A 144,179-nucleotide genomic window follows, 5' to 3' on the forward strand; every position below is an offset into this window, starting at 1 on the left:
CTACTCTTCCTCATTTTGATAAGACCTATAGTTTATCCATCATTACAGTTGAATTTCAAGATTCAGAAATCATTGATCGCTTTCAGAGTAAATCCTTATTTTTCCGATGAGAGTAATACAAACTAATATTTTGTTACGTGATTTATTCGTTTCACCAACTATTTTGTTGTGAAGACTTGTCTTCGCGTGAGAAGGAGGTTGCCTATTTGGACTGTGTCCAGACATGTTTTTCGTAAGTGTCAGTCTGTGGTGGGTAAGTTTCAGCCCCAGTCTGTGGTGCGTAAGTTTCAGCCCCAGTCTGTGGTGGGTAAGTTTCAGCCCGTCTGTGGTGGGTAAGCCCCAGTCTGTGGTGGGTAAGTTTCATTCCCAGTCTGTGGTGGGTAAGTTTCAGCCCCAGTCTGTGGTGGGTAAGTTTCAGCCCCAGTCTGTGGTGGGTAAGCCCCAGTCTGTGGTGGGTAAGTTTCATTCCCAGTCTGTGGTGGGTAAGCCCCAGTCTGTGGTGGGTAAGTTTCAGCCCCAGTCTGTGGTGGGTAAGTTTCAGCCCCAGTCTGTGGTGGGTAAGTTTCATTCCCAGTCTGTGGTGGGTAAGCCCCAGTCTGTGGTGGGTAAGTTTCAGCCCCAGTCTGTGGTGGGTAAGTTTCAGCCCCAGTCTGTGGTGGGTAAGTTTCAGCCCCAGTCTGTGGTGGGTAAGTTTCAGCCCCAGTCTGTGGTGGGTAAGTTTCAGCCCCAGTCTGTGGTGCGTAAGTTTCAGCCCCAGTCTGTGGTGGGTAAGTTTCAGCCCCAGTCTGTGGTGGGTAAGTTTCAGCCCCAGTCTGTGGTGCGTAAGTTTCAGCCCCAGTCTGTGGTGGGTAAGTTTCAGCCCCAGTCTGTGGTGGGTAAGTTTCAGCCCCAGTCTGTGGTGGGTAAGTTTCAGCCCCAGTCTGTGGTGGGTAAATGTCAGCCCCAGTCTGTGGTGGGTAAGTTTCAGCCCCAGTCTGTGGTGGGTAAGTTTCAGCCCCAGTCTGTGGTGGGTAAGTTTCAGCCCCAGTCTGTGGTGGGTAATTTTCAGCCCCAGTCTGTGGTGGGTAAGTTTCAGCCCCAGTCTGTGGTGGGTAAGTTTCAGCCCCAGTCTGTGGTGGGTAAGTTTCAGCCCCAGTCTGTGGTGGGTAAGTTTCAGCCCCAGTCTGTGGTGGGTAAGTTTCAGCCCCAGTCTGTGGTGGGTAAATGTCAGCCCCAGTCTGTGGTGGGTAAGTTTCAGCCCCAGTCACACAGTACATCACAGGTTGTGGTAAATCCTTTTAGTCTTCCCTCCAGTTACCACATTGACTTCTGCACATTTGATGCCATGTTGCATCTTGTCATGTTTCGTCATTGTATCGTTGTGATACAGAGACAACGCATTAAACATTCATGAATTACACTAATAGAACTAGGTCATATCAAACTGTGCCATGGTAAAAACCAACACCCCGTCTTTGGATATCTCTGGTAAATGCTTCTTCCACAACCCATACCAACACAACAGATTTTGCACCATCTACAACCAGTAACAGTACCAGTACCAATACACCAGGTTCCCCACAAGCAATAACACATCCGACTTTAGCTTTGGTTTCACTCTGCAATATTTTTCAACTCTGCATGGTCTTAAGATTGTACTGGACCATATACATTAACTGACAAATGTTAAAGCAAAGCAGTGTTTCCCAAGCTCAGTCCTCTGGAACCCAAGGGGTGCACGTTTTGTTTTTTGCCCTAACACTACACAGCTGATTCAAATGATCAAAGCTTGATAATTAGTTGATTATTTGAATCAGTTGTGTAGTGCTAGGGCAAAACCAAAATATGATAAGTCTATAATTTTAATGGTAGGCTAATTTGAACAGTGAGAGACAGAATAACAACAAAAAATCCAGAAAAACGCATTTCAAAAATGTTATAAATTGATTTGCATTTTAATGAGGGAAATAAGTATTTGACCCCTCTGCAAAACATGACTTAGCACTTGGTGGCAAAATCCGCTGACGTTTGGCAACTCGAACTTTCAGCTCCCTCCACAGATTTTCAATGGGATTAAGGTCTGGAGACTGGCTAGGCCACTCCAGAACCTTAATGTGCTTCTTCTTGAGCTTCTTGTGTTTTGGGTCATTGTCATGCTGGAATACCCATCCACTGGCTGAGGGAAGGAAGTTCTCACCCAAAATGTGACGGTACATGGCCCCGTCCATCATCCCTTTGATGCAATGAAGTTGTCCTGTCCCCTTAGCAGAAAAACACCCCCAAAGAATTCCACCTCCAATTTTGACTGTGGGGATGGTGTTCTTGGGGTCATAGGCAGCATTCCTCCTCCTCCAAACACGGTGATTTGAGTTGATGCCAAAGAGCTCCATTTTGGTCTCATCTGACCACAACACTTTCACCTAGTTGTCCTCTGAATCATTCAGATGTTCATTGGCAAACTTCAGACGGGCATGTATATGTGCTTTCTTGAGCAGGGTGACCTTGCGGCGCTGCAGGATTTCAGTCCTTCACGGCGTAGTGTGTTACCAATTGTTTTCTTGGTAACTATGGTCCCAGCTGCCTTGAGATCATTGACAAGATCCTCCCGTGTAGTTCTGGGCTGATTCCTCACCGTTCTCATGATCATTGCAACTCCAGGAGGTGAGATCTTGCATGGAGCCCCAGGCCAAGGGAGATTGACAGTTCTTTTGTGTTTCTTCCATTTGCGAATAATCGCACCAACTGTTGTCACCTTCTCACCAAGCTGCTTGGGGATGGTCTTGTATCCCATTCCAGCCTTGTGTAGGTCTACAATCTTGTCCCTGACATTGTTGGAGAGCTCTTTGGTCTTGGCCATGGTGGAGAGTTTGGAATCTGATTGATTGATCACTTCTGTGGACAGGTGTCTTTTATACAAGTAACAAACTGAGATTAGGAGCACTCCCTTTAAGAGTGTGCTCCTAATCTCAGCTCGTTACCTGTATAAAAGACACCTGGGAGCCAGAAATCTTTCTGATTGAGAGGGGGTCAAATACTTATTTCTCTCATTAAAATGTAAATTAAAATGCAAATCAATTTATAACATTTTTGACATGAGATTTTCTGGATTTTTGTTGTTGTTATTCTGTCTCTCACTGTTCAAATAAACCTTCCATTAAAATTATAGACTGATCATTTCTTTGTCAGTGGGCAAACGTACAAAATCAGCAGGGGATCAAATACTTTTTTGCCTCACTGTATATGCAGGGGGTACTGAGTCAGTGTGTGAGGGTACAGGTTAGTCAAGGTAATATGTACATGTAGGTAGGGTAAAGTGACTATGCATAGATAATAAACAGCGAGGAGCAGCAGTGTAAGAACAAAGGGGGGGTCAATGTATATAGTCTGGGTGGAATTTTTATTAATTGTTCAGCAGTCTTATGGCTTGGGGGTAGAAGCTGTTAAGAAGCCTTTGGGACCTAGACTTGGCGCCCCGGTACCGCTTGTAATGCGTTAGTCTGTGACTTGGGTGACTGGAGTCTTTGACAATTGTGTGGTCCTTTCTCCGACACCACCTGGTGTAGAGGTTCTGGATGGCAGGAAGCGTACGCAGTACCCTCTGTAGCGCCTTACGGTCGGATGCCAAACAGTTGCCATACCAGGCAGCGATGCAACCGATGCTCTCGATGGTGTAGAACTTTTTGAGGATCTGGGGACCCATGCCAAATCTTTTCAGTCTCCTGAGGGGGAAAAGGTGTTGTCATGCCCTCTTCACAACTGTCTTGGTGTGTTTGGACCATGATAGTTTGTTGGTGATCTTGGACACCAAGGAACTTGAAACTCTCGGCCCGCTCCACTACAGCCCCGTCGATGTTAATGGAGGCCTGTTCGGCTCTCTTTTTCCTGTAGTCCACTATCAGCTCCTTTGTCTTGCTCACGTTGATGGAGAGGTTGTTGTCCTGGCACTACACTGCCAGGTCTCTGACCTCCTCCCTATAGGAAAATGAATTACTTAAAAATAATACAATGTGATTTTCTGGATTTTTGTTTTAGATTCCGTCTCTCACAGTTGAAGTGTACCTATGATAAAAATTACAGACCTCTACATGCTTTGTAAGTAGGAAAACCTGAAAAATCTGCAGTGTATCAAATACTTGTTCTCCCCACTGTACATGGGACATGGGACATGAATGGGATAGAGGAGTAGGATCCCATTGCTACTTGCGGCCCTTCTCTTAATAACTTCAAGCTGAGTAATAGAGATATGAAATTCAAGATTCCTCAAATGACTAGTATTTGAACCCAGCACCCTTCCCAAATGTAACCCTAGCCAAATCAACTTAGCCGTCACTCAAACTGGGGACATGCTGATAGCCTCGGCCTCAGGATGCAAGATGCGATCCATCACACGAGCGGAAATGAAAACAAATTCGCCCACTGATTATACCCTTCCACACAGCTGTCTGCAGAGATGGCATTCTAATAGGTGGACATTAGCCCTTTATTAATGTGAATATACCAAGCCATCTCGCAGCTACAGTTTGATCTAATTTACATATCATGTTGCGTATAAATAAATGAGGAGGCAAAACATTTTGGATGCAGAATTAATAGCATGAGATAATGGTGTCGGCAATGCCAACTAATAATGTACATTCATGCTCCAACAAACCCCATCACTCAAAGTTTGGATATTCTGATTACTGGTATATGGTTGTTGTTCATTAAAGCCATTTGTGCACTTTGTATTGATCATTGAATATATCACTTGCTTGTAGTTTAGTACACAGTAATAAATCCTAGTGTTCCCATTTTCCTCTAGGAACAGCATATAGCACAGTGTACCCATATCCCCACATGTAGTATTGCTATCTCTACCCTACTTGTAGTATTTTTCTCTCTCACTCTCTCTCTCTCACTCTCTCTCACACACACACACACACACACACACAAACACACAAACACACACACACACACTCTTCAACACAAAGGCTATGGCGATTTGCCAGGGTGCACTCTGGGGGTTGCCATGGCATCAGGGTTTACTAGGAGCACAGCAACTGCAATGTTTCTTTCAATCGGTGGTCCCTCTAGTCTCTTTGCCTCTAGCAGCAGGGGAGAGAAGAAATATTTGATTTCATGTCCTTTGATTGCCTCTCCATTTACAGGAACAAAATGATGGATAGCGTAAATAACTAAATAAATAGGAACGAGATTATAATGACAGAGAGATGCTATCTTCAATTAGTTTTATCACTTCATTTCTCCTTCTCACCTACATTCCTCTCGGTTTCATCTCTATGTATCCCTTCATCCCACTGTTTGTCCTTCCACTCCATACCCAGCCACCTCCACAGCATATAGATGGCACACCACCTAGTAGAGAGGGAGCGAAAGAAAGACGATAAAGAGAGAGTTTCAGAGAGCCAGGGAGTAGCAATGCCCATGCCCCGCCCACCTGAGGATCCGTCTTCCTCAGTCATCTATTTCCTGTGTTTGAGGGACGCATAATTCCACTTGTCACTTAAATCTCGCTTGATTGATTGCTTTCATTTTACACCTGCGACTCTTCATACTCTTGCTTGTGCCTGTTGATTTTCACCCCCATTAACATTATGACCGCGGAAACGTTTGTAATGACCTGTCAAACACATGGTGTAGATGCGCTCAATGGATTGCTGTACATTGTCTTTCCGTTGTGTATATGAGGGGTTGAATGTTATTCATAATAAGGGTTACATGGAGAAAATTGTACCTCTCTGAAATGAAAATAGATGGCCCTCCTTTCAGCAAAATATGTTTTACCTAAACCCTCCCTGAACGTTATTTAAAAATATTAAATTAAATGACCCTCCCCTATAATTACAACATAAAGTGGATAGCAGACAACATGTCAGTTCAGCCTCATTCATTGGCCTTAGATATGCAGTTATAGAAACTGTTCTTCAACCTGTTAGCATTAGATGGCAACGTGGGAATGTTGATAGGGCTGCGGGCCAGAAGGTTGTGGGTTCTCAGAGTAGGGGTGGAAAAACCCCTTTACAGACTCTATGGGGGTACCACAGGGTTAATGTTGATAGGGCTGCGGGCCAGAAGGTTGTGGGTTCTCAGATCCCGTGGAGAAGAGTAGGGGTGGAAAGAGCTCTATCATCATATTGCATGAATCTTGCAGGTATGAAAAAAAATGAACATTTCATGCAATTCTACATATTAGCAGAATCTATTTTTAATACCACACAAATGACCAAAATAGACAGGCCTATGTGTTCATCTTACATTTCTCCAATGCCAACGAAACTGTCCTTGTTTGCAAATAATTACATTTGAGACTAAATTAGGAATCTGAGCATGAAACTTTCAAAAGTAAGGTCTACCTTTCCATCCCAGACAAAGTCGGTACCAATGCAGAAAACATGTCCGTTTTAACTGCTGGCTACTGATCTTTTGTGACTTAACCCAACGTGAGAATATTACAAGTGTTTCCGTAAAAGCTGTCTGGTTATAAACATCTATTGTACAGAAAGTGAATAGCTTATTCAATTGATAGTGACAGAATTAGATTTCTTCCCAAGCAAAGTAAATGTTTGGTCACCTTGGCTATAGGATGTTGTAGCTCAGCCTCTAAATGTCAAAGAAACTAAACACTGATATCCCCAATGCATCAGAGTCATGTCTTTCACAGGTATTTTACAGCTTGTTTCTAGCATAAAGCATTGTAGAACAAAGCACTTTTATAGATCACTTTATATAATCAGACCCAACAATGGGTATTTTTTTGCCATTTTTTTTAAATAAAAAAAGTTGGCCTATGAAATATCCTCTCACACCCCCTCAATTCATGTCCTGGTTTTAACTTGACAACCTTTCACTGACATGGAGGTAGGCTATTTAAAGAGGAATTTGCCGACCTGAGGGTATTATGCAGAGCGGAGCAGGTGAACGCAAGCAGACTCAGATGAGGAGACTGGGATAAGGTAACTAAGTGATTTATTGAAAAACAGGGGGAAGATGGGGTGCAGGCCAGGGAATGCTCGGGCGGGTTGCAGGGAGCCAGGTGCTGAGGCTGAGGCTGGAGCGAGGGGAGTTGGGGCTGGGTAAGCAGGTCCAGAGAGGAATCCAAGGAATCAGTAGAGTGGGGGGTCCAGGACATGATAGCAGGACTGACGAGACATGGGACTGGAGACAGGGACCAGAATTAGAGCGGACAGAACTGTAGCGGAGAGGAAAACAGCGTCAGGCAAGCGAAACCAGGCACACCACGAAACCATGATCTATGCCGGAACAAACGGATAAAAACGCAGACTGACTGAGCAGAGGTTACGATCTGGCAGCGTGGAATTGGCAGGGCTGATTATTTGTAGAGGTCTTGATTATGGTACAGGTTGCAACTGGTGGGGATCTGCTCTGCCTCCAGCACACGTTCCCGCCCACACAATCACACACACACACACACACACACAAAGCGAGAAAGAAGGAATGAGCACTGGGGGAGTGGCAGCAGGTTAGGGGGAGTGTCAGCAGTAGAGGGTGTTTCAGGTGCAGATGTAACAGAGGATAGGAGAGCAAAAGCGGAAGCAGAAACACTGCTGGAATCTGTTGGCGCGAGAGAAGATAGAGGAAATTAGTGGAATACTGTAACATCTAAGAAGGGAGCTGAAATGGCTGAGGTTGTAAATCAAGATAAGCCTCGTTTTGATAACACCTCATTCCTTGTTGGAGTGCGATTCATGAGCAATGATGTTTTTTAGGGGAAACCCGTTTGCAGTCACAAAGATGGTGAAGGATGCATTGGAACAAGTGGAATCAGAGTGACCAGGAGTGGTATGTTGATTTCACGTGTGTCAAAAGAAGGAGAAGGATCATCAATGGAAACAGGATGCACCTGAGCTCAATTTCGAGTCTCATAGCAAAGGGTCTGAATACTTATGTAAATAAGGTATCTGTTTAAAAAAAAAAAAAACATTTCAAAAAAACTGTTTTACGCTTTGTGATTATGGGGTATTGTGTTAAGATTGATGAGAGACAAAAAATATTTACTCCATTTTAGAATAAGGCTGGAACAAAATGTGAACAAAATGTGGATCAAGTGAAGGGTCTAATTACTTTCCGAATGTCCTGTATTTATACAAATTAGGCACATATTTTTTATTATTTTAACATAACATATAAAAACAATCGTAGATGTGCTTACCAAGAAAAACTTCCAAAATGACTAATTTGAGGTAGAAAGGGATTGGAGCACTCAACAAAAAAATCAGAGATTGATGAAAATGAGCTAAAATAAACCAATTGTACAGGATGCAAACAGGTGATTGATGCTTCAATGTCAGCTTCAATGTCAGCTTGAGGTCAAAATGTCAGTCACCTGTTCACATCCTGTACAATGGATTAAAGTGAGCAAAAATAAATTAATCTCTGCTTTTTTGTTGTTGCTGAGTGCTCCAACTCCTCTCTACCTCGAATCCTTTTGGAAGTTTTTATTGGTAAGCCCTTCTCATAACTTTTGTCCTTTTTGTTGAGCACCCCTCCTTTCCTTTGTTAGCCAAAGCCCATCTGAATTCATTAAAAAAATATACAATAGAAACATACACAGTACCATTTAAAAGTTTGGACACCTACTCATTCAAGGGTTTTTCTTTATTTGACTATTTTCTATATTGTAGAGTACTAGTGAAGACATCAACACTATGAAATAATGTTGTAATCCAAAAAAGTGTTAAAAATAATCAAAGCGCTAACGCAAAAACTATCAAGCACAATGATGAAACTGTCTCTCACGAGGACCGCCACAGGAAAGGAAGACCCAGAGTTACCCCTGCTGCAGAGGATAAGTTCATTAGAGTTACCTGTCTCTCACAGGGACCGCCACAGGAAAGGAAGACCCAGAGTTACCTCTGCTGCAGAGGATAAGTTCATTAGAGTTACCTGTCTCTCACGAGGACCGCCACAGGAAAGGAAGACCCAGAGTTACCTCTGCTGCAGAGGATAAGTTCATTAGAGTTACCTGTCTCTCACGAGGACCGCCACAGGAAAGGAAGACCCAGAGTTACCTCTGCTGCAGAGGATAAGTTCATTAGAGTTACCTGTCTCTCACGAGGACCGCGACAGGAAAGGAAGACCCAGAGTTACCTCTGCTGCAGAGGATAAGTTCATTAGAGTTACCTGTCTCTCACGAGGACCGCCACAGGAAAGGAAGACCCAGAGTTACCTCTGCTGCAGAGGATAAGTTCATTAGAGTTACCTGTCTCTCACGAGGACCGCCACAGGAAAGGAAGACCCAGAGTTCCCTCTGCTGCAGAGGATAAGTTCATTAGAGTTACCTGTCTCTCACGAGGACCACCACAGGAAAAGAAGACCCAGAGTTACCTCTGCTGCAGAGGATAAGTTCATTAGAGTTACCTGTCTCTCATGAGGACCGCCACAGGAAAGGAAGACCCAGAGTTACCTGCTGCAGAGGATAAGTTCATTAGAGTTACCTGTCTCTCACGAGGACCGCCACAGGAAAGAAAGACCCAGAGTTACCTCTGCTGCAGAGGATAAGTTCATTAGAGTTACCGCCTCAGATTTGCACCCAAATAATAAATGCTTCACAGAGTTCAAGTAACAAGACACATCAACATCAACTGTTCACAGGAGACTGTAGGAATCAGGCCTTCGTGGTCGATTTGCTTCAAAGAAACCACTACTAAAGGACACCAATAATAATAAGAGACTTGCTTGGGCCAATGAACACGAGCAATGGACATTAGACCCGTGGAAATCTGTCCTTTGGTCTGATGAGTCCAAATGTTACATTTTTGGTTCCAACCACCGCGCCTTTGGAAGATGCAAAGGTGAACGGTTGATCTACGCATGTGTGGTTCCCACCGTGAAGCATGGCTGAGGAGGTGTAATCATGTGAGGGTGCTTTGCTTGTGACACTGTCTGATTTATTTAGAATTCAAGGCACACTTAACCAGCATGGCTACCACAGCATTCTGCAGCAATAGCATCCCACCTGGGTTACCCTTTGTGGGACTATCATTTGTTTTTCTACAGGACAATGACCCAACACACCTCCAGGCTTCGTAAGGACTATTTGACCAAGAATGAGTGTGATGGAGTGCTGCATCAGATGACATGGCCTCCACATTCACCCAAACTCATCCCAATTGAGATGGTTTGGGATGAGTTGGACTGCATAGTGAATTAAAAGCAGCCAACGCTCAGCATATGTGGTAACTCATTCAATACAGTTGGAAAAGCATTCCTCATGAAGCTGGTTGAGAAAATGCCAAGAATGTGCAAAGTCATCAAGGCAAAGGGTGGCTACTTTGAAGATTCTCAAATATAAAATAGATGTAGATTTGTTGAACACTTTTTTGGTTACTACATGATTCCATCTGTTATTTCATAGGTGTGATGTCTTCACTATTATTCTACAATGTAGAAATCTCCCAGGGGTACGTGCAATGCCGTCGGGGGTACGCCCAAAAAATGTGATTCACATTTTTTTTTTACTTTGCTTTTTCTTCACATTTTCAAACAGTCTATTTACATTTTCCAACGGGGCTATACATTTGGGTGAGTTTTTTTCTCGCCTGAGTAGCCTAATTTCACTTCCAAAAATTGAATTAAACCATCTAGTGTTCAGCAAAATAACAACACAATGCCAAGTACAGGTAGCCTAGTCAACTTATTAACATCCAATCACATTAACTGTTACTCTCTTGTGGAAATTCCACTAACAGTCCGTGAGTAGCCAAACGTAGCTGCTGCTCATGTTGGTATCTGTACTGATGGCGCAAAAGCCATGACAGGGAAACATAGTGGAGTGGTAACGCGCGTGCAAGCAGGTCCTACCGACGCCACTTGGGTACACTGCAGCATCCACGAGTTGCTCTTGCTGCCAAGGGAATGCCTGACAGCTTGAAAGACGTTTTGGACACAACAGTGAAAATGGTTAACTTTGTTAAAGCAAGGCCCCTGAACTCTGTTGTATTTTCTGCACTATGCAATGCTCCAGTCCACTTACCGATATCTGAACAAGAGAGCCTCATAGAAATTGCAACAAGTGGTTCTGTGAAAATTAAATTTAATCAGAAGCCACTGCCAGATTTCTGATTTGGGCTGTGCTCAGAGTATCCTGCCTTGGCAAATCATGCTGTTAAAACACTGATGCCCTTTGCAACCTGGTACAGTGTCTTACAAAAGTATTCATCCCCATTGCCATTTTTCCTATTTTGTTATTGTCACGTTCTGACCTTAGTTCCTTTTATGTCTTTGTTTTAGTATGGTCAGGGCGTGAGTTGGGTGGGTTGTCTATGTTCCGTTTTCTATGTTGTGTTTTTGCATTTGGCCTGGTATGGTTCTCAATCAGAGGCAGGTGTCGTGAGTTGTCTCTGATTGAGAATCATACTTAGGTAGCCTTTTCCCACTTGTGTTTCGTGTGTGTTTATTTTCCGTGTCAGTGTTTGTTTCCACACGGAACTGTTACGGTTTTGTTTTGTCACGTTGTCGTTTATTGTTTTGTTCAGTGTTCTTATTAAAAACCAAGATGAACACTTACCACGCTATGTATTGGTCCGATCCTTGCTACTCCTCCTCAGAAGAGGAAGAGGAAAGCCGTTACAGTTATATTATAACCTGTAATTTAAATTGATATTTATTTGGATTTCATCTAATGGATATACACAAATTAGTGTGTATATATAAATCCAAATTAGTGAAGTGAAATTTAAAAAATAACTTGTTTCAAAAAATTAAAATAAAAAAACTGAAAAGCGGTGTGTGCATATGTATTCACCCCTTTTACTACGAATCTCCTAAATAAGATCTGGTGTAACTAATTACCTTCAGAAGTCACATAATTACATAGATTGCACACAGGTATATAGTGCCTTGCGAAAGTATTCGGCCCCCTTGAACTTTGCGACCTTTTGCCACATTTCAGGCTTCAAACATATAGATATAAAACTGTATTTTTTTGTGAAGAATAAACAACAAGTGGGACACAATCATGAAGTGGAACGACAATTATTGGATATTTCCAACTTTTTTAACAAATCAAAAACTCAAAAATTGGGCGTGAAAAATTATTCAGCCCCCTTAAGTTAATACTTTGTAGCGCCACCCTTTGCTGCGATTACAGCTGTAAATCGCTTGGGGTATGTCTATCAGTTTTGCACATTGAGAGACTGAAATTTTTTCCCATTCCTCCTTGCAAAACAGCTCGAGCTCAGTGAGGTTGGATGGAGAGCATTTGTGAACAGCAGTTTTCAGTTCTTTCCACAGATTCTCGATTGGATTCAGGTCTGGACTTTGACTTGGCCATTCTAACACCTGGATATGTTTATTTTTGAACCATTCCATTGTAGATTTTGCTTTATGTTTTGGATCATTGTCTTGTTGGAAGACAAATCTCCGTCCCAGTCTCAGGTCTTTTGCAGACTCCATCAGGTTTTCTTCCAGAATGGTCCTGTATTTGGCTCCATCCATCTTCCCATCAATTTTAACCATCTTCCCTGTCCCTGCTGAAGAAAAGCAGGTCCAAACCATGATGCTGCCACCACCATGTTTGACAGTGGGTATGGTGTGTTCAGGGTGATGGGCTGTGTTGCTTTTACGCCAAATATAATGTTTTGCATTGTTGCCAAAAAGTTCCATTTTGGTTTCATCTGACCAGAGCACCTTCTTCCACATGTTTGGTGTGTCTCCCAGGTGGCTTGTGGCAAACTTTAAACAACACCTTTTATGGATATCTTTAAGAAATGGCTTTCTTCTTGCCACTCTTCCATAAAGGCCAGATTTGTGCAATATACGACTGATTGTTGTCCTATGGACAGAGTCTCCCACCTCAGCTGTAGATCTCTGCAGTTCATCCAGAGTGATCATGGGCCTCTTGGCTGCATCTCTGATCAGTCTTCTCCTTGTATGAGCTGAAAGTTTAGAGGGACGGCCAGGTCTTGGTAGATTTGCAGTGGTCTGATACTCCTTCCATTTCAATATTATCACTTGCACAGTGCTCCTTGGGTTGTTTAAAGCTTGGGAAATCTTTTTGTATCCAAATCCAGCTTTAAACTTCTTCACAACAGTATCTCGGACCTGCCTGGTGTGTTCCTTGTTCTTCATGATGCTCTCTGCGCTTTTAACGGACCTCTGAGACTATCACAGTGCAGGTGCATTTATACGGAGACTTGATTACACACAGGTGGATTGTATTTATCATCATTAGTCATTTAGGTCAACATTGGATCATTCAGAGATCCTCACTGAACTTCTGGAGAGAGTTTGCTGCACTGAAAGTAAAGGGGCTGAATAATTTTGCACGCCCAATTTTTGAGTTTTTGATTTGTTAAAAAAGTTTGAAATATCCAATAAATGTCGTTCCACTTCATGATTGTGTCCCACTTGTTGTTGATTCTTCGCAAAAAAATACAGTTTTATATCTTCATGTTTGAAGCCTGAAATGTGGCAAAAGGTCACAAAGTTAAAGGGGGCCGAATACTTTCGCAAGGCACTGTACTTTATTTAAGTGTCACATGATCTGTCACATGATCTCAGTATATATACACCTCTTCTGAAAAGCCCCAGTCTGTAAAACCACTAAGCAAGGGGCACGACCAAGCAAGCAGCACCATGAAGACCAAGGAGCTCTCCAAACATGTCAGGTACAAAGTTGTGGAGAAGTACAGATCAGGATTGGGTTATAAAAAAATATCTGAAACTTTGAACATCCCACTGAGCACCATTAAACCATTATTAAAAAATTGAAATAATATGGCACCACAACAAACCTGCCAAGAGAGGGCTGCCCACCAAAACTCACAGACCAGGCAAGGAGGGCATTAAACAGAGAGGCAACAAAGAGACCAAAGATAACCCTGAAGGAGCTGCAAAGCTACATAGCGGAAATTGGAGTATCTGTCCATAGGACCATTTTAAGCCGCACACTCCACAGAGCTGGGCTTTTATGGAATAGTGGTCAGTAAAAGCCATTGCTTAATGAAAAAAATAAGCAAACATGTTTGGTGTTCACCAAAAGGCATTTGGGTGACTCCCCAAAAATATGGAAGAATGTACTCTGGTCAGATGAGACTAAAATTTAGCTTCAAGTCATCAAGGAAATTGTTTTGTCTGATGCAAACTCAACACCTCCCATCACCCCTAGAACACCATCCCCACATGCTGTGGGGGTGTTTTTCATCAGCAGGGACTGGGAAACTGGTCAGAATTGAAGGAATGATGGCACTAAACACAGGAAAATTCTTGAGGGAAACGTGTTTGTCTTCCAAAGATTTAAGCTGGGACGGAGATTCACCTTCCAGCAGGACAATGACCCTAAGCATACTGCTAAAGCAACACTGAGTGGTTTAAGGGGAAACATTTAAATGTCTTGGAATGGCCTTGTCAAAGCCCAGACCTCAATCCAATTGAGGTTCTGTGGTATGACTTAAAGATTGCTGTACACCAGCAGAACCCATCCAAGTTGAAGGAGCTGGAGCAGCATTGCCTTGAAGAATGGGCAAAAATCCTGTGGCTAGATGTGCAAGCTTATAGGGACGGACCCCAAGAGACTTGCAGCTGTAATTGCTGCAAGAGGTGTCTCTCTCTCAAGAGAAAACTAAATACAGGCAGAGACTGTGTTTGGAAAATGATTTAAGACTGGGAGTCTCTCCAAGACAACCCAACATTGCAAAGTTATGTGCATCCTTTCAAGCACACCCTTCTCATTAACCTGTGGTGAGTTATTCTCAATTTTCGATGAACAAATAAGGTTTTATATGTAAGATGGTTCAATAAATAGAAAAGGTATTTATTATTATTATATTATTATTTGTGCCCTGGTCCTATAAAAGTTCTCAGTCACTTCCCAGGAGCTGGGTTGTGACAAAAACTCACAAGCATTCTAATGTTTAATAAATGTATGGTATAGTGTTTGTGTGGCAGGCTTACAATGATGGCAAAAAAACAAAATTTGAGAGTGCGCTGACACTGGTGCTAGAGGGGGTCTGCAGCTGGAGGTTGAAGGGGTACGGGACTATAAAATGTTTGGGAACCACTGCTTTGCAGGATTGCCCCCCCATGGGTGGCCAGTTTATGACTGGCCACCCATTCCAAAACAGACTGCAACTCTTTGTTAAGGGTTTCAGTGACTTCATTAGCTGTGGTTGCTGCTGCGTATATGGTTGAATCATCAGCATACATGGACACTTATGCCGTGTTAAATGCTAGTGGCAGAACATTGGTAAAAATAGAAAAGAGTAGAGGGCATAGAGAGCTGCCCTGCAGTACACCACACTTTACATGTTTGACATTAGAGAAGCTTCCATTAAAGAAAAGCCTTTGAGTTATATTAGATAGATAGCACTGAAATCTAACAGTACAGCTCCCACAATCTTCTTATCAATTTCTTTCAACCAATCATCAGTCATGTGTGTCAGTGCAGTACATGTTGAGTGTATTTGGTCAAACAACAGTTGCTAATAGCTGGCTGCCAGCTTATAGGTCTGCTGTTAGAACCAGTAAAGGCTGATTTACTGCACTTGGGTAGCAGAATTACTTTTGGATTCCCTCCAGACCTGAGGACTAAGGCTTTCCTCTAGGCTCAGATAAAAAAATATGACAGATTGGAGTGGCTATAGAGTCAGCTGCCATCCTCAGTAGCTTTCAATCTAAGTTTTCAATGCCAGGAGATTTGTCATTATTGATCGACAATAATATTTCCACCTCCCCGCATTATTTTGTACAAAATTTGCAATGCTTGCAATGCTTTTCTTTCATTGTTAGTTTATTTTATGTATAAATACAATTGCTCACTGTTTGTTGTTGGCATTTCCTGCCTAAGTTTGCTCATTTTGCCAATGAAATAATCATGAAAATAATTGGCAAAATCAAATGGTTTTGTGATTTGTCTTTCTGCCCATAATTTCATTTAAAGTACTCCAACGTATAGCCAACGTATATCATTGATCTTGGCTTCATAATACAGTTTATTCTTCTTTTTGTTGAATTTAGTCACATCATTTCTCAATTTACAGTAAGTAAGCCAGTCAGATGTGCAGCAAGACTTATTAGCCACTCATTTTGCCCCATCCCTTTCAACCATACAGTTTTCCAATTCCTCATCAATCCATGGAGCCTGAACAGTTCTAGCATTCAGTTTCTTAACTGGTGCATGTTTATCAATAATTGGAAGAAGCTATTTCTTAAATTCATCAAGTGCAGTGTCTGGAAGCTCCTTATTAATCACATCAGACCAACAAATGTGTTTTCATCCACATAAGAGTGGATATTTTGTATGATCTCTTGTACACTATTTTAGGCCCAGCTGTTGGAACTTTGGCTCTCCTGGATATAGCCACTATATTGTGATCACTGATTCCAATTGGTAAGCATACAGCTTTAGAAAAAAGTTATACAATATTAGTAAAAATGTGATCAATACATGTGGATGAACTTGTTCCTGTAGTGTTTCTAAACACCCTGGTAGGTTGATTAATAACCTGAACCAGATTACAGGCACTGGTTACAGTAAGAAGCTTCCTCTTGAGCAGACAGCTTGATGAAAACCAGTCAAAATTCAGGTCCCCAAGAAAGTAGACATCTCTGTTCACATCACATACAGTATCAAGCATTTCCATTTCACACATATTATTTAGATACTGACTGTTAGCACTTGGTGGCCTATAGCAACACCCCAAAAGAAAAGGCTTTAGATGTGCCAAATGAACCTGCAACCACACTTCAATAAGACTTGACATAAGATCTTCTCTAAGTATGATATGGAATTGGCTCTGAATATATACAGCAACACTTGGTTCGCGGACCATATTTTGAAAACTACTTGGTGTGGACAGTATGGCTAACAGCCCTAAGAATGTTTCTACAGTCCAGGAGAAGGCAGAGAGAGGGAGAGAGAGGGAGCAGCACTAATGAGAGCCTATTCTTCTGAATCCTGTGAAATCCAGCCTCTCAGACCATTACCCCATATTGACAGATAATGATAGTGAGAAAAACCTCCCTCCCCTCTCTGCTCTGCCTAATCATCAGATGTTTTTTCCTTTGTTACTTCATTCTTTCCTATGCCCCTTATATCCCTTTTATAATCCGTCTTTAATGAAACATAAATGCTTACGAGTTTGACTTGAAACTAACGGATTGAGGTAAAGGGTATTGGCTGGGGTGGCAGGGTAGCCTAGTGGTTAGAGCGTTAGAGCTGTAACCGGAAGGTTGCAAGTTCAAACCCCCGAGCTGACAAGGTACAAAGCTGTTGTTCTGTCCCTGAACAGGCAGTTAACCACTGCTCCTAGGCCGTCATTGAAAATAAGAATTTGTTCTTAACTGACTTGCCTGGTTAAATAAAGATTTCCCCCAAAAAAATGTAAGTATCAAATGGGCATTGATTCAAACATCGAGGACGCAATAATGAGGATCCAAGACATTTAAGAAGCATTCCTATTCGGCCATTGCACTTCAACCAACATGTGGCAGTTTATCTGACCACTGTGGATAGGGTAGAGTAGGTTCAGGAGCATGTCTCACATGCTCTACCTGCTGTTTCTCCCTGTAGCCAATTACATTGGAGCCGTTTCCTTGGAGACAAACAGTTCAACCCTGCATCCTAATATGCCATTGATATCCTCCGCAGGAGGACTGGAAAATGGGCATTTGACTTCGGGGAGAGAGGAGTCTGACAGTGACACACGTTGCCGCAATAGGATTTGAAGGAAATCAAAGTCTTTTAGCATGTCTATCACCTCTAAATCACCTCTGAACCTAAATCTCTTTTTAAAGTGGGAAACACAAACCCTGTTCACTGTTACCTGTTGCACATTGTAAGGTTAGATGTCCTTTCCATTAGAAGTATTGTTCATGGTCCCCCCCCCCCTATCACGCTCTCTCTTTCCCTCTCTCTGATAGACCATAGAAAGGGTTAAGCGGGTCCACTGCCATCACACCAGAGGAGGCTGCTGAGGGAAGGACGACTCATAATAATGGCTGTAACGGCGCTAATGGAATGGCATCAAACACATGTCAGCTGACATCATTTACATTCTTCAGGCGAAACCTGTCTGTGAAAATGTCTGTGAAATGTCATCAACTGACCCGCAGTGAGTCTATATTGCTCTGTCTCATTCAACAGCCACCTTAATTAAACATCTGCGAGAAAGAGAAAATATCCTCACACTCACCGCAGACAAGTTCTACTTGATATCACTGGCTCAAATCCAGCCAGGCATACCCACCTAGACACAATAAAAGAACAGGTGTTATTACAATGAGCTCTGATCTATATGCTAGCTGACAGTAGGTGTGATTGCAATGCCTAAGTAGATGTGTGCCATTATAGATCAGTGACAGGGTGTTGGTCACACTGTGAAACTAAGAACAAGCTGCTTCTTATTAGTCTGATTGAGTGAATGATGACCAGGATTGATTTATGGTTCATTATGCAACAGGTGGGTCCAATCCTGAATGTTGATTGGTTAAAACTGCATTCCAGTTGGTGTCTATTCAACAAGTTACCACTGGCTAAATCTATGTTGATAAAATGCCTATTTACTCTGTTCCCTCTGACTGCGAAATCCACTGTCTCATCAGCCCAGCCAGGCAATTTATTAACTTGATCTCCACTATAGAGGGCTTGCAGCTGGTAGCCATGTTGGAAGAGCGCCACATGAATTCTTCTGACAACAACAGCCGAGTGGCTACCCCAAACTGCATGATAACGGTGCCTAAAACTATTTGATTCATCACCTCAGTAATTTTCTGTAGAGTATTTGACTGCTCTAACAAGACAGGAAAGGCAACGTGGGAAAAATATGTTTACAGATTCCCTGCAGTCATGAAACAACATCGGTGACACCAAGATAAGACTCAAGAACATTCAGAAAAGCAAAGAAACTTTTTTGCCCATCAAGACCTGATCCCAGACAGTAACGGGTCTGCTACGATCATCAAGTCTGATTGATCTCGAGCTTAGTTTAGCTGTTATGCTATCCAGGTGTTAAAAACAACACTAAGTTAGCCAAAATTAGCTAGCTAGATAGCTTGTAGTCTAGCAATTAGCATGTGTCGCATGAATTTTGGTATTTGGTATTTTATTAGGATCCCTGTTAGTTGTTACAAAAGCAGCAGCTCCTCTTCCTGGGGTTCAACACAGAACATGAAACATAATACAGAATTACATAATACAGAACATCATTAGACAAGAACAGCTCAAGGACAGAACTACATACACATTTTTTTAAAGGCGCATGTAGCCTACATATCAATGAGTTTAAAGTTTTGGGAATGCTATTTTTCAGCATAAAAATACGCCTTTATAACAAAGGATTGCACGCCTCTATCATCACATTTGCAGACTAACTTAAACCTACTATTCCTAACGTGATGAGTAGATTAGATAGTGATAATTTAGGCTTTTAATAAGCACGTAGTGGCATAGGTTTATAGGCTATATCAGAGACATTTCCTTTGCATGGGAAAAATGTGGCCTTTGATAAACATTTCATGCAATTCTACTACACTTTATATGACTGGAGAAATGAGCTCAATCTTTTTTAATACGATGGTAGCCGAGGCCTTCTCTACTGACACTGACAACAGATCAATAAAAATAACCTTGTCTTGAATACAACCATGTAATCTAGGCCTATGAAAAAGGGGTCCTGGCTAAAATGGATCCAGCTATTGTCCAAAGTAATTTTTGTGCATTTTAGCTTGTTTGTCTGGGGCTACAACAGAAGTGTGCTGTTGGGGGTACTCAGAGACCAGATTTGGGAACCACTGCTTTAGGCCCATGGCTGCATTGGTGTTGCATGCCACTATCAGCTGCAAAATGGGTTCACATGGCTGATAATCTGGGAAAAAATAGTGACAATCAAATAAAACTAATCGGAGCACTTATGACTAAACAATTTGGTCATTTTCATTTGAGAATAGAACACAGAAACAGACAAATTAGAGACAGATTCCCCTCTTTATTGCAGGATCGTGAGCTGTGATTAATCAACATCAACACTAGTTAATCTTGAATAATAGTTAAGTTAACAATTATGTCACGATCATTGGAAGCATACTCAGACCAACGTGCAGCGTGATCTGGGTTCCACATCTTTTATTGAAGTAAGTGAACCACACAACAAAAGAATAAACGAAACATGACAACAATGGAGTGCTAACAGGCATCTACACATAAACAAGATCCCACAAACACAGGTGGAAAAAAGCTACTTAAATATGATCCCCAATTAGAGACAAGATTACCAACTTCCTCTAATTGGGAATCATACAAAATCACCAACATAGAAAAACAAAACTAGAACCCCACATAGAAATAATAAACTAGACTAACGCCCAGTCACGCCCTGACCTCCTCTACCATAGAAAATAAGAGCTCTCTATGGTCAGGACGTGACAAATTAAAACAAGTTTAAACACTTAACTTCAAATAATCAACACTGTAATATAAGTGTACAAGTATGCTAACTCAGATGTAAAGTTTAGACATTCTAGTAACAAGTAGGCTATTATTACTTAAACATAATTTTAGGTGAATATATAAAAAAGTAAAAACAGGAAGTTTCGCTCCACTGTTCCCTGATCTACTGGGTTAGCAGACTTATGTTTCATCCCAGCAATAGCTTACTTTATTAACTAATTAGGTTTGATACATTGAATCAGGTGAGTTAGTATTGGGCTGGAACAGAAGCGTGCACACCCAGAGTGGTTGGTCTGCTCCAGTAGTAATACGTTTATACATTGTGTGACTTTTAAACTGTTTTTTTTTGTTGACAAAATGTGCCAACATCCATCGTATACAAGGATGTATGTACCCTTATTCTCTTGGGACCTCTTCATCTGCAGACAGGGTTTGACAGCTCTCAGTATCTGAGGACAGAAAACATCACTTAGAAACAGGCTGCATTATACTCAAGTTAGACAGCCCTGAATATTATGTTGCTATATCACTCTGTACACAGTTTTTCTCACTAGGGACTAGTTTCATAAGAGAATAGTTTCATAATGTCCTCCCACAATGTTACCTGCCCTACCCAGAGTAGCCTACTCTTGCTTCCTGACAGCTGGAACTGCTAGCTTATTCTTTCACCCTCTTCCATGGCTGTTTGCTAGCTACCTATCAACCTAGCTAGCTAGTTACAAATGCATTTGGAGCTACTACGATAAATTCATCAACATAGTTAATAACTAGTTAATAGGAAATTAGCATGCTGGTGATATTAAATTATTGTAGCTAGCTAGCTACACAGTCCAGCGGGACACCTGCCAACAACTTCCGGTGAAATTGGAGTGTGTGCAATTCAAATAAATGATCATAAACATTATGGATATTAAACATCTAGGTACATACAAGTGTGTTATATAACTTAAAAGCTTAAATTATTGTAAATCCATCTGCAATGTCCGATTCACAATAGGCATTACAGCAAAAGCATGCCATGCGATTGTTTGAGGACGGTGCCCCACATCAAAATATTTTTCAACCAGCACAGGTTTCATAAATTCACAAATAGCGACTAAATATTCACTACATTTTTTGAAGATCTTCCTCTGATTTGCAAACCAAAGGGTCCCAGCTACAACATGCAGTGTCGTTTGGTTAGATAAAATCCTTCTTTATATCCCAAAAATTCCATTTAGTTGGAACCATCGATTTGAGTAATCCACTCTATCAACATGCAGAGAAAGGAATCCGAAAAACTACACCTAAACTTTGCTTCAAAATACATTTCTATTTATTCCTCAGGTACCCTAAAATGTAATTAAACTATAATATTTCCCACGGTAAGAAGAATGTTCAATAGGAAAGCAAAATTAGCAGATGCGCGTCCTCTTTGTCGCAACCTCAAATACGGATTTCCAAACTGGTGTTGTACTAAAATAGATATCTCTTCTTCATTATTCTAGTTACAAGCCTGAAACCTAACAACGACTGCTGACATCTCGTGGAAGCCGCTATGGAAGCCATAGCTTTCCATTGTAAGAGCATGGGTTCTCAAAAACAAAAGAATTCTGGTTGGTTTTTCTTTGGATTGTCTCCTACCATATCAATTGTGTTATAGTCCCATACATTAGTTTAACATGTCTACAAACCTCAAAGTGTTTTCTATCCAATGGTACCAATTATATGCATATCATGGCCTCTGGGCCTGAGTAACAGGTAGTCTACTGTGGGCATGTCAAGCAGGAGGAAATTGAGAAAAAAGGACCCAAGCCTAACTAACGAACATTACGTTAGCAGCTCATTTGAGTTAGCCTGCACACTAAGTTTCTGTAGCAAGCTAGCTAATAATACATAATTTTTGATCACTTTCATCATATCCAGTACCAGTCAAAAGTTTGAACATACCTACTCACTCAAGCTCTTTTCTTTATTTTTACTATGTTCGACATTATAGAATAATAATGAAGACATCAAAACAATGAAGTAACACATTTGGAATGATGTAGTATCCAAAAAAAGTGTTATACAAATCAAAATATATTTTATATCTGAGATTCTTCAAAGTAGCCACCCTTTGCCTTGATGACAGCTTTGCCCACTCTTGGCATTCTCTCAACCAACTTCACCTGGAATACTTTACCAACAGTCTTGAAGAACTTCCCACATATGCTGAGTACTTGTTAGCTGCTTTTCCTTGACTCTGCGGTCTAACTCATCCCAAATCATCTCAATTGGGTTGAGGTCGGGTGATTGTGGAGGCCAGGTCATCTGATGCAGCACTCCATCACTCTCCTTCTTGGTCAAATAGCCCTTACACAGCCTAGAGGTGTGTTGGGTCATTGTCCTGTAGGAAAACAAATGATAGTCCCACTAAGCGCAAATCACGGTGGGAATCACACATGCAGAGATCATCCCTTCTCAAATTTGGATTCATCAGACCAAAGGAATGATTTCCACCGGTCTAATGTCCATTGCTCGTGTTTCTGGCCCCAAGCAAGTCTCTTCTTCTTATTGGTGTCCTTTAGTAGTGGTTTCGTTGCAGGATTTTGACCATGAAGGCCTGATTCACACAGTCTCCTCTGAACAGTTTATGTTGTGATGTGTCTGTTACTTGAACTCTGTGAAGCATTTATTTGGGCTGCAATTTCTGAGGCTGGTAACTCTAATGAATTTATCCTCTGCAGCAGAGGTAACTCTGGGTCTTTCTTTCCTGTGGCGGTCCTCGTGAGAGACAGGTAACTCTAATGAATTTATCCTCTGCAGCAGAGGTAACTCTGGGTCTTTCTTTCCTGTGGCGGAGGGAAACCTCCTGTGGCGGTCCTCATGAGAGCCAGTTTCATCATAGTGCTTGATGGTTTTTGCGACTGCACTTGAAGAAACTGACACCTTCATGTCTTAAAGTAATGATGGATTGTAAATTTGTCTTTGCTAATTTGAGCTGTTCTTGCCATAACATGTACTTGGTCTTTTACCAAATAGGGCTATATTCTGTATACCACCCCAACAACATATAAATATATTTTGATTTAACACTGTTTTGGATACTACATCATTCCAAATGTGTTATTTCATTGTAAGTAACCAACACTTTTTTGGTTACTACATGATTTCATGTGTTATTTTATAGTTGTGATGTGTTCACTTTTATTTTACAATGTAAAAAAAGAGTAAAACTAAAGAAAAACCCTTGAATTAGTAGGTGTGTCCAAACTTTTGACCGGTACTGTATTCACTTAGTTGAATAGGTTCTCCGACTGCCTCTGTTTTCTGGTTCCTTAGAAAAACTAAATCATTGGAAATCTTCCTGGAGTTTCAGGTGGAGGCAAAACGCAGCCAGCCAATCTGGAAGATTGGAGGACTTTCAACAGACTGAGTTTGGTTTTCCCACATGGAGCTTGGTGCAGCTGCTAGGTGATTTGTGATGCAACTTCAAGCCCTCCATAAAATCATCTAGTTGTTATATCCCATTTCTTTTAGACTAGCATTGTTTTTCAACAGCGAACATTTGTATAAACCCTGCTGTCGGTCTCTCCAACATCTGCAACATTTGTTTCAATATTGAAATTCAGCTGTGCGATGGAAATGAACTTGTCAGGAGTTATTTAGAATAAACGACTGGGTCATGTCCACAGAAACAGAGTAAAAATACTTAACTACTGGCAACTGAAACCACCAGTAACAAGTGAGTGTCCACTGGGCACCGGTTGAGTCAGCGTTGTTTCCACGTCATTTCAATGAGATGACGTTGTACCGATGTGGAATAGACGTTGAATGGACATCTGTGTGCGGCCAGCGCCAGTCAAATCTGTCATTTCTTTGCAAAGACGACGGAAAGGATAAGAAACAAACAACGATTTGAGGGGATGTGATAACCTTTTCCCGTCCAATTTTGAAAGCGTAAGAGGAAACAGGCCCATTACCTGTCTGAGATGCCCAGAGTGTGTTCAGTTTGAGAGGATCATCCAGAGGCTGACCTGTATTTGGCTCTCCTGATAGCTACTAAAATAGAAACACAGAATAAAACATTTTCAAAACTCTGAAAAATCATACTGAACTTTTCATTTTATGAAGTAGACCAGTTTACAGATGAGACAAATGTGTTTGCTGTCAATGGCAGCTGCCTGTTCCTGCTCGTTTCAAATCATTCATGACTGAGTTAAAAGATAAACAACTTTAGTAAAAATGTTATACTTTTTCATCTATGCTTTATTCTGTGTGCAGATAGAGCCATTAGTTTCTGTGGAACATTAGAAGCTTTTGAACACAGTGTGACTAAGAAATAGCGATGGAGAGTGAAAATGTCACTAGCAGTCTAGACTGTTTGTCAGAGAGAACCAGCTACACTTTGTATTGTCAAAAGTGGATCTTTCTAAGCTTTATTTCTGTAAACCAACTTTTCAATTTTCTCTCTGTTTTTTCTTCTCATAAAATGTGCTAAAAAATTTATGTGAAAAACAACTCACTAAAGCTGCGTTAAGATTAAAACCGTCTATAGAGATCAGATGTATTTCTCTGAGAGAGAGAGAGAGAAGGAGAGAGAGAGAGAGGAGAAAAGATCGCATTAATGAGAGCTCCTTTATAAACAAAGATTACAGTTTTCAAACTACAGTAAAAGTGCTGTAACTGCAGTTAAAGTGCTGTAACTGCAGTAAAAGTGCTGTAACTGCAGTAAAAGTACTGTAACTGCAGTAAAAGTGCTGTAACTGCAGTAAAAGTGCTGTAACTGCAGTAAAAGTGCTGTAACTGCAGTCGACTGTGATATTTTGGACACAGTAATTGCAGATTAACTGCAGTTATACTGCACTCTGTCTGCAATCTTTTTTAGTAAGGGATCACAGATATCCCTCCTCTCAAATGAGAAGACAGTGTCTGGAGCTGTGTAGAAGACAGTGTAGAAGACAGTGTCTGGAGATGTGTAGAAGACAGTGTCTGGAGATGTGTAGAAGACAGTGTCTGGAGATGTGTAGAAGACAGTGTCTGGAGATGTGTAGAAGACAGTGTAGAAGACAGTGTCTGGAGATGTGTAGAAGACAGTGTCTGGAGATGTGTAGAAGACAGTGTCTGGAGATGTGTAGAAGACAGTGTAGAAGACAGTGTCTGGAGATGTGTAGAAGACAGTGTCTGGAGATGTGTAGAAGACAGTGTCTGGAGATGTGTAGAAGACAGTGTAGAAGACAGTGTAGAAGACAGTGTATGGAGATGTGTAGAAGACAGTGTGGAAGACAGTGTCTGGAGATGTGTAGAAGACAGTGTCTGGAGATGTGTAGAATACAGTGTATGGAGATGTGTAGAAGACAGTGTAGAAGGCAGTGTATGGAGATGTGTAGGAGACAGTATATGGAGATGTGTAGAATACAGTGTCTGGAGATGTGTGCTGTAACTGCAGTAAAAGTACTGTAACTGCAGTAAAAGTGCTGTAACTGCAGTAAAAGTGCTGTAACTGCAGTAAAAGTGCTGTAACTGCAGTCGACTGTGATATTTTGGACACAGTAATTGCAGATTAACTGCAGTTATACTGCACTCTGTCTGCAATCTTTTTTAGTAAGGGATCACAGATATCCCTCCTCTCAAATGAGAAGACAGTGTCTGGAGCTGTGTAGAAGACAGTGTAGAAGACAGTGTAGAAGACAGTGTCTGGAGATGTGTAGAAGACAGTGTAGAAGACAGTGTGGAAGACAGTGTAGAAGACAGTGTCTGGAGATGTGTAGAAGACAGTGTAGAAGACAGTGTCTGGAGATGTGTAGAAGACAGTGTGGAAGACAGTGTCTGGAGATGTGTAGAAGACAGTGTAGAAGACAGTATCTGGAGATGTGTAGAAGACAGTGTAGAAGACAGTGTCTGGAGATGTGTAGAAGACAGTGTGGAAGACAGTGTAGAAGACAGTGTCTGGAGATGTGTAGAAGACAGTGTAGAAGACAGTGTGGAAGACAGTGTAGAAGACAGTGTATGGAGATGTGTAGAAGACAGTGTGGAAGACAGTGTCTGGAGATGTGTTGAAGACAGTGTCTGGAGATGTGTAGAATACAGTGTATGGAGATGTGTAGAAGACAGTGTAGAAGGCAGTGTATGGAGATGTGTAGAAGACAGTATATGGAGATGTGTAGAATACAGTGTAGAAGGCAGTGTATGGAGATGTGTAGAAGACAGTGTAGAAGGCAGTGTATGGAGATGTGTAGAAGACAGTATATGGAGATGTGTAGAATACAGTGTCTGGAGATGTGTAGAAGTCAGTGTAGAAGACAGTGTACGGAGATGTGTAGAAGACAGTGTATGGAGATGTGTAGAAGACAGTGTATGGAGATGTGTAGAAGACAGTGTATGGCAGTGGAGTCTCCTCAGAGGAGGAAGGGGAGGACCATCCTCCTCAGTGAATTTCATAAAAATAAAAATAATTAAACATTTAAAAAGTAGATCAAACCTTTACTAAATATATTCACGTCACCAAATAAATTAATAAAACGCACTGCTTTGCAATGAAGGTATATTGTATCCTCAATAGCACTCTATGGGGTAGCACCATGGTGTGGCCAGAGGATAGCTAGTTTCTGTCCTGCTGTGGGTACATTGACTTCAATACAAAACCTAGGAGACTCACAGTTCTCACCCCCTTCCATAACAAAGTAATGACAACTTCTGGAGGACATCCTCCAACCTATCAGAGCTCTTGCAGCATTAAATAATTGTATCCACCCAATCAAAGGATCAGAGAATGAATCTAGTACTGAAAGCAAAATATACTGCTAGCTAGCACTGCAATATTTTTTTATTTAACTAGACAAGTCAGTTCAGAACACATTCATATTTACAATGATGCCAAACCGTAACCTGGTGATGCTGGGCCAATTGTGTGCCACCCTATGAGACTCCCAATCACGTCTGGTTGTGATACAGCCTGGAATTGAGGGTCTGTAGTGACGCCTCTAACACTGAGATGCAGTGCTTTAGACCACTGCGCCACTTGGGAGCCCCCCAAAAATGTGGTGAGTAGTCGACTAAAAGAGAAAGATGGTAGTTGAACAGTTTTGAACAAATTAATTTCTTCATAAATGAAAGAGAAGCAAGACAGAGGGAGCTAGCTATATTTCTTTGTATTTTTTTATTTCACTAGTTTAACTTAATCAAATACCCGGCTCAAAAAGAGAGGGAAGCAATGTTAGTTAGCTGGCTATGGCTAACCAACACTGGAACTACTGTACTGTAAGAGGTTTACTAATGCATTAGTTCTTAGTAGGTATGTTGACTATGACATTAGCTAATATGGTGACAACGATGTAGACTTTGTGTCGAGGTTAGCGGTTATGATGTGAAGGTTTGGCTTGGAAAGGTTTTTTCACCTGGTCACAGACAGCTGATGTGTTGCGCAATGAAGTCCACAAGTGAAGGGAAAGGGTGAGAGGAAGAGTGTGTAGATGCCAGAAGGAGTTGTACAACGGGGTGTAAACGGGGTGTAATCATTCCGCTGCTTCTGTTGAAAAACCTTTCTTAAACGGAAGCAAACGAAACGAAACGGGGATAAACATACCTGAATTTGTCCAATTAGAAACACTTGTTTGCAACTTTTGGACTAATGATTAGCTAGATGCAGGCAAGAGTGTGCAAGAAGGTATTGAATGTGTCAATGTCTGTCACCTTGATTACACACATTTCTTTTGACCTGTGCATCTGCGTTGTAAACTTTCATTCATAGGCTAGGTTATCGCGACCTCCTGATGGGTATAGGAAAGATTTGAGCATCATGAAGTAGCCTAAACCTATCGATGCTGCATTGAGCAGGGTGAATGAAATATGAATGACAGTCATCCAATATGCTGTAACAGAAATAAGGCCTCCCTCATCGTAAACGGTGTATGGTGGTATATAAGAAGTAAGGAATTATGTTTTGCTCCCTCAGATCTTCAGCTCCCAAGACAGTAATGATCTATGCATGTCCATTACCGTATCAGCTCAGACTAAAAGCTCAACATCTCTGTCCAGAGTCATTGGTTAGAAACAGGAGAACTCTGAAGCTGATCTCCCTACAAAACAGAGAAATGCTATGCTAATCACAATAACAAGTTGGACAAGTGTAATTTCAAAACACCAACAAAACTTGACCCCCAATGACACACCATTGAATGGATTATGCAAAATGGAATACATATTTTAAAGGTGTATACAGACATTTCCTGTGCAGTGGGTAATGTGCCAAGCTGTTTTCCCTGCAGTTGCCCTGGGGGATCTCATAACCCACACTAAGGAGGGTTGTGATGCATGTCTGCCCATACTCTGTTGTAATTAATTCCAGTCCTTTTGGCTTTCTTTCTCCTCCATTAATCTGCAAATTTAATTAAGGCCCCACTTGCTTTTGTGGTGCAGGGAGAGAGACACCTACAGTATGGTGCAGGGAGAAAGAGAGAGAGGCACTTACAGTATGGTGCAGGGAGAGAGAGACACATACAGTATGGTGCAAGGAGAGAGAGACCTACAGTATGGTGCAAGGAGAAGACACCTACAGTAAGGTGCAGGGAGAGAGAAACCTACAGTATGGTGCAGGGAGAGAAAGACACCTACAGTATGGTGCAAGGAGAGAGATCTACAGTATGGTGCACGGAGAGAGAGACAACTACAGTATGGTGCAGGGAGAGTGAGACCTACAGTATGGTGCAGGGAGAGAGAGACCTACAGTATGTTGAAGGGAGAGAGAGACATACAGTATGGTGCAGGGAGAGAGAGACATACAGTATGGTGCAGGGAGAGAGAGACAGCTACAGTATGGTGCAGGGAGAGAGAGACCTACAGTATGGTGCAGGGAGAGAGAGACATACAGTATGGTGCAGGGAGAGAGAGACCTACAGTATGGTGCAGGGAGAGAGAGACATACAGTATGGTGCAGGGAGAGAGAGTGAAAGACCTACAGTATGGTGCAGTGAGAGAGACACCTACAGTATGGTGCAGGGAGAGAGAGCAAGAGACCTACAGTATGGTGCAGGGAGAGAGAGCAAGATACCTACAGTATGGTGCAGGGAGAGAGAGAGAGAGATACCTACAGTATGGTGCAAGGAGAGAGAGAGATACCTACAGTATGGCGCAGGGAGAGAGAGCAAGAGACCTACAGTATGGTGCAGGGAGAGAGAGACACCTACAGTATGATGTAGGGAGAGAGACACCTACAGCATGGTGCAGGGAGAGAGAGACATACAGTATGGTGCAGGGAGAGAGAGACACACAGTACTGTGCAAGGAGAGAGAGACCTACAGCATGGTGCAGGGAGAGAGACACCTACATTATGGTGCAGGGAGAGAGAGACACCTACAGTATGGTACAGGGAGAGAGAGAAACACCTACAGTATGGTGCAGGGAGAGAGCAAGAGACCTACAGTATGGTGCGGGGAGATAGAGACCTACAGCATGGTGCAGGGAGAGAGAGAGAAACCTACAGTGTGTTGCAGGGAGAGAGAGACACCTGCAGTATGGTGCAGGGAGAAAGAGACACTTGCAGTATGGTGCAGGGAGAGAGAGACACCTACAGTATGGTGCAGGGAGAGAGAGACCTACAGTATGGTGCAGGGAGAAAGAGACACCTACAATAAGGTGCAGGGAGAGAGACACCTACAGTATGGTGCAGGGAGAGAGACACCTATAGTATGGTGCAGGGAGAGAGAGACACCTACAGTATGGTGCAGGGAGAGAGACACTGACAGTATGGTGCAGGGAGAGAGAGACCTGCAGTATGGTGCAGGGAGAGAGAGACATACAGTATGGTGCAGGGAGAGAGAGACCTACAGTATGGTGCAGGGAGAGAGAGACATACAGTATGGTGCAGGGAGAGAGAGACACCTACAGTATGGTGCACGGAGAGAGACACCTACAGTATGGTGCAGGGAGAGAGAGCAAGAGACCTACAGTATGGTGCAGTGAGAGAGAGCAAGATACCTACAGTATGGTGCAGGGAGAGAGAGAGAGATACCTACAGTATGGTGCAAGGAGAGAGAGGGATAACTACAGTATGGTGCAGGGAGAGAGAACAAGAGACCTACAGTATGGTGCAGGGAGAGAGAGACACCTGCAGTATGGTGCACGGAGAGAGAGACACCTACAGTATGGTGCAGGGAGAGAGAGACATACAGTATGGTGCAGGGAGAGAGAGACACACAGTACTGTGCAAGGAGAAAGAGACCTACAGCATGGTGCAGGGTGAGAGAGACACCTACTGTATGGTGCAGGGAGAGAGACACCTACAGTATGGTGCAGGGAGAGAGAGACACCTACAGTATGGTGCAGGGAGAGAGCAAGAGATCTACAGTATGGTGCGGGGAGATGGAGACCTACAGCGTGGTGCAGGGAGAGAGAGAGAAACCTACAGTATGGTGCAGGGAGAGAGAGACACCTGCAGTATGGTGCAGGGAGAAAGAGAGAGAGGCACTTGCAGTATGGTGCAAGGAGAGAGAGACCTACAGTATAGTGCAGGGAGAGAGAGACACCTACAATAAGGTGCAGGGAGAGAGACACCTACAGTATGGTGCAGGGAGAGAAAGACACCTACAGTATGGTGCAAGGAGAGAGACCTACAGTATGGTGCAGGGAGAGAGAGTCAGCTACAGTATGGTGCAGGGAGAGAGAGACCTACAGTATAGTGCAGGGAGAGAGAGACACCTACAATAAGGTGCAGGGAGAGATACACCTACAGTATGGTGCAGGGAGAGAAAGACACCTACAGTATGGTGCAAGGAGAGAGACCTACAGTATGGTGCAGGGAGAGAGTCAGCTACAGTATGGTGCAGGGAGAGAGAGACCTACAGTATGTTGCAGGGAGACAGAGACCTACAGTATGGTGCACGGAGAGAGAGACATAGAGTATGGTACAGGGAGAGAGAGACACACAGTACTGTGCAAGGAGAGAGAGACCTACAGTATGGTGCAGGGAGAGAGAGACCTACAGTACGGTGCAGGGAGAGAGAGCGAAAGACCTACAGTATGATGTAGGGAGAGAGAGCAAGAGACCTACAGGATGGTGCAGGGAGAGAGAGACATACACTATGGTGCAGGGAGAGAGAGACATACAGTATGGTGCAGGGCGAGAGACACCTACAGTATGGTGCAGGGAGAGAGAGACACCTACAGTATGGTGCAGGGAGAGAGACACCGACAGTATGGTGCAGGGAGAAAGAGACACCTACAGTATGGTGCAGGGAGAGAGAGACCTGCAGTATGGTGCAGGGAGGAGAGACATACAGTATGGTCCAGGGAGAGAGAGACCTACAGTATGGTGCAGTGAGAGAGACACCTACAGTATGGTGCAGGGAGAGAGAGCAAGAGACCTACAGTATGGTGCAGTGAGAGAGAGCAAGATACCTACAGTATGGTGCAGGGAGAGAGAGAGAGATACCTACAGTATGGTGCAAGGAGAGAGAGAGATAACTACAGTATGGTGCAGGGAGAGAGAACAAGAGACCTACAGTATGGTGCAGGGAGAGAGAGACACCTGCAGTATGTTGCAGGGAGAGAGACACCTACAGTATGGTGCAGGGAGAGTGCAACCTACAGTATGGTGCAGGGTGAAAGAGACACCTACAATAAGGTGCAGGGAGAGAGACACCTACAGTATGTTGCAGGGAGAGAAAGACACCTACAGTATGGTGCAAGGAGAGAGACCTACAGTATGGTGCAGGGAGAGAGAGTCAGCTACAGTATGGTGCAGGGAGAGAGACCTACAGTATGTTGCAGGGAGAGAGAGACATACAGATGGTACAGGGAGAGAGAGACAATCAGTATGGTGCAGTGAGAGAGAGTGAAAGACATACAGTATGGTGCAGGGAGGGAGAGCAAGAGACCTACAGTATGGTGCAGGGAGAGAGAGACCTACAGTACGGTGCAGGGAGAGAGATCAAGAGACCTACAGTAGAGAGATACCTACAGTATGGTGCAAGAGAGAGAGATACCTACAGTATGGTGCAGGGAGAGAGAGCAAGAGACCTACAGTATGGTGCATTGAGAGAGAGACCTACAGTATGGTGCAGAGAGAGACATACAGTATGGTGCAGGGAGAGTGAGAGACCTACAGTGTGGTGCAGGGAGATTGAGAGACCTACAGTGTGGTGCAGGGCGAGACCTACAGTATGGTGCAGGGAGAGTGAGAGGCCTACAGTATGGTGCAGGGAGAGAGACCTATTGTGCAGTAAGAGAGACCTTTGGAACCGTTTTGTTGGAGCTGTAAACGGTTTGATGGTTGCTTTCAACACCAGACTTTTGGAGTGATGGGAATGCTTGGCAAAGCAGAAAGTTGGACAAACAAACAGGCTGCTGGAGGTCATCCAAAAATGAAACTCCTCCTCCGTTTCATCCATCTCCATCTATTCCTCATCCTCTCTTTCATGGGTGTCTATCTCTCGCTGGTGTATTTCAACCTCTCTTTCACTTCATCTGTATCAGCCAATTAATTGTTAGTGTCTCACCCCCATCTTACCTTTTTCTCTCCTCTCAACAGAACATGCTGTATTCTCTGGGATGTCGTTGGGTGGTCAGCACAAACATAATGCTGATTAGAAAACCAAACATAACCTGTTGCATCACTAATATTATTTCCACTCTTTTAAGGGAAAATGTAATTCAAGAACACAAACAAATCTAACATAAATATAAATTAATGCTACTGCGGTAAGAAATCCGATCATTCAGCAATCAGCATAATGAATTGCGAAAAAAATATTCACATTTTATTTATATTTTCCACAAAAGTATGCAGTCACAAAACAGATGTGAAATGTGTACTAACAACACAAACAGGGGAGAAAACAGACCCAGAATCTTTAACAGAGTTGTAACCATTGTAACCGTGGATATTGAATGAGGCATACAGTGCCTTGCGAAAGTATTCGGTATATCGGTATATTCGGTATATCCCCCTTGAACTTTGCGACCTTTTGCCACATTTCAGGCTTCAAACATAAAGATATAAAACTGTATTTTTTTGTGAACAATCAACAACAAGTGGGACACGATCATGAAGTGGAACAACATTTATTGGATATTTCAAACTTTTTTAACAAATCAAAAACTGAAATATTGGGCGTGCAAAATGATTCAGCCCCTTTACTTTCAGTGCAGCAAACTCTCTCCAGAAGTTCAGTGAGGATCTCTGAATGATCCAATGTTGACCTAAATGACTAATAATGATAAATACAATCCACCTGTGTGTAATCAAGTCTCCATATAAATGCACCTGCACTGTGATAGTCTCAGAGGTCCGTTAAAAGCGCAGAGAGCATCATGAAGAACAAGGAACACACCAGGCAGGTCCGAGATACTGTTGTGAAGAAGTTTAAAGCCGGATTTGGATACAAAAAGATTTCCCAAGCTTTAAACATCCCAAGGAGCACTGTGCAAGCGATAATATTGAAATGGAAGGAGTATCAGACCACTGCAAATCTACCAAGACCTGGCCGTCCCTCTAAACTTTCAGCTCATACAAGGAGAAGACTGATCAGAGATGCAGCCAATAAGCCCATGATCACTCTGGATGAACTGCAGAGATCTACAGCTGAGGTGGGAGACTCTGTCCATAGGACAACAATCAGTTGTATATTGCACAAATCTGGCCTTTATGGAAGAGTGGCAAGAAGAAAGCCATTTCTTAAAGATATCCATAAAAAGTGTTGTTTAAAGTTTGCCACAAGCCACCTGGGAGACACACCAAACATGTGGAAGAAGGTGCTCTGGTCAATTGAAACCAAAATTGAACTTTTTGGCAACAATGCAAATGTTATGTTTGGCGTAAAATCAACACAGCTCATCACCCTGAACACACCATACCCACTGTCAAACATGGTGGTGGCAGCATCATGGTTTGGGCCTGCTTTTCTTCAGCAGGGACAGGGAAGATGGTTAAAATTGATGGGAAGATGGATGGAGCCAAATACAGGACCATTCTGGAAGAAAACCTGATGGAGTCTGCAAAAAACCTGCGACTGGGGCAGAGATTTGTCTTCCAACAAGACAATGATCCAGAACATAAAGCAAAATCTACAATGGAATGGTTCAAAAATAAACATATCCAGGTGTTAGAATGGCCAAGTCAAAGTCCAGACCTTAATCCAATCGAATCTGTGGAAAGAACTGAAAACTGCTGTTCACAAATGCTCTCCATCCAACCTCACTGAGCTCGAGCTGTTTTGCAAGGAGGAATGGGAAAAAATTTCAGTCTCTCGATGTGCAAAACTGATAGAGACATACCCCAAGCGACTTACAGCTGTAATCGCAGCAAAAGGTGGCGCTACAAAGTATTAACTTAAGGGGGCTGAATAATTTTGCACGCCCAATTTTTCAGTTTTTGATTTGTTAAAAAAGTTTGAAATATCCAATAAATGTCGTTCCACTTCATGATTGTGTCCCACTTGTTGTTGATTCTTCACAAAAAAATAGTTTTATATCTTTATGTTTGAAGCCTGAAATGTGGCAAAAGGTCGCAAAGTTCAAGGGGGCCGAATACTTTCGCAAGGCACTGTATGTCTTTATACAGTATGTAGAGTCATATTAACTGCTGACAAGCTTCGGTACAATATATTCACTAAGTCTAGTATATAAATAACTGCAGGCCATATGGTTTCATTTTAAAAGATAGTTAAGAGAGGTGAAAAAGCAGTGAGAGATGAATTTATTTGAAATGAAAGAACAAAGTTAATTGGTGAGTTATGCAAAGTTATTAACTCGGTCCTTAGAAATATGTTCACTAACAAAGTAGTTGAAATAAAACGGACCAGAGTAGGACGAAACAATAAGAGAGCACTTTCTTCTGAACAACTCCAACGCTTTATAAATAAACACATTATATTTAGCTCGTTTGACACACGTGACAAGGCTAGAGAACAAGGATACCATTTAGAAACGTTGTCTTTGCACTGGATCGAGTCCACAGTTATGAACGAAAGGTGTCAAAGTGTCTTTAAAAAATGCTGTGCCATATTTAGAGTAAAAAAAATACATACTATGCCAGACAATGAAGATTAAAATAGTCTTTGTGAATACTGAGACTGTAGCATTGTGTAGTTTGGCTGGTGGCTATACAAAGATGGGTGGTTGAGGACTAGCAGTCTAGTCCTCCTGGAGGTGAGGAGGAGTCTAGTCCTCCTGGAGGTGAGGGGGAGTCTAGTCCTCCTAGGGGTGAGGGGGAGTCTAGTCCTCCTAGGGGTGAGGGGGAGTCTAGTCCTCCTAGGGGTGAGGGGGAGTCTAGTCCTCCTAGGGGTGAGGGGGAGTCTAGTCCTCCTAGGGGTGAGGGGGAGTCTAGTCCTCCTAGGGGTGAGGGGGAGTCCAGTCCTCCTAGGGGTGAGGGGGAGTCTAGTCCTCCTAGGGGTGAGGGGGAGTCTAGTCCTCCTAGGGGTGAGGGGGAGTCTAGTCCTCCTAGGGGTGAGGGGGAGTCTAGTCCTTCTAGGGGTGAGGGGGGACAGTCTAGCAGTCTAATCCTCCTGGGAGTGCTCTAGCCGTCCAGCCCCTCACCCCCATGAGGACTAAAGGCAGATTCAGAAGAAGCAAGACTCAGAGGGACTAGACAGACAGCTGTTGTTCAGAATCTTCAATACAAACAGGGAATAAGGTTGTGGAGCATAGGAAGATATGCAAAAATGATCCACGATGGTAGGGTCAGGGGTGTGGTTAGGGGTTGGGTCAAGGGTGGGGATAGGATGGTGATGGACATAGGAAGGACAGCAGGAGGCGGAGTCTATATCAACAGTCCAAAGGTTCATCCTCTTCTATCTTTCATCTATACGGGTGGGAAATAAATTGCTTTCCAATTAGCGGAGATATAAGGGAAGGAGACAAGCTGCACCCTATGAGTGATGATGACAATGATTATGGTCAGTTTGGTCTATATGGCACAGTCGTCCTGAGAGGCGGGGCTGAAGGCGGAGCTCCGGAGCGTATCCAGGCAGTTGACGAGGATGAGCGTTCCCGTCAGGTGTTTCCAACGCTTGGTGATGGGGCTTTTCATCTTGTCCAGGCCCATGTGGAGCTCCTGGATCACGTCCCGGTAGCTGTCCCCAATCTGGGCAGCCCACGTCAGTAGGAAGTCATAGGCTGGCTTCCACATGGCCTACACAGGGAGAAAGAGAGAGGTGGCGATTGAAGGGAGCATATTGGACTGACAATAGATCACATGGGAATTGCATGCTGTTTTCTGATGTTTCTATGGTAATAATTAAATAAACTCAGTGACCCTGTGATTAGATTGCCCGTCCTGAGGTTGGAAGTTCGATTCTCGGCCGCTTCATACCAAAGACTGTAAAAATGGGACTCAACGCGTCTCTGCTTCGCACTCAGCATTACGGATATAGATTGTAAGGCCCTGTGGTAGACTAGCGTCCTATCTGTCCAGGGGGTGTACTTGTACATCAAGCTGCCTCACGCTACAGAAACAGGAGATAGGCTCCTGCTCCTATGAGCTGTTCTAGCTTGCACAAGCAAACGCTCGTGCAAGGTTATTTACTTACTATGGTCATAATGATGTTGTTGGCTTACCCACAGTGCAACACAGGGAGAGATAAGGACAGAGGACGATGTGGGGTGGTAATTGAAGGGAACATATTGAAGTGAGGGTGACAATAAAATCACATGGAACTGACATGTTATGCTCCACCAGTTTAACAATGGCTATGTTTTCTGACATTCATAGTATATCAATCCAAAAGTATGTAAAGCACAAAAAGTATTTAACCATTTACAGTTCACAGGTCATGTAATTTCCAAAAGCTGTGTGTAGTATTTCAATAATGCCAGATCAGAACCTAGCCTCACCTCGTTGTCCACCACTCCGTTCCTGTCTCTGTGCGGTCCCTCGTATGCATCCAGCTGCAGACGGGACACTTTGGATAGCCTTTCAGCCAGTTCCCGCCACCTCCCAGCCACCTCCACCGCCGTGGTCAGCAGGACAAAGTCCATCACCAACCTGGCCACCAGGCCCTGGCAGTCCATCTTCAGCAACGCCTGAGGGGGGAAGACAGAGAATGGTTAAAAAATAAAAAGACAAACTGTACATTCTTGTTCCACGAGAGAGCTGCTCAGGACAGGATAATATACAAAACCCACAGGAACAAACACACACAAGAACACAAGATTAAGAGTTTTGTTTCATGGATATGCTTCTCATTGTTCCTAAATATCCTCTTTCCCATAATCTCAAATCTGTGTAATTTCCCATAATCTCATATCTGTTATTTTTCAGATGTATCCCGGATGGCCTGACGGGAACAGAGCCTCTACAGCGGTAGACACCACCTCACCAGCAGGGCCTGACGGACGGGAACAGAGCCTCTACAGCGGTAGGCACCACCTCACCAGCAGGGCCTGACGGACGGGAACAGAGCCTCTACAGCGGTAGACACCACCTCACCAGCAGGGCCTGACGGACGGGAACAGAGCCTCTACAGCGGTAGACACCACCTCACCAGCAGGGCCTGACGGACGGGAACAGAGCCTCTACAGCGGTAGGCACCACCTCACCAGCAGGGCCTGACGGACGGGAACAGAGCCTCTACAGCGGTAGGCACCACCTCACCAGGAGGGCTACAGCATTCCAGAGCCATGCAGACTCCAACTCTCTGGCTCTCTAGGCACCACCTCACCAGGAGGGCTACAGCATTCCAAAGCCATGCAGACTCCAACTCTCTGGCTCTCTAGGCACCACCTCACCAGGAGGGCTACAGCATCATTCCAGAGCCATGCAGACTCCAACTCTCTGGCTCTCTAGGCACCACCTCACCAGGAGGGCTACAGCATTCCAAAGCCATGCAGACTCCAACTCTCTGGCTCTCTAGGCACCACCTCACCAGGAGGGCTACAGCATTCCAGAGCCATGCAGGCTCCAACTCTCTGGCTCTCGAGGCACCACCTCACCAGGGGGGCTACAGCATTCCAGAGCCATGCAGGCTCCAACTCTCTGGCTCTCTAGGCACCACCTCACCAGGAGGGCTACAGCATTCCAGAGCCATGCAGACTCCAACTCTCTGGCTCTCTAGGCACCACCTCACCAGGAGGGCTACAGCATTCCAGAGCCATGCAGACTCCAACTCTCTGGCTCTCTAGGCACCACCTCACCAGGAGGGCTACAGCATTCCAGAGCCATGCAGACTCCAACTCTCTGGCTCTCTAGGCACCACCTCACCAGGAGGGCTACAGCATTCCAGAGCCATGCAGGCTCCAACTCTCTGGCTCTCTAGGCACCACCTCACCAGGAGGGCTACAGCATTCCAGAGCCATGCAGGCTCCAACTCTCTGGCTCCAGCTAGGTACAGTAGCTGTCTATGCTGCTGGGCTGAGAGGAGGAGAGCGATTGTTGTTTGATTAACTCAGCGATAGGCAGGAGAGCAGACCAGGGGACAATGTGCCAGTATGGAGCACAGCAAACAGCAGGAAACCCATGCTTTTTTTACTTCAAATGGAGAAAGAGACTTTTGACTGGCTAGAACTGTGTAAAATGGCCTGTTTCCAAGTGTAAATCAGAGAATATCTTTAATGATAAGAAGTAGAAAGCAGTAGTGAGAAGTCAGAACAAAAACAGTCTTACCAGTCGGCTCTGGAAGGTCATGGATATTTACACACGCTAATAGCCTCTAACAGCTTGTCTATTGTCCTCATATCACAGCCCAGTTCAGCTCAGCAGGCAAACTACTCCAAACATGTATTTAGTAGGTTTATAACCTAGTACATATATTTTTTTTCATGTCTTAACAAGAAATATAGACTATAAAGTTAATGGTTTCTATATTCATACAATCATCAATAAAGGTCTAATATCAAATCAAACTTCAATTAAAACTATTTGAATTACATTTATTCATGTGTCTTAATAACAAACTTGTATGCGATCTGTAAATACGAATAAAATTGTTCAAATTGCAAGTCCAGTTGGTTTAGCCACAGAAAATGAAAGCAACCTTCCCACTAGCCATAATTGGCTGAGATAATGAGTGGGCTGGACATGCTGAGAGATGAGTTTGGCCATATAGCACGCTTCTGTCTATTTGAGCTGGTCAGTATGTATTGGTAATCCTGTCTAACGCTGCTTTTAAATGATTTTTTATCAGGTAATAAAACTGCATACGTGTTGCTTTCCACTTTCTGGAGGACTGAGTTCAGTGGAATTAGAGTATGATAGCTGAGGAGATGGAGAAAACACCTGTCTCCGGATTACATCTTCAAACTAAGGGCAACCATGGTATTTGCAACTGGAGACGCATCCATCTATAAAAAGGGTTTTATTTCAGGTTAAAGTGTACTGTTAGCCAACTAATGTTAGCTGGCTGGCTCGCTAGCTAACATTACGTGTCTGATCTTACTATACGTATCTCAGAGCCATTTGCTTGGCAAGCTAACATTGAACCTGGTTGGTTAACTACCTGCAGATTCATGCAGGGTAGTAACGTCATGAGTTGGGATTATGGTTCATTGTTTAGCTAGCTAGATATCTTAACAAAATAACCCATTATGCAAGTAACCAATTCGGGTGCGTTCGTAAATTCAGTCTGGCCAATTAAGAGCACTCTCGTCTGAGTGTGGCAGAGTGCAGAATAACTGAAGAATTTACGAACGCTCAACACCCGTTGAATATGGCCGGTGTCAGTAAACGTTGGCAAAAAAAGCAGAATTAAATTATTTCCAACAGCACAGTTACAGTCACCAATGCTCTGGAAAACATGAAAACTGCCTAACCAGCTCTGCTAGGACAAGTAAAATGGTCAGAGTTGGGTGTTCTCTCATTTGTGACTGGAAGTAGCTAGTCAATGTTAGCCAGTTAGCTTGGGTGCTTGACTGCCGTTGTGAAGTCAGAACGTTTGGATCAACCCTACTCATCGGCCAGAGCGTCCAGCGTGCTTCTCTGAATGGTTCCGAGAAGGAAACGCTCTGAATTTACGAACTGACAATCTGACAGCACAGCTGCAGTCACCAACGCTCTGGAAAACATAACAGTCTAACCAGCTCTGCTGAGTAATGTTCAGTGAGCCGTTCTGTCTGGAAGTAGCTAGCAAGTTAGCTTGGGTGCTTGACTGCTATTTTTTTTTAAATTATTATTATGAACAAAACAAATACAAGAGTACATAAACCTAACACACAGGGGTATTACATATTGAGATTTTCAATTTGTCAAAAATGGATGGTACATATTGCTTTTTTGTTTTTACACTTACTGATCATTTCAAAAATAATATTTAAATTCTGTGAAGAGGGGTTTGTCCTCCGCCCACTTCATTTTATGGATAAAGAATCTGCCATGAAAAATAAACAAATTAACAATGAAAGTTAAATCAGGGTTCATATAATTTCGATCAAAATAATAATAATAATATATATCAGTCTTTCAAACTAACATTAATAGTAGTTTATTTGAAAATAAAATCTTCTAACTCACGCCAAAATCTTCTGACATAAGAACAGTCCAAAAATAAAAAGGTCAAGAGTCCCGAGTCACAAGCACAAAATACACATTTGATATCAATAGCTATTTTGAATCTGTTTATAACAAAGGGGTGCTTGACTGCTGTTAGTACAGAACGCTCGGATCAACCCTTAAAGAGATGGGTGTGGCTAAAGCTTAAGAGAGTGTGAAAGATGCTGAATGTGAATAGACAAAGAAGGGCTCTCCAGTAATAGTACCAAAACATTGAAAGGTCGTTTTATCAAAACGGAAGTTTACAAGTTTAATCAACTTTCAAAGCAAAATGACTTTTCCATTGTTCCTCAAATGCTGTGTATGATATACCATTTTGTAGCTCTGACATTAGACCGACTTGAGCCGGTTGGTCACACATTGTACTATAGTCCAAAAAGCATTTCTTCAAGTGGCTACAGCGGTGCATATTCGATGTGCAATACTGTTTTCCATACAACCTTGCAAAGTTCTCACATAACTGTTGCAAGTGGAAAAGAGCCAACTCGCTCCACTGTGATACATTTTGTACATAAGACGGTACAGGCGTTGACAAAATAGGTCCAGCAATCATAACAGAGCGAATAAGGAGTAAACGCATGTCACATTTTTACATTCATGTGCATTGAAATGAGAAAACCCTGATGAGATTTTAGCGAGCAGGTGGCCAACTTAAACTGAATTTTTCTTATCATTCCATCATCCAGCACACCAATATTCTTCCAATATTCTTCAAAATGTGTTTTGATGCCCAGAGTCCATTACAGCCATGTCCATGGGCATGAAATACGGCTCTGAGAATCTCAGTTTCAGTCTCTATTGTTTTCCTGTGTGCCTTGGTCTTTGCCTGTGTCCACATACTCTGTTGCATTTTGTGAACTTCATTCGGATGTTGTTGTACACGGTCGTCTGTCCAGATGGACTAATCTGCTTTTTACCCCAGTTCCATGGAAAAGTCTGTAAGCATTTGTTGCAACCTGTGTGAGCTTGACATGGATCTGTGTTGTTGAGCAGATACACACATGGTGGTGAAATCTCAAGTAGACTACATGGAAGTTAAAAACATTACACTAAGAGAAAAAAAAAACGTTTCTAATAAAAAGACATTGAAAATAAACAGGGGCCTGAAAGGCTTAGCAATAAAGTAGCCAACTGTATAAATTGCTATGAAATGTCACCTGTGTACACTAGATATTAGTTGAAGAATAGGCTACTGGGAGACAAGATTATTAACGCTTTTACAGAGACGCAAACAACTCTGTAATAATAAACACACACAAAACATGTTCATCCTGCCAAAATGACTCCTGGGTCTGTTCTGGCTGCAACGGCAAATCATCTGGAAAGGTGGCTGTCTTCCATCTGGAAAGGTGGCTGTCTTCCATCTGGAAAGGTGGCTGTCTTCCATCTGGAAAGGTGGCTGTCTTCCATCTGGAAAGGTGGCTGTCTTCCATCTGGAAAGGTGGCTGTCTTCCATCTGGAAAGGTGGCTGTCTTCCATCTGGAAAGGTGGCTGTTTTCCATCTGGAAAGGTGGCTGTTTTCCATCTGGAAAGGTGGCTGTCTTCCATCTGGAAAGGTATCTTGCTGTTCAACTGTCCATTGAGTGAATTTATCATAGAACTTAGTTTTAAAAAATGATGTTCAGCATCGTGTGCGGTCTTTCTCAAAAGTTTGCGGCAGTGATCTAGGTTTGAGATCTGCTTTGAGCTTTTACATGATTGTGACATAATCTATTTTTACAGCCAATCGTAAATAAATAATATGTGAGGCAGAGATACTTTATGTAGAATTACGGACACAGGCTTTGAGCTAAGTCTTGTGGATCTGTGCAACTGGAGCCAAAGACGGTGGATAAATGAAGATGTCTTACTCAGATCTTTTACCATTGACAAAATGGTCACAGTTCCTGTCTACTTAAGGGGTGGCTCTCCCATAGACACCAATGCGATAGCAGCTGGGTCTGGTCTACTAGTATATGAACTAGAAAACATTTGCAGTCTCTGCTGGAGCAACCATATACAGTCACTGGGAGCGACGTACTTGGCTCCCGAGTGGCGCAGCGGTCTAAGGCAAGGCATCACACTGCAAGAGACGTCACTACAGTCACTGGTTTGAATCCAGGCTGTATCACATCCAGCCGTGATTTGGAGTCCCATATGGCTGCGCACAATTGGCCCAGTTTCGTCCAGGTTTGGCCGGGGTAGGCCGTCATTGTAAATAAGAATTTGCTCTTAAAAGGACTTAAACTGCCTAGTTAAATAAAAAAAACACTTGTATCACAGTTTCCACTAGATGTCAAAATCGTAAAAATTAATGAAAACAAACATGTTCTCTTTGGTCTCAATTGAAGGTTAGGCATAAGGTTAGTGGTGTGGTTAAGGTTTAAAATCTAATTTTAAGAAGATAAATTGTAGAAATAGGTGGGGTTTATGGCTTTGTGACTGTGGTAACTAGCGACGCCCAGAGTTTCTGTGCTTGTTTGAGTGGTAAAGGCTGAAGCGATCTACAGCAGACGAAAGTCGAGGAGTGAAGTCGGGGGAACTGCATCTGCTACAGCTGAAAGTCGGCCAGTGATGTGGTTTTCCAACAGAAAGGTTTTCCAACAAAAACGATTTTCTCTGTCACACTCAGTCAGAACACACGTGCCTGGCTGCAAAAGTGCATTGTGCGAGACGTCAGCAGCAGGCGCTCAGAACGTACACAGGCAGCAGCAGGCCAGCAGCAATTTCAGTAAATTGCAAATCATTGTTGGCTGACTGCAGCAGCAGTAGTGCGGGTTCGACGAGCCAAACCCAATGAATATGCTTCATGCTCTTGTACCTGTACCTTGTATTATTTGTGATTGTGCAACATGGAATTGTAACAGGTGTGATTAAATGGTCCACAAAGATTCTTCCTGAATGCAAATTGATTGCATATCAGTGTCGCTACAGCCTGCAGGGTATATTTCTTTAATTCACAAACCTTATATTGCTTGTCAGTAAGCATGTAAAGAACTTAATTTGATTCAATTACATGCAGTACACAACACTCACCGTACAGAACAGTATTAGACTATACAGCGGATAAAATTTAGATTTTGGGCCACTGATCTACACGCAATACCCCACAATGTCAGTGGAATTTTGTTTAGAGAATTTTTTACTAATTAATACAAATTTCTCAAGTCAATAAGTATTCAACGCCTTTGTTATGACAGGCCTTAAAACATCCAGGAATAAAAATTAGCTTAACAAGTCACATAATAAGTTGCATGGACTCACTGTTTGCAATAATATTAAAGTAATTTTTGAATGATTACCATCTCTATACCCCACACATACAATAATTATCTATAAGGTCCCTCAGTCGAGCAGTGAATTTCAAGCACAGATTCAACCACAAAGACCAGGATGGTTTTCTAATGCCTTGGAAAGAAGGGCACCTATTGGCAGATGGGTAAAAAATAAAATAAAACGCAGACACTGAATTTCCCTTTGAGCATGATGAAGTTATTAATTACGATTTGGATGGTGCATCAATACACCCAGTAACTACAAAGATACAGGCGTCCTTCCTAACTCAGTGGAAAGAAAAGGAAAGAAATCGCTCAAGGATTTCACCATGAGGTGATTTTAAAACAAGGTTTAATAGCTATGATAGGAGAAAACTGAGGACGGATCAACAACATTGTAGTTACTCCGGAATTCTAACCTAAATGACAGAGTGAAAAGAAAGAAGTCTGTACAATATAATATTCCTAAACATGCATCCTGTTTGCAATAAGGCACTAAAGAAATACTGAAAAAAAAGTGTGGGAAAGATATTAACTGTTTGTACTCAAAACAAAGCGTTATGTTCGGGACAAATCCAACACGTCACTGAGTACATATTTTCAAGCGAGGTGATTGCATCAAGTTATGGATATGCTCGTCATCGGCCAGGGCTTTGGAGTTTTTATTTTATAAAACCCAGAATAGAGCTAAGCACAGGCAAAATCCTCTAGAAAAATCTGGTTCAGTCTGCTTCCCAACAGACACTGGGCGACAAACTAACTTTTCAGCAAGACAATAACCTAAAACCTAAGGCCAAATATACACTGGAGTTGCTTACCAAGACAACATTGAACGTTCATGAGTGGCCTAGTTACAGTGTTGACTTAAAATCGTCTTGAAAATCTATGGCAAGACTTGAAAATGGTCGTCCAGCAATGATCAACATCCAACTTGACTGAGCTTGAAGAGTTGGGCAAATATTGCCCAAAAGAATGGGCAAATATTGTACAATCCAGATGTGCAACACTCTTAGAGACTTACCCAGAAATACTCAAAGCTGTAATTGCTACCAAAGGTGATTCTAACATGTATTGACTCAGGGGGTTGAAAATGAATCTCAGTAAATGTTAGAAAATGTCGTTTTTTCTTCCACTTTGATATTAGAGTATTTTGTATGATAATGTTACATGGATTTACGTTACATACATTCATGTTGCTGTTTTGACTAAAACAAGCTAATGTTAGCTGGCAAGCAAAGTTAGCCAACTATCCTTTGGTAGTTAGCTAGCTAACGTTAGCTATCCAATGTTGGTGGGAGAACAGATTGCTTGGTAGCTAGCTCGCTAACCAAGTCCAGTAAAATACATCAAAAAAAGAAAAGCAGCTATTCACATTTTATTTGTATTGTTTTGATACAATTAGGTAGTGGGAACGATGCATCAAAAAACAAGGTGATGGATTTCCAATAACTCATTGCAGAATCAGATGCCAGACTACAACACGGTGGCTGATATGAACGAAAGGCCGACAAGTAACTCAACTATTCCAACAACAGAAGCAGAAGCCATAGCAAAGCACTAGTCCAGCGACTGCAGCGGAACAGGAGTTTGTCGAGCAAGACGTAATGAGCCATCCACAAGTTCAATGTCTACCTTCAGAACTTGCACTTTGATGGTAGCTAATGTTGAATATTTTAATCCTGTTAATTTGCTAATGATGTTATTTTCTTTTTTAATAGCAGGCAGCAAGCGATCTACACATTAATGCTGACTTGGAGGACAAATGTAAGCCACAAGAAAAGTGACTACAAATATGAATTTGCTTGACTTTGACAAAATATATACAGTACCAGTCAAATGTTTGTACACACCTACTCATTCATGGGTTTCTTTGTTTTTACTATTTTTTTTTACATTGTAGAATAATAGTGAAGACATGCACTATGAAATAACTCAAAGAGAATCATGCACTAACCAAAAAAAGTGTTAAACAAATCAAAATATATTTTATATTTGAGATTCTTCAAAGTAGCCACCCTTTGACTTGATAACAGCTTTGCACACTCTTGGCATTCTCTCAACAAGCTTCACCTGGAATGCTTTTCCAACAGTCTTGAAGGACTTCCCACATATGCTGAGCACTTGTTGAATGCTTTTCCATGACTCTGCAGTCCAACTCATCCTAAACCATTGGGTGTTTGTGGAGGCCAGGTCATCTGATGCAGCGCTCCATCACTCTCCTTCTTGATCAAATAGTCCTTACACAGCCTGGAAGTGTGTTTGGTCATTGTCTTGTTGAAAAACAAATGATTGTCCCACTAAGCGCAAACCAGATGGGATGGCCTTTCACTGGAGAATGCTGTGGTAGCCTTGCTGGTTAAGTGTTCCTTAAATTCTAAATAAATCACAGACAGTGTTACCATCAAAGCACCGCACACCATCACACCACCTCCGCCTTGCTTCACGGTGGGAACCACACATGCAGAGATCATCCGTTCACCTACTCTGCGTCTCATAAAGACACAGCAGTTGGGACCAAAAATCTCAAATTAGGACTCCGGTCTAATCTATTTCCACCGGTCTAATGTCCATTGCTCATGTTTCTTGGCCCAAGCAAGTCTCTTCTTCTTATTGGTCCTTTAGTAGTGGTTTCGTTGCAGCAATTCGACCATGAAGGCCTGATTCACATCTCCTCTGAACAGTTGATGTTGAGATGTCTTTACTTGAACTCTGTGAAGCATTTATTTGGGCTGCAATTCCTGAGGGTGGTAACTTTAATGAACTTATTCTCTGCAGCAGAGGCAACTCTGGGTCTTCCTTTCTTGTGGCGGTCGTCATGAGAGCCAGTTTCATGTATACCCCCCCACCTCATCACAACACAACTGATTGGCTCAAACGCATTAAGGAAAGAAATTGCACAAATTAACTTTTAACAAGGCACACCATAATTGAAATGCATTCCAGGTGACTACCTCATGAAGCTGGTTGAGATACTGCCAAGAGTGTGCAAAGCTGTCATCAAGGCAAAGGGTGGCTACTTAGAAGAATCTCAGATAAAAAATATTTAGATTTGTTTAACACTTTTGTGGTTACTACATAATTCCATGTGTGTTGTTTCATCGTTTTGATTATTTTTTACTATTTTCTACATTGTAGAAAACTAAGAAAAACTCTGGAATGAGTAGGTGTGTCCAAACGTTTGACTGGTCCTGTATAAATATATAATTAAAAAATTACATCCAACCAAGCAATCTGGTTGTTGTAGGATAGTTATCTTAGCATTGTCTAATATGTTACATGAAATAGTTGTGTGAATATCATGCTTTTTCTTTGTCATGTCTCAGGAAGAACACTCTGCACAACACACATATACTGTCTGCTGTTCAGTCAGCTGAGGTTAAGGTACACAGATGTTGGCAGAGTTTAAGTTGAAGGTGAGTAAAAACATGGACTGACTAACATAGTTCTACATCTTACAAATTTCTCAATGATTTTGATGCATATAACCATTGATAATACACCACACTGACTCCTCAGGTGATTTTGATGCATATAACCATTGATAATACACCACACTGACTCCTCAGGTGATTTTGATGCACTGACTCCTCAGGTGATTTTGATGCATATAACCATTGATAATACACCACACTGACTCCTCAGGTGATTTTGATGCATATAACCATTGATAATACACCACACTGACTCCTCAGGTGATTTTGATGCATATAACCATTGATAATACACCACACTGACTCTTCAGGTGATTTTGATGCATATAACCATTGATAATACACCACACTGACTCCTCAGGTGATTTTGATGCATATAACCATTGATAATACACCACACTGACTCCTCATATGTAACATCGGTATTGGGCTGGGGGGCATAAGGGGAGGGGCATAAGTCATCGGACACCCCAGACAGAGCAAAGGAACGGGACAAAGGGTGGCGTCGCCAGATACAGGTTTCATTAGAAATGTAAACCAATCCATACATTTTCAATACAGTACTGAGTTTTGAAAAGTTCAGACTTGTTCCACAGATTTTAATGTGTGCTTTTCTGTTTTTGTTGTTGTTGCACAATAACGTATTGTCTCCTGTAATGTCACAGACACTCAGACGCTCTGCTGAAGAGAAGAGTATCCGGATGCGTTTTTAATAACCTCCCACCCTGGCACTCCCCAGAGTTTTAGGACCTGATTGCGTCAGCAGAACGGAAAAGGGCCAAGCTTATGGGGAGAAAAAGCGCAGTCAGAACGAAAACCGGAGCAACCGTCCACGTCAAACGCAGCCTTACCCAAAACAACCGAATGTGCAATAGACCACAGACTATTTTCACTGACTCTTCACACTTGCTCCTCAAGAGACTTATTGCACCGACTCCCACTCACTCACCCAGCCTTACATGTACACAGAACATCCTCTTCTTTAGTACTTATTTTTTTTTCAAACAAACCGTCTTGATATTCCGTATTTTTTTATTTTATAAATGTGTATTGCACCGCTGAGAGCTTGTCATTTTTTTGTTATTTCATTACTTATTTTTTGGAAGGGGTTTGGGAATATATTATTTTTTACTTATATGTTATGTTATAAATGTTTTATATTTTTTATTAGAAATGTAGTGTATATTATGACACCTACAAAAGACTGTTAAAACCCACATTTATTCAAATGTGTTTTTCCCTGCCAAGAAGATTCCTTTCGTTTGAAAGTTTTTTAAATTAAAAAAAAAATCCATTGTTGTTGTAATGATTTCTTTACAGTCAAGTTTTTTTCCATCGTATTTTAAAGAACTTGTAGAAAATATCGAATCATTTGTTTGGAGCAATAACATGCAAAACACCTCTTTTGACTGGCATGGGAGTGGCTAGTCTTCAGAGCTGAAAGGATAATTAGGAGTCTTAAACTATTTTGTGGCAGTGTAGTCAATGGCTTGTTTCTGTACATCTAATCTGTTTGGAGTCTCGTCCAGACCAACCACTCGCTCTTTAAACCCCTCAGTCTTGTCAAGTTGAGGTGAAAGCAAACTATGCCTGTGCTCATGGAATCTGAATATGTTTTCATGTAGCACAGCCTCAGGCAGAGAGAATCATAGGGCATGACTGAAGTGCAGCATGCAAAGTCATTCACCCAAACACATATATGAACACACAACAAACCCATATACACGCCAAAGACTCATCGTTTACTGATACTGAGCAATCACAGCACACACGGTTAAGCTCAGTGACTCGTGACTGATCCGTTCTCTGACTAGCAGACTCAGAGCTCCACCAACTAAAGCTCTTATTTGTTCCATGGGCAGGAATACATGGAATGACAGGAAACGGGCAGGGTGGGGGGGTGTGGTTGGTGGAGATGCTCTCTCTCTCTGTGTGTACAGAGACATAGACAGGTTACAGACAAGAACATAAGATAGCGGATGCCTGGAGTTCCTGCTAACGTCTACCCAGGAATGCACAGTTTCAGCCCAGATCAGAGTTCAATAGCAGAGGGAGTTTCCACTTCAGCCCAGTCTACATTATATATACCCTTCTCCAGAGAGAATAACAAGGACATTCAAAAGAAGGATTCTGTTCCCATCTGTGTGCATTTGTACAGGATAAGTAAGACCTGAGACAAGCACCTGCTTCCTCTCTGGATAACAGCAACAGGAAATTCCCTGCAGGAATCAAGGAGATTGCTTCCCAAGTCAGCTTCAGCTAGGTCCTGACCCAGCCAGGAGTCCTGGTGCTCTGCTCACACCTGACCCAACCAGGAGTCCTGGTGCTCTGCTCACACCTGACCCAGCCAGGAGTCCTGGTGCTCTGCTCACACCTGACCCAGCCAGGAGTCCTGGTGCTAAAAGACATACAATAATACTGCACATATAGAGCCAGTAAAGTTGACTTTGCACACAACACAAACAGTTTCAGTGTTGACCTACACTGAGTGCACAAAGCATTACGAACACCTTCTCTTTCCATGACAGACTGACCTGGTGAATCCAGGTGAAAGCTGTGATTCCTTATATTTCCCGTGCATCAACAAAAGTCCACCACCCAAAGGACATCCAGCCAACTTGACACAACCGTGGGAAGCATTGGAGTCAGAAAAGAAGAACTGAGCACACTGCTGCTCATGCTCCCAGGTGATATTTATTTACAACATTTTGACCCTTAGGTCTTCATCAGGCATCCAGGTGCGGGTGGAAGGTAAGAAATGACAATTATTGACTAAGGGTTGGACATAGTCGTCAATATATCCATTGTTATGGAGTGGATGTGGGGTGAAAGTTTATGAGCACAGAGCATAATGAATATAGCTACATACTCAAAAGACAATATGTGACTGACCGGTTTGATTTGGTCTTACGTAGCAACATTTGAAAGTGTTTTTTTTTAAATATTGGATACAAGTAGAGGCTCGATGGTAGATCATACACTACAGTTGAGGAACAATGGGAAAGTAATTCTGTTTTGAAAGTTGCTAAACTTGTAACCTCACTTTTGAGAAAAGGGTCCTTGAATATTTGGTACTGGAGAGCTCTTCTTTGTCTACAACCATTAATGTTTTTACATTTATTTAACCTTTATTTTACTAGGCAAGTCAGTTAAGAACAAATTCTTATTACAATGACGGCCTACCGGGGAACTGCCTTGTTCAGGGCAGAACGACAGATTTTTACCTTGTCAGCTCGGGAATTCGATCCAGGAACTCAATGCTCTAACCACTAGGCTATCTGCCGCATTGTTCACACCCTCTTAAGCCTTAGCCCCACCCATCTTCTTAAGCCTTAGCCCCACCCATCTTCTTAAGCCTTAGCCCCACCCATCTTCTTAAGCCTTAGCCCCACCCATCTTTTTAAGCCTTAGCCCCACCCATCTTCTTAAGCCTTAGCCCCACCCATCTTCTTAAGCCTTAGCCCCACCCATCTTCTTAAGCCTTAGCCCCACCCATCTTTTTAAGCCTTAGCCCCACCCATCTTTTTAAGCCGTAGCCCCACCCATCTTTCTAAGCCTTAGCCCACCCATCTTTTTAAGCCTTAGCCCCACCCATCTTTTTAAGCCTTAGCCCCACCCATCTTTTTAAGCCTTAGTCCCACCCATCTTTTTAAGGATTCACATGTGAGGCCATGTGCTAAACAACCAAAGATTTCAAGACTAAAGGCTGGTTTATACTATGGGTGTGTTTGGAAATTGAATCTGGAGTGCCAGTGTGATCAGCGTGCGCTCTCTGGGCATTAGTAAACTCAGAGTGAATTTATGAACTGACAATCTGACAACAGAGTGTTTCGCTCTCGGAGCGTTCAGAGCGCACACTGGACGCTCTGGCCGGGGTTGATCCGAGTGTTCTGACCAAAACAGCAGCAGTCAAGTACCCAAGCTAACATTGGCTAGCTTGCTAGCTACTTCCAGACATAAATGAGAGAACAGCTCACTGACCACTTTACTCACCCTAGCAAAGCTGGTTAGGCTGTTTATGTTATCCAGAGTGTTGGTGGCTGCAATTGTGCAGCTGGCAACAATTTAATTACTATTTTATGCCAATGTTTACTGACACCGGTCATATTCAACGGGTGTTAAGTGTTTGTAAATTTGTCAGTTATTCTGCACTCTGGCACTGTCAGACGAGCGAGAGTTCTCTGAAATTGGAGTAGATAGCCTGAGCAAATTTACCAGCTACGTCTATCGACAGTTGTCACAATGACATCATGAATATTCTATTGAAATTGTTACTTGTATAGTGGAGTCTTTTGTTTAGAAATGTAGCTAAACAATGAACCATAATCCCAACTCATAACATCACTACCCTGCATGAATCTGCAGGTAGATAACCAACCAGGTTCAACGTTAGCTAGCTAACAGGTTATAACTAGCAATGCAAATGGCTCTGAGATAAGAATAATATCATTACACAGATCATGCACTTAACATTAGCTGGCTAGCTAACAGTACACTAACTTGAAATGAAAACAACTTTGACAAAATTAGAAACATGTAATATCTGAAAATGTTGCTAGCTAGACTATCTTACCCGTATATTTGGATGGGACGCTTCTCCCTCTCTGTCACGGATGCCATATTCGCAAACAACCAGAATTATTTTCTACATCTCCTTAGCTATTATACTCGGATTCCACTGGTTTCAAAACTCGGTCCTCTAGAAAGTGGAGAGCAATGCTTTTGCAGTTCTATGTGTTATCTTTCAAAAAGCCACAGGAAGATTGCTGTCTTTTCTGTGGCTAAACCAAGTAGGCTCATCATTTTACACATGTATTTGTATTTTCAGATGGCATACATGTTTGTTATTAAGGGACATGAAAGTTCCAGAAGGCAAAAAAATATATAAAAAAATGCTCAAATGGCTGTGAAGTAGTGACACACGAAAAGTGTTAATGCTGTTATGATGCGTGACACGAGTCGTATGATAACATCTCGGCACTGGGACAGGATTCAAGGAAGTTTGAGCAAACATTTTTTATGGTATTTGATGTCAATTTCTACTTAATAATTTTCCACCAATAGACAATGGGTTAAATCCATGCAGGGCATAATTGCCAGCTTCAGGCCACAGACCATTACAGATAGCTGAAGAGGAATTATACGCGGTGCTGTTATCCTCAAATGTCACTGAGGAATAAAGGATTGTTGTTTTGTGTGTGATGCGTTTGTGGCAGTGTGTCTGAGTGTGTGTTTCTGAATGTGTGTGTGTGTGAGTGGTTTAGCTAAATATCACAACGATTGTTTACACCAGCACAGCAGTCAGTACGCAAACTCTGCACTGCATAAATCATCTCACTGAATGCAACTCTGGCAAGCATATTTCTGAGAGGGGCAGGCGGGGCTTTACACAGCGTGAATCAGTCTTAGCTCGATCTTTTACTACTTGTAAACAAAGTGTATGAAAGCAAGATCTAAGGATAGCTCCGAGTGATCAATGGCAGGTTGAGAACTGAGGGAGTTCATTTGAGGAATGTGATGCTTCTTGAAGAACAGCGATATCTCTAGTCTCTCTAGACTCCTTATTCTCTAATTATCCCAAGGGCTCCCGAATGGCGCAGTGTTCTAAGGCACTGCATCTTAGTGCTAGAGGCTTCACTATAAACACTGGTTCAATCCTGGGCTGTATCACTACTGGCTGTGATTGGGAGTCCCATAGGGTGGCACACAATTGGCCCAGCGTTGTCCGGGTTGGGGAGGATTTGACCAGGGTAGGCCATCATTGTAAATAAGAATTTGTTCTTAACTAAAAATATAAAAAATATATATATAATCTCCCATTACTCATGTACTGTGTATATCGGCTTAGTCAGTCTCTATACTTCCATCTATCCACCTCTCTTCTATTTTGCTCTCTATTTCTGCTCCCTCGTTCCATCTCAGCCACTCACTCATTTTAGTCACGCTCTCGTTCTCTTAGTTCTACTTTTCCCTTTCCACCTGTAGGCTCTCTTCATGTTTTCCTTTTTGAATACACATATCCAACTGAACGCCTCCATACCCTCAACCAAAACAAGTGTCTGCTTAGTTGCGATTAGAGAATTCTGGGTTCTGATTGTGTCACTCCACCCCTCTGCATGAACCCCCTCCATTCTACCCAGACTGGCAGAAGAGTAAAAACAAACAAATGTCTCAAATCCCCGGAGGGAAACAGATATGGAGAGCTGTCAACTGCACCATCACAGTAGTTGGCCACACCTTACTGCTGAAGGAGGGAAGGAAGAGTGGGAGGGAGGGAGAACAGAAGAGCGTTGATCAGAAAGTGAAGAACAGAAGATGGAGTCTAGGGATGCTGGGAAAAAAGGGGAGCTGTGTACAAAAATGGCAAAGCACAGAGCTAACCGCACACAATCATCTCGATGGCCGCTTCCAACTTTCAAAGTAGTCTTCCAGAAACAGAATGCTATTATTACTCCTGAGTACTACCAACAGCATGGGATCTCCCTCTCCGCAAATAATTCAAAGAGTAGAGTAGGGGTCTGCTACAGAGTTGGGAACGAAATCCCTCTCAGCGCAGGACACATTGGGATGCCCACCTACGCGGTTTAGAACCTCTCCAGATTTTCCCTTTTTTCCCAAATCCTATTTGCAGAATGGAACGGGTGCAAAGGTGTCTCGGTCAGAGCCCATCTGAAAACTGAATTCAGTATACACACACACACACAAACACTCTCTGGCCTCCAATTCACAACCCAACAACACTGGACAGCACATGGAGCATTTCTGCATAATTGTCTGGTCCTAGCTGGGCTGAGGTAGGTTGTCTGGTAATAGCTGGGCTGAGGTAGGTTGTCTGGTAATAGCTGGGCTGAGGTAGGTTGTCTGGTAATAGCTGGGCTGAGGTAGAGGGCTATCCAAGGGGGTAAAGGGGAGGTCAAGTGGACAGCAGGCGCCTCTTGGTCCATAACTGGCGCTTCTGTTTCGCCTGTTAACAATGAGACAGGAAACATCTGTGGGGCTGTGATCCTCCACAGAGACATAACCTGGCCCACGTCCATCATACACCAAACTCCATGGTCATTACACACAGACCTCTGGTTATCAGAATGGGGTTGATACAAGCCCACATTATTGTTATGTGCAGATGTAGGATCATCATGTGAGCCAGTTTGCTACAGCAGGAAAATTATCCTGCAGCAACAGGATTCTGTGAAATCAAATCAAGTCAAATTTCAAAGTGGAAATTAAAGCCTTTTTAAAACACCAATATACTACAAGTTTTAAATTTATCTCAGTGATCAAATTAAGAGCCTACATTTGTGAGAGTCTAAAACACAAAATAAAACACAAAATAGTGTGATTCTTTTTTTGTCTCTCAGTCAGTGACCTGGCTGGCTGTTTGATGTTGCAGTGCAGAGCTCAGACATCACAGCTGAGGCTTGATTTCATACACAAAGAGTGAGTGAGAACATCCGTACATCTTACAGAGAATTGGGTTCTTTCTACATTGAACAAAAATTTGAATGCAACCTGTAATGTTTTGGTCCCATGTTTCCCGAGCTGAAGTAAATGATCCCAGAAATGTTCCATACGCACTTAAAACATATTTCTCTCAAATTTTAGGCATACATTTGTTTACATGCCTTTTAGTAGCATTCCTCTTTCGCCAAGATAACCCATCCACCTGACAGGTGTGGTATATCATGAAAAGGCTCGATCATTACACAGGTGCACCCTGCGCTGGGGACAATAAATGGCCACTAAAATGAGCAGTTTTGTCACACAACACAATGGAACAGATGTGTCAAGTTGATGGAGCGTGCAATTGGCATGGTGACTTCAATAATGTCCACCAGAGCTGTTGCCAGATAATTGAATGTTCATTTCTCTACCATAAGCCACCTCCAACGTCATTTTAGAGAATTTGGCAGTAGGTCCAACCAGTCACACAACATGTAACCACGCCAGCCCAAGACCTCCACATCCGGCTTCTTCACCTGCAGGATCGTCTGAGACCAGCCACCCAGACAGCTGATGAGACTGTGGGTTTGCACAACCAAAGAATTTCTGCACAAACTGTCAGAAACCGTATCCGGGAAGCTCATCTGTGTGCTCGTCGTCCTCACCAGGGTCTTGACACCGACTGCAGTTCGGCATCGTAACCAACTTCAGTGGGCAAATGCTGAACTTCGATAGCCACCGGCACTCTGGAGAAGTGTGCTTTTCACGGATGAATATCAGTTTCAAATGTACAGGGCAGGTAGCATGTATGACGTTGTGTGGGCGAGCGGTTTGCTGATGTCAATGTTGAGTGATGGCAGTGTGGCATAGGCAAGATGCAGTAGATAGTACAGAATACAGTATATACATATGAGATGAGTAATGTAGGATATGTAAACATTACTAAAGTGATGTTATTTAAAGTGACTAGAGATATCTTAAATCTATTCATTTAAGTGGCCAGAGATTTGAGTTAGTATGTCGGCAGTAGCCATTCTATGTAAGTGATGGCTGTTTAACAGTCTGATGGCCTTGAGATAGAAGCTGTTTTTCAGTCGCTCGGTCCCTGCTTTGATGCACCTGTACTGACCTCGCCTTCTGGATGATAGCGGGGTGAACAGGCAGTGGCTCGGGTGGTTTTTGTCCTGGTTGATCTTTATTGCCTTCCTGTGTCATCGGGTGCTCTGGAGAGCCTTGCGATTGAGGTCGGTGCAGTTGCCTTACTTGGCGGTGATACAGCTCTAAAAAAAGTTGCATCTGTAAAAGTTTGTATGTTTTAGGTGACAAGCCACATTTCTTCAGCCTCCTGAGGTTGAAGAGGCGCTATTGTGCCTTTACCACGCTGTCTGTGTGGTTGGACCATATCAGTTTGTCCATGATGTGTATGCCGAGGAACTTAAAACTTACTACCCTCTCCACTACTGTCCCGTCGATGTGGATAGGGGGGTGCTCCCTCTGCTGTTTCCTGAAGTCCACGATCACCTCCTTATTTTGTTGACGTTGAGTGAGAGGTTATTTTCCTGACACCACACTCCGAGGGTCCTCACCTCCTCCCTGTAGGCCGACACATCATTGTTGGTAATCAGGCCTACCACTGTAGTGTTGTCTGCAAACTTGATGATTGAGTTGGAAGTGTGCATGGCCACGCAGTCATGGGTGAACAGAGAGTACAGGAGAGGGCTGAGAAATCACCCTTGTGGGGCCCCAGTGTTGAGGATCAGCGGTGTGGAGATGTTTTCTACCCTCACCATCTGGGGGCGGCCTTTCAGAAAGTCCAGGACCCAGTTGCACATGGCGATGTTGAGACCCAGGGTTTCGAGCTTAATGATTGGAGGGTACTATGGTGTTAAATGCTGAGCTGTAGTCAATGAACATCATTCTTACATAGGTATTCGTCTTGTCCAGATGGGTAGGGCAGTGTGCAGTGTGATGGCGATTGCATTGTCAGTGGACCTATTGGGGCGTTAAGCAAATTGGAGTGGGTCTTGGTAGGGTGGAGGTGATATGATCCTTGACTAGTCTCTCAAACAACTTCAGGATGATAGAAGTGAGTGCAATGGGGTGATAGTCATTTAGTTCAGTTACCTCAGCTTTCTTGGGAACAGGAACAATTGTGGCCATCTTGAAGCATGTGGGAACAATAGACTGAGATAGGGATTGATTGAATAGGTCTGTAAACACACCAGCCAGCTGGCTAGGGATGCCGTCTGAGCCGGCAGGCTTGAGAGGGTTAACAAGTTTAAATGTTTTACTCACGTTGGCCATGGAGAAGGGGAGCCCAGAGGCTTTGGTAGCGGGCCGTGTCAGTGGTATTATATTGTCCTCAAAGCGTGAAAAGAAGTTGTTTAATTTGTCTGGGAGCAAGACATCGATGTCCGCGATGGGGCTGGTTTTATTTTTGTAATCCATGATTGACTGTAGACCCTGAGCTGTTGAATTGCGACTCTACTTTGTCTCTATACTGACTCTTTGCTTGTTTGATTGCCTTGCAGAGGGAATAGCTGCACTGTTTGTATTCGGTCATGTTTCCAGTCGCCTTGCCATGATTAAAAGCGGTGGCTCGCGCTTTCAGTTTTGCGTTAATGCTGCCATCAATCCACAGTTTCTGGTTAGGAAAGGTTTTAATAGTCACACTTTGCATAGTATGTGTGCAATATTCATCACATCAACGCTTGGCAGTCAGGCTCTTCTATTGATTTGACCATTACAGCACTGGTGAGTCTAGACAACATTTTAATGCTAAGTTGTCCTCAGCATTTAGCCTCAGTCTGCTAACTGTTTTTTAAGATGCACAGCAACAGGATAATAATGACAAAAACAATTCCTTTAGAAGACACTCTCTTGCGCTTTGCTTTGTCTGTCAGTTTTATGTAATCCCAAATACACTTAACAAGAATATATGATTTACAGTTCATAAAAGGAAATCGGTCAATTGAAATAAAGAAATTAAGGTCTAATCTATGGATTTCACATGATTGGGAATACAGATATGCATGTTGTTCACAGATACCTTAAAAAACAGTCAGTATCTGGTGTTACCACCATTTGCTCCATGTAGCACGACATCTCCTTCACAGAGTTGATCAGGTTGTTAAATAAACTGATTCAGAAGCTTTGTCATTTCCTTCCTAAGTGGGAGTCTGTGATATAACAAATGTCATTGAGAAAGTAAAACAAAACATTGTTAAAAAGCAGGGCACAAACAAGAACCCATACAGGGATACAACACACACACACAGTGATCACACACACATAGGACGTAGTGATTAAAATAACCAGCAGAGACTCGCCGATAGAACGCTACGGACTCACCAGCAGAGACTCGCCGATAGAACACTACGGACTCACCAGCAGAGACTCGCCGATAGAACGCTGCGGACTCACCAGCAGAGACTCGCCGATAGAACGCTACGGACTCACCAGCAGAGACTCGCCAATAGAACGCTATGGACTCACCAGCAGAGACTCGCCGATAGAACGCTATGGACACACCAGCAGAGACTCGCCGATAGAACGCTATGGACACACCAGCAGAGACTCGCCGATAGAACGCTGCGGACACACCAGCAGAGACTCGCCGATAGAACGCTACGGACTCACCAGCAGAGACTCGCCGATAGAACGCTATGGACACACCAGCAGAGACTCGCCGATAGAACGCTACGGACTCACCAGCAGAGACTCGCCGATAGAACGCTATGGACACACCAGCAGAGACTCGCCGATAGAACGCTATGGACACACCAGCAGAGACTCGCCGATAGAACGCTACGGAGTCACCAGCTCTCACTTTCTCTTGTTGTGCTCTTTACAACAAACATGTGAATGGCTCAACTGTTCTGGGGAACTATGGTAAACTTCATAAAGTAAAATAATGTGACCTGTGAAATGAAGATCGCAATATGCTTTACCGCCTAACTTATTGTGCAACTTGTCTGCAGGCATTAACTTAAAAAGTAGCTACTAATATTCAAATTTATTGAAACACTTCAAAGAAATAGTTCTGACGAAATTGACAGTACTTACAAACCATTCTGTGGCTTTTTCCAAATACCCCAGTATACGGTATATAAGCTATACCGCCAAGCCTAATACCTATGTTGACCCAGACTGCTGAGCTTTGTTGACTCATGGATATTGGAGAAAAATGACTGAGTGCAGGTTAAGGGTAGGTGTAACTCTGCCCAGTGCAGGGATCATATTGGATCAAGTACTTTTGTGTTGTATTACCCCTTTTGGCTAGCTACGAGAGAACAGCATGACTGACAGATGAGGGCCAAGCTCTGGGTAAAAGGAACTCCAAAAGCCCTGCTTCCAAAGAGCTTTACTCTTCCTGATGAAAGAGAAGTAATGTGACATTCTTCTCAGTGGGTTGAATGAGAACAAAAAGCTGGCACTGGATACATTCGGAATACAATGATTTGCAAACAAACAAAATCAGTTTCAATATTTTCACCACTATGAGGGTCATGACTCGTTTCTGTCATACGTTCTGTGCCAGAATATATATGCTTTTTTGTTGAGGTGTACAGTAGTCCACCACAGTTTCATCTGTTCGGGCAAGAATGTACATGATAAAAATATGCAATAAATATACACTACTCAAAAAATAAAGGGAACACTAAAATAACACATCCTAGATCTGAATGAATGAAATATTTGTATTAAATACTTTTTTCTTTACAGAGTTGAATGTGTTGACAACAAAATCACACAAAAATGATCAATGGAAATTAAATTTATCAACCCATGGAGGTCTGGATTTGGAGTCACGCTAAAAATTAAAAGTGGAAAAAAACACTACAGGCTGATCCAACTTTGATGTAATGACCTTAAAACAAGTCAAAATGAGGCTCAGTAGTGTGTGTGGCCTCCGCGTGCCTGTATGACCTCCCTACAATGCCTGGTGAGGTGGCGGATGGTCTCCTGAGGGATCTCCTCCCAAACCTGGACTAAAGCATCCGCCAACTCCTGGACAATCTGTGTGCAACGTGGCATTGGTGGATGGAGCGAGACATGATGTCCCAGATGTGCTCAATTGGATTCAGGTCTGGAGAACGGGCGGGCCAGTCCATAGCATCAATGCCTTCCTCTTGCAGGAACTGCTGACACACTCCAGCCACATGAGGTCTAGCATTGTCTTGCATTAGGAGGAACCAGGGCCAACCGCACCAGCATATGGTCTCACAAGTGGTCTGAGGATCTCATCTCGGTACCTAATGGCAGTCAGGCTACCTCTGGCGAGCACATGGAGGGCTGTGCGGCCCCCCCAAAGAAATGCCACCCCACACCATGACTGACCCACCGCCAAACCGGTCATGCTGGAGGATGTTGCAGGCAGCAGAACGTTCTCCACGGCATCTCCAGACTCTGTCACATGTGCTCAGTGTGAACCTGCTTTCATCTGTGAAGAGCACAGGGCGCCAGTGGCGAATTTGCCAATCTTGGTGTCCTCTGGCAAATGCCAAACGTCCTGCACGGTGTTGGGCTGTAAGCACAACCCCCACCTGTGGACGTCTGTTTCTGACCGTTTGAGCAGACACATGCACATTTGTGGCATGCTGGAGGTCATTTTGCAGGGCTCTGGCAGTGCTCCTCCTGCTCCTCCTTGCACAAAGGCAGAGGCAGCGGTCCTGCTGCTGGGTTGTTGCCCTCATACGGCCTCCTCCACGTCTCTTGATGTACTGGCCTGTCTCCTGGTAGCGCCTCCATGCTCTGGACACTACGCTGACAGACACAGCAAACCTTCTTGCCACAGCTCGCATTGATGTTCCATCCTGGATGAGCTGCACGACCTGAGACACTTGTGTGGGTTGTAGACTCCGTCTCATGCTACCACTAGAGTGAAAGCACCACCAGCATTCAAAAGTGACCAAAACATCAGCCAGGAAGCATAGGAACTGAGAAGTGGTCAGTGGTCACCACCTGCAGAACCACTCCTTTATTGGGGGTGTCTTGCTAATTGTCTATAGTTTCCACCTGTTGTCTATTCCATTTGCACAACAGCATGTGAAATGTATTGTCAATCAGTGTTGCTTCCTAAGTGGACAGTTTGATTTCACAGAAGTGTGATTGACTTGGAGTTACATTGTGTTGTTTAAGTGTTCCCTTTATTTTTTTGAGCAGTGTATATTTTTGTGTTATATCAATGTTGCAATGTATTGTTGCTGAAAGGATATCTGATGTGACAGAGTGGGGCATTCCAATCTTTATGCTTAGCTTGCTTCAGGCTTTGTGGTTGTAATAAATAGCTCATCGTACCATCAACACGTTGGGCTTTTGACAGTCTACACTGAATCTGGGGGCTTCAGCTCAATTATTAGGATAAACATCAGGGTGTTTTGGTTCAAATGTAGGTTAGACAAGGCTCAAATAGAATATAATTTGTACTTTACTACCCCAGCTCTGAAATATACATCCACAGCAAAACTCCTACAAAATCAGTCAAATTAGCTAGATCACAAAAACATTTCATAGCTGGAGCCTTGCATGAAATAAACATGCAAAATTAACAGAATGCACTAAACATATTTTCTCATAAATGGTATTAAGGTAACCCCATAGGCATCACAGATTTCATTAAAACAAAGTTAAGTTCACTGGCCTGTTGCTAGATATAGATTTAGCATGGGTACTGCAGTTTTGTGCTTTAGCAGTGATGTTCAATTGGTGGTTGCTATTATCATACGCAGACTCATTATCCATCTTTTTTTTAGATAGAAAGTGTTTCTAATTAATTGCATTATGCTTCAACAGGCAATTACTACAGGCAATGCAGTTCCACTAACTCAGAGAAGGTAAAATGGGGGAGGCAGAGGGAGAAAATCTGAGGAACCTCTCTCTCTATTTGGGAGGAGTGGGTATAGTCCCATGTCTAACACAGAGGAATCTCTCTCTATCTCTCTCTATTTGGGAGGGTATAGTCCCAAGTCTAACACAGAGGAATCTCTCTCTCTCTCTCTCTCTATTTGGGAGGGTATAGTCCCATGTCTAACACAGAGGAATCTCTCTCTCTCTCTCTCTCTATTTGGGAGGGTATAGTCCCATGTCTAACACAGAGGAATCTCTCTCTATTTGGGAGGGTATAGTCCCATGTCTAACACAGAGGAATCTCTCTCTATTTGGGAGGGTATAGTCCCATGTCTAACACAGAGGAATCTCTCTATTTGGGAGGGTATAGTCCCATGTCTAACACAGAGGAATCTCTCTATTTGGGAGGGTATAGTCCCATGTCTAACACAGAGGAATCTCTCTCTCTCTATTTGGGAGGGTATAGTCCCATGTCTAACACAGAGGAATCTCTCTCTATTTGGGAGGGTATAGTCCCATGTCTAACACAGAGGAATCTCTCTCTATTTGGGAGGGTATAGTCCCATGTCTAACACAGAGGAATCTCTCTCTATTTGGGAGGGTATAGTCCCATGTCTAACACAGAGGAATCTCTCTCTCTATTTGGGAGGGTATAGTCCCATGTCTAACACAGAGGAATCTCTCTCTATTTGGGAGGGTATAGTCCCAGTCCCATGTCTAACACAGAGGAATCTCTCTCTCTCTATTTGGGAGGGTATAGTCCCATGTCTAACACAGAGAAATCTCTCTCTATTTGGGAGGGTATAGTCCCATGTCTAACACAGAGGAATCTCTCTCTATTTGGGAGGGTATAGTCCCATGTCTAACACAGAGGAATCTCTCTCTATTTGGGAGGGTATAGTCCCATGTCTAACACAGAGGAATCTCTCTCTATTTGGGAGGGTATAGTCCCATGTCTAACACAGAGGAATCTCTCTCTATTTGGGAGGGTATAGTCCCATGTCTAACACAGAGGAATCTCTCTCTATTTGGGAGGGTATAGTCCCATGTCTAACACAGAGGAATCTCTCTCTCTATTTGGGAGGGTATAGTCCCATGTCTAACACAGAGGAATCTCTCTCTCTCTATTTGGGAGGGTATAGTCCCATGTCTAACACAGAGGAATCTCTCTCTCTATTTGGGAGGGTATAGTCCCATGTCTAACACAGAGGAATCTCTCTCTATTTGGGAGGGTATAGTCCCATGTCTAACACAGAGGAATCTCTCTCTATTTGGGAGGGTATAGTCCCATGTCTAACACAGAGGAATCTCTCTCTATTTGGGAGGGTATAGTCCCATGTCTAACACAGAGGAATCTCTCTCTATTTGGGAGGGTATAGTCCCATATCTAACACAGAGGAATCTCTCTCTATTTGGGAGGGTATAGTCCCATGTCTAACACAGAGGAATCTCTCTCTATTTGGGAGGGTATAGTCCCATGTCTAACACAGAGGAATCTCTCTCTATTTGGGAGAGTATAGTCCCAGTCCCATGTCTAACACAGAGGGATCTCTCTCTATTTGGGAGGGTATAGTCCCATGTCTAACACAGAGGAATCTCTCTCTATTTGGGAGGGTATAGTCCCATGTCTAACACATGGCTGATAATTCCTTTCTTCCACAACAATGAGAGAAACTCTGCATTCAGATGCTTGAGCACAAAGGCTGTCATCTCCCTTTCAGAGGCGCACACAATCACTTTTGAATTCCTTTGCTTTGTATCTAAAAATACACTCTCAGCTCTCCGTCATATGACATGCAAATAAGTCAGGAAGAATTGTTTTCAGTGTCAGTGAAAACACTTAATTGGCGAGAGACATAGGAGATGGTAATTCAATTCACAGCCACATACAAAGCTTCGGAAGACCACAACGGAGGCCCACCACGATGTATGAAATGTAATATCTTGGAGGATACACACACAAGATGCTTCTCTTAAAATGGGTGACCGTCTATGCATTTAAAAAGCTCTTGAAATACAACGGCGAAAAAAGCAACAACAGTTTTGTTATTGTTGTGTACACAAGAAAAGTGATTACCAACATTGGATTAGCCTTAAGGTATTAATCCTAAGGAGTAAAGATGCATGTACATTGCTGGGTCCTGTGTGGCTCAGTTGGTAGAGCATGGTGTTTGCCAAGCCATGGTTGTGTGTTCAATTCCCACGGGGGACCAGTTTAAAAACATTTATGCAATTACTGTATGTCGCTCTGGAAAAGAGTGTGTGCTAAATGACTGACATGTAGGTCACAACACAGTTGCTAACAAATATCCATCCTGCAAGTTTCAGCTCCCTTGTACCTTGGGCTAACTCAGTGGAGCCTCATAAAACTAACATCCTCAGTGGAAGGAAGTGGATAAAATTTTTCCTTTTCCACTCTGCATAAGCTCCAAATAACATTGTGTGAAGTTGTTTACGCTGTGATATTTGCCATAAATAAACTATAAGAGTGAATGTTAAGGTCTTTGGGAGTCATCCATCAGGAATTGTACATTCTATGAATGCAAGGCTGGAGGAGTTTGGTATAAGCATGCCACTTGTTTTGTGTATACTTTGGAATTCTGTAATAACATCAGTATTATCGGTTGCTGCACCATCGCTTCCAAAGATCCACCCAATGAGGTACATCTTATTTGCCAAGATGTTCTATGAACACATGAAAAGGGAAAACGCTTAATGCTGATTGGATCACATAATTAGAACGTGTACACCAAACAACTGAATTAAACAGGGCCCTAAGAAATTGGGCCTTTTATTCACCACCATGGACACATCTTTATAGTAAGTTCTTCTTCTCCACACTGAAGCTCCCCCGTGTCTATAAATGGTTGTAACTGGTGTTTACAACCCAACTTAAATTATAGCTTCTGTTCCATCATACCTCTTTAAGTCCATGACTTCAATGTTATTGAAAAATGTATTATGAGGTACAGAGAGTGAGGGAGGCTGAAGTTTTCTTGCACTTTAAGAATGTCAGAATTTTCAAATAGCACAAACACAGTGTATCTAAAATTCCATGAAATTGACACGCAGATGACAACATTGATGATTATCAAATCAATATCACATCTCTTAGATGTTGTCAACACTTTGAAACATAATGAGGGAAGGAAAGACTTCTTTTCAATATTGGTTTGTGTAGACACTTACTGCGGGACCTGTTGTCAATTTTGCCAACGGCAATCCTGGGCAATACTGAACAAAACTATTTCAAGACCAACATTTTTCCACACAATAGTGTGAGATAGGGAAAAAGACAAAGGGTTGGGTTTGCGGGAAAGTTTTGAAGTCAGGCCCAAATTAGCTGGTTTCTGGTCTAGTGGTGTGAGGCCACAGTGTTAAGATTGTTTTTTATAAGATACGTTTAATGCTAGCTAGCACCTTACCTTGGCTCCTTGCTGCACTCATGTAACAGGTGGTCAGCAGTCTCCTCGTGGAGTGCAACGTAATCAGCCATGATCGGTGTCCAAAAATGCCGATTAACAATTGTTATGAAAACTTGAAATCGGCCCTAATTAATCGGCCATTCCGATGAATTGGTCGACCTCTAGTCTCTACTGCCCCTTTCAGAAAGTATCACTATGCTCCCTGTTCTCTTTGATAGCTGCGATTTATGTCATGCTGTAACAGTGACATCGATATTATTGACCGTTTCCCCTCAGATGTGTTTGAGATGGGAGGCCACACACAAGACATAACTATTGGTGTCATTACTTTGACATTTTAGTCATTTAGCAGACACTCTAATCCAGAGCGACTACCAGGAACAATCAGGGTTAAGCATTTGAAACATCGACATTATTCTGTCATCGCTGTCCCTGTTGGTAACCCTGACGTGTCAAAACTCTTAAAATCAATACACAAGTATATATTTTTAAACCTGCATATTTAGTTAATATTGCCTACTAACATTCATTTCTTTTAACCAATGAAATTGTGTCACTTCTCTTGTGTTCTGTGCAACAGAGTTCTGGTATTATGCAGCAATTTGGGCCGCCTGGCTCGTTGCGAACTGTGTGAAGACCATTTCTTCAAAACAAAGACAGCCAACTTCGCCAAAACGGGGGATGATTTAACAAAAGCACAATCGTTGCATGACTGTACCTAACCATAAACACCAATGCCTTTCTTAAAATCAATAAACAGAAGTATATAATTTTTTAAACCTGTATATTTAGTTAAAATAAATTTGTTAGCAGGCAATTTAAACTAGGGAAATTGTGTCACTTCTCTTGCGTTCATTGCACGCAGAGTCAGGGTATATGCAACAGTTTGGGCCGGCTGGCTCGACGCAAACTAATTTGCCAGACTTTTACGTAATTATGACATAATATTGAAGGTTGTGCAATGTAACAGGAATATTTAGACTTATGGATGCCACCCGTTAGATAAAATACGGAACGGTTCCGTATTTCACTGTAAGAATAAACGTTTTGTTGTCGAAATGATAGTTAATTAATATGGTAAAATCCGGAAACTAAGGCTCCTATTTCTATGTGTTATTATATTATAATTAAGTCTGTGATTTGATAGAGCAGTCTGACTGAGCGGTGGTCGACAGCAGCAGGTTTCTAAGCATTCATTCAAAGAGCACTTTACTGCGTATGCCAGCAGCTCTTCGCTGTGCTTCAAGCATTGCGCCGTTTATGACTTCAAGCCTATCAACTCCCGAGATTAGGCTGGCAATACTAAAGTACCTATTAGAACATCCAATAGTCAAAGGTTTAAGAAATAGAAATGTTATAGAGAGAAATAGTCCTATAATAACTACAACCTAAAACTTCTTACCTGGGAATATTGAAGACTCATGTTAAAAGGAACCACCAGCTTTCATATGTTCTCATGTACTGAGCAAGGAACTTAAACGTTAGCTTTTTTACATGGCACATATTGCACTTCTACTTTCTTCTCCAACACTTTGTTTTTGCATTATTTAAACCAATTTGAACATGTTTCATTATTTATTTGAGACTAAATTGAATGTATTATATTAAGTTAAAATAAAAGTGTTAATTGTTCATTCAGTATTGTTGTAATTGTCATTATTACAAATATATATAATAATGACAATATATACATATAAATATATGACAATTTATATATATATATAAAAATGTCAGATTAATCGGTATCGGCTTGTTTTGGTCATAATCGGTCGACCTCTCGTAGACACGTTTCTATGGATCTCTTCCTCAGTGTGTCTGAGTTTATCATGTTAAGTCACATAATAGTATTCACCACACCCTCTACAATGGTCAGAACACTGAATATGACTCCCAAAATCAACCAATGACAAAAGTCAGTCACTTTTTCATAAACATAGTTTGACAGTACTGTTGTTTTCTGGTAGGTTTTGATTTACACAAGAAATGAAGACAGAGCATTATCTAGGCAGGCTGAGCCCTCAGCACATCTCTAACTCAATGTGATTTACAAGAAAGAAACGGTGGGGGTTGGACTACGCTAAAATATTCTGCTGCTTTCCACAACTCCTGAGATGTCGATGCCCACACAGCACTTATTGACTGCACTCTCAACAGGATTAGCCCACTGGACCATAGCCTCAAGCAGCTGGAAGTAGATAAGGGGCTGAAGCATGCACACTAGATGAAACAGACAAACAAAAAAGTTGCACACTAGATGAAACACACAAACAAAACAAAAAAGTTAATCACACATCAAAAAGACAGACAAAAGCACCCATTTCCGACTGAATAATAGTTGAAAGGGAATGCTAACTTACGGTCATGAGTTCCTTCTGGAAGGATTTCCTCTCCTTGCCCTCTGTATTATTGCAGTCCTCTTTCAGCTTCTCCAGGACAGACGCCACCCTCTCAGGCTCGCTGTCCAGCTCTGCACGGCAGAAGTGTGAGAGCGGTAGGTTAACGTAACCCAGGGCATCGGCAAACACCCTCCAGTTTCCTACATTCTCCATCAGTATAGTCCTCACAGAGGCATAGATGTACGTCAGGAACTTGCAGGGCTTCAGGATCTGATCCAGTAAGAGTGTAGTGGTTAGTTCAGCCCCGCTGAAGTAAATGGGTTTTACTTTCCCCACCAACAGAACATTTTTTGCATGTACAAGCCCTGTTCTACCCTGATAGTAACAGATGTACCATTCCTTAGTCCACAACTGTCCCTTCAATTTGATTTTCTCTTCGCTCAGAAGGGCAAAGTAATCCCCCTTTTTGTACTCCAGTAAGTATTGGTTCTTGGTCTGTCGGATGACTGTTTTGATCAACTTGCCAAACTTCAGGTTGCGGATTCGTCGGTCATGGAACACAGGGTATTTGGTAGTGATGGCCAGAGGGGACAAGACAATTTTCCCTAGTTCCTTCTTCTTCAGGAAGCGCCTCTGCACAGATGTTTGTGGACCGGTCTTGGGTGGAGGTGTTGGAGTTTGAACACAAAACTGGGCGAGAATACAGTCTTGGTCATCCTTGACCTGGACACGTAATGTGAAATCTGAGACATCATCAGCAGTGCGTGAGGCGATCACATAGACTATCCGGCTAACCTTTCCCAGTTTGACCTGGAAACCCCTAACCACCCTGGCCTGCTCACTGGCCTTTACCTCATAGTTGGCCATGTTGGAGTAAACACCAACCCGAAGGTCCTGGGGCCTTGCCAGGACAAACTGGTGCTTCCCCCAGAGCTGAAGAGCCACTGGAGGGGTGGCATGGGCCTGCTTCCCTACTTCACTCACCAGTAATGTTTTTGGGGCACAGTCATGGCCGAAGATGGCCACCACAGCCTTAAAGGATGGGTGAATGTGCTTGGGACCATAGACACCGAGGGTCACCTTCTTCAACACGTTGTCCCAAACAGTGGTTTCTGGAGCAACTGACTGGGCCTGGGCCACAACAGACACATACATGCAGGGCTCAAGGTTATCCAGACAGACCTGGATGGTGTCCCCATACATATAGGCTTGGGGGATTGGTGTGTAGGGCCCCTCCTTGCAGTCACTCCTTACACATATGACCTTTGTCGTCTGCCTGCTCTCCTTCTTCACCACAACTGACACCGTCATCTCAAGGGTGACTGTGGTTTTGGTCTCCATGTTACCGAGCTTGATCTCCACCACAGGGCTTACGGTCGTTGTTCGGTCGTTGTTGAGCTCCAGCGGTGGGTCCAGCAAGGCCTTCATGGAGATCTGCTGGGAATCTCCAGGGGCCACGTGGCCCTCCGGGATGTGGATGCTGATGCTGGTGTCTGGAAGCTGGACGGCCCCTCCAGAACTGTCTAAACGGCACAAAATGTTGGTCTCCACTGGCTGTGTTTGTCCCCAGCCTGGATTCTGACCCAAGGAGTCCAGGTCATGGCAGGACCTGGCTAGCTTGCGGTGATTGAGCCATGCCGCCCGGAAGTCCTCTCTGCTCTGGAACTGTTCAGGTGCAGGGGCTTTCAGGCCTCCAAAAAAACCTGAGGATGCCTGAGGGGCGTCATTCTGAGCTTGCAGGATTGAAAGTTCTGAGAGACTGTAGGATCGCTTGCTCCTGAAGAATGGGTTGTCCCTGCGTAACATCTGGCCCACTCCCAAGCTGGGGCTGATGGGTTTCAGATCGAAAATGCCGCTGCCAAAGCCGTTGATGTTGATGCTACTGCTGGTAGAGTTTGGTGGGACAGAGGAGGCTAGGTTGTCAAAAAGAAGAAGGTCCACTGACTTAATGTTCTCATTACTGTTCTGATCCAAAGAACCTTGAAGGGCCACATTGAGGAAAGGGTTAGTGGAGCTACGGCTAAGGTGCTGGTGATGGGGGGCAAATGGGTTCCCGTTTTGGGGGGCAGTAGGTTTCAGCATCACCCCGGTCCAATCTCCAAGGAGGTCCAGCTCCTTGGCTCCCTCCTCAACAGAGCAGTCTCCTAGGCTGTCGATCATACCGCTGTCACTGAAGGAGGAGTCCCGGTAGTTGATGGGCTGGACGTATGTCGCAGGGATGTAACCCATCTCAGTGCTGTTGTGGGCGTACCACCACTCTCCACCCGATGTGTCCAGCACAAAGAGATGTTCTCCCTTGGAGAACCTGAGGGTGGTGAAGCTGGAGGGACAGTAATCCTTAATAGCAACGACTTCCCTGGCAGTGCCAAAGGAGGCAGTGGCGTCCAGTCTTAAGGCACTGGGAGAAGGCACTGGAAAAACAGAACATAAAAAAAAATAGGTAAATCAGAGAATCAATATTACGACAAATATCTCAACATAAAGGTTTACCGTAGTCATGTGATGACAGTACATTTACACAAGCAAAACATTGTTTTTTTACGCAGTTAATTAACACGTAATAATCAACCTCATAGCGTACCTTTGACATCTGTGAGACAGTTGGATTCAGACACTCCATCACTGAGGTCAATGAGTGTCCCCTCTGACTTGCAGCGCGGCAGTGCGATGTTGTTGTTTGTCGCTCTGATTCGATGGGCGGCCATTGTTGGTTATTTCCCTGCACACCCAACCTATGTGTTCATGCTGCTCTCCTGAGTTACGTTTTAGCCGAAGGCAGAGTTAGCCATCAACAGCCTTCCATGGTGTCTGGAGGAGAGAGAGAAAAAACTGGATTTAATTAGCTTTTAGCTACACTTGACAATCTCATTAAATGGGGCAGATGCATTCTGATTAGAAAAATAAATCAGAATTGCAACCTGCTCACTAATATAATCAAGAGGAACAAATAATGGATTACCAAATGCTGACAGGATGTAAATATCCCCCAGATATTTGCAAGTTTCACATGTGGCAGGAATTTGAATGTGGCAAGTGAAAGAAAAACACCCCTTGTGTGTGTGTGTGTGTGTGTGTGTGTGAGAGAGTTGTGTCTAACCACGTAATTCCTGCACACACAAAGTTCTCTTCCTCGAGGTGGGTGGAGAGGACATTCAATGTGAGACTCCAAAGAGTGCATGATCATTTCCAATAGAATGACAAAGAATATTATTGAACATTCATGTGAAACTCTATAGACACTGGATTGTCTTAATCTCATCTCTCATTGGTCTACAATCTTGAACTTCTACATTCTGTTAAACTATGCCAACAGACAGGTCGTCCTGAAAGTAGTTGCATGGTATACCAAAATGTATGTACTCGTTTACAATCATAGAACATGAACTACGGTTAGGTACTAGAATTTGTTACTTTCGGCACTTCTGTAAAATGAGTCTCATGTCATCTACTGATTGAGAGAGGATGAAGTCTGTCTATCAGCACAACTCATGTCCCTTTATAGTGCTAGAGCACCATGACTGCTCCACTTACTCATTGCTAGCTCTACCCTGTCCTGAGGAACCACTGTACTCACTGGGAGTCTGGGCTGCATCATGTTAGATCAACCTCTCATACTGTCCTGAGGAACCACTGAACTCACTGGGATTCTGGGCTGCATCGCCTCTTATTCTACACAGAACACAACTGAATAATGCAACAAGGCATATAGAAATGTTGAAACTTCATTACAAAACAAGCTATTTGATATGGAATTTTAGGACCCGTTTAGGAATCTTTAAAAAATATATATAATTTGGCCTTTACTTCTATAGCCCAGAGAAACTTTGAATAACACATTCATGAATGTCGAAAAATGTATCATAAGAAACAAGGTTCTGAAGTGATTTGTCCCTGTATCTTGGAGATGTAAGAAAGTTCAGGAAATATTATATAGATGTTTATTATACAATCAAAAGTATGTGAACACACTTCAAATTACTGGAATTGGCTATTTCAGCCTCACCCCTTGCTGACAGGTGTATAAATCGAGCACACAGCCATGCAATCTCCATAGAGAAACATTGGCAGTAGAATGGTCTTACTGAAGAGCTCATTGACTTTCAATGTAGCACCGTCATAGAATGCCACCTTTCCAACAAGTCAGTTTGTCAAATTTCTGCCCTGCTAGATCTGCCCTGGTCAACTGTAAGTGATGTTATTGTGAAGTGGAAACGTCTAGGAGCAACAACGGCGCAGCTGCGAAGTGGTAGGCCACACAAGCTCACTGAAAGAGACTGCCGAGTGCTGAAGCACGTAAAAATTATCTGTCCTTGGTTGCAACACTCACAACCGAGGTCCAAACTGCCACTGGAAGCAAAGTCAGCACAATAACTGTTTGTCGGTAGCTTCATGGGTATTCATGGCCGAGCAGCCATACACAAGCCTAAGATCACCATGCGCAATGCCAAACGTCAGCTGGAGTGGTGTAACACTTGCTGCCACTGGACTCTGGAGGAGTGGAAACACGTCCTGTGGAGAGATTCATGGTTTTTCATGGTTCGAGCTAGGCCCCTTAGTTCCAGTGAAGGAAAATCTTGACGCGACAGCATACAATGGCATTCTAGACAATTCTGTGCTTCCAACTTTGTGGCAACAGTTTGGGGAAGGCCCTTTCCTGTTTCAGCATGACAATGCCCCCATGCACAAAGCGAAGAAAAGGTTTGGAAGAACTTGACTGGCCTGCAGCAATGTTCCAACATCTATTGGAAAGCCTTCCCAGAAGAGCAGAGGCTGTTATAACAGCAAAGGGGGGGACCAATTCCATACTAATGCTCATGATTTTGGAATGAGATGTGTATACAGTGGGGAGAACAGGTATTTGGTAAACTGACGATTTTGCAGGTTTTCCTACTTACAAAGCTTTAGAAGTCTGTAATTTTTATCATAGGTACACTTCAACTGTGAGAGACGGAATCTAAAACAAAAATCCAGAAAATCACATTGTATGATTTTTAAGTCATTAACCTCTTACACTTATGGTGGCGCTATTTCATTTTTGGAAGAAAAACGTTCCCGTTTTAAACAAGATATTTTGTCACAAAAAGATGCTCGACTATGCATATAATTGCTACTGTTCGAAAGAAAACACTCTGACGTGTCCAGAAATACAAATATCTTCTCTGTGCGTGCCCTTTAACGTGAGCTTCAGGCAAAACCAAGATGACTTGGCATCCAGGAAATAGGATTTTTGAGGCTCTGTCTTTCATGATCTCCTTATATGGCTGTGAACGCAAGAGGAATGAGTCTGCCCTTTCTGTCGTTTCCCAAGGTGTCTGCAGCATTGTGACGTATTTGTAGGCAGATCGTTGGAAGATTGACCATAAGAGACCACATTTACCACGTGTCCGCCCGGTGTCCTGCGCCGAAATTGGTGCGCAAAAGTCACCTGCCAGTATTTTTCCATGGGGCACAGAGAGAGAAGCAAGCTTCCACGAACTGCATGTCAATGAAGAGATATGTGAAAAACACCTTGAGGATTGATTCCAAACAACGTTTGCCATGTTTCGGTCGATATTATGTAGTTAATCCGGAAAAGTTTCACGTTGTAGGTGACTGCATTTTCGGTTCGGTAGCCAGGCGCAATGTAGAAAACGGAACGATTTCTCCTACACACAGACGCTTTCAGGAAACACTGCGCATTTGGTATGTGGCTGGGAGTCTCCTCATTGAAAACATCAGAAGCTCTTCAAAGGTAAATGATTTTATTTATTTGGTTATCTGGCTTTTGTGAAAATGTTATTTGCTACATGCTACACAAAATGCTATGCTAACTTTGCATACTCTTACACAAATTAGTCAATTTCTATGGTTCAAAAGCATATTTTGAAAATCTGAGATGACAGTGTTGTTAAGAAAAGGCTAAGCTTGAGAGCAAACGCATTATTTTAATTTTATTTGCGATTTTCAGAAATCGTTAACGTTGCGTTATGCTAATGAGCCTGAGGCTTAGTCACAATCCCGGATCCGGGATGGGGAGTTTCAAGAGGTTAATAAGCATTTTATTGCATGACATAAGTATTTGATCACCTACCAACCAGTAAGAATTCCGGCTCTCACAGACCTGTTAGTTTTTCTTTAAGAAGCCCTCCTGTTCTCCACTTGTTACCTGTATAAAGACACCTGTCCACACAATCAAACAGACTCCAACCTCTCCACAATGGCCAAGACCAGAGGGCTGTGTAAGGACATCAGGGATAGAATTGTAGACCTGCACAAGGCTGGGATGGGCTACAGGACAATAGGCAAGCAGCTTGGTGAGAAGGCAACAACTGTTGGCGCAATTATTAGAAAATGGAAGAAGTTCAAGATGACGGTCAATCACCCTCGGTCTGGGGCTCCATGCAAGATCTCACCTCGTGGGGCATCAATGATCATGAGGAAGGTGAGGGATCAGTCCAGAACTACAGGGCAGGACCTGGTCAATGACCTGAAGAGAGCTGGGACCACAGTCTCAAAGAAAACCATTTAGTAACACACTACGCCGTCATGGATAAAAATCCTGCAGCACATACAAGGTCCCCCTGCTCAAGCCAGCGCATGTCCAGGCCCGTCTGAAGTTTGCCAATGACCATCTGAATGATCCAGAGGAGGAATGGGAGAAGGTCATGTGGTCTGATGTGACAAAAATAGAGCTTTTTGGTCTAAATTCCACTCGCCGTGTTTAGAGGAAGAAGAAGGATGAGTACAACCCCAAGAACACCATCCCAACCGTGATGCTCCAAACCCATCAGCAAAATAAACTACGACTGCACATGGGGACGGAGATCATACTTTTTGGCCATAATGACCATTGTTATGTTTAGAGGAAAGATGGGGAGGCTTGCAAGTCGAAGAACACAATCCGAAACCGTGAAGCACAGGGGTGGTAGCATCATGTTGTGGGGGTGCGTTGCTGCAGGAGGGACTGGTGTACTTCACAAAATAGATAGCTTCATGAGGGAGGACAATTATGCGGATATATTGAAACAACATCTCAAGACATCAGTCAGGAAGTTAAAGCTTGGCCGCAAATGGGTCTTCCAAATGGACAATGACCCCAAGCATACTTCCAAATTTGTGAAAAAATGTCTTTAAGGACAACAAAGTGAAGGTATTGGAGTGGCCATCACAAAGCTCTGACCTCAATCCCATAGAAGATTTGTGGGCAGAACTGAAAAAGTGTGTGAGAGCAAGCTCTGTCAGGAGGAATGGGCCAAAATTCACCCAACTTATTGTGGGAAGCATGTGGAAGGCTAACCGAAACGTTTGACCCAAGTTAAACAATTTAAAGGCAATGCTACCAAATACGAATTGAGTGTATGTAAACTTTTGACCTACTGGGAATGTGATGAAAGAAATAAAAGCTGAAGTAAATCCTTCTCTCTACTATTATTATTTCACATTCTTAAAACAAAGTGGGTATCCCAACTTATCTAATACAGGGAATTTTTACTGGGATTAAACATCAGGAATTGTGAAAAACTGATGTATTTGGCTAAGGTGTATGTAAACTTTCGACTTCAACTGTATTTAACCCTTTTTAGGGGTTGGCACAAAACTACCTTTATACGAGTCCCAAGACGCCTGTAGGGGTCGTAGAGCTAAACTGCGAACAACATCATGTTCGTGACAGTCATACTAGTTACTAGGTTAAACTGTTCGGATGCTAAAGACATTTTTGTGAGATGCAGAAGTGCGAAATTGACAGATTTAGATGGGGATTTAAAAAAAAGATGTTACTTAGATTGGGCGTCAGGGTCACACTCCACTTAAACATAATTTACAAACAAATGTGTGTTTAGTGAGTCCACCAGATCAACGGAGGTAGGGATGACAAGGGATGTTCTCTAGACAAGTGCGTGCATTGGAGCATTTTCCTGTCCTGCTAAGCATAGTGCCTTTGTGTGTCAAGAAAATAATGTACTTTTTACTCCATACATTTTCCCTAAGGAATGTAGTGAAGTAAAAGTTGTGAAAAATATAAATAGAATATACATTTTTTAAACTACTTCACACCACTGCCGAGTACCGTAACCATAATGAAAAATATTTCAGATTTCAAATGCTCACCAAAAACATTCTTTAACTTCTTGAAACTCCCCATCCCGGATCCGAAATTTTCTCAGGCTTTCACCTGCAATATCAGTTTTGTTATACTCACAGACAATATTTTTACAGTCTTGGCAACTTTAGAGTGTTTTCTATCCTAAGCTGTCAATTATATGCATATTCTAGCATCTTGTCCTGACAAAATATCCCGTTTACTTTGGAATACTGCCCCCTAGTCACAACAGGTTTTAAGGAAAGATTTGAATGGAGAAATGTGATTCGAAAGCAGCGCTCCCTTTCTTTCGATCCCATCAGTAATTGACATGCTCGAATGAAGCACTTAGCGACCGTTCTGTCTGCATGGTGTTGTAGGAATGATGCATCATTAAAAACACTCGTAAGCCTTCATTCCTTTGCTATTGGGAAACCAGGCCTAGTACAAGAAAATAAGTAATCCCAAATGGAAGGAGAAAAGATTATTTGTCATCTGTAGCCCCATGAAATTAGCCAAAACAAGTTCAATAATTCAAAGCATGCACACACTCCTATTAAATATGCATTCACCTGTATTGTGAATTGGCGCAGGCTGCATCTTGATTTACACAGTTTATCAATATAGATTTACCATCAGAATAAATGGCAACCAATATGTTATGCAGTTAGAATGGTAAGTCAAAACTAAGTCAAATTGATTATATTAATGCATACACTTCTCCCCCATTTTCTTTGTACTCTAAAGATCTGTCAGGATTCAATGCCACTGTGACCTGCTAATATACCTTCTTTTGATGATGTGGAATCGTTTTGGTATTGAGTATTGTGATAGTATTGAGAATCGTGATAGTATTGAGTATTGTGATACTGAACCTGGTAGCAATTTCAAAAGTCTGGTATTGTGAGAATACAGAGAATGCAACCTGCTGTTTTCAACTCTCTAGAGACAGCAGGAGCGGTAGAGATACTCAATGATCGGCTATGAAAAGCCAACTGACATTTACTCCTGAGGCGCTGACCTGTTGCACCCTCGACAACCACTGTGTTTATTATTATTTGACCCTGCTGGTCACCCGGCACAGCCAGAAGAGGACTGGCCACCCCTCATAGGGAAGAAACCTAGAGGTACCAGCCTAAGTTCTGAACTTTCTATGGAGTTTTCCTAGCCATCGTGCTTCTACATCTGCATTGCTTGCTGTTTGGGGTTTTAGGCTGGGTTTCTGTACAGCACTTTGAGATATCAGCTGATGTAAGAAGGGCTTTATAAATACATTTGATTGAACCAACAGCTTTCTTTCTTTTTTGCAATTAAGTAATGTGACTTAGTTAGTGGCCCAGTGTCATCCGGGTTTGGCTGGGGTAGGCCGTCATTGTAAATAATACATTTGTTCTTAACTGACTTACCTAGTTAAATAAAGATTAAATACAAAATAAAAGTGCATTCATCTTAACTCTGGGATAGGGTCTAGTTTCCTGAATTTCCACCTGACTGACATGCCCAAAGTAAACTCAGGCCCAGAAGCCAGGATATGCATGTAATTGGTAGCATTGGATAGAAAACACTTAAGTTTCTCAAACTGTTAAAATAATGTCTGAGACCATAACATAATTGATATGCCAGGCAAAAATCTGAAGAAAAACCAACCAGAATAGTTTTTTTTTTAGGTCCCAGGCTCTTATAATAGAATGTTATTGTTCCTATGTAATTCTGTTTCCAGAATGCAATTCCTATAGCTTCCACTAGATATCAACAGTCTTTATTCAAGGTATCAGGTATGTTTATTGAAATACATACAATAATTGAGTTTTGGTGAGAAGAGCACCGGAACAATAGTCTTTCGGTATGCAAGGGAGAGGGCGCGCACTTACTAATTTGGCTTTCCTATTGAACATACTACTTTCTATATGAAATATTATAGTTTATTAACATTTTTAGAGTACCTGAGGACTAAACAGAAATGTCGTTTGACTTGTTTGGACAAAGTTGAGCGGTAGCTTTTTGGACTACTTTGTCTGTGCGTTGAATGAGTGGATTACTGAAATCGATGGTGCCAACTTAACAGACTTTTTGGGATATTAAGAAGGATTTTATCTAACAAAACGACCATTCATGTTGTAGCTGGGACTCTTTGGATTGCAAACAGAGGAAGATCTTCAAAAGTTAGTGATTTATTTAAATCGCTATTTGTGATTTTATGAACCCTGTGCTGGTTGAAAAATATGTTTACCTGGGGCGCCGTCCTCAGACAATCGCATGGTACGCTTTTTCCGTAAAGACTATTGTAAATCGGACAACACAGTTAGATATACATTCGGACAAAAATATAAATCGTTTCATGATATAAGATAATTGTATGTTCATGAATGTTTAATATTACAATTATTTATTTGAATTGCGCACCCTCCAATTTCACTAGAGGGACGCCTATCCCCAAGAAGTTTTTCAGATACCTGGGCGGGATAACCACGTCATAGTAAGTACACATTTTTCTCAAAGTAGCTTGGCAAAGTCAGAGCTAGTAGGAAAAAGTAAAGTGAGAGTGGTTTACCTCTTGTCTTGGAAATATATCCTGTTGATCTTAGTAGGGCCCTTTCGTTGCACAATCTTTGAAATAGTAAACCCTGGAGTCTGAACAGTTTATGAGATTTCGCTTCACTCAGTTTTCTCTGTACTTTGAAATAAATCTAACCATCAAGGATATATCAGTGAAAGGGATTTCTAGAATATGTATATTAGTTAAAAATAGTATGTCAAGCTAATTTCCATATCCATTCCCTCTGAAACATTTGATCGTTGATCATCCTTTGGAGAGGATGGTTCTGTACTACGAGAGATGTGAAAAAAGACCTGGAAGAAGATACACTGGAGAGGAAATGGGAGAGCTAAAGAGCCATACTGAAACAGAATGATAAATGAAGTGCATATCCAAAAAGCTCAAGTTGATTTCAAGTAAACATTTTGTCTGACAGACTCAGATCCTTCAGGAGGGGGAGTAGACAGCACTTTGAGCTGAAGCTCACTCAATGTTCAAAATATTTATTCTAGTCTACTTTTTAGAACATGTCTTTCCGGTCAAGACAACCTTTGTGTTACTTGTAACAAAAACAGACCAGGTGTTGCTACTCACTGAAAAGCCATACCTCATCTCAGCTAGTCTCCGTTTTCTTTACGCATATTTTGTGGATGACCCAAACAGCAAAACAGCAAAATCAACAGTCACATCTGCTGCCTCTCCCACACTCAAGGAGAGGTGGTTTGTGTAAGGTGCCAAAACCCCCATCTGCCTGCTCCCCTGTGCAGTCAGGAAAACAACACACAGTGGGTGTGGCATGTGACAAAATAAACCATTTGAACTGTAATACAGCTTCGGGGCATTGAGAATAGCGGTCTCAAATGTTTTAAAGAAATGAGCTACAGATGGCTATATCAGTCCGCTAATACAAGACTTGTTAAAAGGCCCAGTGAACTATTTTAGAGAATTTATTTTTGTTTACATTTTTTATAATTCTTTTGTTTTATAATATTTTTATTTTGCAGGGGGTGCTGTAAGTTTGTCATGGAAAAAGCAGGTGTTCATAATGTTTTGTACACAGTGTATGTTATATTAGTGATGCACCGATATTACATTTGTAGTTGATATCGATATCCATTTTTTCCTTGCCCCCCCCCAAAAAACAATATCAATAACCGATATTTAAATTTTGAGCTTTCAAATCATTCTAGTACAGTTAAACAGTTAACACGCATACATGGACGCAGCGGTCTAAAGCACTGCAAGAGGCGTCACTACAGTCCCTGGTTTGAATCCAGGCTGTATCACATTCGGCCGTGACTGGGAGTCCCACAGGGCGGCACACAATTGGCCCAGCGTCGTCAGGGTTTGGATGGGGTAGGCCGTCATTGTGAATAAGAATTTGTTTTTATTTCTATGGAACGCCGTTTGGGTCTTTGCATGTGAAAATAGAGAGACGTCAAATAACACTATATGATGTGTCAAATAAGCTTGTTGATTAATTAGGACCCGAATATGACTGCATGTTACACAATAATTTAACACAATCATAATTTTACGTAGTTGTTACACATTGATTACACTATCACTCGTATTTCATGTCTCAACAATTCATCGAGACGCATGCTATGATTGCTGGTAAAATTGTCATAAAAAAGCTAGTTCGCTCCTGGATGCAAACAATGTTCTTCCCCAAAAACATAGCAAAAAGACAATGTTATAGTAGCTATAGTTAGCTAGCTAACTATATAGCTAGGTGTCATCATCTAAAATAACCTTCAAAATTAACACAGTTCTTATTTGATTAATGGTGGTCTGACCCATCTATGTGAAGCTAGCCACAATAGTGGACTTTGCGGTTAGCCTTCAAAATAAAATTGTCATTGACAGTAATGCAAATGAATACAAATAGTATAATTATGCCATAATTGAATAGATCATGCTAAACGAGGTTGGAATGTTATATAAAATCAACAAAAATGATCATTTGTTAATTTGACAAAAATGAATGTGAATCGAGCCACATGTATTGTCAACCTATGTGAATTGAACACTATTCCAGAGGAAAAACAATACTGCGTGGATGTTTTTAGTCTGATAACTCTTTTGAGGACGTTGTGAATCTCTTGAGGACGTTGTGAAAAAATATTGGAATATATATATACCCCATTTCATTGATCCCCAATCTTTGCGTGAAGCTGTACAGTGCAATATGAATGTCAACACACACAATAGGCTGACAGGGGAGGTGATTTCACACAGTCACAGTCCCGCGATAAGAGCTCCAACGCTAATAACTCTTCACAGTTGTGTTCTATGGGTGTCACTGAGTAGACTCATACCCCATTTCATTGCTTCACATTCCAACCTTGTTTAACATTATCGAGCCTAAATATCGCATGATTCCACCAATTGTAACGTTGACTTTCAAAGATGTACTTTTATTTGAAAGGCAAAACAGCAAATTCCACGATTGTGCCTAATACTTATTGTGGCTAGCTTCACAACACATAACCCGGTCAGGTCGAGCCTCATTAGCCAGATGAAGATAGCTGGCTGCTTAAAACATTAGCTTTGGGCAACACGGTTAAATAGCTGGCTAGCTATTTATTTTCATGAACTACCTAGATAATACTTACTCACAAGGATTTCTAAATCTTTTCTAAGAATAGTGAAAATGTCTGCAGTTTCTACTGGTCATTGTTTTCAGGCTGGTTGTATTGGTGCTAGTTAGGTACCAAGCTAAAGCTAGCTAGGTACCAAGCTAAAGCTAGCTACCCCAGAAGTTGCCGTCGAGCAAATGATGCTTTATTACCAATGCGGTATTGTAAACACATTGTTCGTGGATGGTGCTTAATTGTTTGCACTTTTTTGTACAGCTTTGACAGCGCTACTGTTGGTAGGGTGGCGCTTAGCTTGCACGTGCAAATTCAGAACACACAATATTCTATAATAGAACAGTGTTATTTGACATGTCAAATTAAAAGCTTATTTCAAATGAAATCACATTTTAATAGTCACATGTGCCGAATACAACAGGTGTAGACCTTACTTACGAGCCACTAACCAACAATGCAGTTTTTTTTAAATGGATAAGAATAAGAAATAAAAGTAACAAGTAATTAAAGAGCATCAGTAAAATAACAAGAGACTATATACAGTGGGGTACCTGACTATATACAGGGGGGTAGCGGTACAGAGTCAATATGCAGGGAGACACCGGTTAGTTGAGGAAATCAAATCAAAGCTTATTTGTCACCTGCGCCCAATACAAAATATTTACTTACAGGCCCTCACCAACAGTGCAATTTTTAAGTAAAAAAATAGGTATTAGGTGAACAATAGATAAGGAAATAAAAAACAACAGTAAAGAGACAGTGAATAACAACAGTAGCAAGGCTATATACAGTAGTGAGGCAATATACAGGCAGCAGTTAGTCGGGCTAATTGAGGTAGTATGTACATGTAGGTATGGTTAAAGTGACAATGCATATATGATAAACAGAGTAGCAGTAGTAGCCAATGGGCAGAGGCACAAGTTAGTCAGGCTAATTGAGGTAGTATGTACATTAATGTATAGTTAAAGTGACTATGCATATATGATAAACAGAGTAGCAGTAGTAGCCAATGGGCAGAGGCACAAGTTAGTCGGGCTAATTGAGGTAGTATGTACATTAATGTATAGTTAAAGTGACTATGCATATATAATAAACAGAGAGTAGCAGCAGTGTAAAAGAAGGGATGGGGGGACGAAGATGCAAAACGCAAATAGTCCTGGTAGCCATTTGATTAGTTGTTCAGGAATCTTGTGCGTTTGAGGTAAAAGCAGTTTCCCGTACCAGGCAGTGATGCAACCAGTCAGGACGTTCTCGATGTTGCAGCTGTAGAACCTTTTGAGGATCTGGGGACCGATGACGAATCTCGTTAGTTTTCTGAGGGGGAATAGGCTTTGTCGTGCCCTCTTCACGACTGTCTTGGTGTGTTTGGACCATTATAGTTTGTTGGTGCTGTGGACACCAAGGAAATTGAAGCTCTCAACCTGCTCCACTACAGCCCGTTGATGAGAATGGGGGCGTGCTCGGTCCTCCTTTTCCTGTAATCCACAATCATCTCCTTTCTCTCGGTTACATTGAGGGATAGGTTGTTATTCTGGCACCACCCGGCCAGGTCATCGTTGTCGGTGATCAGGCCTACCACGTTGTGTCGTAATGATGGTGCTGGAGTCGTGCCTGGCCACGCAGTCCTGGGTGAACAGGGAGTACAGGAGGGGACTGAGCACAGGGAGTACAAGGGGCTCCAGTGTTGAGGATCAGCGTGACAGATGTGTTGCTACCTACCCTCACCACCTACAGGATTCAGTTGCAGAGAGAGGTGTTTAGTTCCAGGATCCTTAGCTTAGTGATGAGCTTTGAGTGTACTATGGTGTTGAACGCTGAGCTGTAGTCAATGAATAGCATTCTCACGTAGGTGTTGCTTTTGTCCAGGTGGAAAAGGGCTGTATGGAGTGCAATAGAGATCGCATCATCTGTGGATCTGATTGGGCATTGGGAAAATTGGAGTGGGTGTAGGGTTTCTTGGATAATGGTGTTGATGTGAGCCATTACCAGCCTTTCAAAGCACTTCATGGCTACGGACATGAGTGCTCCAGGTCTGTTGTCATTTAGGCAAGTTGCCTTAGTGTTCTTGGGCACAGGGACTATGGTGGTCTGTTTAAAACATGTTGGTATTACAGACTCAAATCAGGGACATGTTGAACATGTCAGTTTAGACACCTGCCAGTTGGTTAGTACATTCCCTGTGCACACGTCCTGGTAAGCCATCTGGCCCTGCAGCCTTGTGAATGTTGACCTGTTTAAAGGTGTAACTCACGTCAGATACGGAGAGAGTGATCACACAGTTGTCCAGAACAGCTGATGCTGTCATGCATGCCTCAGTGTTGCTTGCCTCGAAGTGATTTAGCTCATCTGGTAGGCTTGTGTCACTGGGCAGCTTGCGGCTGTGCTTACCTTTGTAGTCTAATAGCGGGATTTCTTATAAGCTCCCAGGTTACAGTCCCGCACCTTGAAAGTGGCAGCTCTAGCCTTTAGCTCAGTGCGAATGTTGCCTGTAATCCATGGCTTCTGGTTGGGGTATGTACGTACAGTCACTGTGGGGACGACGTCCCCGATGCACTTATTGATGAAGCCAGTGACTGATGTGGTGTACTCCTCAATGCAATCGGAAGAAACACGGAACATGTTCCAGTCTGATAGCAAAACGGTCCTGTAGTTTAGCATCTGCTTCATCTGACAACTTTTTTATAGACCGAGTCACTGGTGCGTCCTGCTTTAATTTTTGCTTGTAAGCAGGAATCAGGATGATAGAATTGTGGACAGATTGACCAAATGGAGGGCGAGGGAGAGCTTTGTACGTGTCTCTGTGTGTAGAGTACAGGTGATCTATAATTTTTTTCCCTCTGGTTGCACATTTAACATGTTGATAGAAATGAGGTAAAACTGATTTAAGTTACCCTGCATTAAAGTCTCCAGCCACTAGGAGCACCGCCTCTGGGTGAGTGGTTTCCTGTTTGCATATTTCCTTATACAGCTGAGTGCCAGCGTCCGTATGTGGTGGTAAATCAACAGCCACGAAAAGTATAGATGAAAACACTCTTGGTAAATAGTGTGGCCTACAGCTTATCACAAGATACTCTACTTCAGGCAAGCAAAATCGAGAGACTTCCTTAGATTTCGTGCACCAGCTGATGTTTACAAATACGCACAGACCCCCTCCCCCTCGTCTTACAGGAGTGTGCTGTTCTATGTAGCCGGTGCAGCATATATCCTGCTACCTGAATAGCATAGTCATCATTCAGCCATGGTTCCGTGAAACATAAGATGTTACAAGTTTTTGATGTCCCGTTGGTAGGATATTCATGATCTTACCTCGTCTAATTTATTGTCCAATGATTGTACGTTGGCAAGTAATATTGACGATAACGGCAGCTTTCCCACTCTTCTTCTCCGGATCCTTATGAGGCTCCGCTCTGTGTCCTCTTGTAACTTTGTCTCTTTCTCTTGCCAATAACGGGGATGCCGGCCTTGTTGCGTGTTCGCAGTATATTCTGTGCTTCCTGCTGGTTGAAGAAAACATCCTACTCTAATCTGGAGGGGAATGATCGCTGTCCTGATATCCAGAAGCTCTTTTTTTTTGGCGTAAGCACATAAGGGCACAATTGGTTAGGCACCGGTAAAAGTGCTGCCATTTCTTCCGGCACCATTTTGAACCAATATGTACATGAAGGTAGAGTTATTAAAGTTATTAAATTGACTATGCATAGATGCACCTCAGCCACCTCAGCCACACTCAAGGTACTAAACGACATCATAACCGCCATCGATAAAAGACAGTACTGTGCAGCCGTCTTCATCAACCTTGCCAAGGCTTTCGACTCTGTCAATCACCATATTCTTATCGGCAGACTCAGTAGCTTCGGTTTTTCGGATGACTGCCTTGCCTGGTTCACCAATTACTTTGCAGACAGAGTTCAGTGTGTCAAATCGGAGGGCATGCTGTCCGGTCCTCTGGCAGTCTCTATGGGGGTGCCACAGGGTTCAATTCTCGGGCCGACTCTTTTCTCTGTATATATCAATGATGTTGCTCTTGCTGCGGGCGATTCCCTGATCCACCTCTACGCAGACGACACCATTCTATATACTTTCGGCCCGTCATTGGACACTGTGCTATCTAACCTCCAAACGAGCTTCAATGCCATACAACACTCCTTCCGTGGCCTCCAACTGCTCTTAAACGCTAGTAAAACCAAATGCATGCTTTTCAACCGATCGCTGCCTGCACCCGCATGCCCGACTAGCATCACCAGACTGGATGGTTCCGACCTTGAATATGTGGACACCTATAAGTACCTAGGTGTCTGGCTAGACTGTAAACTCTCCTTCCAGACCCATATCAAACATCTCCAATCGAAAATCAAATCAAGAGTCGGCTTTCTATTCCGTAACAAAGCCTCCCTCACTCACGCTGCCAAGCTTACCCTAGTAAAACTGACTATCCTACCAATCCTCGACTTCGGCGATGTCATCTACAAAATTGCTTCCAACACTCTTCTCAGCAAACTGGATGCAGTTTATCACAGTGCCATCCGTTTTGTCACTAAAGCACCTTATACTACCCACCACTGCGACTTGTATGCTCTAGTCGGCTGGCCCTCGCTACATATTCGTCGCAAGACCCACTGGCTCCAGGTCGTCTACAAGGCCATGCTAGGTAAAGCTACGCCTTATCTCAGTTCACTGGTCACGATGGCAACACCCATCCGTAGCACGCGCTCCAGCAGGTGTATCTCACTGATCATCCCTAAAGCCAACACCTCAGTCGGCCGCCTTTTGTTCCAGTACTCTGCTGCCTGTGACTGGAACGAATTGCAAAAATCCCTGAAGTTAGAGACTTTTATCTCCCTCACCAACTTCAAACATCCGCTATCTGAGCAACTAACCGATCGCTGCAGCTGTACATAATCTATTGGTAAATAGCCCACCCATTTTCACCTACCTCATCCCCACAGTTTCTATTTATTTACTTTTCTGCTCTTTTGCACACCAATATCTCTACCTGTACATGATCATTTATCAATCCAGTGTTAATCTGCAATATTGTAATTATTCGCCTACCTCCTCATGCCTTTTGCACACATTGTATATAGACTCCCCTTTTTTTTCTACTGTGTTATTGACTTGTTAATTGTTTACTCCATGTGTAACTCTGTGTTGTCTGTTCACACTGCTATGCTTTATCTTGGCCAGGTCACAGTTGTAAATGAGAACTTGTTCTCAACTAGCCTACCTGGTTAAATAAAGGTGAAATAAAATAAAATAAATGATAACATGAGAGTAGCAGCGGTGTAAAAGAGGGGGGGGCAATGCAATTACTCTGGGTAGCCATTTGATTAGGTGTTAAGGAGTCTTATGGCTTGGGGGTAGAAGCTGTTTAGAAGCCTCTTGGACCTAGACTTGGCCCTCCGGTACCGCTTGCTGTGCATTAGCAGAGAGAAAAGTCTATGACTAGGGTGGCTGTAGTCTTTGAAAATATTTAGGGCCTTCCTTCGACACCGCCTGGTATAGAGGTCCTGGATGGCAGGAAGCTTGGCCCCAGTGATGTGCTGGGCAGTTCGCCAGTCGCGAAAGCCAACATCACCCACGACAAAGAGCGGTTGATTGTCAAGGGTAATGAATACCATTATCTTGTCAATAATGGATTTCACCTTTGAGTTGTCTCTCGGAAATGTTCTTACTCTTTCAAATGACTGCTTGACTTGTTGACCGCTCAATCTACACAGCAGACATTGTGGGCCAGGTTAGGAATGCTGTGTTGCACGTGTAGCGCAACATTTTATGTGGCGTCATATTTCATGTATCAACGTTATATAGGTATGCACGTCAGATTTGACATCGGTTTTTCACATTGGCATTAAAATAGACATCGGGCCGATACCGATGTTGCCATTTTTCGATAATATCGTCTGATTCCGATATGTTCACTGATATATCGTGCATCCCTACTTTGTATCCCTCATTTAGTCTAGTGTTTTTCCATTATTTTACCTGTATCTCTCAACTCTTGGCCTATCTGTGAAACCAGATGTGGGTCAATGGAACCCAGCTCTGTCTCGACACATACCAACAAACTACTCTGAGCTTTTTTACATCCCATCTATAATTCAATAACCTCCTTTTCATGGGAGAAATTACTTATGATACCACTGACATGTTTTTACTAAAGCATGAGTGATTCTAAGGGCGCTCCCCCAGGCTGTGAAAGAAGAGGAATGCAGCGTTGCTCCACAAAGTGGTAAATATGAGCCCATTCTGTCCTACGACTGCCAACATAAGCCTTTGATAAAGAGTTTGGGGGAATTTGATGGTCTGTATCAAATGCATGTGTCCATCTACTTTCACACTTCCCCTGGTTGGCCTACAGTGCTTTGCAAAAGTATTCACTCACTTGGCCTTTTTCCTATTTTGTTGTTTCCTTGCAACCTGTTAAATGGATTTTTATTTGGATTTAATGTCATGGACATACACAAAATAGTCCAAATTAGGTGAAGTGAAATGAAAACTATAAACTTGTTTAACAAAATTCATAAAAATAAAAAACAGAAAAGTGGCGTGTACATATGTATCCACCCCCTTTACTATGAAGCCCCTAAATAAGATCTGGTGCAACCAATTACCTTCAGAAGTCACAGTTAAATAAAGTCCACCTGTGTGTAATCTTAGTGTCACATGATCTCTGAATATATACTGTTCTGAAAGGCCCCAGAGTCTGCCACACCACTAAGCAAGGGGCACCACCAAGCAAGCGGCACCATGAAGACCAAGGAGCTCTCCAAACAGGTCAGGGACAAAGTTGTTGAGAAGTACAGATCAGGGTTGGGTCAAGGCATGTGGGAGACTCCTCAAACATATGGAATAAGGTACATCAAGCCCATCAAGGAAAACGTTATGTCTGACACAAACATCATCCCGAGAACCAGCATCATGCTGTGGGGGTGTTTTTCCATCGGCAGGGACTGGGAAACTGGTCAGAATTGAAGGAATGATGGATGGCACTAAATACTGGGAAATTCTTGAGGGAAACCTGTTTCAGTCTTCCAGAGATTTGAGACTGGGATGGAGGTTCACCTTCCAGCAGGACAATGACCCTAAACATACTGCTAAAGCAACACTCGAGTGAAAGGTGCAAATGGTGGCTCTACAAAGTATTGATTTTCGGCAGGTGAATAGTTATGCACGCTCAAGCTCTGTTTTTTGTCTTATTTCTTGTTTGTTTCACAATAAAATATATTTTTCATCTTCAAAGTGGTAGGCATGTTGTGTTAATCAAAAGACACAAACTCTCCAAAAATACATTTTAATTCCAGGTTGTAAGGCAACAAAATAGGACAAATGCCAAGGGGGTGAATACTTTCGCAAGCCAATGTACATCTCTAGACCATCCCCTGGCCTTGACCAGTGACCACCATAACATACTTGAACTGCTGCTGTGAGGTTAAGGACAATAGCAGGAAGTGGCGTCTGGAATTCAACAAACAGAAACAACTCGTAAGGATGTTACCTGGGACTTAAATCTAAGTAGTTGCAAAAGTAGCACACTCCGTAACAAAGCGTTTGGAGAGAGCAGCTAAATGAGGTTTCATGTCGTCTGGAGTCCCACTGGATGTGACAGACGCCATTTTTGTTCTGCTTAGCTGCTCTCTCTGCCTCCTTGGTTCACCTAATAGGGAGAAAGTTAATATGGCTACTTCATACAACTAATCAGGGATTTATCTTGTGACTATTTCATGCTCAAATGCAGGTGCTTTAGCAGGATATTACAGCAACGTAGCACAGGTTGAACTGCTTGTTACATGTTCTCTCATGTCTTGCTCTCAAAGCACCAGCATCTATTCTAGCCCACAACTTCAGAAAAGTACATATTTAAAAAATATGCTTTAAATATGACACGTTGTCAGTCAAAATAACTCCCTTAGACAGTGGTAATACTGCCTGGCTACCCTTCCACATGGCGCTGGTCAAACGCCACGCCCTCTAACGTTTCTTCTCCACGATGACTTTTGGAATGCCAACACATTCAAACCGATGGATAGAGCAGTGGAATTAAATGCAGGATGAATCGTCAGGCAAGCGGTAGTAGCCAATGTTTACAAAACCAAATGAATTGGACTAATGAATGACAGTGAGGGGGGGATGTGGTTTGCATGAGCTTTCTTAATTTGTCTTTTAAAACAAATCAAATCAACCTAAACGTGATGCCTTTAATTAAATCATTACTGCAGGCCATCATCTCATAGTAAACCTGATATCTACCATTACTACAGGACATCTCATTGTAAACTTTGCTTGCAAAAGACACACCATTAAAGTCACGTGAAGAAAATGAAAAACATAATTATTTACGGCTGAAATTAAACTGCCCTACTGCTCCTCATACTTTTACTTTACCAGTACTGCCAGTCAGCATTCTTAACGTCAAATGGCTGCCTTATAACTCTGCCTGCCAAGATCTGTCTACAGCGTGTGTAGCCTGTTGTCTGTGTATGTGTTAGTGAGTTTAAACCTATGTTCAAAGGGAAGAGTGAGTGAGAGAGAAGTGGCAGGCAGCTAGATGGTGGCGGGTAACTCAACCGCAGCACCAGGAAGGCAGCGTAAGAGGATTAGCCTATCAAACTCTGATACAGCTCTGAGGCCATGACAGAACAGCCAAAATGCTCTTTCCCTTTTCGCTAAGAATCCCCACAGTGGAAATGCACTATGAATCCCGTCTACAACCACTGATTTTATAAAGTGATTTGGTTCCTGCTGTGTTCTGGCCCCCAGGGGAGCGCTGGTGCAAATGGGTTTTATTACAAAGGAGCGGATGACGATACGACGCCTGTCTTTTACTTCCAGGTCAGATACAGGTGCTCATATATTCCTCATCTAAGGTGTGACATGAGGAAATATGTCATTAAATAAGATCCTGCAAAAAAAAACTAAAGTCATCAATATGTCCACTGAAATGTAAATGAAATGGGCCCTGGTGCTGACATTATTCATACTGTAGGAATATATCTATGCTCACAAAAACCATAGGTGCATAAGAAAGTGAAAAGATAATTAAAGAATCCCTGAAACAGTGTTCCTGAATTGGCACCATATCTATCCAGCTCTCCTGCATAGCGAGGTTACTTTCTGTTCTCATACTGAATCTGCTGAATGTGAAAATGGAAAAAGATACCAGCCCTACAGTTTATTAGAGGATTAGTGTGAAGAGGTCTTGAGAGGTCCAACTGAAATAGGGAAGAGAAGTGTGACCCTGCTTTCACATTTCAAAGGGATGGTGTGTCCAAAGGAAACAAAGTAAAACAATGCCTACAAAGGATACTGTGTAATGTTTCCAACAGTCAAAACAACAATGACATCATTTCCAGCCACTTCCACCAAAACAAGTATGTCTTCAGGTATAAATCTATTCTCAATACCCCATCATCCTCCACACAGGATTTGGACTCAGACACCAAGGTAGGGGGGGGTCCTACTAAGCTATATGGAAATGTTTTAAGGTCATACGAGGGATCATTTTGCTGTTTGATTTAAAAATTAAAAGGCCCTTGACATACTCCCCCACCACCCTCCACACAGGATAAAGACTCATATACCAAGGTGATGTGGTTAACCTTCCATGTAGAGCTATTCTTCTGTTGGAGGGTACATTGTGCTGGCTCATTGTTGGCTCCCTATTGACAGTGGCACTGTGTCTCTGACAGATTGTGCTCCACAAATGTTTACTGACACCAGATGGACAGAGCGGTCCAGTGATGAGATTTCACTTCACCTCATTAGTAATACATACAGTTGAAGTCGGAAGTTTACATAGGTCTTAGCCAAATACTTTTTAGATCAATTTTTCACCATTCCTGACATTTAATTCTAGTAAAAATTCCCTGTCTTGGGTCAGTTAGGATCACCACTTATTTTAAGAATGTGAAATGGCAGAACAGTAGAGAGAATGATTTCAGCATTTATTTCTAAAATCAATTTGTATTTGGTAGCATTGTCTTTAAATTGTTTACCTTGGGTCAAACGTTTTGGGTGCTTTAAACAATGTTCCCACAATAAGTTGGGTGAATTTTGGCCCATTCCTCCTGACAGAGCTGGTGTAACAGTCAGGTTTGCTGCTGGTGACTCTCTGATCCACCTCTATGCAGACGACACCATTTGGAACACTTCTGGCACTTCTTTGGACACTAACCTTCAGACGAGCTTCAATGCCATTCAACTCTCCTTCACTGCAAGTAAAACTAAATACATTCTCTTCAACCGATCGCTGCCCACACCTGCCCGCCTGACTAGCATCACCACTCTGGATGGTTCTGACTTAGAATATGCAGACAAATACCTAGGTATCTGGTTAGACTGTAAACTCTCCTTGCAGACTCACATTAGGCATCTCCATTCCAAAATTAAATCTAGAATCAGCTTCCTATTTCACAACAAAGCATCCTTCACTCATGCTGCCAAACAGACCCTCGCAAAACTGACTATCCTACCGATCCTTGACTTCGGCAATGTCACTTATAAAACAGCCTCCAACACTCTACTCAGCAAATTTTATGCAGTCTATCACAGTGCCATCCGTTTCATCACCAAAGCCCCATCTACTACCCACCACTGTGACCTGTACGCTCTCGTTGGCTGGCACTCGCTTCATATCCATCGCCAAACCCACTGGCTCCAGGTCATCTATAAGTCTTTGCTAGGTAAAGCCCCGCCTTATCTCAGCTCACTGGTCACCATAGTAGCACCCACCCGTAGCACGTGCTCCAGGAGGTATATTTCACTGGTCACCCCCAAAGCCAATTCCCCCTTCGGCTGCCTTTCCTTGCAGTTCTCTGCTGCCAATGACTGGAACAAATTGCAAAAATCACTGAAGCTGGAGACTCATATCTCCCTCACTAGCTTTAAGCACCAGCTGTCAAAGCAGCTCCATAGATCACTGCACCTGTACATAGCCCATCCAACTACTTCATTTCCATACTGTTATCTATGTATTTATTTTTTGCTCCGTTGCACCCCAGTATCTCTACTTGTACACTCATCTTCTGCACATCTACCACACCAGTGTTTAATTGCTATATTGTAATTATTTCGCCACTATGGCCTATTTATTGCCTTACCTCCATTATCCTACCTCATTTGCAAACACTGCATATAGCCAATATTACAATAGAAAAAGTCTATGTTGCACTCCTTTGCTTTATCTTGGCCAGGTCGCAGTTGTAAATGAGAACTTGTCCTCAATTAGCCTACCTGGTTAAATAAAGGTGAAATAAAAATATTTTAAAAAGTAGGCATCCTTGGCATCCTTGCTCACACACGCTTTCTCAGTTCTGCAAACAAATTTTCTATAGGATTGAGGTCAGGGCTTTGTGATGGCCACTCCAATACCTTGACTTTGTTGTCCTTAAGCCATTTGGCCACAACTTTGGAAGTATGCTTGTCCATTGGGAAGACCCATTTGCAGCCAAGCTTTAACTTCCTGACTGATGTCTTGAGATGTTGCATCAATAGTCCCACATTTTCCTTCCTCATGATGGCATCTATTTTGTGAAGTGCACCAGTCCCTCCTGCAGCAACGCACCTCCACAACATGATGCTACCACCCCCGTGCTTCACGGTTGGGATGGAATTCCTCGGCTTGCAAGCCTTACTTGTTTTTCCTCCAAACATAACGGTGTCATTATGGCCAAACCGTTCTATTTTTGTTTCATCAGACCAGATGACGTTTCTCCAAAAAGTACAGTCTTTTTCACCGTGTGCAGTTGCAAACCGAAGTCTGGCTTTTTTAGTGGCGGTTTTGGAGCAGTGGCTTCTTCCTTGCTCAGCGGCCTTTCAGGTTATGTAGATACAGGACTCATTTTACTGTGGATATAGATACTTTTGCACCTATTTCCTCCAGCATCTTCACAAGGTTCTTTGCTGTTGTTCTGGGATTGATTTGCACTTTTCGCACCAAAGTTCGTTCATCTCTAGGAGACAGAATGCGTCTCCTTTCTGAGCGGTATGACGGCTGAGTGGTCCCATGGTGTTTATACTTGCATATTATTGTTTGTACAGATGAACGTGGTACCTTCAGGCATTTGGAAATTGCTCCCAAGGATGAACCAGACTTGTGGAGGTCTACAATTTCTTTTGAGGTCTTGGCTATTTTCTTTTGATTTTTCCATAATGTCAAGCAAGGTTTGAAGGTAGGCCTTGAAATACAGTAGATGTCCTAACCATGACCGTGCACAGTGCTAGCTGGCCGAGGAGGTTACCAGACATCACTGGTCATCACACCTGTAAAAGTGAGTGAGGGTGAGTAACAACTTCCAAACGCTAGTTTGAATATCATGAAATTGGATTGCCACTTTCCTGCTGTTGTTCTGCAGATCACTGTGTAATGTAAAGTGTTCCACTCAAGAGGAAGGGAAACTGTCTGTAGGTAGAGGAGTGGGGAACATTCTCAGAACATTATGGGGCAGTGTGTGCATGTACAGGAAGAGACGAACACTGAAAATTGGCAATACAATTGTCGTAAATGTGTGTTCAAGGCCAAAGACACAGGACAAGCTTGCACCCTGTGGTAAGAAGAAGGATATTGATATCTTAAGAGATTTGGGTTCATATTCTCTTTGGCATACAGTCCAGAGCAGGGATGGGCACAGTTATTCCAATATCTGAACAGACGTAAGTATTTGATTACTTGCGAGATTATTCATTTTAAAAAATGGAGGCCTATTTCATTGAAAATGCTTCACTTAAAATTTAATTATCTGTGTGACATACAAGGATAGACCATGATATTAGACATGTTCATAAAACAACAGTTATGAGTGCGCCAGTGGTTGAAAAAGTACCCAACTGTCAAAGTAGAGATACCTTAATAGAAAGTTACTCAAGTAAAAGTGAAAGTCAGCCAGTAAAATACTACTTGAGTTATAATCTAAAAGTATTAGGTTTTAAATATACTTAAGTATCAAAAGTAAATGTAATTTCTAAAATCTACTTAAGTATTAAACAATACAAGTAAAAGTATAAAACATTTAAAATTTCCTATATTAAGCAAAGCAGACTACCATTTTTTTGTTTTGTAAAATGTATGGATAGCCCTGGGCTCCAACACTCAGACATTATTTACAAAAGATGCAATTGTGTTTAGTGAGTCCGCCAGGCCAGAGGCAGTAGGAATGACCACGTGTTCTCTTGATAAGTGCTTGAATTTGTCCATTTTCCTGTCCTGCTAAGCAGTCCAACTGTAAAGGGTACTGTTTGTTGTCAGGGAAAATGTATGGAGTAAAAAGTACAATATTTTCAGGAATGTAGTGAAGTAAAATTTGTGAAAAAAGTACAGATACCCCGAAAACCTACTTAAGTAGTACTTTAAAAGTATTTCTACTTAAGTACTTTACACCATTGCCGGTAGCCTAAACACTATTCACACCTATCTTGTTATTGTTGAAGATTGTTTACATCGATTTGATGCAGTCAAGACAGACCATACCAGATGAGATGATAGATACCCTATAGACAACCTATTGATAACCTATTGCAGTGACACGTTAGTCTAACTTGTGCATCGCCTCTACTGAGTCGCTCAAACAAGCCCCCATTGAAGTAAAAAATAAAAAATAAACATGTCTTTAAAACATGCATTTCAACTATCCGGATATCCGAAAAAAATACTATGATATTGTTTGAATAGTGAAATAATTTCAAATGTCCATCCCTAGAACATAGGAACAGAGGAGGTTCTTGCCTCTATGTCTCAGGAGGGCTGTTCATGTTCATGCCCGAGGAGCAGCAACAAGAAGGAAATGCCTTTGTGATGAGGGGAAGCCAGATGCCCCATGCGCCTCACTGTCTCCTCCCCAACATCCCCTGACTTCAACTGTGACTCAGCTTGACTGTGCATTGTTCTCAGCTCTTGCAAATTAAAAATAAACTGCAAGCCAATACTGAGAAGTTTTTAAAAAATCTATGGAATAAGGCAATAAACTTGATAATAATAATAAGCTCACTTGTAAACCATTGTAACCAGTCTTCCTGAAACTTCATTATCTTTGGCTACCACAAATCTACTGAAAGCATACAGTAAAGCAGGGTCCCCCAACTGGTGGCCTGTGGGCCGAATTGGGCTTGTGCATTGTTTTATTTGGCCCCCCAAGTACTGTGAGCAGAAAAAAAACGGTTGAATTTTCATAGTTGGACATAAGAGTGTAAGACACCAGGAAATCACGTCCAATGGATTTAATTTAGGAAAGCTGTTCAAGTATTCGCACACATAATAGAGAGATATGTGATTGTAAACAAATAATAATAATATGAATACAGTAATAATATAATATAATAATATATCCCATTTAGCAGACGCTTTTGTCCAAAGCGACTTACAAGTCGGCTGGGGCCACTACTTTTGCATATGGGCGGCCCCAGCGGGAATCGAACCCACGACGCTTGGCGTTGCAAGCGCCATGCTCTACCGACTGAGCCACACAGGACAGTGGCTTGCGAAAGTATTCACCCCCCTTGGCATTTTTCCTATTTTGTTGCCTTACAACCTGGAATTAAAAATTATTATTATTATTTATTTATTTTTTTGGGGGGGGGGGGTTGTATCACATGATTTACACAACATGCCTACTACTTTGAAGATGCAAAATATATTTTGTGAAACATAACAAATAAGACACACAAAAAAACTTTAGCATGCATAACTATTCACTCACCCAAAGTCAATACTTTGTAGTGAAACCTTTTGCAGCAATTACAGCTGCAAGACTCTTGGGGTATGTCTCTATAAGCTTGGCACATATAGCCACTGGTATTTTTGCCCATTCTTCAAGGCAAAACTGCTCAAGCTCCTTCAAGTTGGATGGGTTCCGCTGGTGTGCAGCAATCTTTGTCATACCACCGATTCTCAATTGGATTGAGGTCTGGGCGTTGACTAGGCCATTCCAAGACATTTAAAATGTTTCACCTTAAACCACTCGAGTGTTGTTGTAGCAGTATGTTTAGGGTCATTGTCCTGCTGGAAGGTGAACCTCTATCTTCCAGAGATTTGAGACTGAGACAAACAGGTTTCCCTCAAAAATGTCTCTGTATTTGGCGCCATCCATCATGCCTTCAATTCTGACAGGTTTCCCGGTCCCTGCCGATGGGGTTCTCAGGGTGATGAGAGGTGTTGGGTTTGTTCCAGACATAGTGTTTTCCTTGATTCATCAATTTTATTCTCATCTGACCGGAGTATATTCTTCCATATGTTTGGGTCTCCAAACATGCCTTTTGTCAAACAAACATGTTTGCTTATTTTTTTTTTTTTTTGCTACTCTTCCGTAAAGCCCAGCTCTGTGTAGTGAACAACTTAAAATGGTCCAATGGACAGATACTCCAATCGCCGCTGTGGAGCTTTGCAGCTCCTTAAGGGTTATCTTGGTCTCTTTGTTGCCTTTCTGATCAATGCCCTCTTTGCCTGGTCCATGAGCTTTGGTGGGCAGCCCTCTCTTTGCAAGTTTGTTGTGGTGCCATATTCTTTCCATTTTTTAATGTGGGATGTTCAAAGTTTCTGATTTTTACAACTCAACCTTGATCTGTACTTCTCCACAACTTTGTTCCTGACCTGTTTGGAGAGCTCCTTGGTCTTCATAGTGCCGCTTGCTTGGTGGTGCCCCTTGCTTTGTGGTGTTGCAGACTCTGGGGCCTTTCAGAACAGGTGTATATATACTGAGATCATGTGAGATTGCACACAGGTGGACTTCATTTAACTAATTATGTGACTTCTGGAGGTAATCGGTTGCACCAAATCTTATTTAGGGGCTTCATAGCAAAGGTGGTGAATACATATGCACGCACCACTTTTCTGTTTTTAATAATTTTTTTAAACAAGTAATTTTTTAAATTTCACTTCACCAATTTGGACTATTTAGTGCATATCCATTACATGAAATCCAAATAAAAATCTATTTAAATTAGAGGTTGTAATACAACAAAATAGGAAAAAGGCAGAGGGGGGTGAATAGTTTTGCAAGGCACAGTAATTGATTGGATTATATAGCACTTTTCTACCAACTGAGGTAGGGGGAAACTCACCTCATCCACCATCAATGTGTAGCACACACCTGGGTGATTCACAGTGACCATTTTTGTGCCATAACTTTCACCACACATTAGCTATCAGGTGGAGAGGTGAGGAGTGATACAGTATATGCCATTTAGGAAGATTAGGTTGCCATGATGGAATGCGCAAGGTTTTGACATGGGTGATCACCCCTACTCTTACAATTAGCACCATGTGATTTTGAATAACCACGGAGTCAGGACACCCGTTTTAACGTCCCATCCGAAAGACGCCACCGTACGCAGAACAATGTTCTCAAATATAATCAAAATTGTTTTGAAAGTATTGTTTTACTCAAATATTACATCGGTTTATGCTTCTTGCGGTGAATTTGCAGTGTAAAAATATCCGGCACCCCGACCACCCAGTCAAGAAAAACATGATGATGGAAAAAAAAGACACTGGAAGAGATGGCTGCCGTTTTTTGTGCACTTAACCAATTGTGCTATTGTGTGTATTTTTTTACGTTTTTGTAACTTATTTTTTACACAATGTTTCTGCCACCATCTCTTATGACCAAAAAGATCTTCTGGATATCAGGACAGCGATTACTCAACTCGTACTGGACAAAGATTTTTTTCTTTAACAAGTCGGATGAGAAGGATCTACTTCAGACACCAGACAAGGCCCGAGTCCCCGTGATTCGCATGAGAAAGACACAGAGATATCAGGTGGGCGAGCACACCCCATTCTCATTGACAGATCTGTAGGGGAGAAGGTTAAGAGCTTCAAGTTCCTTGGTGTCCACATCACCAACAAATTATCATGGTCCAAACACACCAAGTCAGTCGTGAAGAGAGCATGAAAAAGCCTATTCCTCAGGCGACTGGAAAGATTTGGCATGGATCCTCAATCCTCAAAAGGTTCTACAGCTGCACCATGGAGAGCATCCTGACTGGTTGCATCACTGCCTGGTATGGAAACTGCTCGGCCGCCGAGGGTAGTGTGTATGGAGGGTAGTGCGTATGGCTCAGTACATCACTGGGGCCAAGCTTCCTGCCATCCAGGACCTCTACACCAAGCGGTGTCGGAGAAAGGCCCTAAAACTTGTCAAAGACTCCAGACACCCTAGTCATAGACTGTTCTCTTTGCTACCACACGGCAAGCAGTACCGGATCGCCAAGTCTAGGTCCAAAAGGCTTCTTAACAGCTTCTACCCCCAAGCCAGAAAACTCCTGAACAGCTAATCAAATGGCTACCCAGACAATTTGCATTGTGTGCCCCCTCCCCGCACATTTACGCTGCTGCTACTCTCTGGTTATCTATGTATAGTCACTTTCTCTACCTACATGTACATATTACCTTGACTAAATGGTGCCCCCACACATTGACTCTGTACCGGTACCCCTGTATATAGCCTCCACATTGACTCTGTACCGGTACCCCCTGTATATAGCCTCCACATTGACTCTGTACCGTAATACCCTGCATATAGCCTTGCTACTGTTATTTTACTGCTGCACTTTAACCATTTGTTATTTTTCACTTATTTTTCTTAAAACTGCATTGTTGGTTCAGGGCTTGTAAGTAAGCATTTCACTGTAAGGTCACACCTGTTGTATTTGGCGCACGTGACACATTTGATTTGATCCCTGCACTAAAGAATAGATGTGATCCCAGAGGTGAATATTTCAGCAGCGGTCGAGAGTCCTCGGTGTCGTGAGTTTTATAACCACCCTGTGGTCCTTATAGCCTGTAGATAAACAGTGGTCTAGGAGACCATAAAACTTTCTACAAATTTAGCTCCAACATAATACAGAGACACTCTTCATGACACTATGTGTGGCTCTATTGACTATTGGCCAGTCAAAGATAATGTAATCAAAGACCAATGTTGACGGAGAACCATAACAGAAGCCTCACTGTGTACATTGACTGATTCTGATGACAGCATCAGATTCTAGATTCTTCAGTGACATCATCTGACTCACATGGTATTAAGATGGGTTTACAGCCAGTGAGGATATTTGAATGGGTTGGTAAACATTTGTCTAATAGCCCGACATTTCTATGCATGCAAACTTCTGTCTTGCAAATCATACATGGTAATACAATTTCCTTTCAACACTTTAACTGAAAATGCATTAAAACTATGTTGTGGTTGTGTATCACATTGCAAAGAGTCTAAAACTGGCATTATGCCTTATTAAATGACTGTGGAAAACCCCTTTTTGCTAAAAAAAAGAGGGGAAAATGGCTACTAGCTTTGGCTATCCCTCTCCACTTCATTCACTTGAAAGCTTTGAACATAAATATTTCATTGTGAATTGGCACAAGGGATGAAGTGAAAGGGAATCATTCTTTCGATAAAAAAATAGGGTGTCTTCCAACTGTCAATGCAGGCTTTATAAAATCAGACATTTAAGTAGAATTGTCTTCTCATCACATCGCTAGTCTCACCATGAAGTATGAGGAATGCTATGGTAACATTGGAATCCAAAAGGGAAATGTAGCCTCTGGTTTCACTTCCTAATCTCCCTTTCTAAAAGACACTGCATGTTCCAGGTCATAAACAACACCGGTTGTACATTCAAGACTCAGAATTGGAACACCCCAAGAGCTGATGGGCTAATGTTACACAAACAAAGCTGAGAGAAGTGTTGCCTGGGTAATCCAGTTAATACATCCCTGTGGAGATGGGCACTAGAAACATGGACACAATCAAACAGAAGCTACTAGGGGGACCGGCCTCCTCCATCTTAAGAAATCACTGTTGATTAAAACTGTTCAACACTTAGAGAACTCAATCACTTACAACCCAGGCTGAATGGAACAATACAGAATGACCCAACCAAACCTCGAGTATGAGTGACACCTGGCAATAAGTGACTATTATCCATGAGTCAGACAGGGTCCCAGGGTGCCCCGGGGCCAACAAAGCTGCCCTGTCTGATTCCAATTGTGCCAGCATGCCCTCTGTTGTAAAGGATGGTGTAAATAACCAGCTGGAACCAGCACTAATGTCCACAGGGAGAGTGCAGAGAGAGAGAGAGTGCGGAGAGGCACGTTCTCACTGTGGGAGCAGCTTATCTAGAATCACATGCACATTCACTCACACAATGAACTCCATTTAAGTCATTTGTCACTCAAGAGGGAGCTCTGAAAGACGGAAAAATTAGTTATGCTTTGGCAGAGGCTTCGTATTATACAAGTGACCTGAGAAATAGCAGAAAGTAGGCAGAGACTTTGGTATTATACAAGTGACCATTGGCAGGGCTGGCTTCCGGCTTAAGAGGACGGGGTATTAGGAAGCACAATGACTCAACAGAAGATTGGAAGATGCATGACTCAACCTTCGCCCCCCGTTGAAAAATTGGGGAGAAAAAAAGGGGGTCAAAAAATGTAAATTAAAAAAAGACAGATCTCCATGTCACCCGTTAGTGCACGAAGACGCTCTGCCCCGGGTGACTAAATAAAACATACAAGGACTAACCAAGTCTATGCATTATTCAATATGAACTTCAGTCCAAGTAAAAGAACAAGACTCTTCTCAGGCCCACAAACTGAAAAACATTTTAATCCATTAAAATAGATCCCTGTCTTGTGCAAAAACATGGGTTAATGTTGCTCCAAGATAAGTTATTTATTTTATACTGAACAAAAATCTAAAACGCCAGAATTTCAATGATTTTACTGAGTTACAGTTCATATGAGGAAATCAGTAATTTGAAATGAATTAGGCCCTAATCTATGGATTTCACATGTGTGGGAATAAAGATATGCATCTTTTGGTCAAAGATACCTTAAATGCGCCACAGGATCTTGGCACAGTTTTTCTGTGCATTAAAATTGCCATAGATAAAATGCAGTTGTGTTCATTTTCCGTAGCTTATGCCTGCCCATTCCATAACCCCACATGCCAACCATACACGTGGTTTGCGGTTGTGAAGTCGGTTGGAAGTACAGCCAAATTCTCTAAAACAACATTGAAGGCGGCTTATAGTAAAGAAATTATCATTAAATTCTCTGCCAATAGCTCTGGTGGACATTCCTGCAGTCAGCATGCTAATTGCACGCTCCCTCAAAACTTGAGATATCTGTGGCGTTGTGTGTTGTGGGAAAAACTGCACATTTTAGAGTGGCCTTTTATTGTCCCCTGCACAAGGTGCACCTGTGTAATGATCATGCTGTACAACCAACTCCTTGATATGTCACGCCTGTCAGGTGGATGTAAACAAAAAACAAGCCTACCACTGTAGTGTCATCTGCAAACTTGATGATTGAGTTGGAGGCGTGCATGGCCACGACAGTAGTGGAGAGGGTAGTAAGTTAAGTTCCTTGGCGTACACATCACGGACAAACTGAATTGGTCCACCCACAGACAGCGTGGTGAAGAAGGCGCAACAGCGCCTCTTCAACCTCAGGAGGCTGAAGAAATTTGGTTTGTCACCAAAAGCACTCAAACTTTTACAGATGCACAATCAAGAGCATCTTGTCGGGCTGTATCACCGCCTGGTACGGCAGCTGCTCCGCCCACAACTGTAAGGCTCTCCAGAGTGTAGTGAGGTCTGCACAATGCATCACCGGGGGCAAACTACCTTCCCTTCCAGGACACATACACCACCCGATGTCACAGGAAGGCCATAAAGATCATCAAGGACAACAACCACCTGAGCCACTGCCTGTTCACCCAGAAGGCGAGGTCAGTACAGGTGCACCAAAGCAGGGACCGAGAGACTGAAAAACAGCTTCTATCTCAAGGTCATCAGACTGTTAAACAGCCACCACTAACATTGAGTGGCTGCTGCCAACATACTGACTCAACTCCAGCCACTTTAATAATGGAAAAATTGATGTAAAAAATGTATCACTAGCCACTTTAAACAATGCCACATAATATACATTACTCATCTCATATGTATATACTGTACTCGATACCATCTACTGCATCTTGCCTATGCCGTTCTGTACCATCACTCATTCATATATCTTTATGTACATATTCTTCATCCCTTTACACTTGTGTGTATAAGGTAGTTGTTGTGAAATTGTTAGGTTAGATTACTCATTGGTTATTACTGCATTGTCGGAACTAGAAGCACAAGCATTTCGCTACACTCGCATTAACATCTGCTAACCATGTGTATGTGACAGATAACATTTGATTTGAAGTGTGCACAAAATGAGAGAAATAAGCGTTTTGTGCATATGGAACATTTCTGGGAGCTTACATTTCAGCTCATGAAACATGGAATCAACACTTTACATGCTGCGTCTATATATTTTGTTCACTGTATAAAGATGAATGAACAGCTGTGCAAAATACATTTGCAGAGATTTTGAAGCTTGAAGGTGACTGACCATATGATGGGAAAAGACAATGGTGTCTGAATAATTACGTAAATAAGGAATCTGTTTTTTAAGTTAGAATAAATTTGCAAAAGTTCAAGAAAAAATGTTTTTGCTTTGTCATTGTGTGTACATTGATGTTTTTTTTTTTACTTAATAATTTTTGGGAGAAGGCTGTAACGTAACAAAATGTGGACAAAGGTCTGAATACTTTCCGAATGTAAATGCTGCTGCGACTCAGATTTTAATTATCCACACTTTAAAGGCTGATCATTGTTATTATTCTCCCAAGAGTCCCTCTAATGCAGATCGGATAAAGGAAAGAGAACAGAATCAGATTCATCTGAGAGGGCATATTTTTTCACAGGGTGACAGTTGACTGAATTGATTCTGAAACCATCTGGGTGCCATTAAAATAACATGACATTGATCAGAAATGCAGTGCAGACATCGTTAATGATATAAATGACTATTGTAGCTGGAAACGGCTGATTTTGTACGGAGTTCCTCTGTCCAATGTCTGTGTTCTTTTGCCCATCTTAATCTTTAATTGGCCAGTCTGAGATATGGCTTTTTCATCGCAACTCTGCCTAGAAGGCTAGCATCCCGGAGTCGCCTCTTCATTGTTGACGTTGAGACTGGAGGTCGACCGATTAATCGGAATGACCGATTAATTAGGGCCGATTTCAAGTTTTCATAACAATCGGAAATCTGTATTTTTGGGTGCCGATTTTCCGTTTTTTGTTTTTTTTCATCTTTATTTAACTTGGCAAGTCAGTTAAGAACCCATTCTTATTTTCAATGACAGCCTAGGAATGGTGGGTTAACTGCCTTGTTCAGGGGCAGAACGACAGATTTTCACCTTGTCACCTCGGGGGACCCAATCTTGCAACCTTACAGTTAACGCTTTAACCACCTGCCTCCCGTTGCACTCCACGAGGAGACTGCCTGTTACGCGAATGCAGTAGAAGCCAAGGTAAGTTGCTAGCTAGCATTATACTTATCTTATAAAAAACAATCGATCATAATCACTCGTTGTATGGGGCGGCAGGGTAGCCTCGTGGTTAGAGCGTTGGACTAGTAACCGGAAGGTTGAAAATTCAAACCCCCGAGGTACAAATCTGTCGTTCTGCCCCTGAACAGGCAGTTAACTGTTATGACGGACTGTTCCTAGGCCGTCATTGAAAATAAGAATTTGTTCTTAACTGACTTGCCTAGTTAAATAAAGGTAAAAAAATAAAAATAACTACACATGGTTGATGATATCACTAGTTTTTCTAGCGTGTCCTGCGTTGCATATAATCGATGCAACGCTGGGGGATGATTTAACAAAAGCGCATTTGTGAAAAAAGCACAATCGTTGGACGACCTAACACCAATGCCTTTCTTAAAATCAATACACAGAAGTTTATATTTTATATTTTTAAACCTCCATATTTAACTAAAATAATTCCAGGTTAGCAGGCAATATTAACCAGATGAAATTGTGTCACTTCTCCTGCGTTCATTGCAAGCAGAGTCAGGGTATATGCAACAGTTTGGGCAGCCTGGCTCATTGCAAACTAAATTGCCAGATTTTTACGGAATTATGACATAACATTGAAGGTTGTGCAATGTAACATGAATATTTAGACTTAGGGATGCCACCCGTTAGATAGAATACCGAACGGGGGGATCCAATCTTGCAACTTTACAGTTGCAGTTGCCAATCTTGCAACCTTACGAGTCCAACGCAATTAACGACCTGCCTCTCTCTCGTTGCACTCCACAATGAGACTGCCTGTTACGCGAATGCAGTAAGCCAAGGTACGTTGCTAGCTAGCATTAAACTTATCTTATAAAACACAATCATAATCACTAGTTAACTACACATGGTTGATGATATTACTAGATATTATCTAGCGTGTCCTGTGTTGCATATAATCTGACTGAGCATACAAGTATCTAAGTATCTGACTGAGCGGTGGTAGGCAGAAGCAGGCGAATAAACATTCATTCAAACAGCACTTTCGTGCATTTTGCCAGCAGCTCTTCGTTGTGCGTCAAGCATTGCGCTGTTTATGACTTCAAGCCTATCAACTCCCGAGATGAGGCTGGTGTAACCGAAGTGAAATGGCTAGCTAATTAGCGCGCGCTAATAGCGTTTCAAACATCACTCGCTCTGAGCCTTCTAGTAGTTGTTCACCTTGTTCTGTTGTGGTTGTGTTGCTGGTTTGAGCCCAGGGAGGAGCGAGGAGAGGGACAGAAGCTATACTATTTACACTGGCAATACTAAAGTGTCTATAAGAACATCCAATAGTCAAAGGTTAATGAAATACAAAATGGTATAGAGGGAAATAGTCCTATAATTCCTATAATAACTACAACCTAAAACTTCTTACCTGTGAATATTGAAGACTCATGTTAAAAGGAACCACCAGCTTTCATATGTTCTCATGTTCTGAGCAGGGAACTGAAACGTTAGCTTTCTTACATAGCACATATTGCACTTTTACGTTCTTCTCCAACACTTTTTTGCATTATTTAATCCAAATTGAACATGTTTCATTATTTATTTGAGGCTAAATCTATATATATTGATGTATTATATTAAGTTAAAATAAGTGTTCATTCAGTATTGTTGTAATTGTCATTATTACAAATAAATTACAAAAAAATAATAATATGTAAATAGGCCGATTAATCGTTATCGGCTTTTTTTGGTCCTCCAATAAATCGGTATCGGCGTTGAAAAATCATAGTCGGTCGACCTCTAATCACTACTTGACATACAGCTGAGCTATCCAACTGAGTTGTTTCAAATTTCATTCTGGCAGCTGAGTTGTATAGGGATGTGTCCTGACAGCTGAAAAAAAACATTCCCGATCACAGAAAATTACTAAAAATACAAATTCTTAAGCATCCGGGATCACAAATCATGACGTGAAGTTGGACCCATTTGCATTGAAAATATGTTATTTTATATTCCCGAACTAACAGCAGTGCCTATATGACATCCTTCTCCTAGAAATGAACGTACTTTGGTGTGAAACATGCAAATCAATCCCAGAACAACAGCAAAGGACCTTGTGAAGATGCTGGAGGAAACAGGTACAAAAGTATCTATATCCACAGTAAAAGAAGTCCTATATTGACATAACCTGAAAGGCCGCTCAGCAAGGAAGAAGCCACTGCTCCAAAACCGCCATAAAAAAGCCAGACTACGGTTTGCAATTGCACATGGGAACAAAGATTGTACTTTTTGGAGAAATGTCCTCTGGTCTGATGAAACAAAAATAGAACCGTTTGGCCATAATGACCATTGTTATGTTTGGAGGAAAAAGGGGGAGGCTTGCAAGCCAAACAACACCATCCCAACAGTGAAGCATGGGGGTGGCAGCATCATGTTGTTGGGGTGCTTGCTACAGGAGGGACTGGTGTACTTCACAAAATAGATGGCATCATGAGGCAGGACAATTATGTGGATATATTGAATATATTATGAATATATTATTCAATATGATATATTGAAGCAACATCATAAGGCCGCCATTGAAAATAAGAATGTGTTCTTAACTGACTTGCCTGGTTAAATAAAGGTAAAATAAAATGTAAATAAATTATAAAGCATGTGTCGATGTGATTAGATTTTTTGAAGCACATTGACTGAACACTTCCTCAAAGCCTTGGTCAATGAGGAGAGTGATGAGTAAAGAGATTTCACTCTGCGCGAAATGAATAAATTAACATTCTGACCAATGAAGCTCTTCTCCCTCCCCCCCGAGCAAGTCTTCAGAATTAAACGCAGAGACCTGAGAGGAAATATTGGATGAGGTTCGGGGAAAAATTAAAATTAACAGGAGAAAGTGCACCATATCCATGACACAATTTCACTCCTATTCAAACTTTACATGTTGTGTGAGTTGGTTTGATTGATACTATGGCAACAAATATCATGCATGCGAGCCAGTGCTGTTTGACCAGCTTTTCAATGGCGGGGAGACTTGATTGCGTCAGTGGAAGCTCCTCAGAGGAGGAAAGGAAGGACTATCCTCAGTGAATTTTATGAAAAGAAAAAAGTGAAACATTTAAAAAAGTAATCCTTTCTGGATAAAACTATACTAAAAATATTCACCAAATAACTGATTAAAATATTTTCTTGCAATGAAGTTCTACAGTAGCCTCAACAGCACCCTCTGACATGTTGTCCATCCAATGAAAGGACCAGAGAAGGAACCTAGAACTGAACAAATAAACTACAGCAAGCTAGAACTGCAGTGCATAAAGTGTAATAAAGGAGAAGCAGCAGAGAGAAAGAGAGCTATTATTGTGTGGTATTTTCTATTCTTCTTAGTTTACCTTCCCTTAGGCAATGCAGCTACTCTAGCCTAATCAACAACCCGACTCAGACATAGAGGAGTGCTATTTGATCGTGGGTTTACTAATGCAGCTACTCTAGCCTACTCACCAACCCGACTCAGACATAGAGGAATGCTATTGGATCATGGGTTTACTAACGCAGCTACTCTAGCCTAATCAACAACCCGACTCAGACATAGAGGAGTGCTATTGGATCGTGGGTTTACTAACGCATTAGTTCTAGTTTGCTGACTATAACGTTAATATGGTTACAACTTGATACCAAAAGATCCCAGTATTGCAATATTTGTTCCATGGCAAAACGTCAAACATGAAGCAGACCAAACTCTATGGTCCTTCAAAAAAACCTGCAAAATGTAAAGTACCTTGTTCTATAGCTTGGGAAATAAATGTGACTCTGGATGACAATTTAATTATGTTTGTTGTTTCTTTTTTTCTCATTAGGGCTAGTTTCCTAAAAAAGTCAAATTCGCTTTGTATTTTGTTAATCGTGATATTGTGATACTAGTATGGTCCAGGACCTAGTGGCAATGATGTAGGCTGTGTAGTGGTTAGCGGTTAATTAAGGTATGAAGGTTTGGCTTGAAGAGGTTTTTGCACCTGGTCAAAGACAGCTGTTGTGTTATGCACTGAAGTCCACAAGCGAAAGGAAAATGTGAGAGGAGGAGAGTAGATGCAAGAAGGAATTATAAACTGGTTGGTTCGAGCCCTGAATGTAATTGGATGACAGCTGTGGTAGATCAGACTGTATACCACGATTATGAGGTCTGTACTCTGGAATGGGATCGTTTTGAAGGTTGAGGGTCCATCATGGTCTGGGGCAGTGTGTCACAGCATCATCGGACTGAGCTTGTTGTCATTGCAGGCAATCTCAACGCTGTGCATTACAGGGAAGACATCGTCCTCCCTCATGTAGTACCCTTCCTGTAGGCTCATCCTGACATGACCCTCCAGCATGACAAAGCCACCAGCCATACTGCTCTTTCTGTACGTGATTTCCTGCAGGACAGGAATGTCAGTGTTCTGCCATGGCCAGCGAAGAGCCCGGATCTCAATCCCATTGAGCACGTCTGGGACCTGTTGGTAGCGGAGGGTGAGGGCTAGGGCCATTCCCCCCAGAAATGTCCTGGAACTTGCAGGTGACTTGGTGGAAGAGTGGGGTAACATCTCACAGCAAGAACTGGCAAATCTGGTGCAGTCCATGTGGAGGAGATGCACTGCAGTATTTAATGCAGCTGGTGGCCACACCAGATAATGACTGTTACTTTTGATTCTGACCCCCCTTTGTTCAGGGACACATTATTCAATTTCTGTTAGTCACATGTCTGTGGAACTTGTTCAGTTTATGTCTCATTTGTTGAATCTTGCTATGCTCACACAAATATGTACACATGTTAAGTTTGCTGAAAATAAACACAGTGAGAGGATGTTATTTTTTTTGCTGAGTTTACATAGAGCAAAGTGATACTGCTGAATGTGGCGGCTACGAAAGAACTGTGTGCGCACGCAGGTGATTATGGGTGTATTCATTCCCGCCGAAAATGTTTCTTAAACGGAAGAAAACGGAATGAAACGGGGAGGGGCCTATATTAATTTGCCCAATAGAAACTCATTTTAACTGTTTGGACTAATGTTTACAGACAAGATCAGCTCGATACAGGCAAGAGTATACAAGGCATTATGGAATGTGTCACCTTGATTACTCCAATTTATCTATAGACCTGTTCACCTAAATTATAAACTTTCAGTTGTAGGCTAGGTTGTAGTAAGCTCATGATGGGTATATAGCATATTCGAGTAGCCTTGAGCTGGGTGAATGGAATTTGAATCAGTCAACCAATATATTGTGATAGAAATAATGATCATTAAAAAATTATCGTCCTCCCTAATCTTGATCGGCACCGACTGTCACTGCATTACATCAATGTTGCTATATGCACCACTCTTAAAACGTTTTAAATTGTTGTGTTCAATAGGTGATGGAGAGTGGAGACAATTTCGACAATTTATGACTGCTATTACTCAAGGCAAAACAGTTTTTATAATTGGCAGCAAAACTTGTGTGGAGGCAGAGGGATATAGTGATTTATAGGGTGCATGACGTGGTAAGAAGAAACAATGTAGGTAAGAACTACAAATTAGCACCGCAAAGACAGAAAAATCCACCCACCTTTGGTCAGCTAAGTGGCTGCACTGCCCCTTCGGCTCGTAAAAATATCCAACCATTAAAATTACAATAGTTTCTATTAAAATAACATCACAACTACGGTCTCCATTCCGATTTTTTTTTTTTACTTATTCATAAATGAGCTAATGAGGTTCCTAAACTATGAGAACGCAACTACATCATGCAAACTGTTTTTGTCGACGCGAGCACTTCTGTTTGGATGAGAGCATAAGTTTAACATTTGAAAACGTGGGAATAAGAACTTTAAAATCTCAGCTCACCTAGTAAAAGTCCCTTAAATAAATCCTTTGGAATAAATGCATCAAACGGGCGTAGTTTTGCGAGTTCCCGACTATCCAGTTGTAGTCCTTTGTGAGTCTTTGGCGATGGGAAGAGAGAGCAGGACCCTGCTGATGTCACCGCGAGGGAGGGGCATGGATCAGAGTACTTTCATATGGATATGATGTTTGTTTAGGAGTTTCAGATTACTTTTCACTGTACTGCTGTAATGTCATAAAAAAAGATATAATATACTGGCCTACTACTCTCATTCTCATCATACCTCACTGTTTGAAAATACCACATAAGAGATTTGTAAGATCAATAGGCATATATTTCTCATAAACAGACCCATTGGATGTCAAAATCAGATGTACAAAGTACAGAGGGACTTTATCAGGAGCTAGAGCCTATCTATAACTGGTCTTGGTAATGGCTGGTTGCATTTTATTCTCAGTGAATCACACCATCCAACCAATCTTCCTGTATTTTATGCAAGAGAGAAGAAGAAACAGGTTCTTAGAAGTTTCAAGTAATTCCATTAAATAACATACTTGATTTTTTTGACTTGATTTGTTTGCAGTGTAGGCTATGATATTGTTTATTGCTAACCATTAGTAGCCCATTGTGGGTTTATGGGAAGGTATGAGTGAGGAGAGTAGGAAGGAAGGGTAGTTTACCCATGGCCTTTATGGGAAGGTGTGAGTGAGGAGAGTAGGAAGGAAGGGTAGTTTACCCATGGCCTTTATGGGAAGGTGTGAGTGAGGAGAGTAGGAAGGAAGGGTAGTTTACCCATGGCCTTTATGGGAAGGTGTGAGTGAGGAGAGTAGGAAGGAAGGGTAGTTTACCCATGGCCTTTATGGGAAGGTGTGAGTGAGGAGAGTAGGAAGGAAGGGTAGTTTACCCATGGCCTTTATGGGAAGGTGTGAGTGAGGAGAGTAGGAAGGAAGGGTAGTTTACCCATGGCCTTTATGGGAAGGTGTGAGTGAGGAGAGTAGGAAGGAAGGGTAGTTTACCCATGGCCTTTATGGGAAGGTGTGAGTGAGGAGAGTAGGAAGGAAGGGTAGTTTACCCATGGCCTTTATGGGAAGGTATGAGTGAGGAGAAGGAAGGGTAGGAAGGAAGGGGAAGGAGTTTACCCATGGCCTTTATGGGAAGGTGTGAGTGAGGAGAGTAGGAAGGAAGGGTAGTTTACCCATGGCCTTTATGGGAAGGTGTGAGTGAGGAGAGTAGGAAGGAAGGGTAGTTTACCCATGGCCTTTATGGGAAGGTGTGAGTGAGGAGAGTAGGAAGGAAGGGTAGTTTACCCATGGCCTTTATGGGAAGGTGTGAGTGAGGAGAGTAGGAAGGAAGGGTAGTTTACCCATGGCCTTTATGGGAAGGTGTGAGTGAGGAGAGTAGGAAGGAAGGGTAGTTTACCCATGGCCTTTATGGGAAGGTGTGAGTGAGGAGAGTAGGAAGGAAGGGTAGTTTACCCATGGCCTTTATGGGAAGGTGTGAGTGAGGAGAGTAGGAAGGAAGGGTAGTTTACCCATGGCCTTTATGGGAAGGTGTGAGTGAGGAGAGTAGGAAGGAAGGGTAGTTTACCCATGGCCTTTATGGGAAGGTGTGAGTGAGGAGAGTAGGAAGGAAGGGTAGTTTACCCATGGCCGGATTACCGATCAGGTATGTATTTCTATCTTTTCATTTCACCTTTATTTAACCAGGTAGGCTAGTTGAGAACAAGTTCTCATTTACAATTGCGACCTGGCCAAGATAAAGCAAAGCAGTTCGACACAAACAACAACACAGAGTTACACATGTAATAAACAAACATACAGTCAATATTATAGTAGAAAAAGTCTATATACAGTGTGTGCAAATGAGGTGAGATAAAGGCATGCAGGGCCAAACCTGTGTCTGACAGACAAGGGAGGTTATAAAGCCTTTGGCTTCCCAGTCAAAATAGTTTTTGCATATACAGTATTATGACCACATTTTGTGACTTTTTTGTTAGTTTATGTGTTAGGCTGGGGTTTTTTTCAGCTGTTTGCACACACCACATGTTTTTCTTAAGGCAAGTCAAAGTTCGATGACCGAAGTCTACTCACCTTCATCTGTGATTGGTCAACAGTACTACTCCCAGTAACAGCGGGAACTACGGACAGGATTCTTCAATTAAGTGTTTGTTTGTCATTCAACGAGAGACGACTAGTTTTCATGCAGCTTTTTTCACTTGAGAAATACTGAAACAAACATCTTAGCTGGATGTCAAATTTTGATGTAACATTTGCGACTAAGACCTCCTTGGCAAAAACGTCAAAATTAATTGCAGATTTCTTGGTTTTCTCTTAGAGAGGAAGTGTACTGGCTGTGTTGTTGCTATGGTGTCTCAAGAGGGACAAACAACAGCAATACTACCTTTTTTTCTTGTTTTGCAAGCGAAAGCCTTTTTGGGAGTATGCAAGCACAGACATTCGCTTATGCCTAGAAGCAAACAGAACCTATTTGGCTGCGATTTGGCAAAATAGGCTTATCTGACCATATGCAAATCGTGTTTGCAAAACCAATGTGACATGTAGGTTAATCAACTAGACATTAGCAGCATATAATAACATATATTAAGAATTGCAGGACGTAATATATCATACAAAATGGACGACTTAGTACACAATTGGATGACACATGGTAGGCAATTGGATGACACATGGTAGGTAAATGGATGACGTAGAACACAATTGGATGACACATGGTAGGCAATTGGATGACACATGGTAGGTAAATGGATGACAAGTGTTACACATTTGGATGACGTAGTACACAAAAAAAAAAGTTGGCTCTTGAGCACCACTTTTAAAACTACTGGCTGAAATTATACAAACGGTTTAAATCAGCTGGGTCGGTTGATAGATGACGAGTTAGGGATGTGTTGAGTAATTGGCTTTGGGAGCCAGTGTCAAATCAACCAGAGAGTCAGGCTGCTTGTCTGACTCCACATCCTGAGTGACAGAACTGCTAGTTAAACATACAACAGCAGCAGGCTTACGCCAGCAATGAAACTGAGCTCACAGAACAAAGACAGGAAGACAGACACCTGATGCAGCCTGTGTAAAGTCTGAGGCATAGATATATAATTATTCTATTTCTACGGACTGAAAGCCCAATTCAATCTAAATTCAATTCAATGAAAGCGTTTCTGGGTGGGACAACTGTCTTCCTTGGCAGAGAGAGTGTGGTATTCAAGTTGATATACAGTTGATCTTAGTCTTGTTTCACATAGTAATTGTTGCATTTCAGATTACAATATTGTCAGTTGTGTGATTGATCTAATAGAAGTTGTGTGATTGATTAGTTAATGAATCCGTTATACAGATACAACTGACACTATTATGGGCATTTCACTGTACTTGTGGATGTGACATTAAAACTTGCAAACATCACATGCCTCAGACCATAAGCAACTGGAATAAAGGCCTCATGACTAGCAAAGCCGTAAGCAAAGCCTATTTAAACAATAAGGCATGAGGAGGTGTGTTACGTGGTCAATATACCACGGCTAAGTGCCTGGACACAGCCCTTAGCAGTGGTATATTGGCCATATACACCACACCACAAACCCCCGAGGTGCCTTATTGCTATTATAAACTGGTCACCAATATAATTAGAGCAGTAAAAATACATGTTTTGTCATTCCAGTGGTTTAGCGTCTGATATACCACGACTGTCAGCCAATCAGTATTCATAGCTCGAACTATCCAGTTTATATTTATAAATATAATACATATACTTCTGTCTTGTGACCCTTGCAAGGAGGTGGGGCTGCTCAGGTGCAATATGTGCATGGGCAGAATTACACAACACAGTGGGGAGCACGTGTTCTGTCAAGTCCTCAAAACTGGTTTGTGGTTTTGCTTATGTTGGAGCATAAACTGTGAGTGTCATCACTCATGTCTAAGTGTTTGACTCAGTTTTCGGGAATCGGTTCTTGTCCTGCGAGTTAATTGTCTACAGGTTAAAGGATTGTTTGTGTGAAATTGGTAAATTGTCGAATGACAGTCCAGCCATACTGTAGTATATTCAATAGCACATTTCATAGCTGAATTTGAGGATATAAAACAACAACAAAAAGACAAAATGGTGAATGGTAACTATCAAAACAACCGTAAACATGGCCATTTAAAAAAATCCATTACATCTGGCATAACCTAAGAGAGGGAAACTACTGTACCACGTCTGGATGAAAAGGTGGAAGCAGTCACACAAAGAACAGGAACACCAACCCCTCCACAGCCATTGATAAGCAACACACATTGTGCTTTTCTCCACTTCCTGCTGTACTCTAATTGAATTAGGTCATTAACAAGGTACGGTAGAATAAAATATAGCCCCCCACACACACACACACACACACACACACACACACACACACACACACACACACACACACACACACACACACACACACACACACACACAATACCTACCTTTAGAACTGAGTGCTGCAGTGTAAATAATTCTACAACCTCCAAAAGTTTCTGTATGGCTGCGTTTAGACAGGCAGCCCAAATCTGATCTTTTTTTTTCATGATAAATGGTCTTTTGACTAATCAGATAAGCACTGAAAAAGAGCTGATGTGAAAAGATCTGATGTGATTGGTCATAGACCAATTAGTGGAAAAATGATCAAGAATCGGGATGCCTTTTTAAACACAGCCTTAGTCTCCTCTTGCCTAAGTAATCTGCGAGACAGGGGACATGCTTTAACGCAGATAATATTGGAACACTTTTCAAAATGGTAATAAAAGCAGTTATCGCTTCGCAATAAAGAAAAAGGCCTGCCTTGAGTGAAATGCTGAAATACAACATTAAATATTGATTGAGGAATCCCCAAGGCCTTGCTTTCTCCCCTATGAGGCAAGGAGAGAGTCCCGATCATTCACTTTACCTCACACAGTATGGAGTTGAAGATGTGCTCTGGAGTTGTAGGGGTGCTCTGGAGTTGTAGGGGTGCTCTGGAGTTGTAGATGTGCTCTGGAGTTGTAGGAGTGCTCTGGAGTTGTAGGGGTGCTCTGAAGTTGTAGATGTGCTCTGGAGTTGTAGGGGTGCTCTGGAGTTGTAGATGTGCTTTGGAATTATAGGGTGCTCTGGAGTTGTAGAGGTGCTCTGGAGTTGTAGGGGTGCTCTGGAGTTGTAGGGGTGCTCTGGAGTTGTAGATGTGCTCTGGAGTTGCAGGGGTGCTCTGGAGTTGTAGATGTGCTCTGAAATTATAGGGGTGCTCTGGAGTTGTAGGGGTGCTCTGGAGTTGTAGATGTGCTCTGGAGTTGTAGATGTGCTCTGGAGTTGTATGGGTGCACTGGAGTTGTAGATGTGCTCTGGAATTATAGGGGTGCTCTGGAGTTGTAGGGGTGCTCTGGAGTTGTAGGGGTGCTCTGGAGTTGTAGATGTGCTCTGGAGTTGTAGGGGTGCTCTGAAGTTATAGGGGTGCTCTGGAGTTGTAGATGTGCTCTGGAGTTGTAGATGTGCTCTGGAGTTGTAGGGGTGCTCTGGAGTTGTAGATGTGCTCTGGAGTTGTAGGGGTGCTCTGGAGTTGTAGGGGTGCTCTGGAGTTGTAGATGTGCTCTAGAGTTGTAGGGGTGCTCTGGAGTTGTAGATGTGCTCTGGAGTTATAGGGGTGCTCTGGAGTTGTAGGGATGCTCTGGAGTTGTAGAGGTGCTTTGGAGTTTATTGCCCAATGGCTGAATATCATCTCCAAATGAATGTATCACTTACCTAAAGCTCCCCCCTCTCTCTCTTTCTCACCCTCCCGCTTTCTCTTTCTCTCTATTTCTCTCTCTCTCTATCTACACATATATACAGTGCCTTCGGAAAGTATTCAGAACCCTTAACTTTTCACATTTTGTTACGTTACAGCCTTATTCTAAAATTGATTACATAGTTTTTTCCCCCTCGTCAATCCGAACACCCATAATGACAAAGCTAAAACATTTGCAAATTTATACAAAAATAAATAATAATAATATATATTTACAGAAGTATTCAGGACCTTTACTCAGTACCCTGTTGAAGCACCATTGGCAGCAATTATAGCATCGATTCTTCTTGGGTATGACACAACAAGCTTGGAATACATGTATTTGGGGAGTTTCTCCCATTCTTCTCTGCAGATCCTTTTAATCTCTGTCAGGTTGGATGGAGAGAGTCGCTGCACAGCTATTTTCAGGTGTCTCCAGAGATGTTTGATCAGGTTCAAGTCCGGGCTCTGGCTGGGCCACTCGAGGACATTCAGAGACTTGTCCCGAAGCCACTCCTGCGTAGTCTTGGCTGTATGCTTAGGGTCATTGTCCGGTTGGAAGTTGATCCTTCACCCCAGTCTGAAGACCTGAGCGCTCTGGAGCAAGTTTTCATCAAGGATCTTCCTGTACTTTGCACCGTTCAGCTTTGCCTCGATCCTGACTAGTCTCCAAGCCCCTGCTGCTGAATAACATCCCCACAGCATGATGCTGTCACCACCATGCTTCACCATAGGGATGGTGCCAGGTTTCCTCCAGACGTGACGCTTGGCATTCAGACCAGAGAGTTAAATCTTGGTTTCATCAGACCAGACAATCTTGTTTCTCATGGTCTGAGAGTCTTTAGGTTCCTTTTAGGTAAACTCCCAATTGGTGGAGTGCTGCAGAGATGGTTGTACTTCTGGAAGATTCTCCCATCTCCAAAGACGAACTCTAGAGCTCTGTAAGAGTGACCATCGGGTTCTTGGTCACTTCCCTGACCAAAGCCCTTTTCCCCTGACTGCTCATTTTGGCTAGGCAGCCAGCTCTAGGAAGAGTCTTGGTAGTTCCAAATTTCTTCCATTTAGGAATGATGGAGGCCACTGTGTTATTTGGGACCTTCAATGCTGCAGAAATGTTTTGGTACCCTTCCTCAGATCTGTGCCTCGACCAAATCCTGTTTTGGAGCTATACGGACAACTCCTTCAACTCATTGCTTGGTTTTTGCTCCGACATACATTGCCAACCGTGGGAACTTATATAGACAGGTGTGTGCCTTTACAAATCATGTCCAATCAAGTGGTAGAAACCTCTCAAGGATGATCAATGGAAACAGGATGCACCTGAGCTCAATTTCTAATCTCATAGTAAAGGGTCTGAAAATGTATGTAAATAAGGTATTTCTGTCTCCATTTTTACAAGTCTGGTTCATCCTTGAGAGCAATTTCCAAATGCCTGAAGGTACCACGTTCATCTGTACAAACAATTGCACGCAAAAATAAACACCATGGGACCACGCAGCCGTCATACAGCTCAGGAAGGAGACACGTTCTGTCTCCTAGAGATGAACATACTTTGGTGTGAAAAGTGCAAATCAATCCCAGAACAACAGCAAATAACCTTGTGAAGATGCTGGGGGAAACAGGTAATAAAGTATCCATATCCACAGTAAAATGACATAACCTGAAAGGCCGCTCAGCATTGAAGAAGCCACTGCAACAAAACCGCCATAAAAAAAGCCGGACTATGGTTTGCAACTGCACATGGGGACAAAGATCGTACTATTTGGAGAAATGTCCTCTGGTCTGATGAAACAAAAATAGATCTGTTTGGCCATAATGACCATTGTTATGTTTGGAGGAAAAAGGGGGAGGCTTGCAAGCCGAAGAACACCATCCCAACCGTGAAGCATGGGGGTGGCGGCATCATGTTGTGGGGGTGCTTTGCTGCAGGAGGGACTGGTGCACTTCACGAAATAGATGGCATCATGAGGCAGAAAAATTATGTGGGAATATTGAAGCAACAAGACAGTCTCAGTCAGGAAGTTAAAGCTTGGCCGCAAATGGGTCTTCCAAATGGACAATGACCCCAAGCATACTTCCAAAGTTGTGGCAAAATGGCTTAACGTCAACAAAGTCAAGGTATTGGAGTGGCCATCACAAAGCCCTGACCTCAATCCCATAGAAATTGTACGGGCAGAACTGAAAAAGCAAAGCTCTGTCAGGAGGAATGGGCCAAAATTCACCCACCTTATTGTGGGAAGCCTGTGGAAGGCTACCCAAAACATTTGACCCAAGTTAAACCATTTAAAGGCAATGCTACCAATTACTAATTGAGTCTATGTAAACTTCTGACCCACGGGGAATGTGATGAAAGAAATAAAAGCTGAAATAAATAATTCTCTCTACTATTATTCTGATATTTCACATTCTTAAAATAAAGTGGTGATCTTAAATGACCTAAAACAGGGAATTTTTTGTAGGATTAAATGTCAGGGATTGTGAACAACTGAGTTTAGATGTATTTGGCTGAGGTGTATGTAAACTTCCAGCGTCAACTGTATTTTTACGTATATATCAATCTCTCAACTTCAAATCCCTCAAATTTGCTGTGTTTTTATATGGAGGTGTGTGCAGGAGGGGGACAGGGGGAGCAAGTTCCTGACTTGTGGTGGCTATTCAGCAACCTGATGGTAGAAGCTATTGGCCAGTCTGTTAGCTTTAGCCATTATGCTCCAGTACTGTTTGCGTCTGAGTGATGGATGTGGGGAGAAGAGGCTGTGATGCAGCCCGACAGTATGCTCTCGATGGTGCTCGAATAGAACACTAAGGGCCCTCGGGGACAGGCTGAATTTCTTCAGCCTTCTGATGTTAAAGAGTTGCTGTCGTGCCTTCTTCACCACGGTGTCCATGTATTTTGACCATTTCAGCTCCTCTGAGATGTGTATGCCAAAGAACTTGATGTTTTTTGTCTCCACAGCGCCCCGTGGATGAGGATGGGGGCATACCCTGCCTGGTTCCTCCTGAAGACCACAATCAGCTCCATCATCTTGTTGACATTGAGGGAGAGGTTGTTTACCTGGAATTACACCGTCAGAAGTGCCTACCTCCTCCTTGTTGGCTGTTTCGTCAGTTTTAGTGATCAGGGTACTACTGTCGTGTTGTCAGTGAATTCGATCATGGAGTTCGAGGTTGGATCCTCAAATCGTTGAGCAGCGGCTCTTGTGATCATTGTCACAAAGTCGCATCCGCCCCACTCGCTTAGAAGTTCAAAATGAGAAAGTGTAGGCTACATAGAAAGGTTTACACTCAAATTGAAAATCACTAAACAAAATAATGAGGATATGTGTAATCCTAATGGAGGTGTAGATTACATCTCACATTCGATTGTTCGGACTTGTAAACAAGGCTTCATGGGATTTATCTTTATGCAACAACGGCAATGCCCGCTTTAAGTTGAATGCCAGGAGAAACTTGTGGATTTGACAGCTCAAACAAAGTTCAAACTCTGACACTACGAAAACAATCGCTATGCGGATGTTGGCTAAAGCGGACCTGATTGAATCGAGTCCTTTGTCTCAGCATGACTACAAAAAAATCTATTCAAAAAGTTGAGGAGGTCCTCAGCAACATGATCCAAACATCCACAGACCAGCAGCAGCGCAGGCTGGTGGGAGGAGCTACAGGATGATGGGCTAGTTGTAATGGCTGGAGTGGAATTCTTCACCTGTGGGATCATCTTGAGACCAGCCACCCGCACAGCTGATGAAACTGAGGAGTATTTCTGTCTGTAATAAATCTGTTTTTGTGGCGAAAAACTTATTCTGATTGGTTGGCCCTGGCTCCCCAGTGGGTGATCCTATGCCCCCCCAGGCTGCGCCTCTGCCCAGTCATGTGAAATCCATAGATTAGGGCCTAATTTATCTATTTCAAATGACTTATATGAACTGTAACTCAGTAAAATCTTTGAAATTGTTGCATGGTACGTTTATATTTGTGTTCAGTATGTGAAGTCAGACTTTTGTTTTTTTCTACTAAATATCCACACACTTTGCTCCATTGCAATTTCAATGAAATTGGTCGAAGAGTATAAAATGGGATATCATGAATATAGAAAGGCAAAAACACATTTAGATGACATTGAGTGTTGGACAAGTGGGAATAAAAAGGATGGAGAGACATCAAACCTCACCTTGGGGAGTTAGAGAAAAATAATGGTCCAATTCTATAAACAGCTCATAAGCCAGATAGATGAAAAATAGTAAACAAAAACAAAAAATGAACGTAATGCCAGAAAAAATACACAGAGGGTAAAATTCATTTTGTTTTCCTATTACATTTGGAAAATGAAAAGATGATGGCTTTTTTAATTGACTTTTTAAGTAACTGGAAAATAGAGGAAGTGTAATAAGAATCTCAGTCAGCTGCTTATGCATTTACCTTAACCCTCTTCTGTCAATCCTCTGGGATCTATGCTCTGTACTTCAATGACGAATGTGGAAGTGCCACAGATACAGAATGTAATGGAGGTATTACTGCCAAATACCACAGAGGACAGTGAGGACGAAAGTGTGTAACCACGTTTTTATATTACAGATTAACTACACTTTCATATATTAATGGTATTCAATGTGTTCTGAAAGTATTCAGACCCCTTGACTTTTTTCACGTTGTTACGTTACAGCCTTCTTCTAAAATGGATGAACTGTTGTTGTTTCTCTCATCAATCTACACACAATACCCCATAATGACAAAGCAAAACTGTTTTTTAGAAATGTTTCCTGTCTCAGATCTCTATGGACAATTCCTTCGACCTCATGGCTTGGTTTTTTCTCTGACATGCACTGTCAACTGTAGGACCTTATGTAGACAGGTGTGTGCCTTCCCAAATCATGTCCAATCAATTGGATTTACCACAGGTGTACTCCAATCAAGTTGTAGAAACATCTCAAGAGTGATCAATGGAAACAGGATGCACCTGAGCTCAATTTCAAGACTCATCACAAAGGGTCTGAATACTTATATAAATAAGGTATTTTTGTTATTATTTTTAATCCATTTGCAAAAATGGTATAAAAAATTATAAAAACAGTTTTTGCTTTGTCATTATGGGGTATTGTGTTTAGATTGATGAGAAAAAATAATATTTTATACATTTTAGAATAAGGCTGTAACATACCAAAACGAGGAAAAATTCAAGGGGTCTGAATACTTTGCAAATGCACTGTACTTGATCACACTATATTACAAAAAGCATCACAATACATTACATGATACATCACAATACATCACAGACATTACATAATACATCACAAGACATTACATAATACATCACAATACATCACAATACATTACATAATACATCACAATACATCAAAATACATTACATGATACATCACAATACATCACAATACATTACATAATACATCACAATACATTACATAATACATCACAATACATCACAATACATTACATAATACATCACAATACATCACAATACATTACATAATACATCACAATACATTACATGATACATCACAATACTTCACAATACATTACATGATACATCACAATACATCACAATACATCACATAATACATCACAATACATTACATAATACATCACAATACATCACAATACATTACATGATACAACACAATACATTACATGATACATCACAATACTTCACAATACATTACATGATACATCACAATACATCACAATACATCACATAATACATCACAATGCATTACATAATACATCACATTACATGATACGTCACAATACATTACATGATACATCACAATACATCACAATACATTACATAATACATCACAATACATCACAATACATTACATAATACATCACAATACACCACAATACATTACATAATACATCACAATACATCACAATACATTACATAATACATCACAATACATTACATGATACATCACAATACATTACATGATACATCACAATACTTCACAATACATTACATGATACATCACAATACATTTACATTTACATTTAAGTCATTTGGCAGACGCTCTTATCCAGAGCGACTTACAAATTGGTGAATTCACCTTATGACATCCAGTGGAACAGCCACTTTACAATAGTGCATCTAAATCATTTAAGGGGGGGGGTGAGAAGGATTACTTTATCCTATCCTAGGTATTCCTTAAAGAGGTGGGGTTTCAGGTGTCTCCGGAAGGTGGTGATTGACTCCGCTGTCCTGGCGTCGTGAGGGAGTTTGTTCCACCATTGGGGGGCCAGAGCAGCGAACAGTTTTGACTGGGCTGAGCGGGAACTGTACTTCCTCAGTGGTAGGGAGGCGAGCAGGCCAGAGGTGGATGAACGCAGTGCCCTTGTTTGGGTGATCAGAGCCTGGAGGTACTGCGGTGCCGTTCCCCTCACAGCTCCGTAGGCAAGCACCATGGTCTTGTAGCGGATGCGAGCTTCAACTGGAAGCCAGTGGAGAGAGCGGAGGAGCGGGGTGACGTGAGAGAACTTGGGAAGGTTGAACACCAGACGGGCTGCGGCGTTCTGGATGAGTTGTAGGGGTTTAATGGCACAGGCAGGGAGCCCAGCCAACAGCGAGTTGCAGTAATCCAGACGGGAGATGACAAGTGCCTGGATTAGGACCTGCGCCGCTTCCTGTGTGAGGCAGGGTCGTACTCTGCGGATGTTGTAGAGCATGAACCTACAGGAACGGGCCACCGCCTTGATGTTAGTTGAGAACGACAGGGTGTTGTCCAGGATCACGCCAAGGTTCTTAGCGCTCTGGGAGGAGGACACAATGGAGTTGTCAACCGTGATGGCGAGATCATGGAACGGGCAGTCCTTCCCCGGGAGGAAGAGCAGCTCCGTCTTGCCGAGGTTCAGCTTGAGGTGGTGATCCGTCATCCACACTGATATGTCTGCCAGACATGCAGAGATGCGATTCGCCACCTGGTCATCAGAAGGGGAAAGGAGAAGATTAATTGTGTGTCGTCTGCATAGCAATGATAGGAGAGACCATGTGAGGTTATGACAGAGCCAAGTGACTTGGTGTATAGCGAGAATAGGAGAGGGCCTAGAACAGAGCCCTGGGAGACACCAGTGGTGAGAGCGCGTGGCGAGGAGACAGATTCTCGCCACGCCACCTGGTAGGAGCGACCTGTCAGGTAGGACGCAATCCAAGCGTGGGCCGCGCCGGAGATGCCCAACTCGGAGAGGGTGGAGAGGAGGATCTGATGGTTCACAGTATCGAAGGCAGCCGATAGGTCTAGAAGGATGAGAGCAGAGGAGAGAGAGTTAGCTTTAGCAGTGCGGAGCGCCTCCGTGATACAGAGAAGAGCAGTCTCAGTTGAATGACTAGTCTTGAAACCTGACTGATTTGGATCAAGAAGGTCATTCTGAGAGAGATAGCGGGAGAGCTGGCCAAGGACGGCACGTTCAAGAGTTTTGGAGAGAAAAGAAAGAAGGGATACTGGTCTGTAGTTGTTGACATCGGAGGGATCGAGTGTAGGTTTTTTCAGAAGGGGTGCAACTTAATACATCACAATACATCACAATACATTACATAATACATCACAATACATCACAATACATTACATAATACATCACAATACACCACAAAACATTACATAATAAATCACAATACATTACATAATACACCACAATACATTACATAATACATCACAATACATTACACAATACATCACAATACATTACAATACATCACAATACATTACATAATACATCACAATACATCACAATACATTACATAATACATCACAATACATTACACAATACATCACAATACATTACATAATACATCACAATACATCACAATACATTACATAATACATCACAATACATTACATAATACATCACAATACATCACAATACATTACATAATACATCACAATACATTACATAATACATCAAAATACATCACAATACATTACATAATACACTACAATACATTACACAATACATCACAAGATATTACATAATACATCACAATACATTACATAATACATCACAATACATTACATAATACATCACAATACATCACAATACATCACAATACATTACATAATACATCACAATACATTACATAATACATCACAATACATTACACAATACATCACAATACATTACATAATACATCACAATACATTACATAATACATCACAATACATTACATAATACATCACAATACATTACACAATACATCACAATACATTATATAATACATCACAATACATCACAATACATTACATAATACATCACAATACATCACAATACATTACATAATACACTACAATACATTACACAATACATCACAATACATTACATAATACATCACAATACATTACACAATACATCACAATACATTACATAATACATCACAATTCATCACAATACATTACATAATACATCACAATACATTACATAATACATCACAATACATCACAATACATTACATAATACATCACAATACATTACATAATACATCACAATACATTACATAATACATCACAATACATCACAATACATTACATAATACATCACAATACATTACATAATACATCACAATACATTACATAATACATCACAATACATTACATAATACATCACAATACATCACAATACATTACATAATACATCACAATACATTACATAATACATCACAATACATCACAATACATTACATAATACATCACAATACATTACATAATACATCAAAATACATCACAATACATTACATAATACACTACAATACATTACACAATACATCACAAGATATTACATAATACATCACAATACATTACATAATACATCACAATACATTACATAATACATCACAATACATCACAATATATCACAATACATTACATAATACATCACAATACATCACAATACATCACAATACATTACATAATACATCACAATACATCACAATACATTACATAACACAATACAATACATTACACAATACATCACAATACATTACATAATACATCACAATACATTGCATAATACATCACAATACATTACACAATACATCACAATACATTACATAATACATCACAATACATCACAATACATTACATAATACATCACAATACATTACATAATACATCACATTACATCACAATACATTACATAATACATCACAATACATTACATAATACATCACAATACATTACATAATACATCACAATACATCACAATACATTACATAATACATCACAATACATTACATAATACATCACAATACATTACATAATACATCACAATACATTACACAATACATCACAATACATTACATAATACATCACAATACATCACAATACATTACATAATACATCACAATACATTACATAATACATCACAATACATCACAATACATTACATAATACATCACAATACATTACATAATACATCAAAATACATCACAATACATTACATAATACACTACAATACATTACACAATACATCACAAGATATTACATAATACATCACAATACATTACATAATACATCACAATACATTACATAATTCATCACAATACATTTCAAGGAAATACTGACAGCTGGATGTTAACTCTGCAAGGGGAATAATTATCAGATCAGTGTTTGCCCATGATAGTTCAATCTCATCCTGCAGTAAAAGCAAACATGTAAACTTGCCCTCCTCTTTATCCATCACTGTCCCTTACTTGACACCAGTCCCATAGCAGTCTGTTCATGTAGTGGATATAGCCTAAGACACTCACTGAGTGGTGATATGAGAAATCTCCGCACTCACAGCAAGGCCAAAATCATTGAAATTCTGAACACAGTACTAGCAGAAGTACAGCATGTCTCTCAGGAAATTGGAGTTCAAGCGCTCTCACAGGAGATGGGAAGAGCTCAAACTTCTCACGTCACCAGGAGCCTCGTAGGCTGGGGTTCTGTTCAGGGACCTCTTCGACAAGGAGACACCCGTCAACACACACACAGACACACACACACACACACGTGCAGTACTCCTAGTGTTAGTACATTAAAAATAATAGTCATGTATTATTTTCTCTGTCCTACATTCACTAAAAACACTTAGTTTACCCTGTAGAGTTTTACACTGTTTGTTAATTAAAAACGGAAGAGCTAATGGTATTCACAATCATCTGCAAACAAGTGAGTGGCATTAGGACTATTTGCTGAAGGCTTTTGAAAGAAAAGGTTAGAGATGTGTGGGAAGGCCTAAGAGGTATTTTCTTTGTTAATCCTTCTGATAGATTGTGACAATAGATAATGCGTGCTTCATGTGGTTCCTGTTGCTAAATGGGTTCACTTCCTGAATACCAAATCAATGCACTGTTGAATAAAGGTTGTCCTGAAGAATAGGAAAGGCGTAACAATGGCAACAATCTGGATAAGTTACCTATTTCCAGAGCTTGTCTTCAAGGTCATTAATAACAGTGAATCAAACAAGCATCCATACATACGGTAGCTTATATTATGTCTGGTCATGTAAAAGAACACACTATAACTATTACAATAACAAAACAAGAATGAAATCTCAGCCCTTGGACACAAGGGCATTCCAACTTAACTCCACTCCTCGGTGCTCTCTGACCTGATTTGGAAACAAGGGTCTTTTTAGAGGAAACATGCTAGCCCACTGAGGCCAAACAAGCTGTGACAACTACCTCCTCAGCTGTTGCTATGGACACGGGAGCCAAGGGGCTAACTGAGTCAATATTCAGCCTATGGCTTGATGTCGGTTTCACTCAGGCTGGATGTGACTTCGGCGATGTGACATTTCCTTTTGACAGTTTTTGACAATAGAAGTTCCCAGGCTCAGGCCAGACCCCACGTTTGAATGCTTTGAACTGCTTGTTTTCATCCTCCCTTCTCTTCTGTTTGCCTGACAAGTTCAGATGGAATAGATCACAGAGTATAAGTCAACAGCATTGGTAAAGGTTACAGTCCTTAACGCACCTCTAGACACGACCAGGCACAGACCACGAGGAATAGACAGGAATGAAGTGATAGAGTAGAACTGGGATGATAAACCGACCACTTATCGTGGCCAGTTTCCTGGTATCGTTTATTACCATAAACAATCTATAGGGCCCTATGAAATAAATGAAATGAGTTTGCTATGGTTGATTGTTAATGTGACAATTGATAGCTACAAAATTCAAAGTAGTAGCAGTTGTTTTAAGGGTATTATACAAAAAATGTTATAAACGTATCATTCAGTTTATTGTTATCGTGAAAATTCAGTCAATTTATGGTTATATAAATGTTTGGCCATATCGCCCGGCTTGATGATAGAGTGACATATTGCTGGCTCAGGAGTGGAAAAGGCAGGAAGTCGACTACATTATGTCATACTTCACAGCCTAAGAATGTCATGGAATGTCATGGAACGTTGTCAATGTCAATGTAAACAATAGGCTGTACAGGATAAAGTACCAGAACACAGGACAAATCAACATACACTTTTTTCTTCAAGTGTCCTTACAATCTAAGGAAGGGTGTTTGTAACCATCTTTCAGTCTGGTCAAGTGCAGCAGAGAAGATGCTCGTGGTACTCTTCAGGTTCATCAATACTCAATAAAGGCCATGCCACTACTTTCTGTTGGGTTTGCATTGTCCTACTCATATCCATCCTTTGAGTTAGTGGCATGTTTGCTGGCTAGAGTTGAGTTAAATGCCCTGAGAGAATTATAGGTCCTAATTGTAAGGAGCTTGACCAGGCTGCAGAGGGTGTTTCTCCCCACTGTTTCATTCTGACCACTGGGACCCAGAAAGGGAGAGACTCAATTATTCCCTTAGATTTGTTGCGGTGGATTCTGCTGAATCCGTTTGTCCATTAAACTAACACAAGAGTGAAGGTCCTCTTATAGCCAGATAAATAACACGGAATGGCCTAAGTGAGCTTATTGTAGACTAGCGTAAAACCAAGGCAGAAATCAACAGGCTCATTCGTCTGCTCTTGTGATTGTCTGTGTAGACATTTCTCCATCATTCTTTCAGTCCGACTTCTCTCTGTGATCTGAGTAATACTAATTGTGATTGTCTGTGTAGACATTTCTCCATCATTCTTTCAGTCCGCCTTCTCTCTGTGATCTGAGTAATACTAATTGTGATTGTCTGTGTAGACATTTCTCCATCATTCTTTCAGTCCGACTTCTCTCTGTGATCTGAGTAGTACTAATTGTTGTTCCTTGTCACATTCTGACCTTTATTTCCTTTGTTTTGTATTTATTTAGTATGGTCAGGGCGTGAGTTGGGTGGGCAGTCTATGTTTGATTTTCTATGATTTGGGATTTCTATGTTTTGGCCGAGTATGGTTCTCAATCAGAGGCAGGTGTCATTAGTTGTCTCTGATTGAGAATCATACTTAGGTAGCCTGGGTTGCACTGTTTGTTCGTGGGTGATTGTCTATGTTGATAGCTTGTTTCAGCGCAGCTCGCATTAGCTTCACGGTTGTTATTTTGGTTACTGGTTTTTTGTATAGTGTTTCGGTGTTCAGTTCTTTCTTTAATTAAAACGTTTAACATGAACACATACCACGCCGCATATTGGTCTTCCGATCCTTCTCGCCTCTCCTCTTCAGATGAAGAGGAGGACGACCGTGACATTCCTCATAAGTAAGAAGATATACCAAGTGACTTTATTTTATTACAATTGTTTTTCAGGGGGTGGATCAGCTTTAAATATTGCAGATTGTGGCTTCCATCAATGTAATTGTCTGCATCATTTGCAATCCCCCATATATTGTTTTGTAAATATATATACTGTATATATATATTTATTATTATTATTTTCCCCTAACCCTACCATCCCTCCCCTTATTGGAGTAAACTAATGGACAAAAACTCTTAGGCTTCTACTTCCAGCAAATACTGTACATACTATATATTTTACAGACAAAGTATATTTTACAATAGTTATCTTTTGTTTGTTTTTAGTCCCATCCTTCAGCTCCACTTAACCCCTCCTATCTATCTCTGAAGACCATCAAGTTTTAATTTATATTAGCCATGTATTTTTAAACTGTGCTGTAATGTTACACAAAAGTTCTGAACCTTTCTATTCTCAGACTCTACAGTGCCTTGCAAAAGTATTCACCCCCTTGGCATTTTTCTTATTTTGTTGCATTGCAACCTGTAATTTAAATAGATTTTTATTTGGAAAGCTTGTAATGGACATACACAAAATACTCTAAATTGGTTAAGTTAAAAATACAAAATTCTAAAAAAATTAAAAACGGAAAAGTGGTGCCTGCATACTGTATGTATTCACCCCCTTTACCATGAAGCTCCTAAATAATATCTGGTGAAACCAATTACTTTCAGAAGTCACATAATTAGTTAAATAAAGTCCACCAGTGTGAAATCTAAGTCTCACATGATCTGTCACATGATCTCAGTGTATATATACCTGTTCTGAAAGGCCCCAGAGTCTGCAACGCCACTAAGCAAGGGGCACCATGAAGACCAAGGAGCTCTCCAAACAGGTCAGGGACACATTTTTGGAGAAGTACAGATCAGGGTTGGGTTATAAAAAAATATAATCTTTGAACATCCCACTGAGAACCATTACATCTATTATTAAAGAATGGAAAGAATATGGCACCACAACAAACCTACCAAGAGAGGGCCGCCCACCAAAACTCACAGACCAGGCAAGGAGGGCATTAATCAGAGAGGCAACAAAGAGACCAAAGATAAACCTGAAGGAGCTGCAAAGCTCCACAGCGGAGATTGGAGTATTTGTCCATAGGACCACTTTAAGCCGTACACTCCACAGAGCTGGGCTTTACGGAAGAGTGGCCAGAAAATAGCCATTGCTTAAAGAAAAAAAAAATGCATATAGAAGAAGGCACTCTGGTCAGATGAGACTAAAACGGAGCTTTTTGGCAATCAAGGAAAACACAATGTCTGGGGCAAACCCAACACCTCTCATCACCCCGGAACACCATCCCCACAGTGAAACATGGTGGTGGCAGGTAGTTCTGTGGGGGTGTTTTTCATCAGCACGGACTGTAAACTGGTCAGAATTGAAGGAATGGTGGATGGCGCTAAATACAGGGAAATTCTTGAGGGAAACGTGTCAGTCTTCCAGAGATTTGAGACTCGGACGGAGGTTCACCTTCCAGCAGGACAATGACCCTAAGTGTACTGCTAAAGCAACACTCGAGTGGTTTAAGGGGAAACTTAAATGTCTTGGAAGGGCCTAGTCAAAACAGACCACAATCCAATTGAGAATCTGTGGTATGAATTAAAGATTAATGTACACCAGCGGAACTAATCCATCTTGAGGGAGCTGGAGCAGTTTTGCCTTGAAGAATGTGAAAAATCCCAGTGGCTAGATGTGCCAAGCTTATAGAGACATACCCCGAAAGGTACCTCCACAAAGTAGAGGGGGGGGGGCCTCTGTTTTGTTTGTCTTATTTCTTGTCTTTTTCACAACGAAAATTATTTTGTGTCTTCAAAGTGGTAGGCATGTTTGTGTAAATCGAATGATACAAACAAAATAGGAAAACTTTTTTGCTAAGAGTATTATTATAATATTTATTGATTGACTATGACTTTTTAATTCACCCAGGAGTGCTATTTGCAGAGGTAAATTTTGCAATTCTTCAGCCATTCCTTTGTGACAAAAAACAAGGTACACATGGACAGTACCAAAATAAATCATCTAATGATTCTATCTCTTCACAGCTAAATCTGCAGAACTGGGATGGTTGTATCCCACACATATATATATATATATATATCATTCTATTGTTTGCAAGAATGTTTATCATCTTTTCAATAGAAAAACTCTATGCTTTGAATCCAGTGTTGTTTTCGGTATCAGTTCATAAACCATGTACCAAAGGAATTGGTACATGGAAACTCTCTTCCCAACTCTTTTGAGATCTATATGGCACAGCTGTCAATTTTCTGGTTCTTAAATTAAACTGTTATACTTGTTTTATTTATCACAATTTTCTTTAGCCAATTTTGGTCTTTAATGCAGTGCGGATAGAAAAGTTCCTTGTGACTTTATTACATTCAAGTGGATTTTCTCATCCTGTCTACAGCTGGTGTCACCGTATATTGCTGTATTCTCTCTCAATTTCTCAGACAGAAAATTGCATTTTGCAATATAAAATGGAAAGCAATAACCATGTGTTATTTCACATCCATGCACAATCACAAAATATTTAATCTATCTTTACCTGAGTAATCTCAAATATCAAACAGTCTCACAAGTATATATTCTTTAGATAAATTGTCTTCATTTGAAATAACAACTTATGAACAGATTTGAGTTACTTTGCATGATTGGCAATAATTTAGCAGCTGAATGGATTGAAACACAAAGAAAGCCTTCAGTGATGGATTTTGAGATATTATGCACAAGTAATTTGTCTCACATAATTCAGATACATTGAAGGGGTTTCTCAGTGATTTCCCCTGTTTGCTTTGGTCTTAATCTTAGAGACAACACTCAATACCCTGTCTGTCTGCCAGAGTGTTTTGAGGATTCCAGTCATTCCATTTAGCATCCTTCATCAGACAACACCATACTTACCTGATCAGTTATCTTCGCTCCTGTCAGCTGGGAGACAAGGACACAGGCTACACTGAATGTCTTGGCGTCTAATCTGAGTGTTTCTGTTGTTGTTGTTGTTGGCATTTCTAGAGTGTGAATCCAAATAGTTTGGTGGCCAATAAAAGGTTTAAATGATCATGGTGCAAAAATCAGATGTTGTTGTTATGAAAGGATATCCTGTTCGCCCTCTGAAGTGAATTAACCGCTGATTGTGTGTTTTACAGATGGTCGTGCCAAGTTGTGCCGAGTTGCATCCGTGTCAAACTCTCCTTAAAGTCACTTGATTTGGATCATCCTGTAATTCAAAGGCAGCAAACATCAATAGAATCAAGAATGTGAAGGACCACCAGCTCCTGGAATACAGGTAGGATATGTATGCCTCTCACACTTTAAGATCTACTACCCTCTAGTGGTAATCTTGGATGGTACACTATTTAGTCAAAGAAGTCCTTGAATAAAAATCTATGGTATGACCATCGTTAGTGACCTCTGGTGTTGAGAAACGGTATTACACCAACCTATGCGAAAAGTTAGTTCATCTGTTAACCAAAAGGTTAAGACTACTTATATAAAACCGATATACATTCGAAATTGGTTGTATTGGTTTTGGATGGACACACAAATATATGAAAAACTTATATTAAACTGCTATACATTTGCATTTGGTTAGATAGGATTTGGTTGGACATGCACATCTCTGAAAAACTTTCTTAGATAAGTCAAGGTGCTTTCTTCAATTGTTCAGTTATTGACATGTTTAAGATTTCATGCAGGCCTAGTTGAAATGCAAATTGTACAAATACCCCCATATTGAATTATATATCTGACTTGAAGCAAGCAGAGTTAATTATGTAATGTTGTGCGAATTATTGAAAACACCTTGACCACTCTCTGAGATGCAAAGTAGAGCTGTGAAACATGCTGGATGCGAGCCAACCAGGATGTGGTAACAGCGATATGGAGCACAATGATAAAACATGCAGGCTGGAGTAGAGTGAGATCAATAATTCAGATACAAGTACCAGACTAACACAATTCTAATCAGGATGCCATTAGGTGAGGGGGAAAAAAAGGTAATTTGATATCTTAAAACCCTTGATTACCAATTCAATGAATTTTGTCTGTGTGTAATGCATGTTTAGCCTATATGAACCAGTAAATGAAGCAGATGTCAGGTAATGAATGGTTATAGCATTATGTGTGATATTAAGCAATTAGACTCGAGGGGGTGTGGTATATGGCCAATATACTACAGCTAAGGGCTGTTCTTATGACGCAACACAGTGTGCCAGGATACAGCCCTTAGCTGTGGTATATTGACCATAGACAACAAACCCTAGGAACCTTATTGCTATTATAAACTGGTTACCAGCATAATTAGAACAGTAAACAAGTAGTTTTGCGTCATACACGTTGTATACTGTCTGATATACCACGTCTTTCAGCCAATCAGCATCCAGGGCTCGAATGACCCGGTTATTTAAAAAAATAATATATATATATATATATATATATACATTTATTAATAATACATTATACGGTAATGGATGTTTGGGTCATGGAAAGGATATGGGGCAGCAGGGTAGCCTAGTGGTTAGAGCATCGGACTAGTAACCGAAAGGTTGCAAGTTTGAATCCCAGAGCTGACAAGGTACAAATCTGTCGTTCTGCCCCTGAACAGGCAGTTAACCCACTGTTCTGAGGCCGTCATTGAAAATAAGAATTTGTTCTTAACTGACTTGCCTAGTAAAAAATTCCAAAGACTATTTTTTCCCATGCATCTCATTCTTCCTCTTTTTTAATTATAATGGAGTTTACTGCCAAAGCAACAGTGAAGCCAGATGGACAACTAAAGCACCTACAGTGTCTTCAGAAAGTATTCACACCCCTTGACTTTTTCCACATTTTGTGTTACAGCCTGAATTTAAAATGGATTAAACGTTGTTTTTTATTCACTGGCCTACACACAATACCATACAATGTCAAAGTGAATTAAACATTTTTTTCTTCTTCAATTGACCAATTAATTACAATTTAAAAGCTGACATGTCTTGAGTCGATAAGTATTCAACTCCTTTGTTATGGCAAGCCTAAATAAGTTTAGGAGTTAAAATGTGTTTAACAAGTCACATAAGTTGCATGAACTCACTCTTTGTACAATAATTGTGCTTAACATGATGGGTAAAATTAATAGAAGCAGACATTGAATATCCCTTTGAGCATTGTGAAGTTCTTAGTTACTGTACATTTAGGATGGTGTATCAATACACCCAGTCACTACAAAGATACAGGTGTTCTTCCTAACTCCGTGGCCGGAGAGGAAGGAAACCGGTCAAGGATTTCACCATGAGGCCAATGGTTACAAAGTTAAGGGCTGTGATAGGAGAGAACTGAGGATGGATCAACAACATTATAGTTACCCCACAATACAAACCTAAATGACAGAGAGAAAAGAAGGAACCATGTACAGAATAAAACATATTCCTAAACATCCAACCTGTTTGCAACAAGGTTTTAAAGTAAAATTGCCACAAATGTGGCAAAGCATTTCACTTTTTGTCCTCAATAAAGTGTTACAGTTGAAGTCGTAAGTTTACATACACCTTAGCCAGATACATTTAAACTCAGTTTTCACAAATCCTGACATATAAAAGGACAAATTCCCTGTCTTAGGTCAGTTAGGATGACCACTTTATTTTAAGAATGTGAAATGCCATAGTAGAGAGAATTATTATTTTTTTTTGACCCCCAGTGGGTCAAAAGTTTACATTCACTCAATTAGTATTTAGTAGCATTGTCTTTAAATTGTCTTTAAAGGCACAGTCAACTTAGTGTATGTAAACTTCTGACCCACTGGAATTGTGATACAGTGAATTATAAGTGAAATAATCTGTCTGTAAACAATTGTTGGAAAAATGACTGTGTCATCCACAAAGTATATGTCCTAACAGACTAAAAAACTATAGTTTGTTAACAAGACATTTGTGGAGTGGTTGAAAAATGAGTTTTAATGACTGCAATCTAAGTTCATGTAAACTTCTGATTTCAACTGAATGTTATGGGAAAATCCAATCCATCACATTACTGAGTACCACTCTTCATATTTTCAAGCATAGTGGTGGCGTCATCATGTTATTTGTATGCTTGTCATAGTTAAGAACTGGGTAGTTTTCAGGATAAAAAAAAAAAAAATCGATGGAATGGAGCTAAGCACAGTCTAAATCCTAGAGGGAAACCTGGTTCAGTCTGCTTTCCACCAGACGCTGGGAGATTAATTCACCTTTCAGCAGGTCAATAACATAAAACACAAGTTAAAATCTACACTGGAGTTGCTTACCAAGTTGACAGTGAATGTTCCTGAGTGGCCAAGTTACAGTTTTGACTTAAATCTACTTGAAAATCTATGGCAAGACCTGAAAATAGTTGTTTAGCAATGATCAACAACCAATTTGACAGAGCTTGGAATCATTTTATTAATCCAGACTTACGCAGCAAGACTCACAGCTGTAATCATTGTCAAATGTTGATCTAAAAAGTATTGACTCAGGGTTGTGAATACTTACACTACTGTTCAAACGTTTGGAGTCACTTAGAAATGTCCTTGTTTTTGATAGAATCGATTTTAAAAAGTCCATTAAAATAGCATCAGATTAATCAGAAATACACTGTAGAATGTGGCAGATCAGGGGGTTTGGTCAAGACTTTTACACAGATCAGACACAGACGGAGTAGGATCAGCTCGGTTTCAAGGGTGTTAATTTAAATAATAAATCAAAAGGATAGGTCTCCCACATGAGACCCTCTCCGGGATACCGTCTTCTGGGATCCGAGTCTTGCTGTATTTTGTCGGGCACAAAAACTGAACTCCCTCCTTTTAGCTCAGTCACTGTCTCCAACTATACAGAAGTCACCTTTCTTCCCCCAATCCCTGTCTTGTGTGCTGCCCTTCTGGCAGCTTTATGGGACTCATACAGCTGGTGAGCAATCAGCCCTTGATTACCCGCCAACCACAATCAGCCCCAATTAGTCCTGGCCTGAGAGCCCGTCGAGACATGGCACGTCCAGCAGAGGGAGCCATCGCCTCGTGATGTAGACTCCGTCTGCCACCATGGCCTCGACAAGTCTCCCCCTGGTGGCTGACCTGCTGTACGCCACAAGCCATTGTTAATGTTTTAAACTGAGCAAGAGGACAAGTACAGTTGAGGACTTATGAGGCATCTGTTTCACAAACTAGAGACTCTAATGTACTTGTCCTCTTTCTCAGTTGTGCATCGGGGCCTCCCAATCCTTTTACTGTTCTGGTTAGGGCCAGTTTGCGCTGTTCTGTGAAGGGATGTCAGAAGGTGAATTCACGGTGTTGTACCAGATGACTTAAATGTTTCTGGAGTAGGCAATTTGTCCAGATCTTCAGTTTCATGGAATAGCCTTCATTTCAAAGAACAAGAATAGACTGACGAGTTTCAGAAGAAAGATCTTTGTTTCTGACCATTTTGAGCCTTTAATCAAACACACAAATGCTGATGCTCCAGATACTCAACTAGACTGAAGACGGACAGTTTTATTGTTTCTTTAATCAGAACAACAGTACTCAGCTGTGCTAACATGATTGCAAAAGGGTTTTCTAATGATCAATTAACCTTTTAAAATGATTAATTTGGATTAGTTTTCACAATGTGCCATTGGAACAGTTATTTACATCATTAACAATGTCTACACTGTATTTCTGATCAATTTGATGTTATTTTAAATGGACAAAAAATGTTGATTTTCCTTTAATTTGATATTTCTATTTTTCATTTTCAATAAATTTTCAAACACTTCTAAAAACATGTTTTCACTTAGTCATTATGGGGTATTGTTTGGAGATGGGTGAGAGAAGAACTCTATTTAAACCATTTTGTAGTCAGGCTGCAACACAACAAAATGTGGAATCAGTCTATGGATATGAATAGTTTTTGAAGGCACTGTAAAGGATATCTGTATCAACATTGTCATTTTGAGGTGTAGGAAATGATTACAAAACATATGCATGATTGGAATTTGTCAATAATCTTCCCTTATTGTACTGTAATGATTGCATTACTAATGAACAGTCTTATGGCATTTGGTGGGTTAGTTATCCTGCCCCTAACGGTGGCCATGTCAACTGTCACAGCGAAATAGTAACTTGTCAAGCAAGTCTTTCACTGCCTTATTTAGGGAATCAATACGAGATTTCCTATTCTACAAGCTAAGAGGGTGAATCTCTTTGAGAATAGTTATAGTTATCTAAAGAAAATCTGCTTGCATTCCATGTTGTTAATCAGATCTAACCACATTGGGAACTGAGGCACAGTGAGTTTTCATTATTGTATCATGAGGAGGTGACAGCCTTAATTGTAATTGTCACAGTAGGTGTCCAGCCCCACGTTCTCCTCCCAGTTCTTAGCCACGCTATTCTTCTTGTTCTTCTCCGCCATGATAATGGCAGCTACCACGGTGATCACCACGGTGACCGTCAGAATGAGCACTGTCACAGTCTCTCCGACACACAGCTCATCATCCACTTCTCCCATGGACCTGCCCTGTAGCTCGGTGGGCTGGCTGCACCTCAGCTCCTGGTAGTCATCCAGGAAGACCCTGTGGATGCTGGACAACTTCCTGAACACCCTCTGCAGGTCGCAATCACAGTGCCAGGGGTTGCCCTCCAACAGGACATGGAGGCTGGGGGTGTGGATGCTCAACAGGGTCCTGTAGCCCAAGGTGCTTAGACGGTTGAGGGCCAGGTCCAGCAGAGTTAGGGAAGACATAGGGGCGAAGACTCCTGGCTCAGTGGAGCTGATCAAGTTCCCCCGAAGGCCCAGCACCTCCAGGGAGCGCAGTGTGGAGAAGAGGCCTGAACCCAGGGAGGTTAGATGGTTCCCCTCCAGGTGGAGCTGGCGCAGGCCAGTCAGGTAACCCAGGGCTCTGGGCTTTACTGTGGAGATTAGGTTGCTGCTCAGGTCCAGCTTCTGGAGGCTATCCAGGCTGTGGAAGGTCCCACTCTCGAGGACGGTGAGATGGTTGTGATCCAGCAGGAGCTCGGTTAGGGATTCAAGGCCCAGGGAGAAGCCAGTCCCCAGGGCAGAAAGGTGGTTACGGCTCAGGTCCAGCCTCCTCAGCCCCTGGAGGGAGGAGAAAGCTCCGTCATCTACATGGCTGAGGTTGTTCTCTTTTAAAAGGAGCACCCTCAGGCTCCACAGGGTCCCAAATGAACCTGCTTGGACCACTGTCAACAGGTTTCTGGACAGGTCCAGGTACTCTGTGTTGTGGGGGACATTCCTAAGAGGAGTGGTAAGATTCCCACCCGAACAGTTGATATATTTTATATCTGTGAGGCAGCTGCACCCGTCATAGCAAGCAGTAATTTTCTTGAATGTAAAAGTGATAACATACATGATGAATATGAACCAATGGGACGGATCCATCCTGTTCCTGAAATAAATAAAAGAACAAAGGCTTTATGCATTTCACAACGTATCCTGAAAAATGACATGACGGTGAATTATTTGTTAGTGTTTGTGTGAACACTACTCCCACAAGCTTGAGAAAAGCATCAGATGCTTTACCCTGTCGATAAAAACAACAACTGTTCAAACACTGTATGCTGAATGTACCTTGAGCTGGTTTAGAGTGTTAGCCTGTAATTAACAACAGTTATGTCAAACGTTCCCTCACGACGCCAGGATAGCGGAGTCAATCACCACCTTCCGGAGACACCTGAAACCCCACCTCTTTAAGGAATACCTAGGATAGGATAAGTAATCCTTCTCACCCCCCCTTAAATGATTTAGATGCACTATTGTAAAGTGGCTGTTCCACTGGATGTCAGAAGGTGAATTCACCAATTTGTAAGTCGCTCTGGATAAGAGCGTCTGCCAAATGACTTAAATGTAAATGTAAACAGACAAAGCGACAGGAACAGCAACTTATCTTAGCACACTAAAAACAAGACAAAGAACCCACGCCTTACCTGTTGTCTGTGGTAGCTTAATTGTAAAAGTCAGCACACCATGTAGCATATGTCTGCGTCTATCCCGGACTGCCAGCAGATGAACCACACGGAGGAGACAGACCAGACAGCTGACCTGATCCATCTGTCAACCTCTGAAAAGAAGGGGTGGTCCGCTCGCAGCCCCCCTCCCCCTCCACCCTTCAACCCTTCCACTCCTCTCTGGTGCACCTGTTGACAGGTGAGGGCCGCTCTGACAATGGCAGTGTGAATAATTCACACTGTGGCAGGAAGAGAGTCGACTTCCCACCCTGCCTGGTCAAAGTCACATACTGTACCAATGGAAATGGAAGTGATGGCGGTGGAGTGGTTCTTTATTGCGTTCTTAGGAGCTAGTAACTCATGCATTTCACTGCACCCGCTAGAACATCTGCTAAACTGTGTATGCTACCAATAAACTTTTGATTTGATTTGAAAGAGGAGGAAGACATGGCACCGCATCAATAAACAACACTTTCGATAGTAAGGTCTACGTAGACAAGCCAATGACAGACACAGCAGCTGTCTGTTATCTTTACCAGCATCATTAAGTGTTGCACACGTGGTTACTTCAGCTACATTGTTATTCCACTCCTTGTAGACTAGACCTTATTTCACTCCGTGTCATTTAGAAGTCACATGCTTACTCTGTAAACCCAGCAGAGAGCAGGAGTATGCTGCTAGCTGCCTGGATCCTGGATTCGGCTGCTCCTCTGCTCCATAAAGATGTGCTGTGCTGGATCCCCACAGCTAAACCCAGCCCAGCTATCAAGTGGAGGAAACATGATTGGAAAAGAGGTTCATTACTCAACCACTGTGAGCTGGGGCAAAACACCATGGGAGCAGATGAGTGCTGAATATCAAACCAGACTCTATCAGGGAAAACATGCAGACCACCCAGGAAATTCCTACCAGCGTGATCAGCAAGGATATTGTGTAATTGCAATTCATTTCACCATGACATTTAACCCATCTATTTTTGTATTTAGACCGAAGGCTGTTGTGCGGGCTTCCTGAGTGGGTTTCATTAAGAGACAAACACAGCAGATGGCAGCATTGCCACGTGGTAGCACTTGACTTCCAAAAAGAGGAAGACAAAGCTACTATAAATGATCAATGGAAGACATTATTACGGCAATTCATAGATCTATACAAATAGCACTTTTGAGTAGAACTAGGATGATACAAAGCACTGCCCCAAAATGATTTGTTTTGAGAAAGAGAATAAATGTTTGGTTCAGAACAACCTTTTCTCCATGCACAGCAGTAGCTAAAGGAAACCAGTGAGTGCAGAAACAATAGTTACTCCTATACAATGTAAAGCTCTTCTATACCTAGATGCGATAAAAAAGCTATTAATTATTAATTCTCCATTAGCATTATAAAACAATTACTATTGCAATGGTTGCATCTTCCATTATGCGAACAAATACAAAGATGTTTTAATTTAAAGTAACTCTATGTATTACCACTGTCAAGGTTCCCACTGGGCACAGACGTCAATTCAACGTCACTTCCACATTGGTTTAATGCAATTTCATTGAAATGACGAGGAAACAATGTTGATTCAACCAGTGTGTGCCCAGTGGGTTGATACTGAAAATAAAAAACACAGGACTGAAATCAACAACCTGTGTTTTCCAGTTATTGTGTTTTCCAGTTATTGTGTTTTCCAGTTGTTGGTGTTTTAAGGTTGTTGGTGTTTTCCGGTTGTTGGTGTTTTCCGGTTGTTGTGTTTTGATGGTTGTTGTTTATTCCGGTTGGAATTTTCCAGTTGTTGTTTTCCAGTCGTTGTTTTCCAGGTAGTTGTTTTCCAGTTGTTGTTTTCCAGTTGTAATGTTTTCCAGTTGTAATGTTTTCCAGTTGTTGTTTTCCAGTTTTCCAGTTTTTTTCCAGTTGTCGTTTCCAATTTTTGTTTTCTAGTTGGTGTTTTCAAGTTGGTGTTTTTATCCAGTTGTTGTGTTTTCCAGTTGTTGTGTTCTGACATGGTGGTGGTGCTGTCGGTCATCTCCTTTGGCAGGTTGTATAATAGCTTCATTGATAATCTGTCAGCACTGGTCCTTCGATCCTGGGCTCGTATGATGTGTGTTAAGGCCCCTCCTATGTCAGTAATCCTGTTTACAACTATGACATACATCACCGTTTGTGGCAGGTTAGGTTTTAGATCGCTTTCAACATGAAATTAGACTGGTTGTTTAATTTCACTTCACAGGCTACTCTGTTGAAAGGGAACGTTCTAAATATATCTGCATGGTATAAAATAGCTTTTCACCGTCAACTAAAAGCTAAGTTTTTGTTTTTGTCCTCAAAGGAACAACTACGTCAAGAATCACACAGTAGCATCGGCATTAATAATAACATCACACCAGTCATCCCTCTCACCAACACATTAACATTAGTCAGCAGTAATATAAGACCAGACAACATCAAAAACACCTGAGATAGAGGCAAAGTGGTGTACATAACCTTAACACTTAATTAGATAAGGATTGATTATTGAGAATGGAAAGTGCAAGTTGTACCAAGGGCAGATGCTAAAGCTTCTTCTTGTCCTTCAGTGGGGGATTTTTCAAGGCTACAGGCACATGCAGATTCTTAAGCCTTTGCTTTCAGGAGAAAAATATATATGAAAATGGAGCCGCTGTGCTCGCTTCTAGCAGATATCATCTCACTGTCCAACCTCGCAAAGTTTTATGAAATCCATTTACTTACCATTGAAGTCTACTTTTCACACAATCAATGATTTAGATGTGCATCGTTGTAGCGCCCCGTGCCAATACAAGTGAAGCAGGGCCATCAATGATGCAGATTTACAACACTTTTCTCTCTGTGTATGGGCATTAGTCACTGTTGTTTTCACTCCCTGACTTTGTGGAGGAGGAGATCCCTCTGGGTGGAGAGGCCAGTATATTCACACGGCTCTGCTCTGACTGCACTGGAGCCTGGGCAGGTTTGGGTAGACTGTCTGCAGTCTGTGGGGAGGGATGAATAACTGTGGCAATTCTTTGGTGCAAAACACAGAAGATGAGAGAGAATGAGCTCTCCATAGAGTAATGGAGTCTAATAGCATGATACAATGATTGTAGTCTCTATGTGTGTCTGTTCAGACAGGAATCGAGGGCATTGGGACATTTCTCATCCCATTGCACATTTCAAAGGATGACTAATCAATATGGTGTCTGGTCCTTTTTGGCAAGTGATGAGACTGAATGGATTACGAGCTACAATACTAATGTGGAGAAAGCAATGTCAAGGTGCTGCTCAATAGGAAATTGTTTATCTGAATGGTGTGTGGCTTGAGAATAATCTTGGTCTGAAAATGTGTGATCCCTTTCGATGTGATGCAAGTTTAGGATTCAAGTCTCAAAAACCACTCCCTTCTTGACAATTTGTTGTGAATTATGCACATTGCAATCTTTAATCAGAGCTACTTCGCATTCATAACTTCCTGGTCAATCTGGATATGACAAAGATGAAAATGAATAGACGTTTTCCTTATTGTCTTGTGACTGATATGAATGATCACATGGGGAAAATGTAATTTCCTTATCTGTTACATCTCACCATCTGTCATTAGCTCTCATGCATGAGATGAATGACGATGAAGCGTCTCTTTCTTCTGATAATTGGGGCTGTGGGTGGATTTTTTTTTTATTTCTCCTCATCTGAGCTCTTAAACGAGGCAGGATCTAACGCTGACTCCTCATCTGTCCTCAAGGACTCTAGAGGGACGTTTAAAAAAAATATGCGTGCCTATTGAATGTGCCTCTGAAATAAAGAGCCCTCTTACATACTGTAGACAGAGAACAAAGCATAGGTTTGCTTCCTGTGGAACAGGAGCACTAAGCTCCATGACTGACAATGTACAGCACTTTTCCCAGCTCCAATGCGTGCTCTCCCAGCTCTTTTTAATTAACCCATCCCATGTGGGGCTTGGGATATTAATGCTGGTCGAGCTGTCATTAGACATAGGAAGAATTGAGTGTGAGGCTTCCCACTGGGCACATTACATCATTTCAATGTGGATAATTGGGTAATATTTGGTTGAGACATTGAACAATGAGATTACAACCGATATTCACACACTCAAAAAGACAGTTTAAAAATTAGTTGAATTTCCAATCAACTTACTTTAAACTATTTAAAACCATAGAAAAGTTATTTTGTATTAATACAACAGATTAATGTACAGGGAACCCAGCTAATTTCTGGAAAGCTGTTATTTAAATCACATAAGTGTTGTGTCTCCTCTTCTCTTCCCTGAAATTTATTTAGATTCTGGCCTATTACTGACAAAATGTGATATCATTAATGCATTTAATCACCATTTATCTCTGCAGGCTTTATATTTTAATGTATTTCAAAGCCAGCTCTTTAAAAGAGTAGTTTGGATGTAGATGGTCAAAATATATTGAAATAGCTCCCGTTTGTTCGTCAGGTTTGGCTGAGAAATCGACCGGTCACTACAACGCCGAACAAATTAGCTCCATAATATCGACAGAAACATGGCAAAAGTTGTTTAGAATCAATCCTCAATGTGTTTTTCACGTAACAATTCGATAATATATCCGTCGGGGCAATTGGTTTCTCATAAGAAGCGATTGGAAAAATGGCTACTCTTGTACTTTACGCAAGATTTTCTGCGGGAGCCACCATGTGACCACTTGCTAAATGTGGTCCCTTAAGGCTATTCTTCAACATAAATGCGTAAAAAGACGTCACAATGCTGTAGACACCTTGGGGAATACGTAGAAAACGTAAGCTCATTCGTAGCCCATTCACAGCCATATAAGGAGTCATTGGCATGAGGCGGTTTCAAAAAATGCGGCACTTCCTGATTTGATTTTTATCTGGATTTTGCCTGTAGCATCAGTTCTGTTGCACTCACAGACAATATCTTTGCAGTTTTGGAAACGTCAGAGTGTTTTCTATCCAAAGATGTCAATTATATGCATAGTCGAGCATCTTGTCATGACAAAATATCCCGTTTTAAAACGGGAACGTTTTTTCATCCAAAAATGAAAATGCTGCCCCTTAGTTATAAAAGGTTACAACTTCATTCCTTTTTATCTGATAATTATATTCTTAATATAAAGCAATCAGGGTTTAGGCCTGGGCATAGTACTACCATAGGAATCACGCTAGTTGTTAATGATCTTGTCAATGCATTGGATGCTATAAAAAGAGCTGTGCTGCCTTGTTCATTGACCTGTCAAATGTGTTCAACACTGTTGATCATTCTGTTTTGCTGAGGAAATTATCAAGAATATGCCTGGGATGTACAGCCTGTTCAAGGTTTCAGAATTATCTTAGCGACAGAACTCAGGCCATCTTGATAAATGGGGTTAAATCGGAATTTCTAGAGATTGAAAAAGGTGTTCCTCAGGGTTCGATTTTGGGTCCATTATTGTTCACTTTGTATATTGCTGTCATAGGAAACACTTTTAATACTTGTAACATTCATGTCTATGCAGATGACACAGTTTTGTATTCCACCTCGATGCAGCAGGCCATTTGTGAACTTCAGCATGACTTTGATTCAATTCAGAAATCACTTACAGATTTTAAGTTAGTTTGAGTAAAATCCAAGCTCATGCTGTTCTCTAGGTCATGAAATGTTGACCTTGAGGACCTACATATCTGTGCTATAAATGTAGCCCAAACTGAGCTTGTTTCTCAATATAAGTACCTGGGTGTCTGGATTGATGACAAGTTTCCCTTTGTAACGCATATACAAAATCTGACTAAGAAGCTAAGATTGTTTTTTTTATATAGAAATAAATCATGCCTTAGTATTAAAAATAGGAGAAAGATTGTTCTAACAACACTTCTCCCTGTATTGGATTTTGGTAATAATTTTTACACACAACCTCTGTTTTAAAACCCTTGGACACAGTCTACCATTCAGCAATACGTTTTATCCCAGGGGACAATGTGGGATGGACCTCTCTGTTTGTAAGAAGAAAGCTGAATTCTATTTCATTTATTTACAAAGCAATCTTACAGAAACTCCCTTACCAAACCTGTTCACAGGAATGGATAACACTAGAGGTCCCTCCAGCCTCTACGGATTTGGGAAAATCTGTGTTTTGTTTTTATCCTTCAAATTTGTGGAATAATCAGAAAAGCTCACTGCAGTTAGATGTGCTGGTGTCACTCAGGCAGTTTAAATGATTGATTGAGGACCTCTATGTAGTTGAATATGATTGCTTTTAAACACATGTGTATGTTGTTTTAATATTCTGTTTTTATTGTAATGTGTACAGGGCTCTCTTGTAAAATAGATTTTAATCTCAATGTGACTCCCTGTTTTAAATAAAGGTTAAATAAAATAATGTGTTATCACTGTGCTTCATCTCATAGCAGAACCAAATAACCTGGATTGTAGTTGAGATTACATTAAAAGTACATGGTGCAAGTGATCAATGCTGTTTGAGATTCTGCCAGATTATTGCAGCAATTGTGAAGATCTCTACAAACCTGCATGCTATCTTTATTTGACATGCATGCTTTATATGAGTACATAAGAAGACCTGTATAGTTACAGTAACCTCAGAATGTGACCATGGATGTGTTACTCATTTTAAGGTTGAATGTTACATTAGTTTGTAAGGCAGCCTTGACTTTAGTCTATTTTCTGTATTACACACGTAATAATGAATTGTGTTCGGTTGACAATGCAACCAAATATCAAGGAGATGTATCTACTTAAAGGAGATGTATCTACTGCTTGGATAGTTCCACCGCTCAGATGGAACTATCTTAATCTGGCTTAAACCCATTCTGTAATCATTATTTTTGCTTGAGTTGGAGATGTGAATATCATAAATAATTTGTTAATATTTTGACAAGTTAATAGGCTATTTATTGTATTTCAAAAGTGATGTTGAATTGTGTATGGTTGTCAACACA

At 41.8% G+C, this 144,179-nt stretch overlaps 2 protein-coding genes across 2 annotated transcripts in view; both read right to left on the minus strand.

The window, feature by feature from the left end:
* Positions 1 to 34,758: 34,758 nt before the first annotated feature.
* LOC135547659 (SH3 domain-binding protein 4) lies at positions 34,759 to 109,055 on the minus strand. The gene is made up of 5 exons (XM_064976847.1): positions 108,919 to 109,055; positions 70,137 to 70,363; positions 67,577 to 69,966; positions 37,172 to 37,360; positions 34,759 to 36,470 (listed from the first exon to the last, which is right to left on the minus strand). The coding sequence occupies exons 2-5, from the start codon at positions 70,258 to 70,260 to the stop codon at positions 36,246 to 36,248; spliced, it is 2,928 nt and encodes a 975-aa protein (XP_064832919.1). The 5' UTR covers positions 70,261 to 70,363; positions 108,919 to 109,055; the 3' UTR covers positions 34,759 to 36,245.
* A 26,575-nt stretch (positions 109,056 to 135,630) lies between these two features.
* The window catches only part of LOC135546870 (trophoblast glycoprotein-like), a 24,318-nt gene continuing 15,769 nt past the window's right edge, over positions 135,631 to 144,179 (minus strand). The window contains exons 6-8 of the mRNA XM_064975436.1: positions 137,915 to 138,032; positions 137,365 to 137,481; positions 135,631 to 136,558 (exon numbers count right to left, since the gene is read on the minus strand). Of these exons, the coding sequence (XP_064831508.1) occupies positions 135,631 to 136,558; positions 137,365 to 137,481; positions 137,915 to 138,032 (1,163 nt within the window). The remainder of the gene's footprint in view (positions 136,559 to 137,364; positions 137,482 to 137,914; positions 138,033 to 144,179) is intronic.

Source organism: Oncorhynchus masou, chromosome 10 (genome assembly GCF_036934945.1).
Source record: "Oncorhynchus masou masou isolate Uvic2021 chromosome 10, UVic_Omas_1.1, whole genome shotgun sequence".
Lineage (NCBI taxonomy): Eukaryota > Metazoa > Chordata > Actinopteri > Salmoniformes > Salmonidae > Oncorhynchus > Oncorhynchus masou.

Coding starts and splice junctions, on each gene's coding strand:
- LOC135547659 (XM_064976847.1), bottom strand. CDS start 70,260: ATGGCCGCCCATCGAATCAGAGCGACAAACAACAACATCGCACTGCCG. Junction 69,967..70,136: donor CTGTCTCACAGATGTCAAAG/GTACGCTATGAG, acceptor CTGTTTTTCCAG/TGCCTTCTCCCAGTGCCTTA. Junction 36,471..37,171: donor ACGGAGTGGTGGACAACGAG/GTGAGGCTAGGT, acceptor CTCCCTGTGTAG/GCCATGTGGAAGCCAGCCTA.